Source organism: Strix aluco, chromosome 10 (assembly GCF_031877795.1).
Source record: "Strix aluco isolate bStrAlu1 chromosome 10, bStrAlu1.hap1, whole genome shotgun sequence".
Lineage (NCBI taxonomy): Eukaryota > Metazoa > Chordata > Aves > Strigiformes > Strigidae > Strix > Strix aluco.
In genome coordinates this window covers 25,467,806-25,611,984 of record NC_133940.1, presented here as the reverse complement: position 1 = coordinate 25,611,984, position 144,179 = coordinate 25,467,806, and the positions used below count along the sequence as shown (strand labels likewise).

At 35.9% G+C, this 144,179-nt stretch overlaps 1 protein-coding gene across 5 annotated transcripts; it reads left to right on the top strand.

Annotated features, from left to right (window-relative positions):
- Positions 1-28,868: 28,868 nt before the first annotated feature.
- Positions 28,869-128,929, top strand: KLHL4 (kelch like family member 4). Of its 5 annotated transcripts, none has more exons than XM_074834786.1 (11): positions 28,869-29,065; positions 106,230-106,403; positions 106,861-106,997; positions 110,777-110,973; positions 114,088-114,300; positions 115,353-115,539; positions 118,568-118,792; positions 121,206-121,368; positions 124,538-124,750; positions 126,348-126,519; positions 127,273-128,929. In XM_074834786.1, exons 1-11 carry the CDS (start codon positions 29,055-29,057, stop codon positions 127,330-127,332), a joined length of 1,752 nt encoding a protein of 583 aa, XP_074690887.1. In that variant the 5' UTR covers positions 28,869-29,054; the 3' UTR covers positions 127,333-128,929. The 5 variants fall into 5 exon arrangements, 4 of the variants coding, with proteins under 4 accessions (XP_074690887.1, XP_074690889.1, XP_074690888.1 ...); XM_074834788.1 differs by lacking the exon at positions 28,869-29,065 and adding an exon at positions 29,092-29,303; XM_074834787.1 differs by lacking the exon at positions 28,869-29,065 and adding an exon at positions 37,109-37,218.
- Positions 128,930-144,179: the final 15,250 nt, after the last annotated feature.

The following is a 144,179-nucleotide window of genomic DNA, read 5'->3' as shown; positions in this document are numbered from 1 at the left end:
AATCATGAATGTGATATATTTGGAATCTTCATTTTCTTCTGGGTGCAAAGACAAGTAGGGGGACAAGGAATTGAAAAATGTATAAAATGAAATTTAAAATATTCACATGGATATATTCCTTCATTCAAGGTGCTTTTAGAACAGAGATACTATTTAAAAATTAAAAATATAGCAAAACAGAAATCATACTGAGCCTCCATTTGAGGCAAATTTAAGCATTCAGGCCCATTATTAACCCTTGCACAGCGGTTTGAACAGTAAAGAAAACCCATTTTATCCACTGAAATCCACCTTATACAGGGGGAATCAAAAGGAAAATAGCTAAAAAGAGAGATAAGGCTACTACGAAGTTTTCAAAAATCACAAGTGTTCAAACAGAAATTAAAAGTGAATGCCTTTGATACATGCCAGTTCACTGAATGAAGAGATCTTCATCCAGTTTCTGCACTGTTACTTTGTTGGATTAGACACCGAGTAATGAGAACATTTTCGTGTCATTTGCTGCTCCCTTGTGGAGATAAAACGTAATTTCAAAGTTAAAAAAGAAAAAAAAAAAAGCCAAAGACCAATTATTTGTAAATTTTGAGCTACAAGAAAAACTCAGTTACTGAGAGGAAAGTTTTCATTCCAGTGTCATATGGTCCTCATTTCTAAGGAACAAAAATGAAAGCGTAAATAAATATGGAAATGTACATTTACTCATAACTATTTTCAACAATAGTTTAGGGTATTTAGACATTTACATTTATGATTTAATCAGGAAAATACTTCTACATCATGGATCAAAACTCTTTGTTTAAAATTAACAGGTAGCATTATTTGCTTTCAGAAGAGTAGAAAGCAATGCTTAACAAACTGATGTGTGACAGTAATTTAAAAATCCCAATTATTTCTATTGAAAAAAAGAAATCTATTTGTAAAAATACACTTTTTGTTCTCTTTCTGTATTTGCAACTGAAAATAGATAAGTAGTGAAACAATTTTCCTTGTATTTCATTTTTGTTCTTCTTCTGACTCCAGGCTGGCTGGTGGTACAACCTCATTCACTTTGGACAACTCAGGAATTACATTAGAGCTTAGTAAATACAGTGGCACAGCATCATTTGCATGAAACCAGATGAAGTAAGACCTGTATCCAGCTATCTGCTGATGCCCTTTGTAAGTCCTACAGTTCCTCTTTTTTGTTGTCTTTTTTTTTTTCCAGTTTTGTTTGGTTTTTTTTAACCAAGATCTTCAAACCGACAGGTTCACAGACCCAGTTACAATACTTCTTTTCACACTCTTGATAGCTATGCTGCAAGATAATTAGAATTTCAAATAAATATTATCAAACCTGTGACAGTCAGACACTATGGAGGAAACTGTAACAATCAAGAAGATTTAAAGAGATGACCACATACTATTTGTATCATCTATTCATTTTTTTAAACTGTCCATTTGAAAACCTGAAGTATGAAACCAAAACAGGATATTTTCTTTAGTTTTTCTTCAAAATATGCTAATATATTTTCCTCTAGTCTGAGAAAAACCATGCACAAGGAACACAACATTATGCTGGAGTACAGAAAGAGCTTACTTCATTAGCAAATAACAAAAAGCTAGGAGGTGTCCACAAGTATATAGAAAGAGAAGGTTGGCATTTAAAATCCTGAAAAACTAGGAAAATTATCTGAGTCCTCCCCCCCCCAATTCAGTAAGTGACTAAGATCTTATACCTAAGTAGAAATGGTTATGTAAACAAATACCAATCTTGGAACAAACTGATAACTGTTCCTCTGAGGAAAGCATCCACAGGTTACAGGAGATGACAAGTTGCACATCAGCAAAGTGCCACTCTTCTGAAAAACGCCAATTGCTGCATCTCATGCTGTGTCGATAAACAATAACATGCCCTGAGAAAGCATAAAGTCTTCATTGCTAGTTTTGAAAAGGCTTGAGCTGAAATACTAAATCCAGTTTAAGCACTGCATTTCAAGTTGTGGACAAAGTAAAGGAGAGCAATGAGGATCTGCATATAATTTAGGGACCGGCGTCACCGAAAGAGTAGGACGACATTAGAATAATTAAGGCAGATGTCAGATGATGCCCCACCATTCATGACTGGTTTCTGCTTCCTTTCCTCCAGACCAACAATTTCATGTCATACAACCATTTTTTTTTTTTTTTTATAGACTATTTTCCCTGCTGTTCTATGAAGGTGATTGGAACTCCTTAACTGGTCACATTTCAGCACATGCCCTACAAGGTATGGCAGAAATAGGTTTCATGGATCTGAAAGGTTTGCTTTGAGTTCCATTTTCTCTCTACAATTTGCAGGTCTCATCTGGGACATGTTGTGTCCTATGGAAGCTTCTGGATCCCCTTTTTGAAGTGTATAGATTGTCTTGGTTAGTTAATATTTTTTTTTTTCCCTTAGGAAAAAGGGTTTTTTAGCAACCCTGTGCATTAAAGTTATTTTGAAACATTTAGAATTCCAATAGCTATTCCAACTTATACAACAGGCCACTGCAGAGTCAAACATTGCTTTTGTGAATAAAAATGAATAGTTCATCAAGAAATCAGTGAGAGTGATGCTTGCATATCAAAACCCAGAATTTGGCTCCTGTATACTGCTTCAGCTGATGAAATACACTTTAAAATCTAGACATTTAATAACCCTAAAAGCCTGTAGTGCAAAATGAAAAATCACAGTACAAAAAGAAAAAACTTTTTTGCTTAACCTGCACAACTCCGTAAATATGAATATTCCTGTACTAGCATACAGGCTTTTGGTTTGTTTGTTATGTTCGTTCCATGAAATTGATTCCCTAATTTCCTTGAGTGCAGAGATGGACTTGCTTGCTTTCCCTAATCACAGAGGAAAAAAGCAATAAATTATATACAACCAGAATGCATTTACAGTCTCTTCATTCAATTCGTACAGCATGTGCATTTCTAACCTTCATTCAATTCATACAGCATGTGCATCTAATTCTTCCATTAAAATCACATCAGTGTTGCCAAGTCACCTTACTCACAAATCATAACTCATACAGGTTTTGCTTTTGGAGAGGCAACCAAAAATGTCTCACTGTATAATGGCAATTCTCTAAACGTCAGCTGAACTGTGAGAAACCTCCTACATTGTCACCAACTACACACTGATTTGCTATTGAGTTACACCTTAAGGGATGGCTCTCAAGCATATAGAAATACCTCCATTTTAAAAGGTATTTGGATCACCTGATTTTCAGATGACTTCTAAATTAAATGAAAGAAAAATCAAAGTGGAAAAACTGACTTGAAAGTTTTGGAATTGGTACTCGAGACTGCTCAGAACATTTGTTTTAGGGGTCAGACACATGTTTGGCAGCTGAACTGCTGAGAGACTGGGGGCTTAGTCCTCTTCTAGTCCTACTCACAGTTACCTCATGATTTTACTATTTCCATTGTTCAAAGCTTTTTTCAAAGCTTGCTGTAGTGATTAAGTAATTAAGAATATCTGATAGGCAATGGCTGAAGTGTGAACTGTATAATTTAGTTAAGAATTCCTCTACATGCATTCTCACTATAATAAACAAGGGAGTGGACCAGAATAAGCCCATTTTGGATTCTCCATTATTTTTCCCTTGTATTACTCTTAGAATAAGTAACAATACATTTATTAAGCACTTGCAAGCTTAAAACTTTATCTCATTTCACATTCATACAAAGCAACTTGTGACTGTTTCTCTGCAGATCTGTGCAGACACAATACCTTCAAGTAAGACCATGTACCTCGTTTATTGACCTATTCGGCAATTTTTAGAGTTTGTTGCCTTGTGTAGTCATATAGCATTCAATATCTTATTTAATATAGCATACATTTTATTGCGGTTTGTGTTTTCATTGGCAGTTTCAGTAGTTACTGCACTGCTGTGCAGAGCAAGTGCATGTGCAAAAAATTAAGTTTACTGTGGACACAGATAAGTAAAATTTATTCAAGAACTCAAGTGAAACAAATTCATTAATAGTCAGTTGTAAAAAACAGGGACGAGGTTAACAAAAAATATCAACCTGTATAATAGAAAGAACAGAGTTGTGTAAAACTTACTAAAAAACAGTGACAGCAAAGAAAAATACGCATAAACCAGTATTTCATGACCACCAATGAGATATCAGTATTAAGCACAGAATGATATCAGAGAAACAACAGTCCATCCTTGCTGAAAGAACTATCCAACATTACTGTGCAGTATTTCTTTTAATAATGTTAGCTGTTCCATTCAAGGCTCAGATACAAATAAAACAGAACATTCATTTTCTGCTCTCATCCCCTTTCTGGAGGGCAGAAGAGGTGATTTCTGCACGTCTTTTATGTGTCAAAGTACTTCACGTAGGATTGCCAGTTCCCTCCATTTCAAAGATCCCGTTCAGAAAGCCATTGTCTCCTGAATCAGTAGGTAATTTCATGGTATTTAAATAGATAAAAATGCATCTCAGAAATAAGAATCACACTAAGGGAAGGACACAGAACAACAGAGCATCTGTGCAGTCTTTATATAGAGGGAAACTCACCTATCATTAACTTCTGAGGTATTTTTGCAAATCTGAGTGTTTAAAAAACCCAAGCATCTTGAAAAACAAAAAACTAACTACTTTTGGAAGTGTACAGAAGCTGAGCAAACAATCTCTCAGTCTAGAGCTCATCTTTGCTGCTTAGACTGCAAGATGAAAATAACATGAAATATGAAAATTCTTGATCTAACCACTAGACAGAACAGAGACGCACTCAGTTATTGTGGGCAGCACCCAGCACTGTAAACTACAGATTCAGAACTGTCAATTGGCTTCATTCTTTTCTCCAGATGGCATTTTCTATAGCACATATTATTCATGTCTTACATACAAACAAACACTTGCTTTAATTGCTTTGTTCTTACTTGAATAGTTTGGTTTTTAAACACCAAATCTTAATGAAAAATGAAGGTTAAATTTTGAGTTTGGGACATAAAAATTTTCCCCCATTTTCAATTCCTGATCTTACTGAATTAAAATTCAGCAGGTATGCTGGCACAATGTACGTGCTAGTATTAGTGTTATTTGCACTACAACATATTGGAAAATTCAAGATCAGCTTATACAGCCTCCCTGCACAGGAGAGCATGGAAATAGATGTGCAGGAAAGTGTAGGGTAAATGTTTTTTTATTATTATTTATTTATTTCTACAGTTTTCATAGTTTTTCTTGTGTATGAAATTAAGTTTAAAAATGTAAATTTGTAGAGTGCTATAATTCACTAGAATATGGTGGAATTAGTACTATTAGTAGTGATTTCTCATGTCACCCAAAGAAAAACAATAAAAATTAACATTACACAGCAGAAAATTCCTATTAGTTAAAGCTTAGTGGCGTAGCAAACAATTCCCATTACTGAGTAAAACAGGATTTGCTATATATATTGAATACATCTTAAAAGAAATAAGCAATTAAAAATTGACAAGACTACTCTAATGGAATGATAATGGCTGTCAAGGGTAATACGTAACCAGATAATAAGCAATCGAGCCGATAGATCAATTAAACCCATAAGAAAATTTGTGCGCTTCGTCACAGCGGTTGTACCAGGAGTGTATATTCTACAGAGAACAGTCTTCCACAGGAGGGGGGTGAACTAGATTTTTAGAAACTCTTGATTCAGAAATTCGAAGATAAAAAACATTGAGAAAACAGAAGTTTAACTATGTGAAGAAAAGTAGGAGTATTTTGTAGGAAGTATAAAATTCACTTTTGACCTACTGGGATTCAAAAGTCACTTTTACAGAGGAAAGGTTTTTTTCCTTTTATTTTTCTTTCCTCTTAGCAAGTATATATATTCTCAAAAAACCCAAGATATGTTTGGACTAAAGTGAACATTTAAATCCTTGGTACCTTCACTAAAGAAGCCTACACCTGCACACCAGCACTTGTTGTTAAGTAGCTGAACCAAACAGATCTACTAGTGTTTTATTTATTTTGTGTATTGCAAGCGTATAGGCTGCAGTTTATCACAATGACGGCTAAATCTATCATCCTCTACCTGGAGCTATAATAGGAGTGCTCTCAAATCAACAAGTCTTTCCTTCAGAGTAACTGAACTGTAAATTGTCCTTGACCAGTCAGACAAACAAAAACAACCTTCCCTGTTAATCTGCTGAAGACAAACAGTTCACTGTCTTTCATCCTCAGAAGAAGGATGTCAGTGGCAATGGTGTTTTATATGTCACATCCTTCACACAATGCTATTCCGCTTTCAGGCTCAAAAGCTTAGTGAGATATTAAGAAAAAGATGCAATCTGGCCTCTACAAAAGTAAATAACAATTTTGTTTCTATGAATGTGGTTTGGGTTGTTTTGGTTTTTTTTAATGAAAATGATGTTTTCCAGAACTTTAGAATGTATTAGGGAAATACAAGATTAAGTTGTCAGGCCCACATTATTGGAAGTTCTCTCTATCTAGTAGAAAAAACTTGTATCAAAACACAAGGAAATTTTTGTTCTTGTGCATGATCAGGAAACCAAATTTCACAAAATACAGTTACAGAATTATCTGGGATGATGTGTATACTTCATCGTTGTAACTTTACAGATATCTATCTTATGAAGTAACCAGAAATAATTTTTATTTCGATTATTTTATGTGTTTCTTACAGCAGCTGAGTGCAGATATTTTGTAACTCCTCACTTTTTGTAACTAATTTTTTTAAGGTATTTTACAAAAAAAAACATTCCTGAAAGGATCCATTAAAGAAATGCTGACACATTATGTTACAGTACGTTACAGTATCTTGGGTTCTATCAGTCACATTTCATTACTTTTACATAACATGGCTCTATTGATGCAACCTGATGTGACATGTCACACTGCAGTGTCAGCGACAAACTTTGACTAAAAAGTTTTTATCCTCAAAACCACTATGTCTAGATGAAACACATAAGAAATTACTACACATATTCCTTTATCACCACAAATAAACAACTTAAACCAAGACTTTACCACCATGCATGTATGTTAGCACTGAGTAATTCTCTGCTATATCTGTGCATACTATGTGCAGTCAGAGTTGGTAGTAGTTAGGAGTATTTTACTCCTGACACATCTTTATTCAGAACATCCAGAGGTGCCTGGGTCAACAGCTTCCTATTTATTCAAATTTATATTGACTAGCTTCAGAAGGCAAAGCTGACAAAATGATTAATTAGACTTTATAACTCATTGGCAGCCTGCAGTTTAATAGAATTAGTAGAGCTTAAGTTCATCTTTAAATACCATGACGGTTTTAATTTTTAAAGTGTCAAATTACATTTTTCAGTCAGTGCAAAATACAAGATGACTTATTCCAAATTTACAGAACACCAAAAGACGACTAAATAGGGACCATGTTTAACAAACATTTTAATTGTCAAAAAAATCCTAAGAGAACTGATTCACCATTTTCTTCTTTCCACATTAAGCAGCAGTAATCCTTGTACAGACAGTAAGTTGACTGAGTACAAACATACTTGTGTTTATAAGTCCTGGCATGTATGCGTTTTTGTGATCTATTACAAATTACTTAAACTTGACAATTTCAACAAAAATACTGGCAAACTAGATGGTGAAAGTGAAACAGTTACTAAACTAGTAACAATAGCATTTTGGTCTTAAATGTAAAAAGGGCTACATGACATGCAACAGGATGCATAACTACATGGAAGTTGTCACACATGCTTGTTTCATATGTCAACTATTAAAGTTCAAATGCAGGTTCTGATGAGCCATATTTAAATATATAAAAAAGTAAAATTTGTACTGAATAATAAGAAAGTATTAACAACATTTTTTTTTCCTTTTTATGCGTCTATTTCCACCCCTAGATGCTATTCTGTGGCCTGACTTACTATTACTTACTAATCACAATGTGTGGGGGTTGTTTTTTTAAAAACACTTTCAAATATAGGCAAACAGGTTTTACACTATCAATTTTAGTAGGGGATGCTACCTTTTTGCAAAAGTATATATTAGCCAGAGACAGACATTATATTCATGTTAAGCAGCATTTCTAGCTGTTAATTTCTGACTAAGCTGTATTAAGTCTCAATCTCTGTAAAGGATGAAATTTGGCAAAGGTAGACAGCTCTAACAAGAAATGGTCTTAGAGTGAAAATCTCCATAACACTAGTAACACTTCGCTGTATATTCCTTTTTCAGGCCTTACCTATCCCATTAATTTTGAAATTGTAGTATTAGAGAAAACACAAAACTGAAATTATGCTTTGCCCCCAGCCACTGAAAACATGTATTTTTAATCCAGCACTGACTTTTATAAAACACCCTCAACCAACTGAAAGAGTCCACTACATTCAAAAGTTATGTATGTATCCAAAACTCAGACCTTTGATTAAGGTTGTTTAAAAGATGAAAAAACAAGGCGAGAACAGAAAATCAGTCATTGTGTTTAGATGTCTGAGTAGAAACTTAGTCCTTTGAAAGTTTGGCTATATATATAAATATCTGAATAGGAACTACTGTCTACTGAGTTTCTTCAAATTTTACTCCTAAAAGTCCAATCAAACCAATCTTCATGCGATTTTAGCAGCAAAGTCTGATTCCTTTGGTACTGAGTGCTCATCTGTAGCCATTGTACCTCTTCCCACATCCTGTGGTCAGGTAAGCACGCAACTCGTTCATTTTTATCATCTAAATGGGTACAAACTGTTCAGTGTAACTGAAACAGTGACTAAACGATCAGCTGGGGATGCCCTTGTTCATTCTTTCTGTAAGCCTTTCGAACATCACACCAGCCTTTATTCCTCTTTAGGGAACTGTCTCTCTTTTACATCCTGACCTTTACGTATTCCTTCAAGAGGGAATATTTCAAGGTATAATGATGTAGGATTCATGCAAACATTAAAACTTGCCACAGATTGGTCCTTATGTTTGTGCATTTCCTGAAGAGCTACAATAATGTCACAAAAGTAATCTGCAAACTTTTATATAACTTTATAGATCCAAACACAGCTGATCATCCAGCCTTCATGCTGATTCTAAACCTCAGTATTAAATTTGCTATGAATTTGTTTTCCTCATCCATTTCCTCTTTGTTTATTTTTGGTTCATGAATGCAGCTTGGCTAAGGAACAGGTGTATATGCATCAAAGTCATAAACTGTTTCTAGTTCATCTGTTTTCCCGGAACACGTGTGAATATGCTTGCATATATGACCAACTCGCAAGAAGATGATGTGATATAAAAATAAGAATATGAATTTAATATTAAACATGACTTAGCATTAATTCTAAACTTATTCCATAGCATTTTACTTCAGAGACATCCTGGTTTACTATACACACATATAGGGTGTTAAGAAAAAAAAAAAAGGATGATTTACACAACATATAGACCATGTAGATTGACATTACCTCCTGAAGCCCACTTAAACAATACTTGATGAAGAAATGATGTCTTAAAGGGAGGTACTGCTGGGTAAATTACATAATAAATCATATTTTTGATGCATATTCAATTTATGTTAAAACTGCCTGGAATGCATGAATGATAGCTTAGTTTGCAAGTCATTTTTTTTTTCTTTCTATAAAAAACTAAGACAGTACAAAAGAAGTCACTGTCATTCAAAATGGAGAGTAAGTGCATATGTTTTAGGGGGTGAGCTGCATGAATAGATGTCACCACTCTCCCCAAATCTAAAATTGATACCATATTCAATCCATGGAATTTAAAAATCAGCTGGGCTGTCAATATACCTGCTACAGAGAGGAACATACACCCAGAGGGAATGAGATATCAATGATACAGCCTTCTCAACTGGGAATACTCACAGACTACTTTATGTAAATGTTAATGACATGTTACCATGGTGTGTTGTATAACAAATAAGCAGATCTGAAAATTTAAGTTGATCCAGTATCTAGAACTAGAGGTGGGGGTGGGGGTGGTGAAGAACTTCTCTGTTTCTTATACCAGACCCACCAGAGAAGTGGGCTGGGGGTGCACAAGTTGGAAGAGGACACAGCTGGGATATCTGACCCCAACTGGCCAAAGGGATATCCCAGACCATATGACATCATGCTCAGCATATAAAGCTGGGGGAAGGAGGAGGAAGAGAGATGGGGGGGGGGGGGGATGATGTTTGGAGTGATGGTGTTACATGTGATGAAGCCCTGCTTTCCTGGAGATGGCTGAACACCTGCCTACCAATGGGGAGTAGGGAATGAATTCCTTATCTTGCTTTGTTTTCACTCACAGCTTTTTGCTTTACCTATTAAACTCTCTTATCTCAACCCACAAGTTTTCTCACTTTTACCCTTTCAATTCTCACCCCCATCCTTCTGTGTGGCTCTCAGCTGCCTACTGGGGTTAAACCACAACACACTAGAAAACCCCCTAACTCTGAGCTGGGTGAAGTACATCCCTGGTGAAGATGAAAAGTTCCCTTTCATTGGGATGCAGTGGATGACATGGAAGAAGTGCTTAATGCAAGCTATAACTGCCAAAAGAACTTAACACTATGATGCCAGAAGCCCACATCAGATAGCAAAGGGAAACTACAGAAAGATCTCCAGATTCCAAATGGGAAAGGGGAGGATCAAGATACCTGCACTCTGTTATTTTCCATGTGATTAACAGACATTAACAAAGTCAGGTGAAGTCACCCAACTTCAGACAGAGATTGAACAAGGAGGTGGCAGCAAATGGCAAGAACAGTCAGTTCATTCTAATGTGACAAAATATCGCAAGACCACAGGAAAAAAAAAAAAAGTAAGAAGCAGGATAAGAAAAAAGGATTCTGGTGTTGATATTCAGTAATAAGCATCAGCAATACTAAAGAGATTAATCTGTTTGCAGAATTACAAAAGTTTTGAAGGTAGTGTTTTACCTCTAACTTCACAATTTATGAGTCTACCTTAAATGATTGGACACACAGTTCAGACATTAGACATAATGCATTAATAAATGTGAATTTTTCAAAAGTTTAGATCAGAAATGTTTAAAAATCTGAATTTTTTTCATTCTCTTTGGAAATTACTTAGAATCAAGAAACTCACTAGTGATACAATACTGATTTTTGGTTTTTCATTCTAAATATTTAAAAAACCCCCACATGGCTACTTATTTTTGATCCATATTTACAAGTTCTCAAATTTCTCAACAAAGCAGTACATCTCCAAAACACAGAAGCTGCTGGAATTTTAGATAGCCTTACTGATGTACCAAAATTAAAATCAAGGAGAAGTACTTCTAGTACCTATTCTGAAAATAGCACACTACAAATTTTTTTTTTTAAAACAGTTTTTCATTTTTTTCAGGCAAATTTAGGAAGCCCTCATTCATACATGTATAGTACACTTCCTTTTGGCCTTTTAAAAAAATTTTTATTTTAAATTGTGTTGTTTCTGCCTGACTTGATACCAAATTAAGTGTCAAAAAAATCCAGTTTTCACAGGATGCAGATACTCCCCCAAATCTGTATGTTCTTAGTACAAATGACATTCTTGTCAGCTTTTGCAACAGTGAACAATGCCCATGAAGTTCAGAACACTCCAAGGCATAACACTCAATCTCAGTTTTATAATAGAAAAGTGCCATTTGCTGCAACACAAACCTCACTGTATTTCAGATACTTTGAATTAAAAAAAATACACACAGAATACCTCTTACATAGTCATAAATATAGCTACAACATGTAAATATGCTTCCAAGAAACTATTAGACATTAAAGAGGCATAAAAATATAAAGCTAGTATATAAATATGCTGGAAATCCTGGAAAAGATACATATATATTCACATCATGTCTAACTAAAAACTAGCCTAACTTCTATGGTTGTAGTAGGTAGTTGAATATATCATGAGACATACATATGTGCGATTCTATGAAACAGCAGAAAAGCTATTTCCAATGTAAAATTATACATTAACTTTTGAGAATTATTACGTTTCACTTCTGCACAATTTATATTCCTTTCTCAATTACCAGAATCAAATTTCTCCATGAATCTCTAGAATATTGGGAACAAAACTGCTTTGATATATTGACCAAAACAAAACTGAAAACCAGCAGAGTGCAGTTCCAGAGTTAAGTTTCAGAGACAAGGCATCTTCTGCAACACTGATGGAATTCCCTCCTCATTTCAGGAGCTGGAAGCATTTCTACACAGACAGAATTTAAGTAGAAGAGTGTCTGCGATGGCAAGATAATAGAAAACGTCCAGTGTATCTATGTAGCCCTTTGTCTATCTCTGGGTTCTCAGTAAGCAGTAGTAACACACATAAGGAAACCAGATCCTTATGAGACTAAATTAAATCTAGCAGAAATTTGCAGATTGGGTTTTGATCATGAACCAACTCCGTCAAGAAGGAGCAGGGAAATAGCAAAGCATAGGCAAGCTTTGCCTGTTAGCAATGAAATATTTGTGTATATATATTTTATAGAAAATGCCAATAGACAGGTCTGACAGTTCTTCAGGAAGAGGTAATTTTCCACTTAAATGCATATGCATATTAACTTCTGTAGTACTGTGCAAATGAAGAAGGCAATCTATAAGAAACCTAAAGTAAGCATGCTGAATGAGATTCAAAAGAGCCAATTCAGCATATATGGTATACATGACTGATCATAGAACGATAATGAATAACAATATCCCTTTGATGTTAATTAGTTGCACTTGATAAGGCAATGCTAAGTGGGCTTACAACAGTCAAGTAAGAAAAATCAAAACCTCAATAAAGCTTTCAGAATGCTAAAAATCAGTAAGGATTAAAACAAAAAGAAAAACAAAACTAACACTACCAAGGAGTCCCTAATTCACTGGATTATCTGAACTTCACAGTAAGAAAAAAGATTTAATAAAAAGCCAGAAACAGACACAATGAAGGTACAATTTCACCAGAAATGTCTACGCCTTTTTTTTTTCCATTTTTAAAACCCAAACACACTCAAAAAAAAAAACCAAACAAAACCAAACCAACAAAAACCACAACACAACTTGCACTGCAAAGACCAAATTTGTTGGCACTAAATTCAAATGATAGTCAACAGTAAATGCAACACAAATTCATCTAAATTTTAACAAAACATAATGTACGTACTCATGACTGAGAGATTAGTAATACTTAAAAGGTGAATTAATGCACTTTTTCTTATTTTGTGCCAAGATTCTCTCTCAGATCTCCTTCTCTGAACTGAGCGTATCTTTCTGATCACACAAGACAAGCAGCATGTGAATTAGGTAAGGAGTAGCATTGGTTCCTCTCCTCGACAAATTCTTCTGGATTAAAGTAAAAACTATTTAGTGGTGGACTGAAGGTCTTGTGAAAAGCTGTACACCTGAATAGGGGGACTTAGTTGTGTTTGTCAGGCACCTTGAGAATTTCTTTTTCACCTTTCTCAGAAATAGAAATTACTGTCATATTTTGCTCCATCTTTCACGATATGGAGAAATACAGGTACTCATGCAAAATAATTTTAGAGACCCACAGAAAGCAGTTTGGAAAAAGACGCTGTTCTTAGTGTCATGGTTAGCGAGACTATTTAAAATTCTGCCCAGATATAAAAAAACCCACCAACCTCAAAAAGCTTCAAATTAAGGCTTCCAAGTTGATATGCAATGACAAATTTTTTGTTGAAAATCACTTTGTTATGTTTAGTCTATGTATTTGGGTTTTATTCACATTTTAGGAAAGCCCTATGCTGTTCCACTAACAAACGAGAGTATTACGTATATCAATACACACAGACACTTTTTAAGCTTTCACTTTTCCAGCTTTGACTCAATATAGTCACAAACAAAAATGTATGTTAAGTATATTTTCTGAAAAAAATATGAGATGGTAAGACTGTGCTTTCTTGTTTTGGTACTCCTAAAAATTTATGTGTGACTAAATACCCCTTTCTTTCCACCTGCCCCAGGACTCTGGCAGCAGTAAGAACACAGACTGAACGATGCCAAACTTATCAGTAACAACGCAATATATTATTCTGTCCTTCAATTCAAATTGAGACATTATGCTTGATGCACACTATTCAAACTTTGCTCAGCAGATAGTGCTATCAATTTATTCGCTCAGTCATTACTATGGTACTTGTGTGCTTTCCAAATGCTGCTTCTATTATTTTTCAAAAACATTGTTAGATAAGAGGTGTTGTTATTGCCATTACTAAATAAGGTGAAATGAAAAGGATTGGGAGCAAAACCATCAGTTAATCTTGATTTTCTGGCTGGCACAAGTGTTCAAATTTTTCAGTAATTCATGCTATAAGGTTTTGTCTGTTCAGAAACAGCTCCCAGTGATTTCAGTTGCAATTACTGGAAAACCCACTTACCATAATATATTAAACTGCACACCCAGAATGCAAGGGAAACACAAGTAGTTATTACTGCTAAACAAGACTGGAATAAATGACTGGCTGGAAACACACGCTAACTCTGACACACTGAATGCCATTTCAACCTCTACTTCAGTTACCTACTTAATCATTCGAAATATTTTTGAAACATCGCAGATTCACTGGCATATATGGAAAACATTCATGCAAGTAGAAATAATAACAGATATTACTTAACATTAAAAAAACCAGGGCATATTAAGCCTGAAATTTTACGTTTGGTTAATGATATTGGTACCTAGCATATTGCTTCAGTCAATTTCCTGGTAGGATGAATTTCTGTCCTTTACTTGGTCTCTCTTCTCCATTTATACACTAAACCTTGAATAAAGTTTATAAAATACATAGAAAAAGCTACAGATGTAATATAAGCTTGCACAGATTTGCACTCACAAATCTAAGGAAGTGTCAAAAGCTTCTTGTATAAGTCATACAGCATGGCATCCTGAAGCAGCTATAAAACCTAAGTCTATTAACTTCCATGCCTTAGCTTAATTGAGTAGATTACTGCGTGTACCAGGAAGTCTAGCTTTTCACCTACTTAATAGGTAACAGTAAGAATAAACTACTGTTAATATACATTTTGAGAAATGAATGTGATAATACTAGAAAAAATAATAATACTATTTGTATCTTTTTAAAGCTGCATTGTACTTCCCCAAATCCCAACAGCGCATGAACAGATTCACCTGGGGATGCTCATGGTTTCACCATTCAATTAATAAACTTGCTCTCTGCTCTTGGATCTTGTTCCTTTGCTGTTTCTGCACAGTCACAGCCAGACAGATATCAAAATATTCAAACTGAGTATTCCTGCTTTCATATGAGATTTAAAAATCCTGAAATCATTTGAAATTCCCTCACACATGAACACTTCTTCCCGAGGATAGGCAGAGCAGGGGACTCTGCTGACTTACCCCTAATATTTGATGTTCTTTGAAAACATCTTGCTGCTGCAACTTTTCTGCCTTGGCAATTCTATGGGATATCACAACTAAGTGTTACTAGCATAGGAAAGGAAAAATACACGTGGAAATTCAAAAGTAATGTAAGCACAAAGGAAAAAAACCATTCTACAAATATTTCAACCATTGGATCACAAAAATATTTCAGTGAAGAAGCTCTAGAAGACGCCCTACTAAACCACAATTTCAACTTTATTATAGAAAACATGTCTTAAATTTGGTTAATTTTGTAAGTATGTTATAAAACACGTTAAAATGGTCTTAAATATCAAGGAAAAAAAGTCAAACTAGGGTAGAAAAAGGCCACATTCCTATTGTGTTTAGATTTCCGATAGCTCATCATACCTGCAGTGATTATGTTTGTAGCATTAGGTTGATCAAAAAATAGGAAAGCAATCTTATGCATTTCCTATTAAAAAAAAGAAAAAAGGGATCATGCTTTGATTTAGATTCTTATCATCGGATAGCCTTAACTTCATTGCTATGTAAGAAGATGGAGGAAATGATTTATTGTTGACTGTCATTCTTTCTGGAGATGAATAATCTTCTTCCTCAGTATTAAAGTGGCTTTCAGGCAAATCAATCAACCATAGATCATGTCATAAGACTGTCTTCTGATGTTAATAAAGCATTCGGTAATAAGGAGCTTTATGTGTTGTATTTATAGACACAGAAATACTATAATATCCTGTTTAAAAAGGGACAATCTCGCCTGCGATATTGTTTTAAAATAAGGTTTAACACACACACACATAAGTTTCTTAATTCTCCAACATATACTGTGTGCAAGAGAGCAACAGCTTGCTAAAATTCTTTCTCAAAGGGATCAAGGTAGATGACAATAGTCAAGTGAAGGTGCAGACTCTGTGAGTAATAGACATCATGTATGTGAAGGCATTTCACTTGGAAAATTAGCATTCCTATATATCCTAATGTTCCTACATAACTGAAAGACTGCCTTTTAGATTATAAGGAAAAAATGAGAGCAATTAATGTGGAACGGCATATATAGTTAAGCTGTGCTTTAAAAATGCTTCTTCTTCCATTGTTTATATCATAATGTGACAACATAATGAAGTGTCTGAAGAACACACAAGATTGCCCAGTCTAACTTCAGCACAAGCGTAATTTTCAGGTCAGGTATTCACAGAAGTGGGTAATTTAAATTATCTATGAATTCTTTCAAGTTACTGAAAAATCATTATCTCCATACCTCCAACAATATGGAAAAAATGACATTTACTGAAGAATTTAAATATTTAGAGGAATGACCGAATAATGACTTATGGTCATCATACTCAGTTTTGTAACTGAACAATGAAAGAATAAAGAATTAGAAATGCATCAAGAGGCTTTCGGGAAATACAGAAAGAATTCACTCCTAAAACCTGAAATTTTGACTTAAATTATCTGCATGTATGTGTCAAATGTTTAGCCCTGCAAACTGATCTTTGTTGATATTAATGGTTTGGACATCACATTCTATTATCATCTCTTGAGTAGAGGTTGGCTACTAAGGAATAGCTGCAAGTATTAAAACAAATGATTCATCAGAACTTCCTAAGTGGCTGTCATGATCATGTCTGTTTAATATTTGCAGTGATATGGATATTGGGTAGGAATTTATAGATCTGCCATGAAAGCATAGACATTTTACTTATTGAACAGAGGCTTTCCCTGTAGGAGTGAATAATCCAGAGCTAGAAGGACTGACACCACAAGGAGAGATGGATAAGGCACAGTTAAAGAAGTGACCATGTTAGGAAGCTCCTTGCAGTAGTACAAAAATTAATTTTGAACCCCATATGGTGAAAAATCATATACTTAAAGGATTCAAAAAAAAAAAATTGCAGGGACAGTGAGGTGGGCAAATGAAGTGATCTGAGCAGCTGTGGTTTGTATGCTCATAGGGAAGCAGTTTCATTATTGGTAGCCCAAAGATTAAGAGACTGATGTGAAAAAATAGGAAGAGATGATGGACTGTTTAACAGTTTGGTTGGATTTGGAACAATTACGGAGAAAGCAGCCATATCACATTTAATCTGGTGTGCCGCAATTAATAGGGAGGGTGAGTGAAGGGTTAAAGGCTTTAAATTTGCTTGTCTAAGATTTTGAATCCTTAGCAATTACTAGACAAGATCCCAGATTTTGAGTTGGTCAGAACGTGAACCACTTTTAACAGCATCTAAAGTTTTAATTTCTGAATAATATAAAGTAGCAGTTCCTACAATATTTATTTCCTATCTGAAATAAAAAGCAGAAACATCATTCAGCCCAACTTCTAAAGGGGTCTTAGAACTGGTGATGTGAGAACACTGCTAACACAACCAGGCCTCCAGACATCTGAGTTTAATTTTACTTTTAAGGTTTGTTCGCTCTTTTGCCTTCTTTGAAAAGCCTTACTTGGCTAAAGATTTCATTGCAATAATTTCATTGTAATTAATGCTTTATCTTTGTATTCATCTTCATTATTTTGTTTTCCATTTTCATTCTAGAGATCGTAGAGGGATAAGATTTAGTAGCCTCATATGTGTGAATTTAGGTTGAAGCAGCCAGTTAGATTAGTTATCTGGTTATACTGCTGAGTTATTTGCTATCCTGATGGCACTGAATTAGATTGCTAAAGTACAACCTTTACAATCTGTCACTTTTCCAGATCTTTTAAGTGCCGTTGATATCATGCTAGAAATTTCAATCACTAGAGTAGGAATAGCTTTGGAAATTATTGATGTCTATAATAAGGTAATATGTCACAGCAACAATGTCATTTTTGTATGGATTCCAGCCTGTGTAGATATTAAAGGAAATGAAATGGGAGATAAAGCAGTCAAAAAAGCTTTGCAAAATAATTCAGAAGTCATTGAGAAAAGAGAATTTGGTCAGTCAACAAACGAAAAAGCAAAGCCAAACAACTAATTCTGGCAGCTGAAGGTTAAAGAAGGGTAAGTTAATTCACAATAGAAGAATATTCTACTTCTGTGCCCAGCTACCAAAAACCACAGAAATGGCAATAAAATAATGCCCAAGAACCAGAGGGCGTTTCTTCCTATATACCGTAAGGCAGACTAATTACACCTATATGCTAGAATGCTTTTTCTTAGATGCAAGTCCTTTTCACATTCCTTTCCTGCAATTAACATTCTCATCCAAGACTGCTTCAATATAAACTTAGTACAACAGTCAAAATATTGATCAGCAGCGTACAAGATTTTATATGCAGTTTAAGAAGCCTAATAGTTATAGAAGTGGACACGTTCTCATATTTGAATAATTGGTATTAAATGCAAATATAGAAGATCCAAGAAGAATGAAAAATCAGATAGTACCTTACAGCTTGCAATTGCTGGACCTAAAACTGTCTATTAAGTTATACTTCTATATTTCTTCAACTAAAGTGTAAGTAAAATACTATATAGTTTGCAATATATGCTTTCTTTAATAACATTATTATGGCATTTTACTTTGAGTTACTGAAAACCCAGTAAATAAAAGGCTGAAGGCTGACCAAAGGCACTGTCATCACAATGTTTAGGGGGAAGAATATCACCACTAAAGTGTAAGTCAGAGGTGATCATTCCTGCTGAACGTCATACTTCAATTACAAAATGTATCCCAGCCTTATACTGGGGAACACTCCCCAGTGAGAAAGAGTATTTTTAGGACACTATGATCAAGAATTCTAATTCCTATACCTATCTGAATAGCTGTTTAAGCTGGAGGGGAATCCTAAAGACAGCAAAACAAAATACAAGCATTGTGTATTTTTGGAACAAAACTCAAATATATACTAAGTCAATAGGTAAATATTCACCTCCAGTAACCAATTCCACATGAACTATATCTATAAAGTTGTATTTTTATGTATACACAGTATGAGGCATTTTTATATGTGTGTGTATATGTAAGTTGTACACGTTGTACAGCAAACAGTAGAAAGCACATTCACAAAAGTGTAGCTGTCTTGTATACCATGTATACTGTGGAGTTTAGGGTAATGTAATAATACTGGATGACATGTAGAGGCACATGGTGTAGAGTCACATTTCCACAGAATGTTCCAATGGTATTTTTACTCCAATAGTAATATATGACTTTCCAATACAGTAATAATTATAGAAAACAAGAAATAATAGAAACTGCATTGATGTCCACAGAGTTCTTTCCCTTTCCATTCTTGTTTACTATTTTTATTTACCTTTATGAAATAGTTAAGAGCTGGACATTAAGCTCAGCTACAGGCATCTTGGGTAACATTACAGTAATAGCCAGAAAAATTGAACATCACTATCTAAGGATACACTCCCAAATCAATCCTCTGAATCTTAATGAAAATCAATATGCATAAATACACACAGGAACCTAAATTTAGGTGCAAATGTAGATTTTTGGAAGATACTATTGATGTAATTTTTCATTGTGTCTCTTTTTGTCTGCCCACCCTGAGATACCTTAATTGGGCTTGGTTTCCTGGAAACTCTGAACTGCTGAGCACCCATCACTGAGGGCTACTGTCCTTTTTAGTTTTGGTGGCATACATATATGATAGGAGCACCACATCCCTATCTGAAAGGGACCCCCTGATTCACCCAGTCTTTAGCAGATGGGGTCACGGTCACAGCACAGTGCTCTTCAGTGTCCAAGGAACAGCGTATTTAAGGAAGAGAGACTGTATTTAGAACCAACATCATCAATAGAAACAGGATATCTAAAAAGCTCTATTTTATTTTTAAAAACATGTACTGAGAGCCGACACCTATCTATGCCAATGCATCGCTTTCAGTGCCCTTATGCCAAAACCAAAGACTTTCCATCATGGAAATCTTAATAAACATTTGACCATCAAATATAGCCTCTTTTCTTCCCTCTATCATGATTGTGGCAGGCTTTTCTTACCTGTGTGTTTGCAGAGTGCTGCTTGTCTGGCTGCAAAGCAGCTGAAAATACCTCTATCCCCTTTGCCTGTCTTGTGTAGAGGCACTTACACATTCTGTCGAAGCAAACAGCAAGGGGAACCACCTGCTGCGATTTGTGTGGACTGCCAAGGAGGCTTCTGAACTTCATAATGAAGACAAGACTTAATAAGGCATGAAGGCTCTATCATCAGGAAGTGAGAGGCAGTGCCTCGAGGCAGGACACTGCCTTCTTTCTGTCTGTGGGCAGGACCAGCAGCAGTTCCTGGACAGCAATCTCTGCTGTAGAATATGAGCTGCTGCCAGTTCACCGTGCATTCAGCACTCAGGAAAACCCTCACCTTTATTTCAGCCTATGTCTTTACTGCTCTAAAATACAGTTTATCTTTCAAGAGGAGAATGAAGATTGATGACAGTACTGATCTATATTTAAGCCTGAAGCACTCTCCCACACCATTTGTGGTGGAAGCACAAGAAGTCATAGAATCACAGAATGGTTTGTGTTGGAAGAGACCTTAAAGATCATCCAGTCTCACCCCCCTGCCCTGGGCAGGGACACCTTCCACTAGCCCAGGTTGCCCAAAGCCCCGTCCAACCTGGCCTTGAACCCTTCCAGGGAGGGGGCAGCCACAGCTTCTCTGGGCAACCTGTGCCAGGGCCTCACCTCCCTCACAGGGAAGAATTTCTTCCTTATATCTAATCTAAATCTGCCCTCTGTCAGTTTAAGACCACTACCCCTCATCCTATCCCTATACCCCCTAATCAAGAGGCCCTCCCCAGTTTTCCTGTAGCCCCTTTAAGTACTGGGAGGCCACTATAAGGTGTCCCTGGAGCCTTCTCCTCTTTAGGCTGAACCCCCCCAACTCTCTCAGCCTGTCCTCACAGGGGAGGTGCTCCATCCCCCTGATCATCTTCGTAGCCTCCTCTGGACCCGCCTGAGCAGGTCCGTGTCCTTCTGATTTTGGGGGCCCCAGAGCTGGACACAGCACTGCAGGGCAGGGGGTCTCTGGAGAGTGGAGTAGAAGGGGAGAATCATGGCAGTGTAACAGAGCCAGAGGTGTTTACACTAGCAAACTCCCAGTTAAAACCTTTCAAAACACCCGACACACAGAACTTCACATACACAAGAGCAGGAAGGAGAGATCTATTAGCAAAAGTGAAAAAACCCTTATGATTTATCAGATCGGAAGATGGAGAGTATGGTACTGTGCAAATCACCTTTCTTAGAAACCAGTATATGTTTTAACACGAGTTCAAACATTAAAAGAAAAAAGGAAAAAGGGAAATAGGAAAGGAAAACTTGAAAATATTTTACTACCCTCTAGTGGTGGAATGCGAGATGGACAAGAACAGAAAAAGTTCTAAGGTGCATACATGTACTTCTTCAGCTACTGAAAAGAAATTTTTAAAAAGCCTTTATTTTTTATCTTGCTGAATCATACTAGGTAGTATAAGACACAATATCAGGACAAAACTTCTTGCATCTACTAGCGTGGAATGCTTCTTACCAAGAATTTGAGCTTAAGAAAATTTGAGATATCATTGAACAATGGTATTATTAAAGATATTCTGATTAATATTAAATGAAAAATTCAGTGAAACAAACCCAGATTTTAAACCCATTTTTTATACTTAAATGAACACAATCTTTATATCTTGCTTAAGCAATGTTTAGTCAAATTCATTTTTTGTTTTACGCTTTCCACAAATTTTAAATATTCCAAACTTATTTCAGAGCTTCAAAAATTAAAATGTTTAAGATTAGAAAATACATATATATAATGTCAAAACGTAGAACAAATATATAGACATATGAGCCTCACAATGTCTGCAAATCTTTCTGTCCCATCGCTAGTTCAGGCAATGGATTCTCAGCATGTCTGCTAGGATACCAACTTTTACCATGATCTTGAGATATTTAATCAGTTGGGTTTTTTTGTTTTGTTTTAAATAGGTGGATAGATGAGAGCCTCAAAAACATCTTTTGATCTAACATGAAAAGCTGAAAACAGTGGACTATACTGATGTAAATTAACAGAACCAGTATACCCAACATCAAAGCATCTCCATCTGCACCAACATTGTATCCTCACACTAATGCTCAATCAGAAAGTTCCAGGGAAAGGTCTTTCTAAATTGTTAATAATACAGGCTCAGCTTAACAAATACTTTCCTAAATCACTGATACCACACTATTTTTTAGCTGACCTTTTACAATTTTTTTATGTGGCCCCTCCAACAATTAAAATTCATGCATAATAATTCTTCATCATATCTAGGTCACTGCTAGGTAGCCATTCAGTTACCAAATTCATATCAGATTGTTTTGGGTTTTGTCTGAAACTAGAGATATCTTTAAATAAAACAATATATTATGCCCCTCCCAGGATCCCTCAATCCAACAATTCTTCACTAGAATAGTGGATGCTGAGATACTGTGCAACATGGGGAAAACACCCAGCAGTATAGAACTCAAAAAACACAATCTAGCATGCCGCACCAACATCTGTGTGGCTCTGCTGGAAAGCAGCCTAAATCCCAAGAGATTGACTCCTGCAGAACCAGGTCAGACAGCTGAAAAAAATCAGATGAAGCCAGTGAAGCTTTCTGGAGTGCTAAATAGTACAGTACAGACTGAATGGTCTTTGTGATGCTACTGCAGCTTAGTATACAGCCTGGGAGAAAAAAAGTCTGGCTAGAGCTGAGCTGCGTTCGTGCCACTGGTGTCCAGAAATACATATGACACACAGATATTTGAGATAGTCTTGCATAAAACCTGTTTGCCCTGCAGAGCTTATTAATTTGTCACTCAGCTGTGCAAAAACATCTATCTCACTTTCAACCCAGGCTGTGAAATGGCCAAGAAAACAAGTCTTCACTTCTCTGGGAAAGACCATACTTCCTTTCCTCAAAATGATCCAATGCCCCTGCTTCGGGGGATATTCCACTATCACTCTCCTTCTGTTGAGACATATGACTACAAACCTGCTCTTCTCACAAACAGATAAATGTTTCCTCTCAATCACAGTAAACTATGTCTGTCAGCTGTTTGTTTCCTCACAGTAGTTCATTGTATATTTTGTATTGAATTGTACTTCTGCATTAAATTTTCTTGCCTTACTTAAAATGGAAAAAAACCCAAACAAAACAAACATGTGAAAAAGCCAAGGAAAATCACTGAGCTATTTGATTACTATGGTCTCTTGTTTCCATTAGTAGCTGCATTTTGCAAATAGCTGAATATCTGTACTGAAGAGCATACCAGCTGTCAGGACATACCTGTGAACAGTTGACAAAAGTCAGTTCTTCTGAGCCTGAACTCCTTCTGAAGCTCTCTAAACTTGGTCACTCTGAAAAACAAAGGACAATTTCTCATTTTGCATCTGTGTTATGCTCTGCTGTTCCTCCAACAGCTCCTGTGCTTTTGTGACCGGGCTACTGCTCACTCACTAGTATCATTTTATCATTACTGACCATCACATTTCCTCGCTTACAACCTATTCACAACTGATTCAAGTCATCACCACTCTTGTTTACCATATCTGTTTCTGCTTCAAATCTATTATTACAGAAACCTTATATTTTTATGTCATACTCCTTTAACCGTGTTACTGCGGTTCCACCCTCCCTTTCTGGAAATTTAACAGAAAATTTTCTTTCAAGAAAACTCAGACAGGTACAATATACTCCTTGGCAAAAAGATGCTAGGGAACTTAAAGAGTGTGTACCTTCAATGAGCCTCCAATACAGCTACAGAATACAGCACTAATTAGGTACCTGCAGTCTTCATTTGATCTAGTCCCTACAAATTTCTCATTGTTATATGCAGCGTTAACTGAAAGTTGGCTTTTTGAGCAGTTTCTGAACCAATTATACATATTAATTGGTCTGAACTTTTCAATTGAAATTTCCTTTTTGGGGATTCCACCCTCTATAAAACATAAACTATGGAGCAGCAATTGCTAAAGTTCCTTTATCAAATCCCATGCATTACTGTAATCCAATAACATCACAGACAATATTCTAATGTAAGCAAAACACTGTATGTTTTCAGATACCTCTTTTAGAATTTCACCTATTTGTAAAATGCAGCTACTAACAGAAATGAGAGACCACAGGTAATCTTTGGATCTCAGAAGTAATTGATCCTTAGTATGTACTCTATACAACAGATACAATTTTGATTCTGTACAAACAATTTTTCTGCCACATTTTTTTCTACTCAATCAATTCACCCTTGTGGAAATGACAACTACCAATTCCACCTGGCTAATACAGATGTGCTTGAGGAAAACAAAAATGTCACTACTTTCAATTACAAGAGCAGAAGATAAACGTCAACCCATTATAGATTATTTAAAGCTTGAGTCTAAACTTACTTATGAATTACTTTCTAAATCTAAATGCCAATATTATACTTAGGTTTATTGATTTAGACATATAAGCCTATTTACCTTCCTGGGTCAGAGTTTGCTTTTCTTTGCTAAATAACTGGTTACTAAGGCAAGGATAACAGTAGTGGTTTTGGATAATAATTTTGAGTTTGCCTCAACTGTCCAGCTTCATAAGTATGTGACAAAAGCCTGGGGGTTTTTTTCAGTTTTTACAGCATGCAATGCATGTGGTGCTTCAGTACACACCAGACCATTTTTATATTTTACTTAAAGCTCAAGTCTGAAATTAAATACTGAAACTCCAGTTCAAAACAGCACTTTGACATATACAAAAAGGAAAGGCACTTAGTATGTTTGAAGTGAAACAAATTCTTCATTGTATTGAGGCTTCAGGGAGGCCTTCTCTAAATTAGTTAACTGGACACGAGTCATTTCATCAAGGATAAATCCACAAAATGGAGCTCACATTTCTTAGTTATTTGCCATTCTTTATATAATTACCTGTTTTGCAAATTCTAATGTGAATCACAGATCTCTAAAAAGACAGTTTCTGTCTTCCTCCTGCCCTTGTGATACTTCTACTACATGATCTTGGCTACAAAAACAACAATAGTGAAGGGTCTGACAATTCCTTTTAAAATTACAGAGATTTTCTCAGAAGCCCAGAAAAACTAAATTACTTTCCTGAAGCCCCACAGAAAAAAACTTGCTACTAAAAATGAACATTACCAAAATTTTAAAGAATAAGAACCTTAGCAGCAGGCAGAAGGATGAGAGAATAAACTTGAGGAAACCAACAATTAATAAATATCCTCTAAATAAGACTAATACTCACCAGCAAGCCTCCTTCCTAGAGCCATCTGTAGTCAGCACAACCCTACTATGCGCTAGAGCACAAGCAAATTCAACCCAGCCCTCAGCCAAAGTGCTGTGGCCCCTCAGCTGAATGGCTGCTCTAAGCTGCCCCAACACCTGGCAGAGCTGAAGAAATAACACCCTCACAGCTGCTGATGGGATTACAAATAAATAACACCCTTCACAGCTGCTGGTGGGAAAGCTTGGGCAGTTTTCATCAGGGTAATATTGGATTCAGGTGCCAGACCAGCAGTAGGGCTGGAGGGAGGCTCTGTGAGGGAAAGCTGGGGCTGCCCCCCCCGACAGAACCGGTTCTAACTGGTCCCAGGCCAGGCTGAGCCCATGGTGGTGGTGGCGCCTCAGGGACAGCCTGGCTGAGGAAGGGCTGCGGGGAGTGAGGGGAGAAGTGTGAGAAATGGCTCTGGGAACAGTGAGGGCAGGGAAGGAGGAGAGTGAGGCCCAGAGCAGAGATTCCCCTGCAGCTGTGGGGAGGTCATGGGGCAGCAGGTACCCACACTGCAGCCTGGAGAGGACCCTGTGCCAGAGCAGGTGGGTGTTTCCTCACAGGAACTCTGGCACAGGGGAAAGGTGTAAGGAGAAGGGAGCAGTAGAGAAGAGCTGTTACAGACTGACCACAACTCCCCCTGTGCTGCTTGGAGGGTGGGGGGAAGTTAGAAGAGTTAGAAATGACAGAGTGAATCTGCACCTGGGACAAATGGTGTGTATGTGTGTGAGAGGAAGGTGTTGTTTAGCATTGTCTTTGTTCCACACTAAGAATCTATTTTAATTGGTGATAAATTAAATTAATTTTCCCTGAGTCAAGTCTTGTTTGCCCATGATGGTCATTGGTAAGCAATCAGCCAGTCTTTTGACTCTCAAGTTTTTTCATCATATTTTCTCTCCCTGTCCTGTTGAGAAGGGAGCATGATAGAGCAGCTGGGTGGGTGCCTGGCAGCCAGTCAAGTCAACCCACCACACTCTGCTAAGCTTCACTCCAAGACTTCAGTGTAACCCTTGTAAGTAGTGGTCTCCCTCTGGACCTTCTGCGCATGGGTGTCAGCAGAGAACTTGCTAATGCAGCTTCTCTCCTTCTGCACTCTTCAGATGCTCCAAAATGCCCACCTTCTTCAATAGAAAGTGGTAATACTCAGTTTCCTACTTCATATCAAGCATAAGATCCATGCTTTCTTCCCTAGAGCAACCCACTTATAAGGGAAGTGGTAGATGATAGAAGGTATACAACCCGAGGCTGCTGCTTTTGCCCTACCTTGCCTGCTTCCTATTGCCATAAATAGACTAGGCAAAGAGGGATGAGGAATTCATTTTTGTCCCCATAGCACTTGCTACCACATGCTGGAGTTGTTATGTCAGGCAGGTCTCCAGCAGTATCTATTATATTTTGTTCCCCTTTTTGCTAGAAACAACAAATGATGAGTAAAGCGATGTACATTTTGGAGAAGTACTCTTTAATATTCCAGGTATTTTAGTTTAGCCAACTTTTCCCCCAAACAGCAGCACTACCCAGTATAACTGAACAGTGCTGAGGCACTTTTACGCACACGCTGCCTTGCTGAGTGTCTCAAAGGAACATTTTAATAAGTGTCAACTAGTTTTCATGATCCATCTCTAAATGTAAACTCTTAGGAGACTTAACAGAATGGCATCAGCTTCTGCTGTGCAATCAATTGCTGCTTCCTTCTGATATGTTCCTGCCCTCCCAGTAAATTCAGGTACAAACACTTCAAACAGTGGGAACCAAATACCTATGATGGAGATTAAACAGAGATTGGCACTTTTCTTCTGGAAGTTCTGAGGCAAAGTAAGTTTTGTTTCCTAAATGCTATGGTGTTTTGGTTTTCCAATCAGGAATAAAATTATAGTATACAAGCAGTAATTAATGTTTACTCTAGATGTCTACTCTGATTTATTTTTGGCGATTATGTTTACAACTGACTTCAAAGCATCTCTCCTGATTGAAATCGTAACCAACCAAACAATGAGCAGTAAAAATGCTATGTTTTGGTTCCCATTACATATTTATGATGCCAAATATAATGAGTAATTTCAGACTGGAGATTATCCATGCAAAATGATATCTTGAAACATATGGTCTACTGTAACCAGATTATTTGCCATGCTATTTGTAGGCTGGGATGCAGAATCCTCCTTTGCTGTCAAGGTAAAAGGTCTGGAAATAGCAAAAAAACTCAGTGGTGATCTAAACAACTGACATAATGGCACATCCTCGTCAGTATAGTGGTATTTCCGTCCAACCTGAACCTCCTTTTGACCTTTATTTTTATAAGAAAAACAGAACAGAAACATATAGAGGTGATGGTCTTCACCGAGCAGAAAACTGCTGGAGGGAGGGCTGGAAGCGGGATTTCTGCATCTTCATGTGCTCTGGCAGGTTATTTACTCTATGCAATAATATCTGGATAACAGAATCATCCAAACCACTCAAAACAGGTCCTCTGCTCTGCTGCTGAGTTAATCCATTTTTGCTTTCACCTTTCTTGCCATGTGAAGAGCTAACAAGCTGATTTAAATTTTGATGCTCCACAGCCAGCATTTTTATGGAAATAGAATGGGAAAACATCTGACAGCATAAAACACAACTGTGGTGCTATCTGTAAGCACACACAGCAGCCTGGTAAAGAGCAGAGATGCTGAAATGTTCTATAGCCTATTTCAAGTTCTTGGCTTTGTATGTCCTAATCTGGATTGGAGTCAATAATAATTGGGACAATAAAGTCAGGGAGAATAAAGGACAAACCTACAATACTGTGTGCTATATCTGAAAAAGAAACCTCTTTTGATAAAGAAATCTTTTTATGACTGGGGTTTTAGACACCAGTCATCCAGGATGGGGAGAAAACATGACTTTGTGCACTAGAGTTCTGTAAAGTTACAGCACATTTTGATCCTCGGGTCAGGACCCTCACAGATCTGAAAAACAAAAATGATGATGAGAAACAAAACCTGTTAATAGTCACATGCACCCTCACTTTCTACATGTTTCAGACATTCTGCAAAAGAGAGAGAATCAATGGAAAAGCATACAGAAATTTTTCTAAGCTTCTCAACCAGAATGGCATCTGATAGAGATTCCTGACCCTGTTTTTTAGCAAAATAATGTGACCCTTTCTTTTGGTCCTGGGAGCAAACAAATTTATTGCCAGCTGGCTCTGTTTGTGGGAGCTGTGGGAGCTGTCTCCTCACATGGACAAGGGTTCCTGTTGAAACTGCACACAAGAGAGTTGGAAGAGATGAGTATGTGAATTGATTAAAAGTGGACTTCACTGGTGACATGCTACACTCACAGCTTTGTTGCTTCTCAGCAGACTAGAATGAACTTGCTTTCCCTTAGTTTAGTAATACATGACGGTGGAAATGTCTGTGATCATATCTACGTGGTTATTCAGGAGAATCTCACATACACTGTGGACATAACAGAGTCTGAATATCCCGATGTGAAGGAACTGCTACTCAAAAAACTTCTGACCTGAGCCAACTGATTGTCTGAAGAGACTCCCAAGCTCTGATGAATGTGTTCGCTGTGAGTATTCTCATCAGTTGAGATGGATATAATTGTATGTATCTGACACACTCCTGATACTCTACATCAAATCTCCAAAGAAAAGAGTGATAGTTGGGGAGTGATCATTCGCTGAGACAGCGGCAGTCGTTCTGACAAGTAAACTGCATAAAGCCACAGCTGCAGGACCCAGAGATGAAGCCAGGCATTAGGTGTCTTGAATACACCCAGCTCCATGTGCTCCCTCAGAGACTGGCAGGTTTGTAACATAATGGGCTGTCATGTTGAATGGACGGTGATTAGAGGACCTGGTTAGAGGAAGCTAAGTCTTTACAGAAGGATAGCATATGATTGCCCCAATGAACTCTGTGGGCTGAGCCACAGGACATAATTTTTTTAGAACTGTAGCACTTTTATTACTGGCCAAGTATGTATGAGTAACAGCAATTAGGGCTCAATTTGCTGAGTTAAAGAAAAAAAAAATATTTACTTGAATACTTATCATACACAATATGAAATTGCTATGTGATTAATTCAAATTTCCATAATCCTATTTTTCAATAAAAGTAATTATTTGAAGGTAACAGTTTCCATTAAAAGGAGTTGCGTTCAAATTCTTAATATGGTACTGGGAAACTATAAAACAGGTAAAGAAGACAATAGAAATTCTTATGTTATCGAAGCATTATCTAGCTACCTAAGCATTTCAAGCATTATTATTGGTGTTTCAGTGCTTTTTACAGAAATTCTGATCAAAATCACCTAAAACTGAACTATATCTTCAAAATCCCAGCCCAGTGCCAATATTCAAATTTAGAACAGACCTCTCATATTCATTAAAAATAAATAATATTGATAAACATTAAAATTTCACATGTTACGCTTCTAAATATCTTTGACATATTTATAGGCAATCTAAATGATAAATGGAATTAGGCTCTAAACAAAGTCAGGGACATTACTTCACCCGGGTAAAATTTTTATCTTGGCATTTTGCTTCCAATACAGATTTTTTTTTCAAAAAGCCAAAAAATCATAAGTACTTAGAGATATTATCCTCCTAATCATTGTCTTCAAATATAGTTATCTTGTATTTTATTTGTCATTAAAATATCATTAGAAAAAGCAATATTTTTCTTGCAAATGTCTTGTAAAACTAATTTCTAAAATCTTATGAAGACAGCCGCATTCATTGTGTAATGAATATTTATTTGCATCTTTATGGAAGTGCTGTACATTATGAATGCTACTCTTATATTTCAAACATAACAGCCCTCCCCAAACTTGTGCAGTGAATTATGAAATTATCCAGCAGAGGGACCCCTTCAGTTAAAAATTAAAAATCATCTATGAATCAACTCTAGAATCAAAACCCTCAACGGTTTTATTTAGGCACACAGTCCCAGATAGTGCCTAAATGAGTAAGAACACACAAAGTGCAGCAATATTTGTGATACAAGACAGAGAGGTTTAAGACATAATAATAAATCCTCTCTTTGCATTCATACATTTCCAATAAAAAGATGTATAAGGTTACTTTGCTATGTGAGATTTTAAGAATACCATTCAATTACATATTATTTGGGCTGACTGGTACCACCATCCCCAAGTTGCTAAATAACACTATGTCAGTATTAGAGGTGAGAAAATTAGCTAGAAAAGCTGTATGTTGTTACCCAAAAATAAAATAGGAAACAGTGCCATGGCAGGAGCAGAAATTAACATCAAAAAATGTCTCTTCCTTATTTAAACCATTGCCTTCCTTAGAATTAAACAGGGTGTCCATCGGAATTTGACCATATGAAAATCTCAAACTGAAGTAGCACAGAAGAAATGTCTGAATTCATAAGGCATCCTGTAATGGTGGAATTGAAGCATGTTGATGACTGGTACTGAAATACATATATTTACAAAATATGGTTCTGAAGCAAACACTTCCTAAATGCATCTTTAATTTGAGGGGAAATTTTATCAGGAAATGTATCTTTTGCAATAGTTGCCATGGCAGCTTACCCAGTCATGCTGTTGTAGAAATGATTAATTTTTCACATTACAGGAACTTGTTATTTTATAACTTTCTGCTTTTTATTCTTAGATTCTGTGAACTCCCAGAATATTATTTCTATCTATTCATAAGGGGTAAAACCTTTGTAACCCATGTTTATTCACATTGCAATATGACAAAACCCCATGCTTCTAGAACATTCATTCTAAAAAAAAATTGTAAGCTATGAAATTCTGCTAATGCAAATTCAGAAAAGATAGCTTATTGTGCTGTCTGCTTCACAGTGCTTTACAATGTTCTAAGATATTGACTACATGTAAAATGCTGCTTTACAGCATGGGCCATAACACAGCTGTGGTATTACATCAAGACTGAAAAGTAAATTGGGTTCCACCCACTACAAATTTAACCAGGTTGTATTTCTTTCATAGCACTCAGATATGGTTTTGAGACACAGAATAGCTGTGGGGAAAAGCATTTTGTTTTATAATCACTATTACTGTTTCATAAATTAGGTTACTTACACATAAAATGGTAGTCCGGAATCTGTAAACCCCTTACCTTTAAGGGTAAGTCTCTTTCATTAATAAGCAAAATTCACAGCCCAGCAACTTACTGTGATTAGACAGGAAACTGATGACAAGCTTTGAACCTATTTATTAATGATGATATAAAAAGACCCATTTTTCTGAATGTAACAGCGATATTATAATAGCAAGACACAAGAAAGCCATTTCCCTGCGCACCACGTAATACTTTCCCTGTGCCTGTTGTCTGAAAATTTATCTCCCACCTCATCAGGCTGCCTTGAAGCTTCCTTCCTTCTCTCACTGCAATTCTCACCCATTCCCTTATGTTATCTTAATAACTCAAGTCCTCCTTCAAACATTCTTACACTTGCATGGCCTTGCATCATAAAGTGGTTGTCAGGATATCACCATAAAGTGATTATATTTTTTTCAATTCTTCATCAATTTTGATGGACATGTAAAAGTTTACTAAAGTTGAAAAATCATTTTGGGAAATAATTTTTTAATTAAGTATGCCAAGATGATGGAGAAGCTTATAAATGTATCAGAATAGCAACATGGGAAATAACAGAAAATAGTTTGCAGAGAATTATGTTATGACAGGCCAGTACTGATAATTTTTCATGATAAAATTTTCATTTAGTGTTTCAACAAAAGAGACAATTTAAACATTAAAAATAAATGTTCTCTATTCACAGGCTATCTTAATCTCTAATTTTCACATTCCTAATACTTTTTGGGTTCTCCTTTTCCCAAGCACTGCTAGAAAGAAATGAAATCCAATTGTATCTAGCAATACATACACAGGATTTTTTTTCCCACATAAGCAATGTGATGATAACTATCACACTGAAGACAGATGGCAGATGCTTATTTCTACCCAGTTGACACAGAGTGAGTTTTTGATCACCATGTAGGGAAAGAATACAACAACTCGTAAGTTAGTTTGAAAGCCTCATTAGATGACCTGAATTTGCTGGGCAGAAAGCATATGGACAGAGAAATAGGAAGAAATTAAAAGCTATGTGATTACTTTTCCTGTCTTCCCAAATCTGCCTATTTGAGTCTATCTCAGTATTTCTACAGAGGTTTCTTCACTCATATATATATATATAGGTAAGTAACTGTGAAGTTGATGAACTCTAAACAGTGTGTGTGTATATATATATATCTCACTATCTATGTAACTCTCTACATAAAACTATATATATATTAGAATCTCCACCCACGTTTCTAGTTCTTGAAGTTTTACAGCACTTCAATAGTAATAGTGGCTAAATTTCTTAGCATCTTGGGATTACAGAGACTCCTCGCTGGTCATTTAAAAATGCTACATTTCCGAAGTGCGCAGTTAAAAAGAAAGGGAGGAAAATATAAGTTCAGAACTAAAGGTCTGTAAAATATTTCTCATTTTTTAAAGGTTGTGGTCTGACTGCACTTCATTGCCGAACACTTCAGATTTGCAGTAGTGCTCGGCTCTACTGCATAGAAAATATATGCCACATCTCATTTACTAAAAACTGAACTCACAGTACATCAATATGCTCGAAGACCGTATCAAACACTGTGGTTCCTGTAGCATAGATATAACAAATTTACTTCCAAATGCACTTAAATATGGAATTTCTTCCTGTACATTATCTCTACTATAAAGCTGTCCCTACTATAAAGCATTTATACCAGAACATTACTTTCTATCTCTCATCAGCAGGTGGCTTCCTCCTGTTAAAAGTTGAAGAGCTTAGTCCTACAAGGCACCTACAAGTATTTAAACAAATGGCCTTTATGAATGCCTAAAATTTGCTTTAACTAGCAAATAAAATAATGTTATATTAATACTGGGAAAAAATTGGGGTAGAGGAAGTATGAAATCTCAGGGTTTGTTTCTTAGAAAAGTCAGTTGTAATGTATTGTGTTCTCCCAACCGGAGAATCTAAAATGCAGTTCCAACTCCTTTTGTGTAGGTTGCATAAAACACGTTTAACATACTGCTGTGAGATGGATAAACAGTATATTCAGATAGACAGGCATCAGTACAGAATCAAGACACAAAGTAATTCCCCCAGCCTACTCAGTAAAGCTTTTGCAGGAACGATTTTGGATATTGTGTTTCAGGAGGGACACGGAGAGTGTCTAGAGGACAGCAGTGAGATGATTCAGGTCTGCAGTATCGCATAAGTGAGAAAAACACATGCGAAAAAAAGACTACAAGAATTTGATTTAGTCTAGGCTAAAAAAGAGAAGATATCTTTAGGTCTCAAACACTTCCATGAAGAAAAAAGGGAATAATCTACAAATACATAGAGGATTACCAATAAATAAGGGCTTAAATTACAACAAGAAGCATTTATTTAGCCCTTGAGAAAAAAAATATTGTTAAATAAAAGTGTTATAGAAGAGTCTGTGGAGTCTCCACTGGAAGAAGCTTCTTGCTATTTTCAGGATCAAAAGCATTCTGAAGACTGACAAAAAAAAAAAATACAGCTAACTACTGGTAGCACAGATAACAAAAGATAGACAACAAGATTAGACAATCAGTTAGGGAACTGAAGATGAACAGTGATGAACATGTAGGTGGTATGCTGTGAAGAGAAGGGAACAGGAGCATCTTTGTTGTTTTTACTGGTAATATCTAAGTTGGTGGCTATCTCCAAACTCAATATCCAAAAGAAATAAGTCTTTGAAAACATTAAAAAAAACCAAACCAAACCAAACCACAAAAATGGAGAACTGTACTGTTCTTTTTTGTAGTGTCAATCTGTACTGATGTTAAAGTTTGTGCAGTATTATCTATACTGCACTACTTTGAATCTAATGGCAAAAGATTTTCTGAAAGCTCAGCCGGAGAGATGAACTTGCTCTAAATTATTTTTAATGGTATAGCTTGACTTTTTTTTTTTTTTATTTCAATGACATTTATTTTTCCCCAAAGCAATTTCAACTATTGCCTTACATAACTTTTACTTAATTTAAAATCAATAAAACAGTGGGCATATACCCTTGATATTAAAAAATGACATTTCTCCTTTGTTTTTACAGCACACAAACCAAACAAAAATCAATACTTTATCTTTCTACACTTGAATAAAAAAAGGTAATAAAGCAGCAGGCTCACAGTGCTACCTAATATTGATTACAGAGTCTTTCAGGATAAATTGCTAAGATTTAAAAATAATTCTTGGTAAACCAGCACTACAGTTTTTTTATCATTTGCCACAACAGTTTGGGGGAATACATGCATCAGAATATGAGCTAAAATACGTTACAGTAGGTATAAATCTTTGTAAAACTCTTCAGTGAAAAATGTACCCATAGACCACATTTAAAAGCAAATACGTTTTATATTTTTTTCTGTAGGGGAAAATGATGCAAGTTTCATCATAAAATTAATGGCTGACAGTCAAATACTTGTGCAATATATGGAGAATCATATCTAACAGCACAGATTAGCATTCATCAGGAGTCAAACTGTGGTTATTAGCAGAAGAGAAATTTAGAAAAAGTAAAAAGTTATTCTGAAAGCATTACTTGTTTTTTAGAAAAAAAACGCACTTTTCAAGATGGGCCTTTTTGGTGAGTATTACAGCACAGTCAAGATCTACCTTAGTGTTACGTATAAAGTATATTTTGGAGAGAATTTAAGCTAACTAATTTTTATGCATCAGATTAAAGAGCAACCTTTTATATTGTCTTGGAAGGATTGCTTTAACAGATTTTTAAATTTAAAGTTCATTCCAATATGAATGTGACTCACTAATTTTATTTTCACAGAAAGGTCTAATGAATCATTAGCTGCCATTGAAATGTGGACATAAAAACCTAAATTTTAAATATAAAAGCAAAATTATTAAACAATTTGACTTAAAGGATGAGCCTAAACAGAAAATGGTTTTAGCAGACCAGAAGTGGCAGTGTATTGTAGAATATTATTCTGTAAACTAAATGAAAGCCATTATCAAACAATCCCACTATAATTCATCTTAATGTGTTCGCTGGATTCCTAAAATACTAACTGCTTACCAATACCGCTGCATAAAATACCTAATATTTTATCATGTGCTTTATCTTGATCCTCAAAGGACATTCTTAGTAAGTCCTACTGTAACTTGCAAGAATTGTTATGTCTTAGCTTTGCAACTACCTTGTAGGAAATCTTTATCATTTCACGAGGCTTAAGATTTCTGGACAAATTTGTGAAGGTATTTTGTAATTTTACTTGAAAACTGGATTCTTCCACATTCTCATGGCTTACACAGTCCCATGGCTACATAAATTTTTCCTGGGTAATTTACTGTATAATGTGATGATGGCAAAACCTGGCCTGCAGTTTCATGCTAATTATGCTATAAACTTGAAGGTCACATAGCTTTTCTTGCTAACTTCTCTGAGAATTTTCTGTTGCAAAATTCAGTTTACACATGAAGCTTTAGAACGAATGACGAAAAGAAAGATTCCTCATCTCTCTAGGTTCTTGGATGCAATTTTAGGAAAAAAACAATTATAACTTCCAGTAAGCTTTTATAGTCCATTTTTGTGTCTGATAATCTTAACTTAAACTAAGGTATCTGGCACCCTGAGCTTGACCAATGGTTAGCTGATTTTCTTTTTTATATATGCTTCGCAGAAATTAGGAATGAAATTCAAGGCTATATTTACCTTTCTCACCTGGCTGTGTTAATCCAGAACACATTTAAGTAAACAGATAAAAAAAGTCAGAGGCACACACAGTGTCCTATCACATTTCTACTAAAATCACCTCAGATTCTGAACACCCCCCCCCATACTTTACACAGCATACCACTATTACAGACCTCACATAGGAAGCAAGGGAAAAGTGCCATCGTATTCTCATGGACAAATTTAGTCGTGAACACTAATGCTAAAATCTATACAGCTCAGTATTTAAGGAATCAAAACTTGTTGGATAAATTTTCACATAACTGTATCCTGATTGAACACGCTTCCAACCAAACTGGAAGCACGCCATAAAAATTAAGTGGAATTTTCTTTCTGACACCATCCTCTTTCAGCATTTTCAATTTAAGTATCTCCATTGTTAGTTCCAAAATTGCCACTGATTTTCCATTATTATAGGATTAGTTAAAAGATTAAATTAAAATTGAATTAAAATTAAATTAAAGTTAAAATTTGTTAGCCCCCCCCGAATAGTAAGGTAACAGTTTCTGGAGTGATTTCTGAAATAATTATATTTGGAGACTGGAAAATTTCCTGTAATCCTAAATAACACACAGTGGTAGTGGGCAGGCACGGCACAATCTTGTGGCTACATGTTGTTCAGAAAGCAGAAAGTGGAGACCTCAGGAAACGGTCCTTGGCAAAGGCGTTGTTTAATGTAGATGCTGAAGGAAGTTAAAGGGAAAACATTTATCAGAAATTTCCGTCCAGAGGGGAGATATGCTGCTTTAGGGAAAAATGCAAATATTACTCAGCAGCCCAAGGGCAAAGGAAATAGGAAATGGGCTAGAGAGTTCTCTGAAATAATCTGTCACTGAAATGTGGGAAAACATACTCGTGTGTTGGCAATTCTTTTATTTTAAAGCCTTCCTCAACTCAAGATCCTTTTGCAGCATCGTGCCATTATCTGAAAGTTGGCTACTTCCAATTCAAACTTCTTAAAGGTAGGATAAAAAGCTTAATTTGGTTCCTATCTTGACATATCATTTGCATGTTTATTTTTTGAGCCTTTGGAATAACTCATAGGAAAACCATGAGCTTATCACGGAAACAATACATCTTAGAAATGTTGTAACAGTTGACTTTGCTGCTTTTTACAGCCTGCAGAGAAACACCAATGATTCAGTCAAAATCTTCTAGGCGTCTCTGTAGATAGAAGGGCAGAGTATACCTCTGTGAAGGGTGTCACCTCTGAGCCTGCCAGTGCTCGGACAAGGGGTGGAGCAGTGCTTTTGGTAGCCCATGCAGAGAAGAGGAAACATTCTCCTCAAATGCAACACTAAACTTGTATGTGGGTAGAGAAAAAGATTGTGCTTTGAACTCTGCATTTTTAACCTCGAAATACTTGACTATACAGTCACTAAATATCAAGAATGTCTTAATTACAGGTAATAAAGCTGCTTGTATCAGTGATGACAAAATATATACTTTTTAACTATTGATATATTTTTAACATAATATTATTAGTCAAATGAACAGAACAGTAAGTCCTTATACAGAGGAATATACTAACAACCCTTCCTTCAGCCATATCTTTTTTTCTCCACTTTGATAAAAAAACAGAAGACAACAAAACAAAACTTTCTCAAGGGTAAAAATGAATGTTAGAAATCATAGCTGCTGCAATTACGAGTTGCATTATGTTTTGGACTTCAGTATCCTTGAGTTTTAATTCACGAAAATAATACTGGAATTGTAGTAATGCCCTCAGTTTGACAGATGCTTTCCAGGCTTATCTGAAAACACAGTGGGAAAGAGAGAGAAGTACATTATATGGAATATTCACACTGTTTAATTCCAGATACCAATAATATGAAACAAAACTCTCTAGATGCCTCAGTGGAAAAGAGAGGCTCCTCCAGAGGGTGATTTAGGGCAACTAAATTAGACACGTTTTTCTGAATTGCACTCAAAAGGTTCATAAAGCTAGGCAAAGTGAATATGTCCTACAATGTCTGGTATCAAGAGTACATAAAAAAATTGCAAGCCAGGAAGAAGCAATACAATAGGAAAATAATCAGCATGATTGCAGTTGTGCACGCAACTGGGTGCTTGTCTTTGTATACCTCCTCTCCTGTCTCCATTGTTCACTGTTTGTATCTTTTCCCTCACGCTACTTTGGTTTAAACTACAGTACCATGTGTTCCTCACCATTTCCTTAATTTATAACAAAGATAAATGACTTCATCAAGAAGGATTCAACGAGATAGTGTACTCACATGCCTAAATGGTTAGAACATTTCTGAAGTAGGCTTTAATTTATTATGCATGAACAGAGGAAGTGGATCTTTATAAAGTGTCTCCTCAGCAAGGAAAAAACGGTTTAAAAGTGTCTCATTCAAAAAGCATGATAACATCAAGAACGCTAAAATGACCATGGTTGATGCAGCTAAATGTGACAGTAAAACAGCAAGAATGCAACAGAACTGAAGAGCAGGGCTCAACAGCAGAAGCAATTTAAGCTTGGTTTTGTTGAAAGAGAAAAGGACAAAGAAATTACACAAATCAGCTGGGAGATATGATCACATCAGAAAGCATTAAAGATGTTGTCAGTAGATTTGTTTTTATTTCTGTAATTCGTTATGCTTCACCGTGCAATACTGGGAGGACTGTGAGGAGTTCCCTGAGTCGTATGGCCGGATCCCTGGGTATGCACCGATTCTGCGGGGCGCGGATACTCTGCAGTGAGCTCAGCAGCCCTGGCTCCAAGACGCACATCCTGGTGGCAGCTCTAAAGCTGAACTAAGAGTCCTGCAGCTCTGAACCTGCCCACTGTGCACACTGGGGGTCTGACAGGAGTATTATAGTACTGGCTCATTTTCCAGCTGTTCCTTTGAAAGGAAACCCGAGCGCACAATAGAGCAGGGCACCGCATGGTTTCCTCCCATGCGGATGCAGGATGCAGTAAAGCATGCCTGGAGAGCAGCATGGGGAGTGCCTCAGGAACTGGTCTAAAGTAGACTCAGCCTCTATTGCCAACTTGTATCAGAGTTCCACCACATCTATAAATGAAAAGGATGCTGAAGTAATCTATCAATAAAAAGTGCAGCATAAAGATAAGTCAAAATGGCTAGGCAGGGAGGAAGGAGTTAAAAAAGGGAGAGGTTATATACGTGAAGAAAATAATCCAGTTACTTCCAAGTTTCATGACATTTATACATAATTAGATAGTTCTATCTTTTTTTAAACACTGGGTATCTTAAAGCTATGTAGGTAGTGATGACAGCTAACTATTCATATGGCTATGTAAAGCGAGAGATCAGATTCTGATAAATTTCTCTAGCAGAGTTCATTTTAAAAAAAAACCCACAACCTTGCTGGCAGTGTCAATAAAAAGCACTGATCTTGCCTAATTCTCTTATGCAGTAGAACTGACCACCATCGGATCAGCTTTAGAGAAGTTTGGGAATATCAAGGGGATGAAGAAGTTTGTAATCCTCTTACTCTTCCTATAAATACTGCATGGATAACTATAAGGTTTAGGTTCAAGAACCACCAGTCTGGTTGTTTGTTTTTAAACTGTTAATTATTTCTACTATTAATTGTGGGTAGATATATTGTTCCACCTACTGAAAAACACCAAATATATTTTTAGTTCTACAATTAATAGAGACTTAACTATTTTTGTTAAAATCTGGACAATTTCAGGCTGTAACAAGAACATATCACCTTTACTTACACTTAGGGCTTTACTGTCAAAAAACTAACGAACAAAAAATACCCCTCAGAAAACACTCAGCACAGAGCAAGATAATGTATCATTTTAAGTATCAATTTTTGCAAATATATCTAATAAGCCTTCTGTGTTCATATGAGCATACTCTGAGACAGGGAAACAAGAACTGAGTAACTATCTGTCTAACTCCTGGGAACTGACCATTTTCCATTTGGAACCTGCCTGTTAACACAATTACAGCCATGCAAAGCAAGGCTCCTTAACACTGTCTGTTCTGATGAGACATAATTGATTTAAACCTGTATGGAGCCAATTACACTCTCTGTAAGGATAGAAGGTCAAAATAGGCAGTTAGGCCAGGATATGTGAAACAACTGAATCCACAGATGTTGATCTCAGAGAACAAGAAACAAGTTACTCCTGGGATACAGAAAACTTGAGCAATCTCCACGTAAAATACATATATGTGATATATAGCTATTATAAAATTCCCAGTTAAACTCTTTTTACAATATGGTGCTATCTTATACTGGTACAAAATAAACTACCTTAGAAGACATCATCTTATACTGTCCAATAATGATATATCTAAAATATTTTTAAAAGTACTTGGTGGTGCTAAATTGTAATGGCATCCTACCACCTCATGTTGGACCAAACTGTGCAACACCTATTTTGCAGAGTTTAGCAGTATCTACTTTGCCACAGAATATACAAGGATAAAGTAATCCTTAGGGTACCTATGTGTTCAGCAGCTATATTTAAAAGTTTGATGCAATAAGTCTTTAAAACAACCAGATGAGTCAGGATTTAATTATTTGATTTCAATATCAAGAAATAAAATTGCATAATCTAAAGAGTGCAACATTTGAATGTTTTGCTCAAAAAAGGAACAGGATTGTCTGCTTCTGTTTCTCTTAAAATATGAAGTCTCTACATAAAACCTTGTTTACTACATGCTGGATAATTATCTTGTCAAATAATAAGACGGTGTCAGTTTTGTTCCATTAGCTAGCTGAAGATACTATAAATTACATGGAAAACGTCCAAGGAATAATAATATCTAGTAACACCATCCCTTGGAGGAGTTTTGGGTTTTTTCCTCTCTCTCTCTCCACTGAATATTCAGTGTAGAGAATTTTTAGACAGAAAGGCCCCCAAATTTAGTCCACAGACTGAAGTGTAAATACCCAGCAGGGGAAATCAGCTCCATCAAAATCTGTATGTCATATTATGTTTACAACCACATCCAAGTGTACGATGATTGGTATAACATAATCTAGATCAGGCTCACTGCACAAGGTCAATGGGATAGAAGAACTGGCATCCCTCTCGCTTTCTCTTATCAAAGAATATATATGTGCATCTGTTATAGCAGCAGTCTGGCCGACACTGTTGTTTTTCCCTGTATGCAAATCCAACATAGCACTTTCTCTCAAATGCTCTGGAGTGTATACTGCAAATAACTGTACTATAAATAACCTGCAAAAATATGCACCAAAAATATTTCAGTGTCTTAAAGCAGCAGTCTGCTTCGTTTTGATGAAACTCTAGAAATTCTTAAATATGTGACATTCTCTGAACTGAGCAGTGGGCTAACTTTACTCTGTAACTCAATTTAAAGACGGCCAGTGCTGGATCAGTACAAATAAAATAAGATAAAGCATGATTAAAGATTACAGCATTTTTAAGGCTCTTTGTAAACTTTACTGTTAAACAATAACAATATTCATAAATGAGTGGATTCAAAAGTCACTGAGAAAGGGATAAACCCCATTAACTGCAGCAATCCTGCAGGTCCTGTTTCTCAGGGCAACCCTGGATTGTCGCAGTGTATTTCATGGAACTTTGCAAGTACATGTGTAACAATGTAGAATCATGGAATAAATCAGGCTAGAAGGGTCCTCTGGAGGTCGTGGCCCATCTAGCCCAACCTTCCAGTCAAAGCAGGGTCAGCTATGGAATAATAGCTAAAATGAAATTTTAATAAAATAAGATCTAGAAAGACATGTGAAAATAACAGCAAAAAGATGATTTTTCAATAGATACTAAAATGTCTGATTTTCAATCAGCTACCTTTAATAATCACTGCCACACATTTACCCAAATTAAGGACAAGAATGTTTTCTCTAAAAAGATTTTTTTTTCCCATTTATTTATACTTTTATGAGCATAAGAAGTGTAAAAGAGAACCAATAGTCTACCTGGTTTGCAGTCTTGCAGAGGAAAGCAATGGGGTACAACATGGTTCAGACTGAGGTATGGAGACTTACCTCTTTATGTCTTATCTCAGACACATATCAGCAGAGTCTGGTTTATCAATATTGTGAAAAATAGCCAGACAATGTCACATTTTAAATGATCAAAGTTTCTACTAGAGCGAAATGTTCTCTCTGTTCTTTGGACTACCTCAGGTCATCTGTTTGGGAGACCAAAACCGTTTATGACTCTTACGGGCAACCTACTACCACAGGATTTGGTGTGGCTTTTACTGTCTGATATGAATGTCAACCCCTCCCACCCACCAGCAAAATTCAAAGAGAAAAGCAAACTGTAATGCAAATAATATTTCAGCTTTTAGCGTAAGGTAATTAAGTATCTTAGCTTTATAAAAATGTTTTTTAAAAAATCAGATACTAAAAACTTGTATATTATAATCCAATACGCTCTTTCAATTCCAATTTTTGGGTTTTTTTCCCCCTATGCCTACTGTTCATGCTGTCAACATTTCTCTGGTTCATTTTGGTGTATCAGCATCCTTAGAATTATAAAATAAATGTACTGTGTCAAAAAGCCTGAGACATGGAAACTTGTATAACAGCTTGTATTACACTACGTCAAAATGGAAAAGAACATGTGACACTGTTATCAACTTGTGAGAGCTGATATAACACACATTAAGTCTCTAGAGATACCAGCAGCATATTGAAGCTACTCATGTAATACAGCAAGTGAATTGTATGATATTGTTCATTAAACAGGGAGCTAGTGATAGTCAAAGATAATGGTTTAGAGCATGCAAGATAACTCGTGGCAGGTAAATAATCTATGATGGCTAAGAACTTTTGTACTTGTGAGGATACCCCTATTCAAATAATTTGAAATATGATTAGATCCTATTTTAATTTCCATTCTTTTTTCGGAAGACATAATGAAAAAGTATCTTTCAAAAAAAGATGACATTTGTCCATGTGACATTTTTGAATGTTGACTGAATCCACACATCAGCAAGTCACCAAAGTGCTTTTTCATTTTATATACATAACTATTCAGTGGGACTTCAGCTTAAATACATTTGAAAGCTTTGTGAGGTGAAAATCACGATGATATGACTATTTAGTTAAACTATTTAGTTAAACTAGTTCCTTCTTCTCAGCATTCCACTAACTGTTTTTTATTCAGACATTACAAAAATCCTTTCCACCCCACCGGCTCAAAACCTTGTCATTCCAAACCATACAGGATATCACTTCCCTCAACATGCCTGGCTGTAGTTCTGTAACATCTTTCATTTTACTGTCTTTCTCCACTTACCTGGCTCATTCTCTGTATCAGCAGAATCTTTCCTTCTTTGTAGCTGCTCCTCAATGGGAACAAACTGCTTGCAGAGGAGCAGAGGAGTAGAGAGCCGGGACAGAATCCCAACATTTTCTGTGCACTTTTACAAACTCCTGTTGATGGTAAACCATTTGGTATGACTGAAGTGAATGGAGGTGATGAGAGTGATTGGCAATGAGTATCGAACTATGTGACAGTGTTAGGAAGAATAAATACTGTAAAGTTGAGCAGAGGTAGAAAACATGTAAGAAGTAAGTCTACATAACTCTAGAAAATGTCTGCAGGCTTTTTTTGAAACATGGTTTTCAGTAGCTCAGAAATTTTGTTTGCTGACAGCTATATTTTTACCGTGTGAAGCACAGCATTTATTATTCATCTTTTACTCAGTTATTCTGAGTTATTTTAAGTTATTCATATTTGGTTGTTTATTCATCTTGTATGGATTATAGTCTTTCACTAAATGTTAAGGAAGAATTTGGATATATCACTTAGTTTCCTAAGTACATATCCAGCACAAAACCTCTATTAAAGAAAGAAAAAACTGCATGGTTTTAGAAAATAGCAGATCAAAGCTGCCCGTGGAAAGGAATGGTGTCTTAATAAGAGAACTGTGATTGCTTTCCAAAGGCCAGTCTTAATCCTTTCATATAAAATTCATATATGGAAGTAAACTCGGGTCATGCTTCAAATAAGTTATTTCAGTAATTAAGTTATGAAGTCTAACTTGAGTATTTGTCTAAAAATACTAAGCACATGACCATAAAAAGCTTAAAACTGAGTTCCTTTAAATCCTAATGCATTATGAAATATTGAGATAGTCAGAAAAAAGGGCCATGAAAATGAATGCAGTATTGCTGACACAGTTTGATGACAGATATTTTTTAATATACCGACTTAAAATAATTAATCTTTGAACTCTGACTTTACTGCACTAGAAAAGCTGTACACAAATTGAGATTTCTAACTATGCATAGTGCAAGAGCTCATTTATTTGGTCACAAACATTTTCAGGACTTACACATAAAGACATTATGGTAGAACTGGAAAATATAGGAGATAAAACTACTCTCTATCTCCATTTTGATTCCTAGTAACATAAAATCTCCTGCAAGGAATGAGATAAAATACATAAGACATGCCATGATGTAACCTACTAAAGACACTAAATGCTTTAACGGCAAGTTACAAACAATTATCCTTGGCTCTTGGATACTTATTCTCATCCTAAAATTGTTTTTTTTTAAGCCATTAAGAGCTCTTTAGCAAGACTAAGGCTATTTATAGTATAAAATATAGTTATCTAGGGTTTTAGTACTAATGCCGTTCTTACAAGAAGTATTTCAGTAAATAGTGTCTCCCTTTCAGTGAATATGTACTGTAAAAAACTAAAAATCAAGGCTAAGGTATAGAAAAGAAGGAAGCTTCTAATCTATCCATTAACAAAAGATTTCACTCTAACTACTGCATGAGTTTCTGCTCACACTCACTTTTGTCCTATTAGAGGACATTAATAAATGGCAATTTGCAGTTTAAAAGAATGGTGTTCTATCACTTTTTTCATACTGCAAGTATATGCAGAATTAAAGTGATCTTCCATTGCTTTCCACTGTCTGCAATTATTTTATACTCAAGCTTTTTATCTATAGCTTCTTTATGTATAAGTTCTTCCCACTGAGAATTTGGCTGGTATTATTAAAGTCAGGTAATTATGTTGATTAGGTTCCACCAGTAAAGTGCCTCATCTCAGAATTTTGAAAATTTGTCTTGGTATGTTACTCTGGAAGGTAAAGTGCACAATCCTTTAACAGCCTTAGGTATTTGGCTCTTTGCATTCAAAGTCAGATAAAAATGGTAGTAATTGAAAAAGGGTAAAAATGTAGCTGTGTTTCCTTATACACCAAAAGACGGAAGTAATCTATTTTATATGAGACTTACATCCTCATTATATTTAGAGTTTGGAAACATCTTCATGAAGAAGAGAGGTATTTAAGTTCTGTATTGCTTAAATAGATACTGAAAATTATTTTGCTGGTATCTGTTACTGAATTGCTGAAAGAGAATTAGCTTCCAAGAGGAATCAAACAGTTGGAAGCCTTATTTGCAATTCTAAGAAATAAAAAGTCAGCCGTTTAAGGAACCTATAAATTTTCCCTCCACGTAAACATCTCAGTGATGCTTCTTTTAAATATATTTTGTTTGAAGCAGTATTTCTAGATAAGAAATAATAATTACATGTCTTTCATCTGTTTGGTTCATCTGCTCCTACAGTTAATTTCTCCTTCAGCATTTTAATTGACTGTCAGTACTCTTCATGCTGTGGGAAGCGTTAAGTCGCAAGAGATTTATAAATGTTACAACTTTATTTTAAGAGGGACCAATAGGGTTGTTGTTATTATGTTGTAACAGCAGAAGAGCTAGCTTATGTTTAAATGGATTTGTTCAGTTTAGAAAACTCACTGTTTAGAAACAACCTATTTTAATGTCTTTATGAAACATAATGCAGACCCATGAAATGATAGCATGCTTATGAAACCATTACTGTGTGTCCCATGGTTCCCCTCATCTCATTCGTGCCCTGATCTGAGAGTTCATTATCATCACACAGAATTAATGTGCTCTGTTCTGCTGAACTCACAACACAATATGCTGAACACAAAGCTCTGTGAACAGCTCATGGCTGAGCTAATAAATCCAGCCTTTCAGCTGTTCCACTGTTTACGGTGTAAACACAACCCAACTGTCCCCTTGTCCTGGCTTTGGCAAAGGATGTTAAGCATCAATACAACAATAACTTCTAAACCTCATCCCGCTCCTTGGGAATCTTTCTCCCTAAAACATGCTCCTGCTTTTCTGTAAGCTGTCAGGGTTTCTGTGCCTCCTCCAACCTGGCCTATTTTTAAAAGCCAAACAGAAGTCTCTGTCTCATGCTTCAGTAGACCTTTGTTCTTTTTAAAGTCATTGTTGCACAAGCTTACCATATCTAGAAGGCTGTACAACAGCTTCCTGACAGCTTGTTTTGAAGAATTTTCTACTTCAATTTTTTCTCAGCACCTTGGTAGATTTATTTAATTGAGTACATTACTATGTAATATAGACAATTCAAAGAAAAAAAGTTTCATTAGGAAGACTTACTTTCCACCAAATCTTATGCAACAAACATTATTACTATGTTGAAGCAAAGTACAAACCTGGTAACAACTTCTCTACAATTTATCCATCTAGCTTTATACACCTTTGGACTTGGAATGATTAACCTAAAATGTGTGAGAATAGGCTGCTATTTCTTTCCTGTCAGAGATACATCATTTTTGTAATATAACTGTAATAGTTTTGGGGAAAAAAAGTTTTAAAAATGCAATATATACCTATTTTACTTACATGAAGTTACTTCTAGAAACTAAGACAAGATTTTTTATTTGTTCCAAAGGCATTTGTATTATTTAAACAAACATTAATAGCTAGATTATAATTTTTATGTGTTTTAAAAAAACCTCCAAGTTGATCTCACAGCGTTTCCTATTTAGAGAATCACATAATCTTCAAGAAACTGCGTTTATAAACAAGGGTATGGTTATTAAGATGAAGCATCTGCAGGTTATTCTATTGAAATGCACAATATAGCTAAAATCTGTTTGTTTTTAACTGTCACTGGAATGAAACCAAGAGTACAGTTTGCCTCCTTATTGCAAATACTAACAAATAGGTACAGAGATGGTTTTCTGTTTTGGTTTCTTTTTTTTTCCATTTTATCTCTGTTTTATCCATCTGAAAAGAGATCTCCACCCCTGGTCTTTTACTTTGGAACATACTGGGCTAGTGACACACTTTCTCCTTAAACACTAATGACTTTGTGAGATACTGAATGACCTTTATGAGAACCAACCAAAAACCAAGGACCATTCAGTCATTACATCCCCTCAAGGAATTTTATCCACTATCAACCTCAGAGAACATCCAGTTCCCATGCCAGGAGGTGGGCAGTGCTGTGAGCGGAGCTCCAGGAACCTCCAGTTCAAGAGATCCTGAAACAGAGAGGCCTTCAACAACAGATGACAACCCAAAACCAGATGGTTTCAGGATTTCTAGGATTATTAGTGCTGTTTGTACTATTATCAGGATTAGCAATGCTTCCTTCTGGTTTTCTTTGCATGCTCAGGATTTCTTTGCATGCTAAGGAATAGTAGTAAGGGCAAAATTAATTTTATTCAGCCAGGAATAGCCCAAAAATAATCCCAGAAAATAACCTGTTCAAGGACACATAATCTGACATTTTCTGTTGATGTCTAATTTAAACATAGCCATTTAGGAATACTTTGGTCTGGGAACAGGCAATGGAGCCTTCAAAATCTCCCCTCACCATTACAAATCTGATGGGCTAAATGAATGCCAGACCATAAATCTACTAGATAAATGTCTACAGACAGCCCCAGTGAAAAAATAAAAACTGTTTCTCAGAGAGTAAAAGAACTGTTCCCTGGACTGTGTTTTTGTCACCCATCCATCTTGGCATAGAAAAAAGAGTTATTGGTGTATGGTGAATGGGAAAGGGCATGACAAACACGACTGAATGAGTTCTGTGAGTACAGGACTGCTAAAAGCCTGAAAGTGAGAATGAGAATTGGTTATGACTGGAACCTTTAAGTATTTGTTGAATGAGGTCCATATGAAAATTTGAAAATACGAGCCTTGCAAGCCATGAGCTACAAATTCCCTTCTGAAGGAGCTGTTAATGACGATAGTAACTAGGATTATCATCCTAAAATCAATTGAAATTGGATGTCTTTACACCACAAAGCAGATTAATGGTTTGCAGCAGCAAAGTTATTTCTAAACCCCTTCCCTAATTTACATAAAGCAATTAATATTCTGAAAGAATGTTGTCTGGTATATTGGTGGAAATATAATTAACAAAATCAACACAGCATTTACATCAGTATTTGTTTTGATAAACAACAAAATGTGCTGAAGACAATGTTTTTGGAATAAATTGGTATTTGTTTTTTTATGGATGGCATGACTTGGCCTAAAAGCTTGATTATCATTCAGGATTTTAATTACAGCCATAGCAATGAATGCGTGCAAATTCTAACAATAGCTGTTGAGTTTTTAGTCTTAATCACTTTTCCCTCGCTGTAGGGAATATATTTTAAAAAGTAATTATTGTTTAAACAGCAATTCACCCTATAGTGCAGGAAATCCCTCAGGAAGATCAATGCAATCTTAACCCTAAGGGGCTTGACCAAGGCTGACTAGCAGATAAACTACAGATGATGCTCAGAACCAAAACAGTTTAGCATGAAAAAAATCAATTTAAGTTAAAAAACCCTCCCAGTAAAAATATTGCCTCTAAAATTCTGTGTACTTTAAGCTCTATGAAGGATTAATGGCTTTCACTCCTGAAAAGCAACAAAAGCCTCTCTCGTCTTAAGCAAACCCACAGAACTTTTCAGTCACATACTGTTTTCAGGTCCTTTAAATGTCTGGTTTTTGTTGGCCTCCATAATGATAATAATTTTCAATACTCTTTGTTCCATATTAAAAACTGCTGAAGTTTAATATTCTCCACTAAAAGTACATTCATAATTCATTTTCTACCAGTTGATACCTTTTAACAGTGCTTACAGCATTAATCTTTGGACTCAGCTGAAAGTCATAAAAAATAACTGGAATTCTTGCATTAGTACTCCAAGCTATTTTGTTTGCCATCCTACTATTTCATTTGGTTTTGTTGGCTTGAACAATGTCAATATAACTAGAAAACGAATTATAAAGAATAATTCTGAAGTCAAGGAGAGAAGGATTCAAAAAATAAAGAACCCCCTGATATTTCCTTTGCTATGTTTTGGGGTTTTGTTGTTTTTGTTTTTTTTTTTTAACTTAAATATGAGACATTTGTTGCTTTAATAGGTATTATTCAGCTTAGATCTTTATGCCTGATCTAATATTTTTTTGCCAGAGTATGCATTTATATCATATACATGGCTTACACCCAGGGATTTCAGAAGAACTTCAAGTTCCGTTTTTTATACAATGATTCAACAGATTGGTTTTTGGTTTTGTTTTTTTTGTTGTTGTTGTTCTTATACCAGTAGCTCTGAAAAGTGAAATCTGCCTTGAGTTTCTCTTTGCACTCCATAAATTTCAGTTTGAAATTAGACAGAAATATAAGACCTTCTCATTTACTTCTGTTCTTACACTATTTTTAGTTTGTCTTATAGTGGCCTGCTTTAGAGTTACTGTTTTATTCAAGTCTATCTTCAAACTAGTGAGCAACTCCATAGCAGGGTCTGCCACTGTGAGAACATGAGGGTGGTCACTGAGGGTGAGACCAAAGACTTCCTCTCACACTGACGAAAAGCAGATTAGCAGGAAAGTGTGCGACGGCAGATTAAGCACAGCTGAATGTCCCCAGAGCTAAACATGGTTTCTTGTATTCAGTTATCCTAATGATTCTCTCTCTGTAAATGTGTCCAATCATTCTTTAAACCCACGTTAACTTTTAGCATCCCTAACACCCTTTGGTAGGAATACTACAGTCTAATTCCTTCTCATACAAGCGCCCCCCGACTTCCCTAGTTCTGAATCAGAGCAGGACATAGTATTCAAGATTGAGTGAGTCATGAATGTATTCATTGGCATAATGTTTTCTTCTCTATTTCTTTTCAAATATTTTCTAATTATGTAGAAATTAATATTATTAATAAATGTTATAGATCTTATCTTTTTTGATAAATTTTACATTTTCATGGGACTATAATCATAACCTAAGATCTTGCTCCTGGGTAGTAACACACAACTCAGAGCCCATCATTTCATCAGTGCATAATTTGACATTTCTCTGTATTGAATTTCATGTGCCATTTTATTGCCCAGTTACTGAGATGTGCTGACTTTTTGTTCAAATCTACAATTCTTCACTGTCAGGCCCTGACTTTGCTATCCTGCTACTCAGCATCATCAGGAAATGTTAACACCTTATAATTCAAATCCTTTTCCCACTTGTTATAAATATTCTGGACAGCAAAGGTACAAGCACAAAGTCTTATGTAACTCTACTAATAATTTCCTTCAAGGTTAAAAATGACCTTTTACTCCTGCCTCTTGTTTCCCACTATAACCAATTATTTATCCATTTATGTACCTTGCTTCTTATCCCATTGCTGTATAATTTCCTTAAAGCATTGGATAATGATCTTTGTCAAAAGCTTTTTAGAAATCTGTGTAAACTACATAAACAAGAACATGCTTTCTGAACCCATCAAAAGACTCATATGTACTTTGGGTCATAATTTCCTTTCTTCCCAAATACAGCAAATTTATCTATGCATGTACTAATTCACAGCTGACAAAACCATGAAATAAATAGGCCTGTATTTCCCTGAATCTAAAAGGTCTCAATAAGGCATGAAAAAAATGAAGAAGTCTAACTGCAATGGGGAGTGGAGGGTATGACAGTTAAGCAGCAAAGCAGCGTACTGACTAATAAGCAGGATGCCTGTAGTCTAGTTAGAGACTGACATAGTTCTCTGTAAGACTTTTCTGTCAATATATCCAAGAGGATACGCAGACCAGGAAACATCCAGATGTGACACTTGGAAACAGGCAGCAGGAGGTGTAAACACATGGATTCAATAATTATTGGTGCTTGTGTGCATGCTTAATGTAAGGATAAAATGAGTAATCGATCAGGAAGTGAGATGTGTGATGGATCATAGCAGGTAAGAAAACATGGGAAATGAAGAGTTGTAGCTTGGCTTCTCTGGCTTATAGATGAAATGCTGTCCGTCAGTCACACTATAATTCTTGCTACCTCAGATGCAACATCAGATAAATGTATTTCCATGGCAAATCCAACCTTGAATCAGGGTTTGCTGTTTTTTTAAAGCCTACCTATACCTTTCCTTGAAAAATATTCTGGAAAAAACTGCCATAGTTGAGTACACGTCTTAATGCTAGTTAATACTGGCATCTAGATACTTTTCAAGACTACAGAAAGATATTTTCATATTAATTCATTACCAAGTGATTTTGGGAGCATTTTAGAATAACCAGACAAGTCCAGCCAGAAGAACTGGTTTTGTTCTGGGCTCTTTTAGAGAGCTGTGTTGCCCTCCATTCCCTAGCTACAGGGTTAACATCCATTATTTCTTTTCCAGCTTTGTCCCTTACTCTCTGCTGACACTTCCATAAGCAGTCAACAGAAAGACTTTTTTCCTTTGTTAGGCATCCTTCCTAAACATCACTTAATGTGAATTTCTATTTAGACATTTGTTTTGAAGAAATCAATACCATTTACATTTTTGCTCCAAATAACATTATTGTAATTAAAAATGTCAAAATTTCTACAAGGAATCACTGCTCTATAACTAGATAATTTCTAAAATGTCCATACTCATTAGTGCTTTAGCAATTTGGACTGGCACAAATATCACAGTTCGAAGTGCAAATGCTTTTGCTAGTATTTGATTATCAAAAAAGTTTCCTTTGGTCATAGGAACTACTAATCTAGAAACACATTTACAAATCATCTCATGTTAATATTCTCTGGCTTGGAGGCATTCAAGCATACTTGCTTGAATCAAATATGTAAATAAGAACCCAGGACAACCATATTCTCAGTTTGTCATTTGACTTTCACGTGAACAAGGTTAGGTTTAATAGCTGAATTTTAAAGAAAAACCTGAGGGTCAGAGCTGCTAGCTTTATTAAGATGAAACTATTCCTACTGAAATATAAGACCTGCTTCTTCTAGTTACAACCAGTATTTAATTTTTGTAACTTTCAGCGAGTTCTTACTCTATCATGTGTGCAAATGTAATTACGTATGTAATTGAATTAACATGAAATTCTCATCAAATAAAAAATTACCTTTAGTCAGACTTCAGAAGAGAGCCCTTGGTTGAAATGCAAAGACAGCAAGTCGAATACTTGCTCTGAAGTACATGAGGTTCTCACTCAAAGTGCTATTTTCTCACATATCTGAAACTCAGGATTCTCTATGACACAGAAAGATGTGACAGGTATCTACCCAACTCCCACTATAACACTACGAACCCCATTTATAATATTTTAATTTAAAACATGTTCCTGAAGAAAAATACTCCCTTTTATCATGCCGGTTTTGCTAAGACTGTGATGTTTCTTTCACCATTTATTATTGAAATTGAATAGCCTACAGTTGCATCATAATGAACAGTAGCTATATACAATCTATCTCCAGGCTGCCCAACAAGGTGACACTGAAAGACATTAATTTTAAGTTGTATAAAATTGTCTTTCTTACTGAGCTCTAAGGTATGAAACAGTTCATGTTTTGACAGCTTATTTAACAGGCTTTGCTAACTTCACAGGCAGTTTTATCTTTGGCCATAAAGCAATGTAACTGGAGTCAACCAGTTCCAGAAGGAAGAAGATTACCGAAATAATGATATAAGAAATAGTAAAAATGCATACACTATAAAAAGCAAGGAAAAAAAGCTATTTTCTAAAATAAATAATTTCAAGTTTATGCTTTTCCTTCTGCAACAGCTCTAACATTCAATGCAATTTGCTGAACTCTTGTTATTCTAAGGCACATACCATGACTGTGTCACAATTTTCCTGTCTAATTAAATAGAAACAGCTTTCTGAGTCATATCCAAAGAGGCACTGCAGTCTTGCTAATACACTCACATGTGCACATATTGGAAAGGCTTTAACTCCAAAATAGCCTTTTATCTATTCTCACGTGGCTAAACATCTCAGTATGCATTTCTTTTTTGAGAATTCCCCTTTAACCCTTAGTTCAATATTTCATATAGCCTTGAAGAGCAACCTTGAACATTTTCTTTCATGGAAAGTTTTGTATTCTGTATATGACTTAAACAGAACATATAAGATTTTGAAGGAAAAATAAAGGACTTGACCAGAAAAACTACTTTATAGATAAATTAATCCAAAAAGTCTGTTTCCACTGTGCAAACAGCAGTATTAAAGAAAATGTTTGTTAAAAGTAGGGGATAAATATGGCACTCTCTCCATCAGAAAAACAGTATATGAAAAATATCAGTAAGAAGTAGTATACAAAGCCACAAAATATTAGACTTAAATTTTCAACCCTGTAATTACTCTTCATGATTAAAAAGCTTTGCTCAAAACTCTTAAAATCTAGCTATTAAATTAGCCTGGGTATTTTGATTTTTGCTCCAGTCATATTTCAGAGTTTATGAGAGTTTTCCCTGAATGTTTCATGCAAATATAACTAGGTCGTATTTTAAAAGATATTCCTATGCTTATGTTCTTGAAGTTGTGATGCTTTTGTTATATACACAGTTCAGTGATTACTGCAAAAATATCATCAGAAAAGGATGGGAAAAAAGTATAGCTATCAAAATAAATAAAAGCTCACTTTAATTTTATTACCAGAGAGAGTTCATTTTATGCCATGATTAGGAAGAACAAGGAAACATCTTGTGTAGCCCATTTACTCGTTTAAAACTGAAGTTCCCTACAAACTTAAAATACTGCTTTGTATGCAATATTAATATTTTGGAACAGCTGCTGAGTAGCTTTCATTATATATTAAAGAGACCTGGACTTTCAAACTGGGTGTTTTTTAATGTGTCATCCAGTAAGGAAGAATCTGGTACTCAGAACACACCAAACTTAAGATCTATGTTTGTGCCTGCTTTTCATACAAAACTAAATGGTTAAAGTATTGCCCCCAGGTGTGATAACCTACCCTATGCTGTTCTTAGCCTGATGCAAAGCCATCTTCCTAGGGAAGGGCTGTATATTATCATCAGATGTTACTATCATCAGATTGCAAACTGCTCTGGGGTAAATGTCACTAACCTTCCTGCAGCTAGATCAATGCACAGTCAAGTGCATTAAATGGACAAAGAAAGAAGGAAGGCTTGCAGCAGGCACCGTGCTTATCTTGGAGAGTAGAGGGTCCTTTTCCACATTTGCCTTATGATTACTTAAAAAATACACATTCTTGGAAAGTGGATAGGAGCCTACATAGCACTTCCAAGACAAGTGTCCTACCCACTGAGTCAGAGAATTACACTCTTCAGTTGCGCACTTTCTTTGGCACAGCATTGATTATTTTCAGTAGTGGAACTGTTTTAATCGGAAGGTATCTGAGACCAGATCTAATTATGGGGATACAGTACTTTTGTAGGAGAGAAGGAATTAAGAATTCCAATTGATTACCAACTCAAGTCTGTGACTAATCACTTACAGTCTTATATGATGTAGCCAAGAAAATGGTCTAACACATTAACCTGCACAAGGAAAAAGTTCATCTGGTAAACTCTCTCTTAGGTAAAGCTCCACCTGTATGAAAGGCACACTTTGCAGTCCAAGTAATATTTAACAGGAATAGACTTTATCTGAAATGAGCTGATAACAGTGTCCAAGGAACTGCTTGCTTCATAGAAAAATGAGACAGAAGAGCAAGAAATATTCACTAACTGTACTCTAAATAAGCAAAGTGGGATGGAATGGCAGTTAGGTGTTTGGTTTTTTTCAAACATAATGATGTTTCCATGCTGTATAGCTTCAGAAAACTTGTAACAGATTAAATAATTTGCAAAAAATATGTTCACCTTTCTCAGCTAATTAGTTCCTTTTCTAAAATAGATTTTTTTTTTTTAAACTAAGACTCAAGGTATCATACATCAGTGAATAAATCAATGTATCATACATCTGAATCAAAGTTCTAACAACATGGTAGGTTCGTGCAAATATCACAGAAAAAAACAGATCAGATTCCAAAGCTTAACTTCAATTTTCATCTTTTGTGCAATTTCCAGTTAAAAAGCTCAGTTTCATTGAACAGAGTAAGACTTACTCATTAAGTACCTTCAGGTATGAGAAACTTGGGAAATAACTGAGATTATTATGGAAAATTACAAAGAAATAATACAAAATCTTTCATATTACTGAGCATCAGTGTTCGAATCCCTCTGCAGCCATTGTCATACATTATGCAAGTGTTATAATGAACTTGTATACAAATACTAATTAGAAATTTCTTGGAAGTTTAAGAACAGGAAGTTTAGCGAGCTCTGACAAACACTCTGTTAAACCACATGTCCTTTTCCTAGCATGACTTACTGACAATATTTATTCCAACGCGACTACAGGAGGATCCCTAATACGGATCAGATTTTGGACTGCCCTGCTCATGCACTAAAGTTCAGATGTAACTTAAACTGTTAGATGCAGTTATATTAGGCTGTATATGTGGCTGATACACCTTAAAACATTGACTTAAAACACTTTACACATTTTTGTATAACCTGTCCATTTTAACATTTGCCTTGGTATCATCTCATTTCTTTACTACGCAAGAGAAAGACATTCCTCTTGAGTAGTCCCACGAGTATTAATTATTCACTTCACTAATTTCAGTAAAGATAGAAGCCAGATATCTACCAGATCCAAAGTCTTGTCTACAATTAATGAAGCCTGTGGAAGAGATGTTAAATGCTGCACTATTGGCTAAATGTTCTCAGCAGCCTATATTCATGGATGCTCACTGTACCCACTATCACTTGTATATCAACCACCAACACCGTGAAAGACAAGAGCTTCAGATATAACTAAAAAGGCTTTTATTTCCTAGGCTTTTGTTTGTTTATAGGTTTTTTAAAAAACAAAGGCCAAAACTAATCAAAGAGACTACAAGTCCCAAAAGTCCCTTTATATATTTATATTTCTTGCTCGCTAAAGTGTAGACTTTAAAACATGGAGATAGGAAGCAACTCAGGAAGCACTAAGCTGCAGTATCTGTCACTGATTTGCAGCACATACCAGTCACTGTTCCAATCCTCTATGTCATGGCAGTATACTTAGGAAAATTGGTGTCTGCCTGCTATGTAACCTAGCCTATATAAAGAAAGCTTTGCAGTTAACACTTGCTTACATTCTGGAAAAAAAAGTCTCTAAAAACCGCCCAAGAATATTTTTGAGGATAGAAAGGAACCAGCATTTCAATTCTAATCACAAAATCACAAAAATTTATAGATCATGTCTACATTTGGATATACAAATATTTAAAAGAAAGCAATGAACACAAAGAATAACATACATTTCTATTAAAATTCAAAGCATTCTGTGCCATAAGTTTTAGCACGTTCTCTGCATTTAAACACATTTTCTCATACAGAGAAGCAGCTCTCTGAGTCATGTCATTTAGAGAAATCTAAACTAACAGGTCAATGGATGCGTCATTAATGCCTAACATGTTAACATAGAATCTGGTCCAACCAAAACCAATGGATTTAAGACTGCATAGAGAGAAAAAAGAACACATTTCATTATTTGTGATTTTAAACAATGGCTGTGTAGGTCTAAAAAACTTTAAAATACTGCTGTATTTGTTCCCTCTGCTTACATACTGTATATATTCCTTCACAGACACACTTAATTGACTGGAACAATTCTACTTGGCTTCAGTGATTTTATAATTTGTCATAACCACCTCACTAGCTGTTGAGGAGACAGACTTCTTCCTCATACTGCCAAAACAATCCTATGAAATGTGGTTTAGTTTAATTAAAGTATAATTAATGCCTTGAATTTTAATTACTTCTGCTGTGATCTGGAGATGAAAATATTCTTCTGCCAGAATAATACATTTAATATGAAATGGACATGCTTAGTATTAATACCCATTCTTTATCAACTTCAGTAATGAGTTCCTTTGATTGAACAGGCAGCATTTGGAAAAAAAACCACAAACCTACAGCTTTTCTGCCTGTCAGAATATACATGTCATTGCTGAAAATGGAACTTATTCATTTTAAACGGCTTGCAAAAATAAAATGGAAATCTGTTTTTTGAATGCTAAAGGCTATCTATTAGATTTTCCTTTTTATCTAGTGATGTTACTTGGAAAAAATATTTCATGGTTAACAGGCAGGGAATGTTGAGTGACATGTTGACATCAAAATATTTTTGCTAAATGTACATGGTTTAAATTTTAATTCCATTCTGAAGGGATGTGAGAAGGGAAAATTCCCTACTGAATTAAATGCAGAGCACTTTCTCTTCAGAGTACTGATCCCATGTCAGGTTACTTGGAAAATATAGTGGAAATATTTATTTTACAAATTGCTAAATGTACTTATAATTTGGCTGCAAGACATTATCATTGTCAAATATGACACAGTTAACATTAAATAGAATTTAACAGCTGACAAAATACTGAAGCCAGGGTAAAAAAATTCCAGTTCATTCAGTGTTTACCAGTTTACCATTAGGAAAGTTTACCATTATTTTTCTTCCTTTCTGAGCTTGTTAAATACTGTTCATTTAGGAAGAAAAAGCCCATACCTTTCAAACACATAAATAGAGTCAATTTTAATAGCACCTCACAGAAATGGAAGATTCAGAAAGAAAAATAAATCTAAGGTCTCTCAAAGTCACCACCAGTTTTCTGTTGGTGCAGAAAAACTCCCAGTTTGCTTTTGAAGATTCATGGGGTTTGAGAGATGCTCAATCCTTTAACATTATAACAACATGAGAGGTAGCTTTAGCTGGAGCAGTTAATTCAGTTTTTTTATTGGCTAAATTTCATGTCTCAAAATTCATTTTGTGAATGGGAAAATATGGTATTTCTACCACTTAAAATGAGTACAGAGTATATAAAGGATTTATAACACACAGTCTCCTCTGTGCTAAATCAGTGATCTAAAAAAAGGTGTGCTATTGTTGCCACCACCTTCCTTTCTTTCTTCTCATGCCTTTGTTTCCATCTACGCCTCCTTGGGATTCCTTCACTTACTCCCAGAGGAGAAGGCTTAACAATCAGAGCTAAAATGAATTCAAACAATGACTATAAACACAAATTCCCCCCAGGTTCAGAATAAAATACCAATATATGCAAAAAAAAAAAAAAAATCTTACAGATTCAGAAAAACAGAACTACAAACATATGCAGTTAACATATGCCTTAAAATGAACAGTATAGTTATTTTAAACATTGAAGTGTTTTTAATTTTCAAAGACAGGAAAACATCTTGACTAGTAGTAGCATTATTAAAAATCTGATGAACTAATTTATCAAATGCTAAATATTAAAATTTATTATAAATGCAACTAGTATAGACCTAAAATAGCCCAGCAGTAATCTACCTTAAACCCATAATTATCTCCTGTCTTTAGTAGGAGCTTTCCTTATAGGTACTGAATAAATGCGAGAATTGCAAAAATAGTTGAAATATTCTTGGGCTTTTTGTTTAAAACATGAATTTATTCAAACAATGAAATGCAAATGTTACACCAAGACAGATTTCATCTTCCTTAGTGTGCAAGACGAAAGTTTTTCTCAGCTTTGTTCTCCTCCAAAAGCTGCTACTGCACCTGAAAATCTTCGCTATGTCAGAGCTGGCTCAGGCCCTCAGCAGTGAAAACAGCAAAATTCAGGTTTGTTGCTCCAAAGATGAGGAGCAGGGGCCTGTATAGTGAGGGATGGGAACAGGCTGAGTTTGAAGCCAAAAAAGAGACTCAGTCTCAGTGCAAAGTAAAGAGCAATTGCCTTTCAGTAAGCTTCCCCAGATCTTGGACTCACAAACAAAGCTGCATGCAAAGATAGTGGCTATAGCAATCCCAGCTTTACAGAGCTCTCCCAGGCCATCTTCTTTCCCATGGCTATTTTGCTGTCCTGAGCAACCTCAGCCCCTGTGCAGCTGACGACTTTTCCCGTGTCTAAAACTATCTGTCTCCACAGAACACCAGAACTCAGCACTGCTTTCATGATTACATGGAAATGGGGAGTGATTGTGTGGAGGAGACCATCTAACTCAGGAGATGCCATTTGAAAGTTGTTTTGCTCATCCCCAATGCAGAAGGAAAGATCTTTGCTCTTTGTCCATTATTGAGATGTCCTTTACTTTCAAGCTGTACAGCTATGGATCTCCCAGACAAAACACCACATGCTGTGCACTGGGTATAGGTCGAGAGCTATTGAAACTGCTATAGAATCTTAAATAGTAATTTTAAAGGATAAAATAGCTATTGTGTTTTATATTATACTTTACCATACATGAATTCCATTTGTTATGAAAGCTGCTGAATTTGGCAGGCTTGTTTTGGCTCCCATGGGACAGGAAGTCCATTTATTTTTCCATGTATTATGCTATATGATAATCCTCACTAATACAAGAGACCTCTCTCTTAAGAGAGGTTAAGAGAAGACAAGCTTACTAAGGATTGTTGCTCTCCTTTAGATCCCCAGCTGCCCAGTGAAGCAATGAAGATCCATAATCCAGTTTCCTAACAAGCACAAAAAAAATTTATGAAAGGGTAGCTTGTGGTTGGTGGGTGAACCACTTCAGCTATGCAGTAAACAGCCAATTTTTTAAATTATTTTAAAAAAGGGGAAAAAACCTGAAAGAAAGGCTTTCATCTAAGCAATGTGATTTATAACATGCCAGCCCTTGGCTTCTATCTTGGCTGTGTAAGAAGCCTTACTGGGTCAGCTGGAGATTCCCTTGATGTTAGGTAAGCAGCTCTCAAGCCCCTCACTTTCAGCAGAAGCACTGCAGCGCGGCTCCTCAGGCCGCTGGGACCCCATAGAGGCTTGCCAAATCCAGTGCAGCTTTCAGGCTACTTCAGCTTTCACTGGACTCAAAACCTGCAGTGACAAAGGTGACTTAACTCCTCTTGCCTAGCACCATTTGAGTAGAGCTAAGGTAGAGCTCTATACTTTAGAGGTATAGAAAATTCTATAATTCTATTTTCACAATGTCTTCCGGAGCTTGATTTCAGAAAAAAAAGCCCAACAAATTTTTATTTCAGATCTGGTGTTTCCTGTAGAATGAAGGATATAAAAATAAGACTACATTAAACACATCTGCTCTTCAGTAATTCAGAGAAAATATTCCAGTTTTGACAATGAATGCTCATCACTAAAGTTTTTAGCTTTTTAGCAGAAATAAATTGAAAAGGAAATTCAGGTGGAATTCATGTTTCATTTGTTTAAAAGTCTTTAAAAGTGTGAAATCCAATGAAATTTCCTATCCCTCCTACTACTGCAGCACCTTGACATCAAAAGTCAATGTTTTGTTTCAATTTCTTGTAAACAGCACCTGTAATCAAACAGAAATCCTGCCAGTAATCCACATGTTTGGTATCTCTTCTGCTTCAATCTCAAATCCATAACATAGCACTCTTTCAGCCTTAAGCAATAATCTTGCACTAGGTTTGAAAGATGAATTCTCAAAACTACTCCTCCACACACACACCACCCACAAAGTTATTTTAAAATATTGAAATTTATATACAAGCTTATATGAAAGTATATATGTTATATAATATATAAAAATATATTAATGTACATATACAAATTATATAATACACATCATACATATATAAATAGTTCAGCTTGTTAGATGTAGAACAGTCAACTGAAAAAAGGTAGAATCTTACTGGTAACACAAGTGACTCCTCTTTTAATTTTGTATTACGGATGAACCATAAAAAGCTTAATGTCATGACAGGTGTGGTATTTTATTAAACGGTGCCAATATTAACTAGATCATGAGAAAAATAACAAAAGAATTTGTGTAAATATGAATTGAACCTTGTTCATTTCATACCACCGAGTGGAAAAAAAACCCATCCAAACAAAAAAATATTGTTTTTTCTTGCTGCTAGCAAGAAAATATTATTGGAAGCCTTGATGCTTGTGGCAAATCATACCAGTCATCATTAATTTGAATGAAACTGTCAGTTTTGCATTATTTGACAGTCATTTCTAGTTGGGGCTTATTTTCTGTGCACATTTTGACAAGTGTATCACAGTACAAGTATTTCAAAAAGAAGAAACAGTTTAGGAAGCAGTCATAGAGAGATGCAGAGCAGTAAGGTATTTGGGCTAACAACCACGTCACACAGAAATCTGGAAAGTGGAACATCAAAATAGGTATAAATATTTCCAGAACAATAACAAACATACATGCAGAAAACAGTCCTTGAGATTTTGAAACCTGAGGATATGAGCATAAGTGATGTAATTAATTCTGTATTTTTTAGGTTTTTGTAGGTGACCAGCACTGTGCTTATTTGTGAAAAAATGTAAGAAAGAACATATGATACTGAGGACTGTAGATGCTGAAAATTGTCTGGACTGAGGATACTGAGGATACTTCACTGAAACCAGCTGGCTAGATTTTATAAACATAACCCAGGAGCAGTAGTAAAGCTGTAGCCAAAGTGTCTCTTCCCTCCCCACCTGGCACCCTGAGAGGTGAGTGCAGCTCTGGGGCTGGTCTGCTGGGCAATCTGCATCTCCTGCTGCGAGAAGAGATTAAGATCACACAGGCTGCTGAGGCCAGTATTGCTGTGTTACTCTGGAGTCTGTGCTAGTTTTATACTACAGTGGGACTACTACTGCTATTATTTCTCAATGCTGAACAAATTATCCCCTCCATTTGATGAATCAGATAGTGTTGGTCTTAGCCATAGGAAGATTTGGGAAGGCAGGCTGTAATTAGCCTGATTTCTCTGAAGCCACCCTACAGACCTCCTTTTGCTCCGAACTGAAGATCTGCACCTGGTCTGAGGACAACTGTTTTGTAACTGGGTTCCAGTCTGGACTGCACTTCCTTAAGGACAGCACTTCTCAGACTCATCCAGATTACTCTCAATGCAGAAGAAATGAAGATGACAGCATCCTAAATTCAGAGGCTATTCTAGAACAAAATGCATAATCACCCTTCTAAGTGTCTAAATATCTGTCTGTGAATTGCCTCCATTCAATATAAAGCACCCAATAGTTCAGTGAGATGATGAAAACTATCAAGATAGAGTGTTTTAATTCACCTTTATAAAGGGAAAACTTCTTTTTTTTTTTTTTTTTCTTCCCAGATCACTGTTCGTATTCTCAAATCACAGTCTATTTTTGGAAGGGCCTGCTGAACTGTTTCAGGACAGAACACATAATACCCTCTAAGGTTGCCTTCAGCATTCAACTGTGGATGAACTGGCAGGAGGTTCAGTAATACAGTGTTAGATAATGGGTTGCCGTGGCAACCTTTCTGCCTGCTGCCAAATTTTGGAGCTCAAGTTTAAAAGCTGATCTCAAAGCAAGGTCTTTTCCAAAAAATCTCTAAGCTCTTATTAAAAAAAAGCCATATTCCACTCAAAAAAATCCATCCCACATAAAAGAATGGAGTCCTTTCTTGGTCATTTACTTCCACTGCTATTACTCCAGCTCTTCTGACCGCGGTATTGGCTTCTCCTATATTAAAATACTATATTTCCCCTATGAATTTGCCTGACTTAAAAATCAAGCATACAATGTTTATATAGTTCTATTCAAGCATGTAGAAGATATGAATGCCATTTCTTAGGCAGGTAGCAGAGTTTAAAAGGCAGTTCTTTTACTATGGCTTTGCAAAGCGCCTTTATTCACCATGCTGTGCAGTCACCTGCCAACCTTACTAGACCTCAAACCAGAAATTTCCAAATAACTAATTTTTCAGTTTCCTGAAAGTTCTGGAAAAACAGTAGAAATGGTTGCCTTAATTTTATGGAATTTAAGGAAGTGTGAAAAAACTCCAAACCTATCAAATAGGTTTTATTAATACAGAAAGTAGGGCAGTAATGAGTTAAATTTGTAATAGGATTTGAATGTCATTCACAAACTGCAGTGATGGCACAATTCTAGCATTATGTTCCAACTGTTAAACCATCTGAATTTGGGTTTCCATCTCCCAGCTCTAAATTCTCAAAACAGATAATATATATTTAAACTGCATCATAATGAAAAAAACCCCATCTGCAACAACTCAAAAACCCTATACAGAGAAAGAATGACAGGAGATGCAGTACATAAAGGCTTTTTTCTTAATGCCAATCTCTTTCCACTTGGTCTTCAAAAAGGGCCCACACTTGGAATCAGCTAAAAATAAGAGATGCAGTTTAACAATCACTGGCACTTCAGATAAGAAAGATCTTCATCATCTTCAAAATCCTATGGATTTTCTCAAACTGTTCACTGTCAAGCAAATGCAATAATCCCTACATCAACTGGCAAGGCATCAGCAGACCAGAATTTCAATACACGTGATCTGCCTTGCACATCTTTCTTTTTCATGCTAGAAATGAAATGCCTTTGGAGCACCTTTGCACTGTTCAGCAGTTAGAGAATCCTGCAGCCCAGACCAGTATCATGTCTTAGTTGTAATAAGGAGGCATTTTGTGTTCTCTGAAAAGAACAGCACAAATCAAAATGAATGTGATGACAAGTCTGCAAAAAGTGTACTCTACTTAATTCAGAAGGCTTCTCAAAAGCAAGAATATACCGATTCTGTATCCAGCATTTCTCTTGCCTATTTTTCTCTGTCAGAACATGATGGTTCTGTATCACTAGAGTGTTTCTCTGCAGATAACATCACTATACCAAAGTCATGTAATGGACTACACGTAAATTCAATTTAGTCACTATGAATGGTGAAATCCTACCAAGGATGAGGAAGTTGCCTTTAACAATTTCATGTTGTGGTATATAAAGTTTTCTCCAAAAATTTTGGATTGCTGAGATCTGTTTGCTGCAAAAGCAGCGTAATGGGGACAAAAATCATAAAACACAGCACATCTGGTTTGATTCATACATAAAATATAAATCAGATTACCTGCCACAAAATATTTGGTGAATACCTTTCACAAATACCTTGGTGAAATACCTTATTCTAGGTGGTTTATTATACAAACATTGACTAAAAGCAGAATAATTGCTTTGTTTAATCTCTTTCTGCACTAAGTGCATGCATTATTATTGTATGTACTTTCCTAAAACAAACTGAATCTCCTTCATCAGCTATAAAAAAAGTCTTTTAAACTACTTAAATCATAAACCTCCCTGATTCTCTGTTGTAGTATGCTTTACACAGGGGTCTTATTTGTACTTCCTATGATTATATGTCTGCGCACCTGCAAATGTGTTTATTGTTAAGAGATTATGGCAACACATTTGAATCTTTAGAGAAAAGTTCAAGGATATTGCTCCACACACACAAGCAATACAAAAGAAGACTGTTTAAGACTCATATTATTTCCTCTGCAGTAATTTTAAGAAATGATCCTGTCTTTAATACTTTAGGAAAAATCTTAAATCCTTATAAACTCTAATGACATAGTGGTGTCCACAAGTTCACTGGTTCCTGAAAATTTTTGAGCATGTGAGGGCTTTATAGATTCAGATGAAAGAAGAAATTACTTAAAACCTCCCAGAATATATTCCGGAGTTCAAGCAAAAATGTTCCTGCCATGTCATAATTAATTCCAGAAAAAAGATCAGTAGAGTAGAAATTTTAGCAGTTTCATTCACAGCTTTTCAAATAAAATAAACTCCATCCTATCCCATAACAGAACTAAAACTGTGGCATTTTAGAAAATTCTCCCATTACTGATGCAATCAGCTGCCAATGTCTCACAGACATTGTAGATCATCTTTTTTTTTTTTTTTTTTTACAAATACACATAAATTATGCACAGTATACTGCAGAAAGGCACATTTGCCAGAGGAAACAAATATCTTCTAACTTTTGAGAAGCCATGTAACAAGTTTAACAAGAAAGTAGATCTATTTATTTTTTCAATACAAGCACAAAATAATAGCTACTTTACTTTTGTGGTCCTGATCATAAGGCAGTGAAAATACATCTCAGAACCACTACAGCTATCCTTAATGTAGTTGGTTACCCACCTGAATCATCTGAATAGTTAATGAAAGCATACAAAGCTTTTGAGCTTCTGCTCTCTCATGGTTAAGGTTGACTTTAAGTCAGGGTGTTTACAGAATTGTGTTTCATATTGGCATCAGCCATCTACGAAAGCACATACACAGCCTGACAAGCTTGCATGACATTCTTCCATTTGACTAAAAAAATGTGATTTTTATAAAGGGAGATATTTACCCAGATGAATTTACTGGCAACAAGTTTTTCTGAAATACTAAAGTATATTAGGCAAACATACATTAGTCAAAGAAAAGCTATGTAAAATTCTTTGAGTACCTTATTTTAAGAGTAAAATTTGAGTAGCTTAACAGTTGCACTGATCTGTTCTAGTTCATTTCTAGTATCAAATATCCTCTACCCCAAACCCCTTCCACTAAAGTCACCCTACCCAATGCCATGACCAAAGCATACTAATGAGACAGAAATACAGCATTACTTACTTTCGAGATTTTCTTCTGCTCAGTATTGGTCACCCAGTGAAATAGAATGGAGAAGGATTGGCTTTGGCATGTAAATGTGGCTTGGGAACATGGACACTTTTTGGTATAGCCAGTACATTATCTGTCCCAATGTACTTCCTTCCTGGATGATACACATATACAGTCAGGCCAGATTAATTACTGAGGCAATCTGCTCTCTGGTCCCTGTTTTAATGAGGAAAGAGTCACAGAGAGCATAAAGGTAATTTATATATTGTAAAGCAAAGACAATAGCATATTACTTTTCTAAGAAATCATAAAAAGATTTCTGAAGAGGTTATTAGAGCTTTAGATCAAAGATACTTAAAAAATACCCAGTGCATTGTAACTTTTAGATCAATACGGCGACATATTTGTCAGAAAAATCCCAGGTTTTTTAGACAGTTTGCTTTTGCTTATTAGGAACTGATTTCTTTTCTTATCTGTAGCTGCACAAACGCACAGACCTGGTTTTATACACAAGGAGACAAGTGAGAAATTGAAAACTACCCCAAATACTTAAAAATAACAGAAAATATAGGAAGTATCTTGTTACCTTTACTTTTATGACAAAACTGAGCAAAATGTAGTCTGTAGTTGCTGAACGCATGGTAAGCTTATTTCCCTCCATCCAGAAATGTTTTCACAACTGTGTGTAAGTAATGAGAGCTGTACCGTAAACTAGCCAAGAATGCAAGTCTGAGACTTACAGTTTTGTAACACAGCTTCAGTAGCACAAATAATTATGTGAAACTGTGTATCCCTGACATTTTAAATTACTGTACAACATCTGCAAACTGACAGTCCGTGCCACATAATTAAGAAATAAGAGGTCTGGCAAGATTTATGGGTTGGGGAGAACCTGCTGAAACCTAATCGGTTTTTGACAGGACTGAAAAATAATGGACCAAACTTAATGACTATACTGGTGGACCATATAATTTCCTGACTAAGGACTTTTTTAAAAAGATTTTTTATTATCTTTATTTCCTTTAAAAACAAGCAATTCAGGAGACTGTCTCAAACTCAAGATGGAACTACTTATATTAGTTATGCTATTAATGAAACTGTGTGGATTACATAACACAACACAGGAATTTCCACATAGTTCTGTTCATAGTCCTCTGCTAAATTGAAGAGGTGGGAAATGGGCGTTCAGCCTAGGGGTAAATAATGTAGGAAGAAGTATCAAAACTGACTTTGAGGAAAATGAGGAAGGTAGAGAAAATAAAAAATAAAATAGACTGCCTTGAGCTAAAAAAAAAAAAAAAAAAAAAAAAAAAAAGAGGGCTTTAATCATGCTATGGAATTCAGCACTGTTAGTTTGCAGTTAAAGAAAGCTAGCCTGTTGATAGAGAATGTTACTTCAGTGCTGTCTCTCCTGCAGGGAAATGGATGATCTATTTCAATTACTTTGAAGCTTGCTAAAGAGAACATAAAGGACAATTTTGCACTGACCTGGACTAGGTGCCTGAGATCTTCCCATTTCAGGTTCTCATTAAAAATTGAGATCGCAGCTCTGATCCATTTTACACTGCTGACAAAGTATTTTAAACAGGTTTCAACAAAGAATCTGATATTTCTTTCTAATTTCTGTTTTCCAAGCATGTTTTTTTAATCTTTGGACTGAAACAGTTTTAAATCTGTGTCTCACAACCCCCCAGGGAGGGTCCATGCAGCATTTCTAATGTGTCTCATTCCCACTAGGCAGAGACCATTTACATGGTGATGGCTTCAGGTCATACAAACTGTGTCCAATGGGTTGAAAAGTCTCTGAATTTTGTCGTTCAAATCCACGTCCCTCCATCTGAGAGACTCAGCTGGGATATGTCCTGCACTGCAAAGCTCTCCATGGGTGTTATGTGCTAATTCACAAAACCTGGGCTGGGCTGAGTATCAGCAGCACTTGATGAACACTAATTAAAGTTTGTAAAGAGTAGGACAGACCTGTTAGTTTTGCTTCATTCCCTCTTTACTTTTATATTCTGCTGCCCTATATCAGTATCACTTGTGAATAACATCTCAACAGTTCTGCAAACAGCTATAAGAATGGTGACACAAAGTAAAACCTATCCTTAGATATCATAGTAGCACCAAGTAAAACTATTAGTTGCTACATGCTGAGAATTCAAATACTGTATTTGTACTAAATATATACTTCTTTGTCCTGCTCAAAAATAGCCTGGCAATAAGCTTGCAGTTCGGTTTTCAGGAGACAATCTCCTACAATAAAGCCTTCATGGAGTTTCTACTAACATGTATAGCTAAGGGTGCAGCTCTTTCGTGGTTTAACTCTCAGTCTTGCAAAAGCTGATTTGTGCATCTAGCTTAATAAGTTAACTACATGCTGGCAATGCATGATGGCTGGTATAGATAAATGTTTTTGCAGGATTGGAGAAGCCTCTTTTCTTTGCTCCCTGTGGAGGGGGAGTGGGGCTGTTACCTGCTGCAATGAAGGGCAAAAAACTAACAGGGCTGCTGCTTTTCAACCACATTTGGACTCCTGATAGGGAATGCTCTTAATGGTGAAAAGCCTAAAATCCTTTCTGACTGTGTGCCTGTGAACAACTCCTGTGACAGGAGCCCACGCTGACCCAAGTGCTGAAGAGTTACTTCTCCTTCTCCACAGGGTTACTGCACAGCAGGGCCTTCCCTCCTGCCCTGCTTTGTACTCCAACTATTGTAGTTATTTTGGGGACTGAAAAAAATCTGTATTATCCCTTTCACTCTCCCTGCCAGGTTTCTCTTTCTGTTGCTTCTCCCAGGCTCCCCACAGAGCTCCCCCCTTCCCCAGCGCCATGGGGCTCTGCAGGCCCTTCCCTGCTGGGTGTGCCATGGCTCGGGCCTGTCCCTGCAGGGCCCCCCCAGGCCCAGCCACACCAGCAGCTGTTCCTCAGCTGCTCGGACTCTCTCAAACAGGCTGAAAAGATGCAGATAAATGAAGGAGAAGCCTCTGCCAGTCAGCATTTCCCAGCCCTACCTTTGTCCAGCCAGCTGCTGCAAGCTGCAGGGGCCTGGCAGACTCCAGCAGCAAGGCCTCAGCATGCTGAGGGGGCAGGAGAACTGGCTAATGTCAAACTCAGACACGTAATAAAAGCCAAAAGGACAAACCTGGAGTCATGCTAAGGAGTCAGTCTAGTTAGTAATGGATGGCCAGAGCAAGTCGGATACAGATCAAAGAATCTTACTTACCAAGAGGGAACCAGAAAGTACTGGGAAGCTGCAGTTTTTCCTGAAGGATGTGAGCCTCAGAGGCAGTGTTTTGACTTTATACTTTCTTTACTGAAGGAGGAAGAAAAATATTGTTCAGATACTTACAATATGTTATTAATTGCAGAATGTGTGCAATGCACACAAAATACAAAAATATATTTAGCAATTACAGATTGTCAGAGAATTATAATTCTTCTGTACTCTCAATGAATTAAATTAATTCAATTAATCATAGAATCATTTAGGTTGGAAAAGACCCTTAAGATCATTGAGTTCAACTGTAATCCAAAAATCTGAGCCAAAAGAATAGATCAGAATTTTAAATATCTAAAATTGGACTGGGTAAGAAAATGTGTCATTGCCATCTATACAAAGCTCAGCTATACATCTTTATTACTTTATTAAAGTCTGAAATCTTCATGCAGTTGAAAATAACATCAGAGAATCAACCATCACACAACACAGTACAAGTAAAAGGCAAGAAGCATTATGTACTTACAATGGCTTAGTGTCTGAAATAAACTACCTGTCAAGGTATTGGGGGGAAAAACTCATTTGTTTCTAAAGGAAGGAAGGATGTTCAGAATGGAGAGATGATATGCAACACATTACATCAAATCATTAAGAGGTACTCAACAGACTTCATGAGTAGATTTTGTAATAAAAAAGATATAGTCTTTGTTATAAAAAGGATTTCTTATTTTTCAGTTTTGTATAAAACTTTTGGATTGCTGCAATAGATACATTAATATAAGTTAACAAATATAGACTGTATACATTTACAACCTTAAATGTAAACTAGATGTCTCTCTGTGCAAGTGAATTTGTCTCCATTTTCAGATGTAAACTATTGTAAGAATGAGACTGACATGAATTGAACTTTACTTCCAGAAATGCTGAAGATCTTGGATTCACCCCAATTCAGTACTGATTATAAGAATACTGCCAAAGAATTTAAAATGCACTCTGGTCATCAATTTGATTATTAGCCTTATTTATTATTTTGAGTTTTAAACAAGGTTTCCTTCACTAGGCCTTAATTGATACTCCTGGAATAAAATAAAAAAAACAAGGAAGAGTTAACAATTTTCTTCAACATTTAATGCTTCATAAGAATGTATTAGAAGCATATAATTATAAAGCCTAAAAAGTAAAAGAAAACTGAAAAAATAATATCAACAGTTGTATAAAAAGTTTTGTGCGGTGTTAATGAAATATTGACAAAAATAAGATATTTAAGTTAAAGAATTCTCCACTTTAGAGCTAAGTGAAAAGGCAACTGTAATTTTGCAGGTTATTGCAGAAAGAAAATAATTCTTATATTGGTATGAAACAACAGACAGAGTAATCTTCACCTTTTTATTAAAGATTCTTGGTCTTTACCAAGTCTGTGAAAGAATGTGATTAGAGATCCTAATATATAAATGATGTGAATCACACAACAAATTTTTAGAATTTCGGTATTGTTTCCTTTAGAAGATAAAATATGTATTATTTACAAGAGGACTATACATCCTAGTAATACAGTAATGGCTTTTCTGTGGCATGTACTTGCTATTATGTAAGTGAGAGGTCTGCAAGTCAGAATGATTAGACTGTGTCAGGCAGAAGAACAATGAGGTGTGTTCCAGCATACAGAAAGCAATTTCAGAGGGAAAAAATACCTAAACGGATCAGCAAGGAGTTATTAAGTAAGGAGAGGCAAATAGCCTTTCTTTTCCCACTGGTTTGTCCCATAACATTTTCATTAACATGAAACATAAAATTATGAAATAAAGCATTAAAGAAAAAAATCGACCGCTAACAGTGATTAAGAAGCAATCGCATGTCAAAGCCTTTTCTGTATGTTTCAATGGTTAGCTGAATCTTGTATTTTAAAGCAGTGGAATTTGGTAGGTATATTTTCTCCTGTGATCATTAATTCCACATTAACACCACCACAATTACAGACTTTGTTCTTTAAAGTCAATTGTATTTTACATTAAAATGCTGATAGCATCTAGTATACCTAAACATTCACTCTATAAAGAAAGTGTAGAGCCATCAGCCACTCACCAACGAGAGGTATTATCGGTAACTTAATTTAGAAAACTCATTAAGCCAGAATGTCAAACACTGTCACTCCAACTGTGTCAAGCACCTTAAAATGTGTTCTAAAGCAAAGTAAAAGTACCTTATGATCCCTGATGTTAAAATTGAGACCTCAGAACAATTTTATGTAAACATCCTTTTAAATTGACATAATCAACCAAAAGCATCTCTCTTATTTGTGACATATGCTAAACTATATTAGTGAGATATTACCAATTTATTTCATCAGAAGTTTAATTTCAGGAGGCTTGCTAGGCTTAATTTATTCTAGAACAGCTCTCTGGAAGTGTATTTGCAATATGATTTAATTTATTACAAGAGAGCTGTCTTTGCTATGCCAAGAATTTCTACAGTTAATGTATGCAGCTGCAAGTATTTTCCTTAATCAAAGAGAAAAGGTCTACCTTCCATTATCAAATCTCATCAGTACACATATAACCATCAGTGATGGGTATTTCTGTTCTGCATCTATTTCTACAGTTCATCAATGGACCTTTTAGGAAACAGTGCTACCTGACATTATCACAGAAGCACCAGAAATTTCTGCTGACTAATACAGCAGTATCGAGTTGCTGTCTTCCAGACATGCAGGATAGACTATCTGCATCTCACTCAAACACCCAAATCTAAGCTGAAAACTTAAAATGAAGTTAAACTTTTTGTCTTAAGGACTGCTTGTCTACAGTTTTTAACACAGAAACTCTGATTGTTACACCTAGAGAAAATCCTCTCACATCATTGATATTTGATATGGCACAAATCACAGCGAAATTCATGTTCAAGGTTAAGAGATGTGGGACTGGATCAAATAAGGCTATTGATGAATCTACACTTTTGAAATCTACACTAAAACAAGAGATACTATTCTCCATCACATCCCTGTCCTAGCACATAAATGGATTTTTCAACCATATTATGCTAAATAATCAGATTTAATTTGTTGGGTTCTGTTCTTCTGTTTCTCTTTCTGTGGGCTGTATTTCTCTCTTCCTTTGGGAATCTGTCATGAATAGGCTTTGCCTCAGAATATTGTATGTTATATTCAGTAATCTGTGCTGGAGGTTTCATGTTATTCCTTTCTCCCTGAAATTTACTGTCACTTGCAAATTTGATCTCTATGTTGTTTAGTACCTTTTTTATTATTGATAAATATATATGAAGATAAAACATACTATATTTTACTACCAGTTGTCCAGTTTTCATCTTCTGATGCAGTACTCATATGTATAACATCTATGTTTTTTCCCCAGAAAACATGAAAATATTTATTAAAAATTACTTACACACCAAAATATAGCTGCTGAACTTGTCTATTCTAAAAATTGCAAACATGAAAGAACCAAAATTTTTTGCATGAGAAGGATACAACTTGAATGGTTTAAACATGGTTTTGTGATTTTTATATTCTGGGCTAGCATCACGGAGTAAAAGTGCAGCCTCAAGGCATCTTGGCAGCTGACAACAGCTAGAGCCAGGCTGAAAAACAATAATATTGTGATGTGGATCTGTATGGCTTTTTGTCAAAGAAAAAATTGAGTTATTTTGTGCTTTTTCAGGTGACATGACCAAAAATATGGTGTTAGGATGCTGGTGGACAGTTTGCTGACAAGGATATTGGTTTACAGCACTTTTTCAGATGAGCTTTGACTGTGATGCTTATAATCATACAATTTTTAAAAGTATTCTGTCCCTTGTAGGCTTATGGCATCACAAGGAGAGATCAAACATCTGGGAACATTGGTAGGAAAACTGATGACAACTGGGAGGGAAACTGAAGGTTGAATAAAGGTTGACGGATTATTATGCTACAAAACCCCAACAGTAACAGCCTCAAACTTACTTGCCTTACTTGTAAAAGAATTACCTTTAGATTAACATCCGTATGTTAAGCTAAAGGTAAAGCAGATGCTATACCAGAATGCCTGTTTCCAAACTTGTAGATACAACAAGCCAGCTGGTGTGGACTTGAGTATGTTTCTGTGTTTGAATCAATATGTGTAACTGGAAGTTATATAAGTCATTAAGGAGAAAGACTTGAAGTGACTGCCTCAAAGCTCTCAAACACCTGCCCCAAGGCAGGTCATTTTCCCATGAATAATCGAAGAGCTCTGTAACCTCTGATGTCAATGATTCAGAGGAGATGCATGGCCACACGTTCTAATCATTACATTCCACAATGCACAGACATACAACTGCCTCAAGGGCCTCCCTCTCTTGAAATTAAAGGCAGCATTTTTTAACTTTTAAAGAGACAGTGAACAAGAGTCACATTCAAAAAGTTACCAGAGAAGATTGACCTTGGGCATAAGTCCTTATTCTGTCAAGGCTTTGAGATAGCATATGATACAGACCTATACTGACAAGTGTCAAATCTAAATACTAGGTTTTGTTGAGGGTATGCCAGACCCTTTCCACACTCTTTAATATCCATAATAATTGGTGGATATATAAGGGTTGTTATTATCAATGAATAAACAGAAAACTCCAGTATTTTCTACATGAACATAACTATCATGATCCTTTTACGTTTATAGAATGTATGTCATCATATGCTAAGAATCAATGCTTGTTTTGAGACAGTTGTAACATGTAATAAATGCAAGATGCATCTACCATTCTACTATTTACTAGGGAAGTAGTAGTCACCTTTTACTTAGCACTCATTAGACCACATATGGAATACTGCCAAGTTTGCCCATCCCCACCCCAACAGCACAAGAAAGATCTTGATAAATTTAAGTGAGTTCAGCAGAGGGTCACCAAGGTGGTTGGGGCCTGAAGCACTTGCTGAGGGAAGGGCTGAGGGAACAGGGCTTGTTCAGCCTGGAGAAGAGACAGTTTCAGCAGCCTCCCAGTGCCTATAGGAAGGTCATCAAGAAGACTGAGCTAGGCTCTTCACAGAGCATGGTAGGAGGAGGAAAGATAGCAGGCAGTGGGCATAAATTGAAACAGGAGAGGTTCAGACCAGTTATAAGAAGGACTTTTTTACTATTAGGACAGTCAAGCATTGGAACATGTTTCCCAGAAGTGTTCTGATGTCTCCATCCTAGAGGTTTTCAAGATGAAAGAAGATAAAACCTTGAGTAACTTGATCTGACCTTGTACCTGGCCTTGTGTTAATTGGGAGGTTGGGCTAGAGAACTCCTGAGATCCCTTCCAACCAGAATTATTCTATGACACTATAGCAGAAAAAGGTAAGAATATGCTTTTCTGTGATACAGCCCATTATAGATTTACATAAAAACTATAAATAGTGTTGTTTTTAATATCTCCATAGCTCTCAACACCACATTTTCACAGTCATGTTGTGCAGGTAATTGTTTTCACTTTTGATTCATATGATTAGTAAAAGTTCTATGCCAATTCACATAGGAAGCAGTGGAGAGTTAAGTTGATGGCATCTAATAAAGAAACTATGCAGGCATTTACTGCATTGCATTACTTGCATTTACTTCAGTTTCTATTTGTAATAACTGCTTTTGTAAATTGGAAACATTACTATCAAAAAGGAGAATGTCACCTCTCAGTAAAATAGAATTAAAGCATACAACAGTTTGTACTTCATGGTATATAGCTAAATTTCCAATTGCTTTGTTAGTTTTTTTTTCTTTTTTTCTGAGAAACATTCTACGTGAGCGGTAATGAAGACAAACTATAGATCATAGCTGTCTACCTAGTGTTCAAGGTTATTGCAGTGTGGAACTAACAAGTTAATTCATGCATGCATGTTCAGATCTGTTTTCTTACAATAGAAAGGGTTGCCTTACCTCAAACTGTATAGAAAATACTCTTGCAAAAAATAATTAAGGGCCAGTAAGAGGAGAATGAAAATAATTTGTTCTGGAGTACTTGAACTAGTAGGATATTTCAAGAATAAGCAAAGCAACAAAGCTCCAAACAAAAACAAAATAAAACAAAACCCCAAAACTGACAGACCCTTTTTGACTCGACAGTAGATAGATTTGGATTCAGCTTTGCACTTGTTTCTAGGAGGTGTGCTACTTGGAGTTAATAGGGGGAAAGGAATGTTTCCTGCATTTCTAAGAGACAAGACATTTTTCCAAGTACTTTGTGCAGTTTCCAGAAAACAACATATAAAATATTAAATCAGTTATACTGAAAACAAAAGCTTGCTGTCCTCTCACACTACAAAGATGTGGCATGTTATATGGAGTGTTTAGTGATGTCAACACATTTCTTTTATGGGTTCTTATTAACTACTAATGCCAGGGAGGGTTGTTTTTATTTGGTTTATTTTAGAGGTCACTAGAGGCAACAAGACATCTTATACAAACTACATTAAGCAGGTCAAACTTGTGGTAATGTTTGTAATAAGAAATATTAAGTCTGAGAAAGAAGTGTTGTAGCTTAAAGATATGAACTTTCAAGACACTGAGTTCTTACAGAAGACAGCCTATATTTAGTAGATTAATGCTAGAAGTTATGCTGAAACAGGCAGTAACTAGTGAGAGATTCAAATGAATAAAGCTACTTGCTTGAAATCTTTTGTGACAAAGGATTTAGAATACTGCATGCAATATATTTAAATCATCTACACATATAAAATTGATTAGATTAGAATAATATAGAATAATTTTATTGAACCCTCTGACCAAAAAGAAGAGAGACTATGTCACCGTATCACTCCTGAACTGAATTTGGGTTACTGATGATGGCTTTTACTACCTCCTCAGTTCCTCAAGAGACTGTCCTTACATTTTTTACAGTAGCTATATGGTTACATCATAGTATTATCACACAGTGACTTGAAACAGCTTTATACTATTAATAACATAGCTTGACTGTCAAAATCCCATTCTTTTTAAATTTTGGATCTTGCTTAGAATGCAGTAACATTGTGAACATTAGTTTTAATCTATATAGCTTATATTGACTATCCATGAAGTGACAGATTGATTAGTATGTTGTCAATCTTAAAGACGTAAATGGTGCATGTCATGTTTATATCCGAGTTTCCCATTGATTAGTAACAGCATGTATGTCATAATGTCTTTTTATACTGTATTCTCAGTTGGAAATCACCATAGTTATTGGCAGTAGGAAACAGATTGTAAAAAAATATTTTCCCCTCATGTCTTCTTTTTCTTTTTTGAAATCCAGTTAAAGATTTTTCTATTAGAAATACAGATATTAGTCCTGTGTTCAATCGTTTTGATTTTGCATAGAAAAGATTTTTATGTTTTGAATAGTTTTTCCAATTTTAGGTCATAGATAGGTCTAAGTGATATTTCCCTTCAACAAAAATCAATAAAATCATAATTTATTTAGATACCTGGCAGAATTTAAAAGCATAGACCTAACCAACCAGGCAAAGAATGCCCTTAAATGATTAAATTCAAGTTAGTATCTCTGTAGACTACAAATTAATTAGTAAAAATCAAAACCAGAGCAAGTCATACAGTAAAACACCTGTTTCTGAGAAATGCAGAACAAAACATTTCCTAGAAATGCAATTTTATCTCTCAAAAGTAAATATTAAGTTTGAAATTTCATATGGATTTTTTCATCTTGAGTATATTTAAAGTTATTTTAAGTCAAAAGTTGTTTGTTTAATCCACTCGTAAAAAAGCTTTCTTAGAAATGGGCTCTTAGAAGCTCAAAATGCACCTCTTATCTTTCTACTTTACATGTAAAAGTATGTAAAGCACCATTTGTACATGCAAAATTACAGATTGCCTTTTCCTGGTTCTGCTAATCCTTCTTGATAGTTGGGAGCATCACTCTTCATCAGGGGTAGGTTTTCTATAAGGGTAGTAGTCTGTATAATTTCTCTTCATAAAAATTCTATGAGTTTATACATGTGCTACATCAAGAAAGTCTGTAGACTTTATAAGTAGCCAGGGAAGGGGCTGAGGAAAACTGCCCCCAGCACACATCGTTTCAACTCTCCTATCAGCTGGCAGAGATTGAGTCACTGCTTCGGCAGAAGGGAAGTGAGTCTGCAGAAGAGCTGTGTCACAGCTGTACCACATACCTGCAGATTGAAAAGATGGATGCTGCAAACTGGCAGCACATTTACAGTACCTTTTTCCTTGTTAGTGTTGGATAGGGTGAGAATCACAGACTGGATGAGGTTGAAAGGGACCTCTGGAGGTCATGTGGTCCACAGTAAACCTTAAGGGAAAAGAGGAAATTTAGACAATATTTTCTAAACCGAACTGTATATTTAACTGTTCAACACAATACCACTTAAACAACTGTGCTTTGGAAAGTGCTATGTTTCTGTTTCTCGGATCTCTCAAATAAGGCATCCAGAATAAGTAATAATTTTGGAAAATCCTGGCCCTAACCCTTTGCCACCTTTCTTCATTATTCAAATCTGTTGGCAAGTATCTTTTCTTGGTATCAGTCCCTGACAGCAAATAATGGGTATGTTTTGGTGGGTTGAAAAGACTTGTTAGCTTGGGCAACTGATTAAATACAGGAGAAGAACAAGTATGACCAAAGGCTAAATTCCACACTCTCAATAAATTCATAATTGTTATTAAGTTTTACTACCTCCTCCATTTTACAATGTTGTATTGTGGGCCTTGATTTGACCAGTAGGTAATGAAATAATTATTGTAACAATTGGCTCTTCTTGAGCACAACACTGAAAAATCAAGAAAAATATCTCAAATTCTACTAAATATTATAAAAATCAGTATGAAATATTTTTATCTTTCTTTGCATCTATCCACATGTTTTTCATTCTTTTATAGCTTGTTCTTGAGCTGTGACAGGAGTTTCTTTTCAAGTCATGTGTTTGAGCCTACTTTTGTTGCACTAGTATCAGCACTTTCAAGTCCTTGTACATGGGAGATCCTTCCCAGTTGCCTGTAAAGTGGATATTTTATTTACTATTTCTTATTTCACTCTAATATTCTGTTTTCATTTTGAGGGTGACAATGTTCCTCCTGTTTAGCATGTTCTTAGTCAGACTTACTTATGCCAGGCTTACTTCTCACATTCTTTTTCCTTGGATCTTGTAGAAATGCTGTGATTTTTTTTCCAATTTTGGCATACAGCTTTGTAGGTGGGTTGCAATCTGTAGTACAGTTTGCAGTTATTTGAGGAAGCATTTGCGTCTAAATGTGTCAACACTTTCCCTTAAGTAGATCATCTCTATTGCCTCCTTTAGTAGGAAGTATCTAAAGTAACTGATTGTCTTAAAGTGATTTGCATTTGCTGAGATTCAAAGTTTTCTTTTAAAAGCAAGTTGAACTTTCCTGCAGATTTTAAATATAGCTATTTGTTTTTGTTTTTGTCATGCTCCTTTCCATTTAACTTTGACTTCTGTTAATGCTGGTGCTGTGCTATGCAGATGTTTCCTGGAGTATCTCTTTTACAAAGGATGGACTAATGGGAGTTCTCTTGAAGCACTATTTTCAAAACAGTGTAATAAAAATATTCAACTTCTTGTTCTCTTTATCTGGCTTCATATGCAGTGTTAAGTACACAGGCTGAGTACACAAACTGTGAAGACCCTGTAGAACACACTGTTTGGGTAGAGAGCATAGAGCTTTTTTACATAGGACTTTAGCTATCAACAATCTACACATATGTAGATCTTATGACGTTTTCCTCATATGCAACACTGTAGAGTATACAGGATTGACACAAGCTTGTAATTAACTTGACTTTCTAAAAAAATTAATGTCAGCATAGACATGAAATATCGAAAAATATGAGAAAACATTCTTAACTTTCTGTGCTTAGGTTGCTTTTTTGATTGTCTCATTCAGCGTATGCAGATTTTTCCTATTTGGGTCAGTGAGTTTGGCATTGAAGACCTCTAGTACAAAGCTATCCTTGACTTTTATCTAATAAAAAAAATAATTTTTTTCTTGTCTGCCTCACATCCAGCAAAGATCTGTATTAGCTCTTGCTAGTAACTTAGTCCTTGTAATACTGCTGACTTCAGAGTCTGCAAATGGTATCTTTCTTGAATTATTCTACAAGAAAGTCAGATGATTCCTTTTCATTATTCTTTGCAAGGCTTGTGGGAACAAGGAGAGATTTTTCTAATAGGCTTTTCAAACATGCACTGTACCACCAGCTCAGGGCAAACAGAAAAAGAATAAGAAATCATTTGCTATGTCTCTTTTGAGAAGACAATAAACATTACATAACTGCACAAATACATTTCACTTGCTTAAATTCTCAAAAGAAAAAATTACTAAGTTATTAACTAGAAAATCTGGACATTTTGAAATGCATTAGGAAACTCATTTCTAAAAGGTGTTTTGGCGGCAGATGAATGTGGGAGGCAGCTGCAGCTAAAAGTAATTTTTGAAGCCTATTTAAAACATGGTTTGTGACAGAAAAAAAATTCTCAATTTCTTCTTATAGGTAGTTTATGACAAAAGTAATTTTATAATTTGCTAATTCAAATATTGTATTAGGTATATACACTTGTAATCTTAAAACTCTTAATACACGTCTTTCAAAATATCTGGAAGTTCAATATGTTTATACAAACCCTTTAAAATTATGCAAAATTTCCTGCTAGATGCCAGTCTACCATCATATTTAGTGCAATTTCCTAACCAGATCAAAGATCTTCCTCAAAAGCTCATACCCATTGAATCGAATGGAGGTTTTTCAGAGAATAAAGTTTTTTCCTCAAACTATTAGCAAGCCTCCTGTGGGATGAACAATTAGAAATCCTCTACAACTGCAGGCAGTGATACTTAGCTGTAGCTGTTTTGCTACCGGAGTTGAGATTTCTAGAAATCAATATCTCTCTCTCTCTTTTTCATAAATGAAAATCATATTAGTTTTACTTGTCTCTACTGTAGCCATTAGATAAACATCTCAAACACTCCGTGACATGTCACACACTCACAGGATAACAAGTTGGAAGGGACCTCTCGAGCCTATCTAGTCTGATACCTGCTCAAAGCAAGTCCAGTTAGAGCAGTTACACAGGACCAAGTCCATTTGGGATTTCACTTTCTCTGAGGAAGGAGATGCCACAACCTCTCTTGGCAATCTCATCCCACCTGCTTGATCACCCTCATGGGTAGAAGTTTTTCTTGTATCTAATCAAATTTCCCCATGTACCAAGAGGTGTCTGTTGCCTCTAGTCCTATCACTGGACACCTCTAAAATACCCTGGCTCTGTCTTCTCTGTACTCTCCCATTAAGTACCCAAAGGCAGCAGTAAGATGCCCCTGAGCCTTTTCTTCATAAGGTTGAACACATCATATTCTAGCAGCCTCCCCTCATCCATCATATGTTCCAGCTGCCTGATCGTCTTGGTGGCCCTGGCTAGACTTACCCTAGAAAATCCTGTTCTTTGGAGATTTCCAACCATGAGGGGAAAAATTAATGCTGTTACTGGTGGATATTTATCTAAATGAGACCAAGCATATTAAATCAGGAATAGTAATAACAGAAAAATCATACCTTTTCACATTTAAAAGTTTGAACCGAGTCAGAGATACACCTAAAAATACATTAGAGATTTATAAAGAAATCATCAAGAAGTAAACACTCACATCAAGGGAACTTAGTTTTCTCACCAGAAGATAGATCTAAATGACTAAAAGCAGTTATGTGGCATATATATGTATAAACGGGGTGCAGCTTTATGCCACATACCTGCTTCTAATCATTTCAGGCCTGAAGTTTTGGAGTATCAAATCGCTTATACTGTCCTAGTACAGCACATTGAAATTTTAGCCAGAATGGTAACAAGCTGTGTGAAAAATAATCTACTTATGCCCTACCTGAAACATACCCTGTGCTGACTCAAGCTGACTTTTTGAGCAAGACAGTTTCTTCAGCAAATGTCCAGTTTTGCTATTTTAATTTTAGCTAGATACACTCTATGTCTGCAAAAACATGTACTGAGTTAGTAGGAAACTGAGTAATTCACAAACAGAAGTACTGTCTGTACATTCTCAAGTAAAATTCAAGGAATATGCTTTTGATGATATCTTGGAGTAAAGGGTGACTTCTACAAAAGGGATTTAAGGAAAGGAAACCAACAGGAGCTTTGTGACATGGTGAAAAATTATGGATTAAATGTATCAGAGCTGTTAAGAGGAACTGACAGAGTTGCTGAGATAGCTCAATGACCTGATTCAGAGAGTAGTGAGAAACCATGTTCTCTGTCCCCTTCTACAAGATTTTATCATACATTGTTTTATTAACTTGGTATATAGAGACTCCCTCCTTAAAACAGATCTCAGATTGCCATGCAGGCTGGTAAGTCTTATTACTTTGTGAAATTGAAAAGAATAACATCCATAAGTGTGTACGCTGAAATTGAGAAGTTAAGAAACATTGCATTAAATATTTTATAGTTGTAATGCAAGAAAAAATACCTGAAATATTTGTGTCTACAGAAAATTTCAGATTGGTTTAAAATGTCATCATTAAAGTGTGAAAACATCTTACACTGACTTCTGGAAATATAATCTCTCTTACTTAATGGACAGCATTTTCTTTCAGCCATTCACTCCCTATAAATTCTTTAAAATCCCTGAAGTTTGGAAGCAGCTTCTTTATAAGCTTATATTCTCAACAAGCTTAAATTGGAACCCTCTGCTAAACTCACGAACAGGCCTTTATATACCTTCTTCTTAATATAACTTCTTAGAAGTTGAACAAGTTTTCTTGTTTCTATCCATTCCCGTAACACATAAAATGAAGTCTTTTAAAATTTGTTCCTTTAGGAATGCTTACAGCCTGATATTCTAACCAAAACCAGCCTTCTTTCATCTCATTCTCCAGTAAATATTACAGAACACAGTTTGTCTTAATGAAATACTGTTAAATAGAGTATTACTTTTGTAGGGGAGCTGCACTGGTTTGGGATGGCTGTATGTGAGAATGTGGCAACCTTTGCTGTTGTGTAAATGACAGCGCTGGGAAGAGCAGTGGCAGAGCAGAAGGGTTCTTGCATCAGAGCTGGTGAGACCCCGGGGCTGGTGCCTGAGTGTAAGCCAGCCTTTGCTGGGTGGGCAATTGTGACTTTTGACTGAAGCAGCCAAGGCACATGTGAGTTCTGACAACTGCTGCAAGAACAGGAACCCATCGCAGAGGAGTGGGGTCAGCGGAGGGAGCAATTATGCCAAAGCACTGCAGTAAGGCTTGCTGGGGCTTGTATTTTAGCTCCCACAGATAGTTTATTTTTTCATATAAGAAAGGATTCTTATCTGCAACCAAGTTTTTCTTGTTCTGTCTGTCATAGACATTTACCCTACTATCAAAATCACATTTTACTGCCATAGGTCAGCCTCAATGTTCTGTATAGCAACAAATATGCATTGGTTAGGTCTGTCAAGTATCTTTCCTCAACTTCTTCCTTTCTGCCTTTTATGGCCAACTCTTTCTCATAGACTATCTTTTGTAGAAAGTCTTTTCTTTCCCTCTATCTATCTAAATAGTACAGTATCTTTCAACTATTTTACTGTTCTTCACTTGTCCTATCTCACATGCAGCTAGTCCATGATACTGCATATCATTTGCTTGAATACCATGAACCGGATAGGAGCATGGCAGCCCAGCATAAAGGCTGATAATTCCTTAGTCTTATCCTCTCCTTTTGCTTTTTCCTTTCAAAACTCTACTTCACATTTCTCTGTTTGCATTATATGCGGCCAAAAAAGAAAAGAAAGCAGATTTTAGTGTTTGAAGATTCAACATCCTGTCAGTAGAGTTTAGAAAAATAAAGAAGAAACAAATCACAATGCAGGCAGAGAAAAAGGAAGTTAACATGGGAAGGTCTGAAGGGGAGATGTAAGAAGATGTGTTGGAAAGGGGTACTGTCCTTTAGTTCTGAATCCTGTTTTACTGACTCTCTGTTACAGCTTTTTTTATTTCTGTGCAGTGCTAACAATTGTATAGACCATCAGTAGCAAACTGTGGAGAACATAAGAAAAAAATTCCAGTTCATTTAATTATTTTCAAATTGCATGTGAAAACATTCGGTGTACATTATTTCAAAACACACAGGGAACAGTTCTCACGGCCCTGCCTATTAATGAATGCATGAGAATGAATATATATCATCTATTAAATATGCTGAAAACATGTTACAGTGTACACTATCAAAAGAAAGGTGTTTTCAAAAAAAATATCACACTTGTTTCACTGTCCGTGAGAAATTACGAGCAGGATGGCAAAGGGTGTTTACACAGGCACTTAGCCAGGAAACAGTGTGTTTTCCACAGATACAGTCATTCAGGGAGCACATCTCTGATTTTCATGAGCTCCCTCCCTCTGTTTTCATACCCCCGTAATTATATCAAGAAATCTATCTTTAGGTGAGAAAATACATACAGTTCTGCACAATGTATTCAAATGCTGCCTCTTTCCTTTAGGTAAGTGCTACCACACTGAGGCCATTTGTAGGAATTTTACACAGCAAGATAAACAAATGCAAACCCCTTAAGGAAACACATGAACTGCAGGATAGTTTCACAGTGAATCGTTACCAAAAATCTACGCAAGAAGACTATAAAAGAATTCTCTATAAATCTTCTGTGAAATTCAGCATTGCTTATTAGCAGGCTTGATGGAAAACCTCGTGAGATAGAAAGTCTTGTCACTTTATTTGTATGTGCTTTCCTGCATCTTAAGTTGCAGCTTCGGATCCCTTAGGATCATGTGAGGCTAGGTTATATATTAGAGAGCTGTGCTGTAGTGCCGTGAGCGTGTAAACCTAGCAGCTGGGTAGTGTTATGGTTGCTGCTTTCCTGTGCTAAGCTGATTTACTTGGTTAAGGTCTGACCTCATCATCCTGTCAGTATGGATTCCCACCTATACAGTTAGCAGCAGCTTAGCATCGGCTCGAAGAGCTTGCAGTATATTAATCAGAAGAGAGAGGGAGAGAGCTACCGGTATTTGTTCTTTTGTTGTCTTTTCTTAAGAAGAGGAGTTGAAACACAAGAGATAACAAAGAATCCATTTCCTTTCTAAAAGAATAGGCTTTTGTCTTTTTTTTTTTTTTTTTCCTGAAAAAAAATGTCAGTATCTGGAAAGAAAGAGTTTGATGTGAAGCAGATCCTGAGGCTCCGCTGGAGGTGGTTCAGTCACCCCTCGCAAGGCTCCGCAGGCACGGGGGGCTGCCATCAGCAGGAAGGATATGAGCACAGAGGGACACCGGTTCAGAACAGGTTGAAGAGCCACTCTCGGGACAGAAATGGGCTGAAGAAAAACAGCAGTCCTGTCCACCACAATATACTGGCACCGGTGCCAGGTCCAACCCCAGTGCACCACCGATCTATTCAAACCTGGCATCAACAAAATCTCATAGAACAGCTTCGATCAAATGAGGATATTCCCAAAACAAGCACAGAGGAAAACTGTGTCAAAGAAGATTCAAGTAAAACCACACAGGAGTTGCAGATGATCACAGAAGAAAATTCAGATGAATCTGCAGAGAGGTAGGAGTTTTAAAGTCTGCACTTAGAAAGCCATACTTCTATCCAAGTTATTCCCTAAAACTGTCTTTGTTTTTAATCAGAGTTCGTTACAGCATTAGTCTCACTTTATATATGTGCACACCCACACTCAGATGAATAGGAAAACATTCACATTAAAAAAAAGAAGAGGAACACTGTCATGAAATTTTGATCTTTGCTTAAGATACATGATTTCATAACTATTCCATAAGAATAAAATCTGCCAATTTGCCAAATTTTGTCTATTACAGTTTACAGCACTTTTTTTTTTTGTGTCTTGATTTATTATGTTTAAGTGCAATGAATAAATGAGCCTTCTGAAATACTGTCCTCATTCTGACTTTATCAATGGGTGCAACTTTGACAAATGGGAACTGCTGGAGGTGCACAGTCTGTGTGGTTGCCATCGATCTGTCAAATTTCTCACTGCTTTTTTTTTTACTGCCTTCTTGACAAGCATAATTAACCTTGAACTAAGTGGAAAGGAAGCATCTTTGCTAGCTTTTTTTAGAGGTTTATTTGAAGTCACTTTACTTCAACAGCTTGTTTAGTATATGAAGACAAATACTTTCTGCAAGGTCAGGTGAAAAAACATTACAGCTATGAGACCGTAAAGGTGTAAGTACAAAGAAAGAACTATTTTTAAGATGTTAATACAGAGAAGAAAATATTAATACCAGTTATTTGATTAAGCATGCCTTTAAATTTTTTAATTTTTTTTCTCAAAATTGATGTCAGTATTATTAGCTTGTACAGCAACAATTCTACCCCACCTTTACCCCACCTTGGACTCAGATTATGCATTTATAATGCAATTATTTACACCATTTGATGAGATTGCCATCAGTCTTTGGGAATAATTTCGGTTTCTTACATTGTATTTAAATACAAATCTATCCTACTTGAAGTTATAGTTTCAGTAAAAACAAAACTGAGAGTTTGTGTATTTTTAGCAGTTATTATTTTTCAAGTTGTACATCTGGTGTAGGGAACATCTGCAGACTGAACAGAAAAAAAATGCATTCCAAAATGTCATTTTGAAAACAGTATGAGTAGTCAATATGTACTACATAAAATCATTACAGAATAAAATCAGTGACGTAGGAATGTGGTAGTTCTGTATGTTTACTAGTGTACTAGTTTGTAATATGTAAGAAGCATACTCTTAGTATAATGTTTTGAATGACAGTACAAATTTCCTGGGGAAAAAAAACAAGTAATTTTAGGCACACCTTAGAAAGAAAGTCAATTTGATTTGAAGAAAAATAAGGAACACTGAATAATCAAAATAAGATTCTGTGTCAGGTGAAGAATAAGGTAAAAAAAGCATAATCAGTTCAGTTTGGAAGGTAATAAGCCCCCGTCTTCGAGAATAAGATGTGACATTTTCTCCAGCTACATATAAACTTTTTGCTGAGACCTCATGAAGTTTCATGCCTTCATAATCATTCAAATTTAAGTTCTTCTCTTGAGCTGTTTAAATTTGCAGCTTTTAGAAAAGTTTTGGGAATATATATATCTTATATCATTATATTCAAATATGTGTAATTTCTGTAAAGTTATCAGTAAAAGCTTTTTATGCATGTTGTAGGTTAAAACCTATCTTAACATACACCTTAAAAGGCTGAATTTGTAAGAAATTGCTTAGAAAGTGATTCATGACTATGAGTCTATAATTAAAATTTTATTTCAAGAAAATAAAATAGATCATTAAAGACACCTCAACATAGCTCCAATTTCTTAAATACGTACCAACAGAAATCATTAAGTAAATCACTGTTCTCTTCCCCTGTAGCATCTAACACAGGCCACACACAAATTAATATGCTAATTGATTGGGTAGAAATGAAATACTGAGAAGAAGAAATAAAGAGAAGCAGACTTATATCTGTATCTATCTATATCTAGTTGCTGGATATGTTTTCATCTCTTCAGAACAATGCCTTATACCTTTGAAAGCATCCTTTTACATCATTTTAGGCTGCCTTTTACTTTAGAAGTTCCAAATAGTCACAATCAATTGTATTGGGTCTGCTAGTAATTAACACATCTGAAAAATCAATCATTTGCACTATCCCCAGAGTCCATCTCCTTACACTATTAAAGCCACTGCATAATGAACTATACAGTTATGGCAGCCATATGCTCTTTTACATTCATACCTGAGCTCACCAAAGACAATCTCATAAAAAATTGCCTTTTATTCCATAAAAGGAATTGTATCTTCAGAGTGGTTGTCTCTAATCCAGCAAGTTTACCTCTGCCTGTAGAAGTCCCATTTTTAGCTGGACTCTCAGAGAGGACTCTAATACATGTCACTAGGACATTGAAAAGAGTAGAAAAGGATAGAAATCAGGCCAATACCTCAATCTTGAGCAGACGATGAAAGCAGTTTGTACTAGTGGCTTAATGCTTCCTATGAAAAAGCTTTGGAAACATGAAAACTATGTTCTCAATTTCTTCAGAAAAACTTGAGATGTCTTTAGAAACCTTAGGACTTAACTTTTTCAGTGATACAGACATAGCACCCTGGGGTTGATGAAATTAGGCTTGTTTATTGAGGAGGAAAGGACAATAAGAAGGTTCAAAACAGTTCCATTTCAAATATACTATCATCAATACGCTTGTTTCTGCTTTCTTCAATCTTTTTTGGTACTCCTGTACCCAAATTAAATAGTGCAAGACCTAAAGAAACCCTTCTTACCTACAGGCTTGTTTCTGAATGATGTCCCGTGACAAATGACAAAGTAAATGAGGGCGTAAGTGACCAAAACTCATTAGTTTTGTAGTAACCGTAGCCAGTTAAGATGTGATGGACCAATCTATGCTAGGTACATAACAGATAAATACATTGCTTATTGGCACAAGGTTAAGTAAAGCCTCCCAGCGTGTCTGGGGACTGTCTTACCCAGTGTTGGGGGGGGAACATACTCAACAGGCATCAAACAGTCTTCTAGAAGCATCTAAAATGACAGGCATTGACCCGTTGTAAGATCCTTAGGGATGGTGCATCTATAGTTTTGAAAAAAGCTGAACAATGGATGATACACATTTCATTGACCTAGTCTGATTCTCACCAATCTATTCCTTGAATGAGGACTGGGACCTTTTCACAGGTGAAAAACAGAGGAACTAGCTAAAACCTGAATAGATACCAAGTTATTTTGTTTATTTGTACACTGTACTTCCCACTATAAAATATTACGGTATTATGAGGATGGTCAGAAAGCTAAACCCGCAGAGTATGGCCATGCAAAGGAAGAGCAAAAACCTTCAAAGACTTCAGGTTTGGCTTAAAGTCAGTAGGAGCTTAAGTGAGCTCTGAAGGAATGCATGGTAAATAAACTGTGAATTGCTTCTGGTTCAGAAGGCATGGTTGTGGATTTTTGTGCACTTTAGCTAGTTGATGATCATATCTGATCTCTAACTGTCTGGAATCTTTCGAGGTTCAGGCTCCTCCATCAGCTCCATGAAACAGAAGCAGTTCCATTTCTTTCAAAGAAAGTGATCTGACGGTGGTCCAGAGACATCAGAAAAACTCAAAGGATTTGATTGCTAGATTTTGTTTGACAGTTGATAAAAACTGCTCTTGTCTGTAACACATGAACATGCACTTGTGCACACACCATCTGAAAAAGCACTGATATCTCCTAATAAGAAGAATCCATGATATTGAATTGTCTTGATTACTTTCCTTGATAAAGTTTGGACTCACAGGCATGATTCTGTTGACCTTTCAATATGAGCACTATGCCTAGTATTTATTAACATTATGCTACATTGCCACATCAATTCATGCATGCTTGCTAGGAGATATACTGATTCTGTAAGTATATTACTGAAGACAATGTGTGCTGGTAAAGTATGTGTGTGCCTCTTCCTAGTTGCCCAAAGGCAGTTAGATTTCAATAATGAATGTAGCATCCATTCACCATTTTTCTCTTATGCATTTTTTCTAATTCTATGGCTGAAAAATTGCTGACAAACTCTAGTCTGACTGACAAACCCTAGTTTTGCTAAAGATACATGCTTTCTAATTTCCCATATGAGAAAAAATATACTTCTAATTAATTTTAATAGAATCTTTTGATGTCATAATCCAAGCGGTCAGTACTGATGTACTTGGAAACAGATATTTGAGAGGAATATCCTCTTAATTGAGGCAATGCATTTTCTGTAGTGACTATTTATGATGTTCAGTTATTTTGATAGTTCATCTTAAGACATGAAAACTCATTTGTCTTTTTTTTTTTTTTGTCAACCATATGGAAATAAGTAACAGACCGTTTCCCTCACTGTCTCTGACATATACATATACACACACATATATATACACGAATGTTTTGGATATTATCCCCTATATAAGGGTTTTCCCTGGGGTTCTATTTTTATTTCCAGTAGCAGATAGCAGCCTTGGCTCACATTCCAGCGTGACATAAAGGTGCCACAAGGAAAAAATACCCCTTTAATTGTTGCAGTATCCCAGAAGATATTGAACAGGTGCAAATGAATAAATCAGTGTGCAGTGCCTGACCCCAATTTCTTGAACATATGATATCATTTCTTTGGTTAGCTAATGTGGCACAGACCACGGACACATGCTGTCATGTTTCCTTCTGCTGAGCACTTTTTTGGGGAGAGCCATTACACTACACATTCATCATGTCTTCTAAAGTTTGTAACTGATACTCACTGAAATGATGTCTGCTTAATTTTTTGATACAAAAGATCACTTCCAAAAAAGAAAACAGGTGATAATTTTCCTGGTGAAAATGGAACATATGGCTTATTCTATGAAACCACTGGTCAAACCAGATTGAGCCGGTTTTTACATTAAGATTACTGTTCTGGGTATCCAAATAAGCAGAGTCCTACCACTGAGTCATGAGAATGACTGTTAACAAATGACAATGCACCTAGTAAATGGAAGGACTATGACGTATCCTTTGCAGTGAAGATGATAAAGGACTGCATTCAGAGTAGAACATCACGACACTATTTTCCCCACGTGAGTAAGAATTCAGTTTCGTGAACCATCCCTGATGCCTAAAGTAAAAGTTTAGAAATTATTATTCCTAATCTCACATAGCAGCAGCCTTTATTTTTAAATGAAAACATAACTGCTCCAATTTTATTTTCACTGAACTTCCAACATTTTGAAAAAAAGCTTTTAAAAATATTAACTTTAACAAATGAAAGGTTTGAAAACATAATAAAGAATACTGGACATCTAGTCAGATGGCATGTCAATCCTTCTATGACTAAATTGGATCAACTATATTTAGTTGCTTGCTTGGTTATCTGTAGTACAATTTAAGCTCATTATTTCCTTGATCGTTCCCCCATGGATATAGATAGCATATTGTTCCCCTTATTCTTCTTATTCCTACACGGTTCTTTACAGCATTTGTTTATATGTTTAAAAATTGCTATAAGTCTAAAGAGCTGCAATTCTTTCAAGCTTTTTTCAGAAGTCCTATGCTAGACAGCTATGATAATTTTTATTGCTCCCCTGCCTTTCTGCAGCATGTCTGTTTGTACTTGCAGTACTGTGGTCAGATAGGGATATCTTCTGGTTAAAGCCTGACAATTCTAGTGTAGAGGGCAGGATTACTTACATGTCATTCTGACTAAAAATCTCTTTGAATATCCTGCTCAGTGGGGTTTTTTTCTGTCAACAACATGGTGGTATTTCTCATGCCTGGCTTGTGATTAACGTGAAACTCCTGACTCTGTACCAAAGACCTGTTCCCTAATCATCTGTAAATTTTTGCATTTATTTGTTCCTAAATATAGTACTTTGCACAGATAAATTCCATCTCATGTTTATCAGATAATGTCTCCAATATGAGTTAATATTCAGTTCTGATTCTATGCTCCAATATACTTGCAGCCATTCTCAGCTTAGCATGATCTTCAATTGTAATAAAGTTCCCATCAAAGCTTTCTCTTTATTTCCTCCTCCTCCAAGTAATTGAGAAAATTTATGAAAAGTCATAGTGGAACTTCAGTGGAAAGTTCCTTAGGAACCCATTTGGTTCACTGATAAATAGGAAGATAAGTCATTGATAATTACTTTAAAAGTATGATTTCAAACCAGTTTTGCACCCGTTCCATAATGTCTTACTCCAAACAGTGCTTCAGGTTGAACTTAGCACTATCTGATATGAGACAGTGTCAAATAATATTCTCATGTCCAAGATATGAATGACAACTACTTCTTTTCTGTTCTCCATAATGTCTACTACAACCTATTAATGAACGATTTCAGATTATTCTGACATGTTATTCGTGACAAATTCTTGCTGTTAGTATTCTCTTTTGTCTCTAAGTGTTTAGAAATAATAATTATATTACATTTACACTGTAGAATTTGGCAAGAAGTAAGAACTAGGAAATGGAATTACATTTCTGTCTTGTGGAGGATTTTGCGGTTTCTTTAATACATTTAGCAATTTAATATATACTTCAGCAGTGTATTTTTAAAAGATGTTTTTATGCCAGTCCGCTATGGATAACCAAAGTGCTTCATTGCTACCTCAGGAACAAGCAAAAACTAATTGTCTTCTAAAGATGACCTTTAACTAAAGGCCAAAATATGAATTTGAAACTGGAGACATTTGAAATGGGTTATTTAAAATATTGTAGCTGATCTCCTCTCAGAAGTGATGCTTGAACAGCTCATGTGGCCTTTCAGTGCTTTAGCGCAGTGGAAGAGCAGTTTGCAGCCGGGGACTGAGGGTGACATTCTAGGCAATGATCGTTGATGAACACCCCATTGGCATCACTGAGATGCTGCATCTGCTAGTGCCAAAGATTACTTTAGTTTTACTTATGAACTGAACAAAGGCATGTGTAGCACATGAGATAATTAGTGACATTAAGCTGAATTTTAATGCCATTTTACAGGAATTCACTCACAACTGGTTGAAAAATGATAGGTGAGAGTAAACAATGTTTCCTAAGTGTAGAAAATTTGGGAAGTTATAGTAAGTGGCATCTGCTGCAGGATTAAAATCTAAGAGGAGAATTACTTTTTTCCCAGAAGCTGATAATTCACAAGGAGGGATAGGACTTTTTAGGCAATGTGCGAATGTAATGAACAGTGACCTATGAAGTCATTCTGACTAAACAAATGCTGTTGCTTCATACAACAGCTCTTAGTACAGAAATTAGAATCAATATGTCTCAAAGGCATCCTCATATGATTTTTTTTCTACTTTCTCTTATTATGACATCTTATAAGGAACTTGAAAAGGCAAAAAGTATGTGAAATTAAAGTGGTTTGAAAGAATTCTTAAAAAATAAAGGAAGAAGTAGGTTTGTATTTTGAAATTAATTTTATGTTTGGCCTGTGGAAGGAGTGGATATTTATTGAAAAGAATTTTTTTTCATAGCTGCATAAATAGAATCATAGACTAATTTAAGCTGAAAAGGACCTCTGGATGCCATCAACTCTAAGTCTGTGTCCCCACCCCTCACCAAGAAGGCTATAATAAGAAATAATATGACTTACTAAAAACACACAGTATTTTACAGCCTTACATTAAACATGTGTAGCTTTCAAAGATGAATTATTACAGGCAAGGGGAAAAAAATACCATTTAATAGTAATTTAAGAAACTAAGACAATTCTATTAATTTCAAAACAATTTCTTTATGATTCAATTATCTTCTCATTTCCACTCTATAGAGCTTGCTCTCAGCAAAGACAGATGTTAAATTACTTTTTAAAGAGTTATTACTGTTCCTAAAATCACTTCTTAATGTCTCCAGCAAAAGTTAAGGAGATGATTAAACACATGCGACCAATGCAGAACAGTTTTTACAGACATACTGAGCATATGCAATTGTAAAATCAACAGGAAATCATATGGTTATTGAAGCATTCTTGGAAAAGAGGGAGAGAGTTTGCCTGAGTTGAAAATTATAACTAGACAGCATTCTGAAAGAAATGACCAGTTTAATTTCACTGTTGTTTTGTGGCTGAATTGTTTACTTTGAACTATTTGAAATACTGTAATGAGGAACATTACTAAAATCTTTCACATTTAAAGAAATAAAGGGATTTGTTTGTTATAGTCAAACAGCTAAGCCCAATATATACCAATTTTTTTTATAGTTCCTTTCATTCTCCTAGAATAAAATAATGATACTATATTTAGAGAATGACTATACCAGGTGATAAGATAAAGAATATGGCTTGTGTATGGCATACCTGTAGGTTTGCAGGCTAAATGAATAAAAAAATGAAGCTGAAGCACTGTCGGAATTCACAGAAAGAGCTTAAGGTAAGTATAAGAAATCAACTTAAAAAATAGTCTCTAAAACAAAGCTATAACAAAATTTCCTCCTCTGTGACTCCACCTCAGTGTCTCCATCGTCAGATATACTGTCACGAGAACTTCCCACGCAGCCCTGACAGCAAATCTTCTCCTAGTCCACCCCCTTCCCTCCTTTTCCAAGCAAATCCTTAATAGTCAAAACTCAATTCAAAGCCAATTAAAATAGGTAGAACAAGACCTCAGAGCCTGACTCTTTCCAACAATTCTGCTCATCCAGTAATTATCAGCATAAAACATCTTTCACTTCATTCTAGTAACTGTTTCCATTCTATATGTTATCAGGATATTTCATTAAGTCCGTCTGCTGCTCACAGGTAACAAGGATAACTAAACGTAGTTAAAGGAACACCCTACCTTGTAGCCATTACTTCATTTGAGGTTGAAATCTATGATACTGTATCTAAATGACTACACTTTAAAAATGTTTCATTAGGAAATAGGCACTGTATTCTCATGCATGAGGCTGACATTTAGAAATGAAAGAGAACACAAAGAGTACATGATTAAAAGTTTGTTTCATTGTTTTCTCAACTAAAACCCATTTAGGCTAAACAAACATATTTATTGGAAAAGAAAACAATGTCTGATACCTGGTTCTTTCTTCAGTTTTGCTATACATATTTTGAAAATCTTTGGACAAGAATCTGGATATCTTACCTATATATCAACATCTGATTTAATCAAATTCAAGCTCTCTCAGCCAGCTTATAACTTTTTAAATGTATGACTTTATGACCAGTTGCATTAGGATCTGGAAATCAACATCCATGGGATATGTCTCAGATTTGTTGCTTGCTTCTTACATAAACTCAGAGAAATCGTTTAGCCTCTTGGTATCACAGTTTACTCACATTAAAGATAGCATTTGATACCTATTTTCCTAGGGACACAATAAGAACTGATCAGTATTTTCAAATATCAAAATTTGCCTGAAAACTGCTACTTAAATGCAAAGTGGAATGCATGTACCTTATGACTGATGCATTATATTATATAGTTGCACAGTTTATCCTCTCATGATAATATCAAAAGTCTATTACCTTAATTAGAAGTTTCGTGTTACAATAAGCAATAGAGACCACCAATATACTTATAATAAAATGTTTTGAACAGCAAACAAAGAGAATACATTTGATCAAGTGGACAGCCACTGTCACCATTTGCTATGCTGCAGTTTACCTGATAAATCAGAAGTCAAGAGGAAGGGAGGCATTCTTGCAAGAAATGAGCATTTTCAAAGCCTGTTCATTTAAATAGAAGTTGAGAAAATGAAGAACCTTTTTGAACTGGGCAAATATATCTTGATTTAAATGGAAATTGTGAGCAAACCACTAAGACATCCTAGGAGTTGGAGAAAAGCTATTTTAAGCCATTACATATGGTTTGCGTTGCTAGGGAAACCTCTTTTACAGTGTTCATTTAGCACAGATGCTCAGGAAAGCTCTGTGTCTCCATGTCATACCATTTCGGAATGCTTCAGAATGTGAAGAAAGAGAGATGCACATATACACACATGCAGACAAAAATATCTCTGTAATTTTATCTTAGTCATGTTCCATGTCTTTGGTGGAAGTTAGTTCTTTCCATTTCTGCCATGACCACAGTGATAAATCAAAAGCTTTGTAATTAAAACCCTCTGTTTCCAGACTGAAGCTATTTGTTCAAACATTGCCTTCAGTTTTGATCCATTTTGATCCATTTGGGTTCATGTGTTTCATCTATTTAGAGCAAAACGTTTGCCTTTGCCATATACATAGTGAAAATGCAAGGAGAAAGACCAGCTCTGATGACATTTCTGGCCCACCCTTTTGACCCTAGGGCATGTGTGACCTGCCAAAACATATCATATAACCTGCTCCACACAGGCTTTATGTAGCCGCAGTGTTCTTCATTCTCCCTTTAGCTCTTCAGCACCCAGGTAGGTGACAGCCTGATCGGCAGTTGCATGCTGCCATGCTCGGACACGCCTGCCTCGCAGTTGAGAGGACAGGAGGGCTCAGACCCTAAGCGTGCTGCTGAGCATGAAAACGTGTGCTGCCTGTTCCTTCCTTTTTCAGAGAGCAACAGCTCCATAAATTTTGAAAACATAGGATTTGAATTATTGAAAAATAATTAAGTTTTCAAACTTTGCAATATTTCAGTCTCTCAGTTTTAAAAGACCTTGTTTATAATTGGGGGCATGGCATATTATTACTGTACACCATTATCCATGCTTGGTGCACTCTTGGATCCCACTACAAAGAGAGTGTGTTCTCACTGTCTATCCAAGCAAGGTACTTCAAAATTGCAGTGAAACAATTCATGAATTCAGCCATATGAATTATAAGCCCTGTGCAGGATGGACCTGTAAATACATGCAGAATCACATTTTGGGGACATGTGTACATGCAGTCACATAATAGGTGTAAAACTACTCTTATGAGTATGCTGCAAACTCAGGAAGCAGCTCTTGAGAGTTTAATTATTGGACTATATGGTACACCAGGAACCAGTATTTTGAGTACTAAACTTCTAAGGCCTTGAAGTTTTACTTACAATTTAACAATGATTTGTAGTTTGAACCCTCCTCAACAAAATTTAAAAAACCAACAGAAAATGTTTAGAAAACATTTTTTAGAAGCTAAAAATTAAGTCCATCTATGGATGTGCTGTTGAAGGCACCCCATAATGTGCTATTAAAGGCACTTGACTTTAGTCAATAAACCAAAAAGAAACTAGCTGATAAAGACGACAATAAAAATATACTCTGAACAAAACATATGGTGTTCTACAGTTTGAAATTATGTTTGTAATGGATATACATTGATCTAACCAAACATTAATAACTGTAGAACCAAAACTAGCCAGTATTGCCTATCTGTGAACCATACTGTTATTTACATATCAGAGGTAATGTAAGAAAAAGAAAAAGATACCGGGTTAGAGACTTGTAGAGTCTTAGCACTACCAAAACAGGTTTAGGCTAGGTAGGAAAGAGGCAGAAATTGATTCTTGCTGCAAAGTAATTTAATTGCGGTAATAAAAACCATTAGTTATTTTGGACATCACAACTACAGCTTTCTGCAGAAATTTCCCTATTTCATCCAACACACTGGTGAATTTTGTGCTTCTGTTCTCTGTCATGAAGTGTAATTAAAAATATTTGTAAACACTGAACTATGATTATATCAAGAGTTTTAAACCAAACATATGTAAACATCTTTTAGAACAATACTTTGTAAACAGCATTTAAAGATTAAAATGCTTGTTCTGAGTCATGATTTTCATGACTGTCTCACAGAAGATTGCTTCCAGTCTATCCAGCTGGTCATTCAGTTTAGAGAAAACTACATGTAAAGCCAGAAATTCCCTCCTATGCCATTCCTGACCCTCCCTCCATGGCCCCTGCCCTTTCTATGTGCTAGTGCAGTGGCTTAGGATGAACTTTTGATCTTTCTGTTTGAGATGCTTGACCTAGTAAAATCATCCAGCAGTACAGCCAACTCAGTCTCTTGATATATCTTGTCATAGTGGATTTACAAGCAGTGTAAGACAGCTTCCTGGGAAGTTACAGTGTTGTGATCATGCAGGTGCCAGACTGTTCAATCATAAAACAGTGAAGGTGAAAAAAGCACAGAAAGGAACAAGGTTGTAAGTCAGGTCTAATTTTTTGTCTTAATTTGTTTTTTTCATTCACTTAAAGGATACCAAATTAATCTATAAAAGAAATTTAAAGGGGCTTGGTGTTACGATACGCCAATAAGTTGCTCAGCATGAAGCTCCCATGGGATGCCACACAGCAGTAAAGCTCATATGTGCCTCTTACTTCCTCATTCAGTATGTAGCTCAATTACTAGTTAGCTGTTTAAAGTTTCCTTATACTTTTTCACTTAGTGTTACAGTGAATTTGAACCTGAACTTAACACAATTAGTAGAAGAACAAAGTCAGGACTGGGACAGTTTGGCCTGTTCAGTGGAGCAATAAAGCTCTGATATGTTCACTAGCAAGCTACTGAGCTTTTATTCTTCACCTGGAATCTGCAATTATTTCTGTATATATTTTGCACAATACATCGGGTTGATACCTCATCTTTGAATTTTCACAAGTTGCTTTCTAAGTCTCTACAGTTCCTAAAACATCCTTTGTCGTTCCCCATATGTCAAGCCATTAAGTGAAAAGGCCGTTTTTCACTTTTAATGGCTACTGCTGGGACATTTCGTAAATCCATTGATGGTAAAAACAACAAATTTTTACCTTTTCTAATAAGTAGCTTTCAATCATAACCATAATTTAAAATAACTTTGAACATAGCTGAAATGTGAAATCTCTAATTTCTAGACTCCTAACTTTTTCATGTGTTACTTTTTTATCTATAAACTGTTGCTGAGGTCTTTTAGGTTTGAAAATTCTGTTAACTGGAGAGGGAACCACCACACATTCACTTTTTTTTTTTTACACTTGTATCTCTCAAGCTCCCTTTTGTTCCACTTTTGCCAACAGCAAAAGGGGATAGCATAAAACAGGTCTTCCCCACAATCTCTCCCATCAGGAGTCTTTCTGAAAGGTACTTAATGAAGTAAGAATCATGGACTTAATTAGATTCATCTGTGTATAGTCATGCTTGGCTTAAAGCAAATTTTTTTGCCATTGGCTTGTATTTTGTTTTGTATGTCCTCTATACAAAAATGCCCCAAACTCATGTCCAGCATTTAGTTATTATTTTTCATTTTGTACATTTTGACAGCTTGAGATAGTGCTATATCATGCCTTCTGGTCACATTGTTTTTTGTTCTTTAGAAAGATGCTACTAAATTATCTAACAATATTATCACTAGCTACAAGAAAGCTGAGCAAGAAATAGCCTCACTGAATCTCTCTTTTATGACTTTTAATTTCCCTCCAACAAAATCATGTAACATAAACGTTAGATTAGATCGTGCATTGCAGTGACAGCTGCAGAATGCTTCTTGTACTGTTGGAGTCTGTGTCAATCAAGACAATGAAGTATTACTCATAGTGTACATTATATCATGTCTTGATGACTATGACAACACTATGACTTAGTGTTGATTTTCTTGTTTGTTTGAGGAAAAATGAATGTTAATTAAAATATAGTTTTGTTTAAAAATGAATTATACCATACCAGACATAAAATACTACCATGCAGGGAAATATTTCCTTCTTCTGCAGGAAATGGTTGAATCAGCGCATTAACGGTTAAGCACGCTGGTTCAGAGAAAAGGATAGGCTTTTGCTTGCTATAGTAAATAATAACTACAGGTCCTAATCTTCACTGGTATAAACAACACAATGGCTAATGTCTTCAGTTTCTATGAAGTTGCTGCTTTCAACATCAAGCATTTACCCTAGTATTTTCTAATCAAACTTTTAAGTTAGTTCAAAAAAATCTATTGATGTCAGCATATGGAAATTGATTTTATCACTGATGAACCATAGTTACGGAGCAAGATTCAATTTTTGTAACTCAGTTTTTGTAATTTCCTTATCCCTATATGGCATCTGTTTAACCTTGTGTAGTTATCAAAGCAGTTGTAAAGGAATGACATGCAGACTTTACATCTGATTAATTCTAAATTAGTTTTCAGCAGTTACTTGTAATCTCAAAATATCTACTTTAAAACTTTTTATCTGTGACTAGTAAGGTGATAGCTTTTATATACATGCAAACAAAGAGTAAAAAGTGAAATCAAGCATTGTTTATGATTTGATAAAAAGGTCACATAGGTATTTGAGATAAGTAGCCCCCACTACCCTTGGAATCATCAGAACAAAGGTTAATTTTAAGATGGTAATATACATACTTCTTCCTATCTTTTTATCTGAAATGTTTCACTTAGTTATTATTCTCTCTTAGATAATGTAAATGAATACAGTGTTAATTCTCCTGGAGAATAATGTTCTTGAATGGTGATTTAAGATTTATCCAGTCAGGTCCAATTTAAATGATTTGTCTGAGACACTCACTTCATCACTGAATATAGACATATATCTATTATAATAAAGCACTCATGGGAAGTACAGGCAGTGTGCTCTCCAGACTGATTAGAGCTCCAATTTTTAAGAAAGTATCTATCTCATGCTATGGAAATAAGTGTCCCTAAGTCATGCCATTATAATGTTTATAGTAGTTTCATATTCAAATTAGTTGGAATCAGGAAGATAGTCATTACTTAAGTTGAAAACTTCTACTATATTACAAATTCTAACACTGGCGGGTCACTGTGATAAAGTCCCTAGTTATACTGTGTAATCCAAGGGCCATCAAATATCAGAAGAAAGATCTGCTGATTTTTGCTCCTATAGTCCTTTTGGCAAATTCAACAATTTAAACCAGCTCACTTTGTCCAGCCTATGAATATTGCACTTTAGGCATCTATCTCGGAGCTGTGGATTTTACTCCCAGAGGAGCTGCACTACCACCCTGAGTCCTTCTGGGAAGCCACTGTGGGCCACTGCCTGCAAAGCCACAGAGGCCAATAGGACTTGCCTCACGGCCTTTCCCAACCTATCATTCTGACTTAAGAGAAGTGGAGGCGGGTTGATTCCTAATTTTAACATCTCTTGAAATTTCTGAATGGGTCTACAATAAATTGCTGAGCAATTTTCAAAACTGAGCCACAAAACTCAGGAACAAAATCCCATAGATGGTGACTTTTGAATTGGCATTTATGTAACAATGAAATTTTAAAATGTTTGTCTTCAGCAGTTAAACGATTCACAAAGTTGCACTATAGTGCAACCAAAGAAGATCCAGACCAGATCTTACTGTGCTCTTACACAGTAAGAAATTACTGAAACTACTTTCTATGTACATAGGAATATCCCATTTTTTAATTTATCTGTACAAAGCAAATTGCGAGCATAAAACTCTGCTGTAGGCACAAGATGCCAGTAAAGGAATGCATGAACCTTTCAACAAACTTTCTTCCTAGTAGCAAAATATCAATAACTGAGAAAGTACACGTGCTAATAAGAACAATCTGCACTGCAGTGAGCCTGGAAAATAATTTTATAATTAACCTCCTCTGTTAAAAAAAATAAATATAGAATTTCCAAAGGAAAACAGCTTATTGTAGAGAGTGTTGGGATCTACCCCTCTTTCTAAAATGAAATCATGATGTGGCCGCAGGTGACATAAAGTATAAAAGGCTGTACAGTGCTCAGGGGCTCTGCAGTTGTGTTGCAGCCTCTGTTTTCCAGTGGAATTACCCCAACCAAATACGTGTTTTCTACTCATAGAAGAATTCAAAATATCATAACCCAAATTCATCCTGATATGAAACATAATGGCATTCATCTGTATATATTATCATGTCTGGGGGGAAGAATAAAACTTAAAACAGCTACAGTACTTTCAGTGGTATGCTGAAGCTCCTGTGTTTAATGATATGCATGCTTATACTTGTAATCCCAAAAGGGAAAAGTTATTTTAACTAATGCCAACTGAGAAAAGTGACAGGTTTATGTTAATACTAGCAATAAAAAATTATTAAAAACAGGCAGTTTCAAGAGCTCCAAGATCTAAAGGAATTGTCAGTATGAACTTTCAATTTAGATAGGTTAGAAGTCAGCAGTCTCTCCTTTAACTTAAATAATTATACATTTCCATTGCTTATTTCCTAATTTGCTACATCATTTTCTGTCATTGTTACTACCTCATGTTAATGTTACTACCTCAGCAGTCATCAACATAAAGTACAATCTTCCATACTCTTTTGGATCAAAGTTTTTTACCCATACTCTAAAAACTTCAACACAATCTTTTTCTGTTATATTTATAAAGAATAAATAATAAAAGAAACAATTGCAGTAGAAATTTTAAGAAACAGGTTGGGACAGTTACTGATGCAGTATAATTATATCAGCAAGCAGTTAGTACAGGTGCATCAACTTTATCATTAGTTTATCTGTGTTCAAAATGGCTTCCTAACGGAAATATTTTTCTTAGTTCTCAGCCAACTGGTGTGGTTTATCTCTAACAGATGCTATGGTCCTACAATTTTATGTAGGAAAACAGCATCTCTCAGCCTGCAACCCCATGACATCGCCCAACAGGCAGAGGGTCAGAGCTCAAACAGCTGCATGGGAGAGAGTCTGCCTACGTGGGGGCTGACTGCAGTTTTCTTGAATAAGCAGAAACAAATGAGAGAAAAAAAGATGATGAGTTGCACTGTAAATATTGCTGCACAAACAATCTGAACTGATGACGTTGCAGTTTTATCTCATGCCTTGTCACCTCTAAAGCACAGAGTGCACCACAGAGCTGGTCACATTGGTGCTTTCAGCTATGATAAAGTTGTTTGGATGTCTGATGTCTCTAACTGGTATCCACTTCTCTGCTGATGGTTGGTAGGATTTGCAGTGCAGAGGTATGGTGATCCAAAATCAAAATCTGTAAGTGATGTTGATAACTGAATTGTTACTTGATTAAACTGAATTTCACAAATATCATAGCAGGTTAAATAGGTACATTCAACAAATATCCAAAAGAGAAGTGGTCACCATAAAAATATAAATAATAGCATTATCAAGAAAAATAAAATTAAAATCCTGCATTTTGTCACCTGGTTTTCATGCAATATTATGCTTCTAAGCTTCCTTATCATCATGTTTACTTTCTGGGTTTTGGCCGTAGGCACACTGAATGAGGCACTTTAAGAACATACTGAATTTTAATAAGGACATGGCAAATAAATAAATGGGATTTATGTTTTATCATGTTCTATTTAAAGAATGAGAAAAATTGCATTTATCCTTTATGTACTGATTAATGAAGAGTACTGTGCTGATTAATGAAGAGTACTTTATGAAGACAGAAAATAATTTTAACATAAATCAAAACTTTAAAAAATTGTAGGTCTGGAATGAATCACAAAACCGATCACATCAATTCTCCTGACCAAAGAAAAGATGAAATTTTACCTCCACAACACCATTTTTGAGTCACAGCTTGTTTGGGGTCCAGTGTAATCTAGCTGTTACCTCAGCTGACACTTCTTACCCTGTGTTTCATTCAGGTAATTACTCACATGCAAATGTGAGCAGATCTTTGAAAAGTAAAAATTTGCCTACCATTCAATAAGGACAAGGGCACAGGTAGCTCTGTGAATTCATATTCTGTTCCCCAAAAGTTTGTGACTCACTATCATATATTGATGCAACAATTAAACCCTGTTTCTATCATATGCTTGTCTGTAATAAAAATACATCAGAAGCAAAATTTGCCTGGAATGGCTTCAGAACATCATCTGCCTTTGAAAGTGAATCCCTGATAAATTTCAAGCGTAGCTCTACGTGTAAGTGTAATATATTTATTACACTTAAAACACGCCATCCTAGCTTGATATGTCACGTGAAATGTTGTCAGAAGTCATCCAAAAGTCAAGATGACTTCTGACAATGTTTTTCTGCCAGTAAGCTTTGTTTTCTTGTTCAAAAAAAAAAAAATTGTTATGACATGATTTGTTCTGAACAGCCATGCGGCTGGTATTTACCTCCTTGTTATCATCTAGACACTTAATGCTTTTTGATTATTTCTTCAAGTTTTCTGTTTATATTGTCTGTTTCAAAATTTCATGGTTTTTTTTTTTACAAATGGTACCATAATTTCACCATCCTTCAGAAATCCTTACAGAAAAACTGAAATTACTTGACTTGGCTCTCTAAGATGAAATTCATAAGAGTTCAGCTACTTTGGAAGCATTTAAATATAGATTTACTCCTTCTCTCTCTAGGCTAATCCACATTCTTAAGCCATTATTACTAATGCTAACGGTGTTAACACAATTCAGCATCCTAGTGAACGCTAATGCAAAGATGACATTAAGCAGTTTGGGTTTCTCATTCTTTAGAACACTTTGTTGATAATTTCCCCTCCTGACTGAGTGGAAAACTAAGTCCTCACTCATCACAGGGCTAATGCACTTTTGGAAACTTTTATTACTCAATATTCACATTTTGTTTGTCCAAACTTTTACACATTCTATAGAAAACAAATATTTATTCATCTTCCATGCTTCCTTTCTACGTAGGTTCATATGAACCTTGAGTTCTCTTAATGTTCACAACACATTAGCCTGTACCACACGGAACAAGATATGACAGGTAGACATATTCATATTAGCACATTTGCAGCTAGCTTGCCTCTCTTTGTATTACAGTCCACAGCATCCCTTATTACAATTCAGTATAAAGACATCAGACTCAAGGATATTGTTACTGACTTCTTTCTTTAAAATAGTTTAATCTCTGTCTTCTTTAGTTCGCTGATCCCCAGTACTGTATTCTGAAGGTCAATATCTGAATTCTCTGCAGTGACAGTCATACGCTAAGGAAAATATATAAATATTTATATTTGAATTTAATTTTTCCTTTCCATATTATAATATAGCTACTATTTTGAATCAGCTGCTGAAGATAAACCAGCAATTATAATATTAACAAAGTTAATGGAACGCTTTTTTTTCTTCCAGTATTTTTCAGTCTCGGAAGACCTTTGTCTTTGAAATAATTAATTATGTTAGTGGTATGTCTGCTGTAGCTAAAGGTCACTCTACAAAATGTGTGAAAAAATTACCCAGGACTGAAGGAAATTTTTAGACTTTAACTCCTTTTCTAAACATTTGCAGCTTAAAAATGATTGCTCTACCCACAGATATATACACACTATGGGAAATTATTTATTTCAATAAACTAGTACTGTGCATTTGCAATAGGGATGGTTGAATATTATTTTGGTTCATTTCTGCAAACATCAAGGATAAGTGCAATGTAATACATACTTAAATGCAATACTTAGAGTGGATATAATGAATCTGAACAAAAGATATTTTGAAAAAAACAATTTTCTGAAAAATATTAAAGAAAGCTTAAGAGATAAATAGCAAAATATGAATGTTATGAATTTGGCATCGAGTAGCTGATGCAAAACTAATGAGCATATAATCCAATTTTGCAGCTTCTTCATTTTCAATAAGGCATTGAAGGAAAACAAATAAGAAAGTATAGTCATTAAACTCACTGAGACAAATCAATTTTTGTAAGCTGTAAACTACAAAGGATACACATTATAGGTGAATTTGATTTGCCCTTTTTTCTTTAAAAAAGAAGATAAGAAAATGCATTTGAAATTGTAATAAAGAGCTTCAAAAGAAAGCTAGAAAGTTTATTGCACTGATTTGGTATATATTAATGAGTTTGCAATTAGTAGTTTAATCTGAGATTGCTCAGACAGAAACATACGTGCACATACTGTCAACATGCGCAGCACATCTGAGGATTTCAGCTGCAGCAGATCTGCTGGTTCTCAGGTGACGCATACACACACCTCAGGGCTGCCAGACCTCAGGTACACCAGAAATAATGTGTCTCTGCAGCCCATAAATGATCTTACATAGCCAGTGAGTCTGGCAGGGCCAGGCCTGAGTGAATACATTGAACTCTGGTGCATCTGAAAGGCAGCAAATACACTGGGGAACTGAAGGCTTTTGACATACCAGTGCCCAAAAGATGCCATATTCCAAAGGGGCTCTGGGACGTCTATGAATGCAGTACAGAAATCCAGAAAACTTCATGTTGATAGGTTTTCGGATATGCCTAGAAAAACCCAGACACAGAACACCCATAGTAACTGTGATTTTGTTCTATGCCATTCTGAAAAACTCTGATGTACAGTAACTTTCCTGTATTGCGGAGGGGATGGAAAAATCTGCTGTGTCCCTGTTCAATACTACATTATAATTTGATTTCTAATTATTTCTCTTAAATTCTGATTAGCTATTTAATGAGGTACAGTCTTTGAAAATGTATGATCTAACATGTCTATTTTCTGATAATATTACTGATTCAACCTGATTTACCCATTTTTATTTTTATATTTTCTGAACTAGATGTTAAATTGTGAATGTAATTCAATATTCTGCTGAATTTAATACATTAATTTCATGAAGAGATTTTATATCTCCTAATAATTTTTGAATATGCATTAACAGTATCAATGACAACCAGTAAATTTAGTCAACTAGCTGCCATTATTTGCTAGTTGGGCTTGGAAATTTAAAAAACAGGTGCTTTACATTTTAATAATACATTAAACTAATAAAATGTTTTTCTAAAAAAAATTTACCTATAACAGTGTTGAAGATTGCAGCATTTTTAAGATATAGGATATACATGTATATCAACAAATGCATTACTATTTTACTAAAAACAAATGAATATTAAAAAAAAAAATCGAAGAAAATATCAAAAAGATGTTTCAATCTGCAACATAACCCATATTAAAAGGCAGTAAGGAATTACATCTTAAAAAACCAGTATGGGTATTTATAAGTGGGACAGCTAACAGAATTCTGGAGTGGGAGGAATATATTTATAATGTATGTTTCCATGAAAAGGCAGAGAAATTAGTTTGTCTTTATTATTTGCATTCAGATTCTAAAGCCTATATAATGTACTGATTTCATCAGCTTTTAGTTTGGTAATTTATCTAGAATTATATGGTCCTTGTCAAATTGTCTTCTGATTCATTCTTATTTAGTAATGTAATCTAATGAACAAAATATGAAGAGAAACAGAAATAAGACCTAAAAACATGTAATATCCAAAATTTCACACCACTAGATATTTTAGTTGTTAGTATTGCAGGGAAATAGTGGGGTTTTTTTACTGTATACTCTTTGTGAACGATCAAGAGGCTGCATTTATCACATCAATGCTGTGCAAACAGTGCATCATTGACACAAAACTCAGAAAAAACTCAGCAGAAAACTCAGTAGAACCACTTACTACAGTTAACTGTAGTAAACTGCAGTTTACGTGCAGCCTTATAAATGAAAACCTGCAGATACAAAACAGAAAAAAATGGAAGAAGGCATTGCAAGATGAGGATCATAAGAGCTTTGTAATTTTAAACATTAAAGACATGGACCTGCTCGAGTGGGCCCAGAGGAGGCCACAAAAATGATCACGGGGCTGGAGCACCTCCCCTGTGAGGACAGACTGAGAGAGTTGGGGGTGTTCTGCCTTTCCAGGCTCTGGGGAGACCTTATAAGGGGCTACAGAAAAGGTGGGAAGGGACACTTTATCAGGGGTGTAGGGATAGGACGAGGGGTAATGGCTTTAAACTGTCAGAGGGCAGACTTAGATTAGATATAAGGAAGAAATTCTTCCCTGTGAGGGTGGTGAGGCCCTGGCACAGGTTGCCCAGAGAAGCTGTGGCTGCCCCCTCCCTGGAAGGGTTCAAGGCCAGGTTGGACGGGGCTTTGGGCAACCTGGTCTGGTGGAAGGTGTCCCTGCCCAGGGCAGGGGGTTGGAACTAGATGGTCTTTAAGGTCCCTTCCAATCCAAATCATTCTATGATTCTGCGATTTCTGTACTGCCATTTAAACAAAAATTATATGAAGAATGTAATCAGCATTTATGCTGCTACGCTCATCACACTGCCTCTTTCCCTTGCAGGCTGTCAACAACCAGCAGCTCACTGCTTGGAATGAACACCAATGGCTCAGATGAGTATTTCCAATCTACAAACCATGCAGAGCAAACTTTCCGCAAAATGGAAAATTATCTGCAGCAGAAGCAACTGTGTGATGTCCTACTTATAGTTGGAGACCAAAAGATTCCAGCTCACAGGTACATTTGCCCATATTGTTTACATGGCTTCAAAGCCAGAAATTTCTAATGCTAGGTCAATTTATGCCTACCTGTTTAGTTATGAATGAATGGGTACTATAATTGGGACATCAACTAACAACAGAATAAAATGATGTGATCAACGTTTCATATTCATTATTTCAAATAGAATGAAATTCAAATATGAAACACTGATATTGTCCATCTCCCCTTCTTGCTGCTGTCAAGCTATAGCAAGATCAGTAAAGAAAATCTGCCCAAACAAGCACTATGGGAGAAAATTAGATTACTAATTACCCTTTTAACTTTATTGCTCACTGCTATAAGATTTGAATCCTATGCTAAAGATAATGTTTCTATTGCACACACAATTTATTACATAACAATACTGAATTTCATGCTTGCTGTTGAGATTATGAAGTAATGTGCAGTGCTCCTAAAATGCTTTCATTTCAAGGTTGGTTCTCAGTGCAGTGTCTGATTATTTTGCTGCAATGTTTACTAATGATGTGCGTGAAGCAAAACAAGAGGAGATCAAAATGGAGGGAGTAGACCCTGATGCACTGAAAGCTTTGGTGCGCTATGCCTACACAGGTAATTCTTCCTCCATTACCCACATCATTGTTATAAAGGAAGATAAAAATCTATTTAATGCATCTATAACTGTCACTTCTTCCATTTCATACTAGTACATGAATACATGCATAAATCATGCATACACGATGTAAACCTTTGTCTAGAGAGGATGAATAAATGTTACTGGTTTATATAGTGTTATTCTAGAAGGTGTGCAGAAAAGTTAACATATAAATTCATATTGATGTCTGTCTCTAACTAGATACAAATTATTTCAGGAATTCTAATGAGAGAAGAACATATTTTGCCTGTTGCCCACCTCAAGTAGTGACACAGAAGAGTGTACTATGAACTTTCCTGTCATGGGTAGCTACAGAAATGGTCTGCCTGGGTGGCAGTTATTTGGCTCACTCAAGGCTCTTGAGTAGGAATAATCAGAGGAGAACACGAATATGTTCACACCCATGAGTAGAGCAACTTTTACCATGAGAAAGTGCAATCACATTCTGAAAAAGGTTTATTTATGTTCTCTTGAAAAATTATAGAGGTTTCATCTCAATGAAATTAAATATTTTAATACCAGAATGCTGTATATATATTTTTTCCCTTATTTATTTTCTCCCATTTTCAACATTTACCCCTGTATTGCTGAATCCAGAATGGTTGAACCAAATAGCTAGAAAGACCAAGTCAGAGAACTGTGAAATCCCTTTCGTCTGGTCTATAGTGAACAGGGAAAAATGCTGTAGAACACGACCACTATGTTAATATATATTACAATTAGAAACATCCAGATTGTTCAAACTTATGTAGATTCTGGAAGTCTGCACGTTCTCGTATTTGGCAAGCCTCCTGATGCAGATGACAGCTACTCTAGCCAGAAAGGTGAAAGGGAAACCCTTTTTCCCCTACCAAGCTGTGCAGTTCTGTGACAAAAAAATGCCCAAATCTCAAAAGGAGAAAAGTACTCCCCCAGGAGGTAACAACACTTAACTGACCAGAATAACAACCTTCTGAATTTATGAACATTTGCTCGTGAACTGATCCATCCCCTCAGCTATTATCAATAACATTCACTAGATCCTTGTCATCTATGTCCCACACAAGACATTGCTTGTTTGCTTTTGAATGAAATAACACAATTTCAATACTGAGATGGGGAGGTTGAAAGACGTATCACAGTTATATATCAATAGTTTTGTAGTACTTTAAAAGGGCTTGAAATACTAAGAAAAAAAAATCAAAGGAAAACAAAGACCCCATTATATTCATGATATCGGCAATAGCATAAATGTTAAAAATAGACTTCTTCACTTGCTACATCAGGCACTTCATAAATCTGGACTGTTGCATTACGAGAGAAATCTCAAGAAGGTTAAACAATCTGTGACCCAGATGGGAAATGTAAATTTCTATACAGAAAATAGACCCCATTTGTGGGTACAAACAAGGGGATAAATACAGGGGGTGAGAGGGTGTCACAACCCGGACTGGAAACCCAGAGAATTGCAATGGTTCTGTGATCCCCTCTAGTTAAATTAAGGTGAAACAACACCAAATGACCGGTTAAAATGTTTTACTTGCAGTAGAGAACAATTTAAACTTGGAAAAGGATAATAAGCAATGTGGTCTCTTATAAATCTATAAGAAAGAAAAGAAAGGAAAGGAAAGGAAAGAAAAAGAAAGGAAAGGAAAGAAAAAGAAAGGAGAGAGTCAAAGAAATCCAGATCACTACCCCTGGATCCAGTGTTGTCTCAGGTCTGGTGATCTTGAGTGGTGGGTGCACACGGATCTAGCTTCAATGATGGGTGCACATAGAGCAAAGTTTCTATCCCCTTTTAAGTTCATCTTATTAGCTGATTAGCATACTAGACAAGGAGGGGCAGGTATTCCACAAATCCGTTTCCATAAGAGATGAGGAAAAAGGTGGAGCAGGGGTTCCAGTTGAGTTGGTGGCCCAGCTTTGGCTTTTCCTCTGTTCCCAGAGATTTTTGCTGACTTCATGCTTCTTATCTGTCATCCCAGAGGTGATCCCCTCTTATCAGTTCTTGTTACCACTTCAGTGGCAAAGGTGTGAAGTCATTAGCAAGGCAAGTATTCAGGACAGAGACACAAAGTATTGGGCTTCATGTTACTTGTGCTTGCGGGGAAACACCTGCTTTAGTCCATGTCTCCCCCTCTGAAGCTTATCTAAGGAGTTTGTCAATGCAACTGCAAAGGAGTGGGGGGTGCAGCCTTCCATACACTCCCGCTTCCTTGCAGGACATTCCTTAGACTAATCCAAAGGCCACAGCTTGTCCTTAAGGTTTTCTGTGTCGATGAATGGTTGAGGCATTACTTCTTTCAGTTCCTTGCAGAGGGAATGCTGTATCTACAATGCAGTGATATTGTGGCACTGAATTAGCATACATAACCCCAGGAAATAGATTAGTACAAGTGCAAAGAACCTGGGTGGTGGGCTGCTTATTATCCATGTGTATCTCAAAATCATCCCACTTGAATAAATTTCATCTCTTTCAGTTTACTTAGTACAAAACCACATGAAAGAACATCCGTAAGGCTACAAAAGCAAACACCAGACTATGAAATAGTGTAAGTCTGCTTGTGAAATCAGGCTTCCCTCTTTGCTTTAAGGCATTGTATTGCAATCTATTTACAAGGACATGTACCAATTTTGCTATATACATTCAGTAACTATTCTGAGTTGTATAGTAAAAAGCAAACCCAAACATTTCTCTATTCTGCACCCTGCCAGCCCTTCCTCATTTCTTGCAGAAGTTGAAGGTATTATTTAAGTTACAAAGTAAGGGACATCAGGAAGAGATGGGATTGTGCTACGGTAAGACTGCTATGGAAAACAATTTTCCTAATAAACAAGCCTCTAAACCGAGTGCTACTTTTTTCTTAGGTAATGAAATAGAAACGTGACATTCAGAGATAAGAGCTATAACTTTCAGAATTGTTTACATATTCTACTGAAATAAATCAGAAGTGAACTTTGGACAAGAAACCTCTTACAGTTCTGCTCTGAAGATAATTTTGACTGTAACCTCTCAACACCACCCTTCTCCATGTGTTAAACGGAGATGGTGTGTATCATCTTTTCACAGAAGAAGCTGGAAAAGAAATCAATGTTTCTGAGGCAACTGCATGTTGCAATGATAAATGGAAAAACATATAAAAAACCCCACAGTTCTATTTTCAGAGTAGGATTTTAGTGCTGTGTATCAACTAGGGAATCGAACCTTCCACTAAGCAACAAGAATGGAAGATCTTATTAAATTAACACCTTCCAGTCTATCTATGAACATAACAAAATCCTCATGAATAATTTCATTAAAAATTTAAATAAAAAGTTGATGATGGAAGAAATCAGGTTTCCTGCACACACTGCTGGCATTTCCTAGCTTTTGATACTGAAGCTCTTGTGTGTAATATAAACTTATAATATATATTTTCATGAATTATTATATGAATTTTAGGAAAGGTTCTTCTCTTATCACACCTTTCTATTTTACTTTTTTTCAGGCAAAATCAGATCTAATACTGTTAAAGCTCCAATAAAAATGTTCCAATCATTCTATTCAAAATCCACCAAATCCTTTAAGCCTGTTAAAACATATGTTTAAAGAATCCTTCAGCAAGAAAGGAAAATTAATTTGTGAATCAGAGGACATTTCTATTCAAAATTTTTAGGAAGAGGAGAAAAATTGGGGAATGGGAAGCTTTCAAATAATAAAAATATAAAGAAAATGACTGAAAACCTCTGTTTTTCTCCCTATATGCAAACTGCACAGGTATTCTAGAGTTAAAGGAAGACACTATAGAAAGTTTGCTAGCTGCAGCTTGTCTTCTCCAGCTATCCCAGGTTATTGAGGTATGCTGCAACTTCCTCATGAAGCAGCTCCACCCTTCCAATTGCCTGGGGATTCGCTCTTTCGGAGATGCTCAGGGCTGCACAGAGCTCCTGAAGGTGGCACACACATACACTATGGTAAGCTGAACAATCTAACTGCTTTGCAATTGTAATGTTAGCAGCAAGTGTGAACACTCTCCTGGAGAACATATGGGCTTTGGTGAAGCAGAGCCAGCTGAGCAGGGCTCAGGGCTGCTGCTCTCTCCCCGACTGATGCAGTGGCTCTGCTCTTCCTATGCTGGCAGGGTCAGTTCTGTAAAGTCCCTGACGCAGGGACATCTGTGCCCAGCTCATTCTCCAAAGGGAAATTTAAGAACTATGACTGTTACAGAAGTATTGGAAGGAAAGAAAATCATGCTCAGAAAAACAAATGTTCAGTTCTCTTGTTTCCTATTTCAGAGTTTTGCCTTGTAGAAGGACATACTTATTGAACTTAGAGCTGCAGTATGATTGGTACATATTTCTTCCAAAAAATGTAATAGGGCCTTAAAATGGCTAATGTCAAGAGGCAAACAGCAATGGCCCATTCTTATGCTTTTGCTTCAACACCAAGAAAATTCTAAAGCTGATTTTAAGGTGAGACACACATAAAAAGAGCCAATATAAAGAATGTATTGGAAAGATTTGGAATGCTAAAAAGAAGCACATCACTGACTGAAGCATAATCCTTCTCTGGCTCAAAGCAAGAAATGAATATTCAGAGTGTGGGAAACGGAGAAACAAGATAGCTTGCTGTGAAACCAAATCAACGGATAAAAATTCAGGGCAACAAGATATGCTATAGCAACTTTAAACACAAAAAGAATAGCAACTGCTACAGCTAAATAGGTATAAAAAGAACTACTTGTTAGGAGAGACATGGCAGCTTTATGCTTGAAATATTAGTGTAGTATGTCAAAACCAGTTTAGAGGCTTCATAATGCTGAGAGCATTCCAGCAAGAGATTGTACACTTCCACATGCTGAAATAAATGACAGTGGCACGTGCAGATTGAGGGCACTGGTTGTGCTCCTTCTATCATACTAATGAATGGTTGATTTAGCAGCAATCTAGTTTGAAAAAGGGCATTTAAAATAGAGGTTCACTCAGCCTGTGTATAATGGCCTTGTCCTTGCTGCTCCACACCATTTTATACTCAGCCAAGATCAGGAACTTCCCCCCTCTGCTGTTGCTTCTTTTCTCCCACCAGCCCTAGCACACAGGCATCAACTTTAAGAAATTAAAATTCATGGTCCAGGTTGCTGCAAAATTGAACTAAAAATCATATGGTTAGACATATGGTTTTATGATGTCAGACAATAAGAGAGCCTTTTTTGTTTCGATGTTTTTAATCATTTCAATCCTCCAGTCTTCCCCAGGAGTTAGACTTTTACTATTTTTAAAAACTGTGTGTGTCACAGAAATGACAGTTGAGTCTTTAAGGACACTGTCTGATGTGAAGGATCATGATGAATCTATGAGACTCAGCAGTACCGTGCATATAGGCGTTACACTATGTCTTCCTGAAAACAACTGGGAGCATTTCCACCTCCTGTATCTTGCGTGCAACACAGATTGAGGATGCTGCCATGAAAGAGGACCTTGCATGTCATAAAACCACCTACCAAGTTTGCAGCTACTGCCAATCTAGAGACAGAAAAGGAAACTTGCACCTCTTTGAAATAACCTAAAAAGAAAATTTTCTTTTAAACCCTTGAAGTAATATTAAGTAAACTTTGGAGAATAAGGGATCATAACAATGCATGCACACAAGTGTTGTGGAAGAGGATAAATAAAATGCTCTCTTTTGCTTCATGCCAACCTCAACCACTTGAAAATGTGCACCTTAGGGGAAAGACTCTAAAGTTGTACTGTAAATATAGAGACCATTCAAATGAACTAGTAGTATTTAAACATCTTCAGAAGACAATCACCTAGAAACACCACATCCATTCAATAAAACCAGATACAATGGAGACCTTCCCCTTCAATTACTTTAGCCATTGATGCAAAGTATTAACAGTTTCCTGCCTGGTATCTTTTTGTGCAGATAGAGCTTGTTCTGACAAACATCTTGTGCTATATTTGTAACTAAATGTGGTCTGGCCTTCCTGTTCCTATTCTCTGAATGTCACAAAATATTAAAGCAGGATATGCATAACAGAGCAAAGTTAACAGCTCCTTCAATCACCAATACTTCTATATTTCCATCCTTGGTACTCTTGAAAAGAGTTTCAGAAAGCTAAGAAACCACTGAAAACAAATAATACAAATATCTGTTACTAAAACTTCTTCATCTGACCTATTTCAATCTGGTTCCCAAATAAGATATATTACTTCCAGGTACGTAAATGGAACTTAATATTTCAAAAGCAGACATGAATTCTACATGCATTTTTTGGCAAGTAACATAAAAAAACTGATCTCCCTTAACAAAATTTCTTTTTTCCTTTGGAATTAGCATAAGCAAGCATACTTAATATATTTTAATATCAATTCTAATATTGTTGTAACTTGACTCTACAATATATTATTTTTATGAAAAATAATTCTTTGAAAGATCTAGGGTTTTAATATTTGTGGCCATTTCTGGAGCTGGTAAGTTTTATCATAGCAATAAAGACTGAGACCCCTTTGTTTGGAGTTTTCCAATTTTCTAAAAGTACTGTTAGAAAAGTTTAATTTTCCTTGCTGTATTTTCTGCTACTAAAAGCAGAGACATACAGTCAACACCTGGCACACCTCGTTGCAGAAGGATTGGAAGGTTTCAATGCAATTTGCTTAAAATTTAGTAATCTGACTGCACAGAAGTTACACAGTTTATTTGAAAGCCCACTTGGCATTCTTAAGGTACATATTCTTCAAATTTTGCTTCTATTAAGCTGTAATGTTAAGATCACATTGATGGACAAAACTGCCAGTGGCAAATCCCTAAGACAGGACATACTGACAAGAGGCCTGACAAACACATCTGTAAGCATGGTAGTGTGAAGATGAGCATTATTCTCGAGTTCTGCAAGAGAAAGGCAGCAAACAGCAACTAAAATCTCCCTTGAATGGTAGAAGGAGATTCAGTGATCTTTAGAATATATATTGCATTTCCCTATACTATAGAACAGGAATGAAATATGTGCAAAGCCTACATTATCTAAGAAAATGTTATTTCAAGGTGTGAAAATCATCAGTGCATTGAAATATTTTTTTTCTGTTTAGGAACACTTCATAGAAGTAATAAAAAACCAGGAATTTCTTTTGCTCCCTGCTAATGAAATTGCAAAGCTCTTGTCCAGTGATGACATCAATGTTCCAGATGAAGAAGCCATATTCCAGGCATTAATGATGTGGGTGAGGCATGATTTGCAAAACCGGCAACGAGACCTAGGAATGCTTCTTTCTTATATTAGACTGCCTCTGCTTCCACCCCAGGTATGAATGTGAAGGGCTAACAGGGAACTTGACTACCACCTGAAATGCTTGCCTCAAGCATCATTTAGACAGAGAAAACAATTCTGTGGAAAGGTTCTGGTTTTCACTGGGGTTTTTGGTGTGGTTTTTTTTTTTTCCTTAACTGTATAGTAGATATGTTTATTATTTGTAACCACAGATGAAAAAAAATCCCACAATGCCAGTGTAATTACTAGGCTCAGAATTATCTCTATAAAAGCATCAGTCAAATGATATTACAAAAGTACAGTATTTCTCTGTTGGGTAGCAACGGTAGTAGTTTTCCTCTAATAACACAGCAACTTAGATACCATGCAAAGACATTTAGCTTTACCAAACTGCAGGACAGATAAAGCGCAATAATGATTTCTTTATTACTAAAAAGTAGACAAAAAGAAAAAGGTCCAGATAATTGCTGACTATTCTGAGCATTAACATTACTTGTCCCTCAAGACTGAAAGAGTCACTTCATTGAACAAGTTTCAGAGGCAACATACTATTTTATAGTAAGATGACAGCTTTATCTATGTCATAGAAGAATCTAGATATCTCTTAAGAAAAGCTTATAGGAATATCAAGGCTGTCCGGACACTACAGTTACTTTATGGATCTCCATGACTGAAGCAGCAAATAGTCAACTTTGGATTAAGTATCAAAATAGCATATGCATTTAATTTTAAATATATTTAACATATTCTAATATTCACAGAGGTGTCCAGTACTATATAGATTTGCTTATACTCACAGCAAAAGTAGTTTTGCATTCAGAGGGTACAGTACTACATTTGCAATTTTAACCTTTTCTAAAGCTTAAAAGAAAGTTTTTGGAAAAAATAAATCAGACATCATACTTAATGAGTTTTTTTCCTCCTTAATATTGTTTTGCTTGCATTAAAGCAGAGTTTCCAGCAAAGATTGAGTGAGAGGTGAATTTAAAATGAGTGTTTGTAGCTACAAATACTTTAATTATTAAAGTATATACAATTTTAATGATTTATATATATAAAAAAAGATATTCACTTTTCATTTCTTAGTTACTAGCCGATCTAGAAAATAGTCCAATGTTTGCAGACGACCTAGAGTGTCAGAAACTTCTTATGGAGGCTATGAAGTACCATCTTCTACCAGAAAGACGGTCCATGATGCAGAGTCCTCGAACTAAGCCTAGAAAATCTACAGTGGGTGCGCTTTATGCTGTAGGAGGTATGGATGCCACTAAAGGTAAGTTCAGAAATTAATTTTATTAATTAATTGTATTACAGACACACAGGGTATATATGACAATTATTTAAAGATTTCTGTAGGAAAATAGCAATTTAGAGATGACAAATGAAAAAAAAAATCACAGAACACAGTCCTATGTGTTAGATGTTTTTCCTTCTTGCAAGAATCATACGTTTGTAAATAATAGACATACATCTTGAAGTGCAGACTAAAGAAGTTTGACTCAGATGGTTAAATTTAAAATTAAGTTTTGTAGAATTTGTGCATATATTTTGACTTTACAAATCAGAAGAGAAAATTAATATTCAAAATATTTCAAGATTCATTTAGTGTTGTGTTAGAACCTTGTGCTCCATTTTTTGACAAAAGTTAGAAGGCTGGAAAAAATTTTAAAGAAGAGGAAAATAAACCCAGAAAGTATTACTAAACTATAGAGAACTTAGCTAAAGCTTATCAACCCTTATAAAATTTCATATGGAAAGATTTGTCTCTTTCATGAGTGCAACAGTACGTGCCACTTTTTTTCAGGACTTCATACACAGGGTTTTTTAAGGTTGTAGTTGAAAGTTAAGTCTTACAAAGTATTCCAGTTTTTATTATATGATTTTCACAACTGCAATCAGCTTACAGCTTTACACATACACTATTTTTTTAGTAGGCAGCATATTGAATAATTTTCTACAAAAATCTTAACTTCAAACTCACAGCTTGGAGCCAAAGAACTATAATTAGTTTAAAGTCTAGCAACTTGCTGAACGGTATTACTTTTAGCTGTGTGAGTTCACTTTTAATAGAATCACAAAGAAGCTAATCCATTTCATGGTTTGCAAAAAGTTGCTGATGACTGATTTTTCCTATATGAGAGACCTTGCAGAGCTACCTTACTATCACTATGTGATCAAATCAAGTGCAAAATACACATTCATCACCATCACAACATGAAAACGCTCATTCCTAGGGCAATTTAGCAAAATGAAGTTAAACTGTAGCAATTAGTATAGCTTCATTAGCGATACTGATTATTTATGAATTATATAAAACAACCAAGAATTCAAGGTAATTTTTAAACTAACTTCTACCAAAATAAGAATAAAATTTTCTAACAGTTTTTCCTCAGTAAAGGTTATGCAAAGAAAGGGCTATTTCAGTCAACATCTGCACTTCCTGTTGGTGCCTCTCTTACTTATTACCTTGGAATAAAGCCAATTGTTTGAACTTTTGCCTTTTGATGGTTAAGAAGAACAGCACTTCCTCTCCTCCCTGCTGTCCTCTACAGCTCTGACTCACACTTGGAGCCTGTGCTGGACTGTAAGATAAAGGAAACAGCACCTAAGAGACTATGATGCACTGGAAGAACAGTTCCAAGAAGGGAGTAACTACCACGTCTGGCAATAATATGCTTTCTGTGATAAACAAAACTCTCAGGGAATGCCAGGTTTGGCTTTGTGCTTATCTCAGGTGGTATATGAAGTCAAATCTCAACTTCAAATGATCAAAAGAAGATCAAAGAGCTACTTCTGGGCTTGTATTTTGAAAAATGAATTTATGCCTAAACCACATTAACTTTCAAAACCTACCTTCTAGCCTCTGTAAAAATTACAGCCTACAGGGTATGTATGAACACACTGTATACCTTTATGTATTTTTCCTGTTTTTTAGTTAGTGTGCGAGATACTTCTTTTGAAGCTGAGAACTCTGGGGCACTCACATATTAGCATAGCATAAATGAAAAGGAATCAAAGCAAAGAGCAAACAGACTAACAAAATTGAAAGAACAGTCAAAGAAATCCAATTGCTCAGAATAAAAGACGACAAGAAAGGGGAAAAAGTCGAATTTCTTTCTCTTATTGCAGATGGATCTGGTAGATTCCTTCCCAGTCTATGCATCCAGAAATGCATGTAGAGGAGAGAAAAAAATATAATAAGCTCTTATTTCACTGAATTTATTGAGTATAGCAGATGATCTCTAGCAGATCTCTAAAGCAAATGCTCCCTTTCTTTTCTGCTTTATTGCATGGTTGCTTGACTGTTGTAAATCATTCCTTAGCCACTAACTGCCTATTGTAATTCTCAAAATACTGCTCTAGTCTCAAATCCCAGTCAAGGAACAGGCAGGAAATCTGCTCTGTTTTTCTCATTTGGTTGCCTTCAGTTGAGCTGCAGCTGAGCTCCGTGGTGCACTGTGTGTGCAACTTGCAATTGATTCTTCCACCTTGGTTGTTACTCAGCTATCTCCCCACAATGCTAAATCAGTTCCTGAAGGAGCAATTATGGCTGCTGAGTGACTGACAGGAGCCAGCGCATGGAAAAGTGTCAGTTTTGAATGGCAAAGAGCTAGGGCCTTATGAATAGTTGCAGTAAAAAAATTACTAGTAGATCAGTGACCTGAAAAAACTGAAAATACAGCTTATACGTTACAGCAGACAAGCAGTTATTTCAAGGCTGCTGCAAAGGTGAACCCCAGGGAAGCTACTTGTGGGAACCAAGTTTGTCTTCTGCCTGTCTCCATCATAAAAAGGAAAATATCCAAACCATTCATGAAGATGCATGCCCAAGTCCCAACACAGACACGTGGATACATTTTCTATTTTTGATACCACTAATGGTTTAAGCACAAACATGGTCAAGGAGTACACATCTGTGAAGTACCATATTCATAAGGAATATAAAAAAACCCCAAACAAAACCAAACTATGAATAACCTACACTCACGGTATTTAAATGAATAACAGATTTAACTTATCTCCAAAATTTTCAGTATTAAAAAATTTGCTGGCTTTCAGTTCTGCATCTTCTTGCCCCCAATTTATTCTCATAGATTTGACAGTCATATATGCATGCAATTAATGCAACTTTCTCACTAGTTTCACATTTCGTAACTGAAGTTCTCAGGGAGCCTCAGTAAAAGTTCACACACAGAATTTCAACGTTTTATAATTTAATAATATTTTGGGTTGTACCAACTACTGATTGCTGGGTACTGATCAGTTCATGGATATTCTCATAATACTTATGTTTTTAACAGGTACCACTACAATTGAAAAATATGACCTTAGGACTAACAGTTGGATACAAATTGGTACTATGAATGGTAGACGATTACAGTTTGGAGTTGCAGTAATTGACAACAAGCTCTATATTGTGGGAGGAAGAGATGGTCTGAAAACTTCTAACATTGTTGAATGTTTCAACCCTATCACCAAAGTTTGGACTATAATGCCTCCTATGTCGACGCACAGACATGGCCTAGGTAGGAGGTGCTCTTTCTTTGTAAATACCTTGCATCACATACACATGAATTTTGATAGACACAAACTCTGTTGACATAACTTTGCAAAGCATTTCATAACATGCAGCAATATTTGTAGAAGATATTTTTCAGACAGAGTTGCCTATTGCCATAATTTTATGACAGTGATACTAGTTAGTATTCACCTAAATTGCACTGGTCTTCCAGAGTTAATTTTGCTTTTACAAAGTTCCAAAACATAACCAACAGTGAAAATAATCAACTCTTTGTCCAATGTAGCGGTCAAGAGATATGTTTGCAATATAGTAACAATCTGATTTTAATTTTTTTTTTTTAATTATGACTTAAGTTAAGCCCATAGGTACCAAACACCTCTGAAAATCAGATCAGAGAATTACCCACATGGAAGAAAACATTGCGGTAAGGAAATAAGTACAACTTCACTAATAATTAGCTAGCAGCTAAGCACCACACAGCTCCTTGCTCACTCCTCTCCCCTCCCAGTGGGATGGGGAGAAGAATCAGAAATAAAAGTAACACTCATAGGTTGAGATAAGAACAGTTTAATAAATAAAATAAAATATAATAATGACAATAACAATAATAGAATAATAAATCAATTGTAATGAAAAGGAATACAATTTGAAAAAAAGAGAGAAATAAGCCCAAGAAAGACAAGTGACGCACAACGCAATTGCTTACCACCCATTGACTGATGCCCGAGCAGTGATCCACTCCCCAGCCAGCTCCCCCAGTTTCTATACTAGGCATGACATCCCATGGTATGGAATAGCCCTTTGGCTAGTTTGGGTCAGCCGTCCTGGCCATGCTCCCTCCCAGCTCCTTGTACACCTGCTTGCTGCCAGAGCATGGGAAACTGAAAAATCCTTAACTTAGCATAAGGGCTACTTAGCAACAACTAAACATCAGTGTGTTATCAACATTGTTCTCCAAAACACAGCACTGTACCAGCTACTAGGAAGAAAATTAACTCTGTCACAGCCAAAACCAGGACAAGGTCTTTACTGCACAATAATCCTTAACGTTATTCACAGTGAATGAATAATATGAATATGAAATCTAGACTTTACTTCTGGAACTATAAAAAAATAAGGATAAGTTTACAGTTGAGGAGACTGTAAGGGAGGGAAGATGAGGATTTCTGAATGATTGACATATCACAGTTCTTATAAAAAAGCTGGCTTCTCCAAAGTTTACAGAAGCAGATATTACTTGGAATCACTGGTAAATTCAAATGACATAGAATATTTTTATTTTAATGAATAATAGAAAAAGATTGATCCAGAATTATCTGGTAAAGCTTTGCAGCCTATATCACCTTCTCCGTTGCTTGGCGGAGAAAGTATAGCGTAGGGTTGTTACCAGCTAGTCTGTCAAATTTATAAAAGCAAATACTAGTAGGTAGCAAAGGGAAAGAAGACAAAACATATTAAATAATTCTCACTGAAGTCTTTATAATTACCAACTGCAGGGGCATAATTCTACCTAACAAGTAGGTCACAGTGGTAAATTTGAGTGCTTAAAGTTAGGCTTCTATCTGTGTGTCAGCCTGGTTTGCAAAGCTGCCTTACACTTACAGCTCCTATTAACTTCAGTGTGATTTTGTGGAGAGTTAGCACTTTTGAAAAAATCAGGCCATGTATATTTAGGCCTGAAAAGACAGATTTAGAAAACTTTTAAGCAGCTAGATTCAAACATTTCCCCTTATCTAACAAAGGAAGAAAACAGCAGCGGCAGCAGCAGCTCCCCAAAGGAGGGGCACCAAAGCCCCTCTCTCTGGAGAAGGACAATGACACAGGCTACATCCAGAGCTTTGCAGAGATGGCCAAGTTCCCTCTCCTGTGCCTCAAGGACAACAGATACAAGCCAGCTCCTATCCAAAAGTGTGTTCCCCTTACAGGCATTAAAATGTTATGGTACTTTAGAAGTAAGGACTATCCATTCACTCAGGCTTCATGCTGGCAAGACTACAGAGCTTCAGCTGGCTCAGAATAAGGATAGGTGGTTTGATTTGGGCATATTTTTCATTGCCTGGCTCAACCTTTGCGTTTTTTTAAAACAGTAGCATTGTTTCTCATGTAGGGGCTCAAATTTGTTTCAGAACAAGGTCAATAGAAGTGGAAGAGATAAAAGTCCAAGAAGAGAATATCAGAACTAAAGCAGCTTTCCTCTAATCTTTTGGCACAAGATAAGACTTATTCAGAAAAACACTGTATATGAAGAATTTTGTTTATCTTTGTTTATTCTGCCAAATGACAAGGCAGCTTTTAGATAGTTTAATACCAGCTGAAATTGCTTATCTGCATACAGGGATTTAAAGTATGAAGTTAATACGCTATTGGTCACTGAAATTATTAGATACTGTAATTTGTCCCTAATTCTATCTTTCAAGGAGTAGCAATGCTTGAAGGACCAATGTATGCTGTTGGTGGCCATGATGGATGGAGTTACCTTAATACCGTAGAAAGATGGGACCCCCAAGCACGGCAATGGAATTATGTTGCTAGCATGTCAACCCCTAGAAGCACTGTAGGGGTTGCAGCATTAAATAGCAAGTATGTCAATAGGAAAAACTTTCTTTGATTTTTCATTTGCTTCCTTCTTTGGAAATACAGTTTCTTAAATTTTCTTTTTAATCTTATCGTAATTAATCACATCAAGAAAAGAAAGAGAAAACATAATGTACAAAAATAAGAAAAGAAAGCTCTTCCTCCGTTGCATGGTAAATTGTTTTCAAACTTGTAGTTGTGTTTTAAACATATTTCAGCCCTTTTAAGTTAGAGGAATTAGAAAATGTTGTTACATGCATATAAGAATTTCTAGAATACCACATAAGGGGACCTACAAGAAAGCCAGAGATAGACTTTTTATAAGGGCATATAGTGATAGGACAAGGGGTAATGGCTTTAAACTGACTTTTAGCTTTTAAAGAGGGCAGATTTAGATTAGATATAAGGAAGGAAATCTTCCCTGTGAGGGTGGTGAAGCACTGGGACAGGTTGCCCAGAGAAGCTGTGGCTGCCCCCTCCCTCAAGGGCCAGGTTGGACGGGGCTTTGGGCAACCTGGGCTAGTGGAAGGTGTCCCTGCCCAGGGCAGGGGGATTCGGACTAGAACATCTTTAAGGTCCCTTCCATCCCAAACCGTTCTATGATTCTATAAGATCAGCTACTTTAAAAAAATATTCTAAATTTATATTTACATTTTAAAATCACTGTGTCTAAGGAAGCACCATTTGAAAGAAGCTGTACGGAAATGAAGTCATCCATCCGTTACTTTACACCTCCTGCATGCATCTACAATTTTAACATACAAGTTGACAGTCAATAATAATTTTTAAAAGGTTCAAGGTATATGGTGTGTTCAAAAGGAAGTCAAGTTTAATAATAAGGTGTGGAATAAACAGCCTTCTATAAGTCTTATTCTACCCAGATTTATTCTGCCCTTCATCTATTGCTTAAACACACTATCATGTGTTCACTGTACACTGGTTTTCCCAACAAGATTTTCAAAACTTATTTAAACATCCTCCTAAGACACTAAAGCCACTCAAGCACTTTTACATGGGAACAGAAACGTGTGAATCTACTGTGTAATCCGCAGTAAACAGCGTTACACCGTTACATACTGTTGTACATTTCCATTTGAAAGTAATTTTATTTTAGGATGAGGAATAACAATTCATAAATTAATACCTAACAGAATTTTATTTTCATTCTTCAGCAACATAGGATAGTGCTGGAAATACAAAAACCGTGTAAAAGGCCCCAGGTTATGTTGGAGAGCATGGCTTCAGCCAACCTTCCTTCTTACTTAGATCTGTGGAAAGCTCTTAGCAATGACAGTTTGTAAGGCCTGGGAATATTACAGTTGCAGGCAGACCACTGCATTTATCATGAAACTTTATCACTGGCTTCCCTGTTAATTTCTTAAATTCCAGAGAAAGAGAAGGATAAAGAGCAGCAACAAAGACATCAGCAAACAGATACATGCAAATACAAAACTTCTTCACATACAAGTCACGGTTCTGCATTCAAACATGACATGATACTAATCATTAACTCAAAAGGCCAAGAGAGGCAGAACTGTCTGTTCAAGTGCCTGTTGTATCTCAGAGGAAATGTTTTCAGCACAAACTTCACCAGAAACTCCTGTTGGTACCTTCCACAGCAACATGCAGGAAACCACTTTGTCAAAGAGGAAATCCAGCCTGATCCTGACTCTGTTCTCAATCACTCCTGATACAAGCTGTCTCCAGCCTGGCTTAAATCACGTCTGTTAGTCTAGTGATGTAATTTCTGGCATACCAGGGGAAGTCAAGATCAAACGTCCATCATTCTGTGCTACTGCTGTGGTCTAACCAAGCAGAATGCTTCGCCTTTTCCTGTTTCCCTAAGTCATGCCATAGTTTCTGAGGGGCAACACTTTTTGATCAATAAATGGTCTATTGAAAACATCAGTCAATAATGGTATATTTGTTCTTTTACTTAGAGAAGGGGAAACATTACCATGTTTCTAGACACATTATGGAAAACAAAAAATCCCAACCAATCTGTTTGTATATACAGTGATTTCCTCTCTCTGTGAAAGCTGTGTAAACAAGTAGTCTGTATCTAATGGCATGATGTGAAAAGTAAACAAACCAAGTCCTCATGTTTTTTATTGGTCAAGCAACAAACTGCACAACCAAACTCAAGTCTATCTTCCCTTCACAAACGTTAGAAGAGAGAGCTAGAAATTTTCTATTATTCTAACAGTGGTCAAGAATTTTCTAGTTAAATTATACATCAGAGGGGTCTAAAATTTTTTCCAGTCACTGGAGAAAAACAGGCACTTCTCAACCAAAATTAAACTGATCTGTTTTAGGTGACTTTGTACAAGTCCATGTGTTCCCTAGGTCTTTTAATTAGTTGCACTTAGTAAATTCAATTTCATGGCAGTAAGTAACAGCCAGGATATGAAAGGGACCTGAACAATTGGCATATTCAATGTTTAAACATGTCTGCTGTTACGTCCAGTATGCATACTATATAGTGTAGCAGCATCTAAGTTAGCTTGAAATACAAAAGAAATTCAGGATTTGTAAAATTGATTGACAAAAAGCCACAAACCCCCCATGCTTCTTAATGGGGATTTCCACCATTTATTCTTACCTCAGCTAGTTTAAATCTCCAGTTTTTTGCTTAATGCCTTTAGGCTGAACAGACAAGATGATATACCTGTATGGTAACTCTGTCCAGCAGATTTTCTTAAATACATTGGAATATATTGAATATATTTTTGACATATGTTTTTGATATATATATTATTAAAGCTCTTTTACATATTAACAGTATAGGAAAAATGCTTAATGTGATACTAAGATGTCAAATACTCCATAAGCCTGTCATAGGGAATACTACCAGTATGTTTCAAACATATGTAGTATCTTTCAATTAAATTCTGTCTATAGCTCACATTTAAAGAAGCTGCCATGTATTTTTAAGCTTAATTTTCATATGTGACTGCTTGAAAATTTACACTGCAAATGAAGAATATGCATTCCTTCATACAGCATGCAAAACCCTTTGTGCAAGGAAAGTTCCAGAGCATAGCTGTCAGATAGCAAATAATGGGCATAATGATAATTTTAAAGTGGTCTGAATGAAGTTAACCAAATAAAATTCCTATTAAAATGAGAGACTAAAGACTGAAATTGTTTGCCTTCTTGTGGGTAATTATCCCAGACTGTATGCTGTTGGTGGACGAGATGGGAGCTCATGCTTAAAATCAATGGAATGTTTCGATCCGCACACAAACAAGTGGAGTATATGTGCTTCGATGTCCAAGAGAAGAGGGGGCGTTGGTGTTGCAACATACAATGGGTTTTTATATGCTGTGGGAGGTCATGATGCACCTGCTTCCAACCACTGCTCTCGACTTTCCGACTGTGTAGAAAGGTAAAGAATTTTTTCTTTTTCTTTTTTTTTAGCATTCCAGGAAGGAAATCTAAAATAATTTATAGCAACAAGGGAAATCTCTTCACAATTGGAATGTTATGTTTGTAAAACACGTTATGCTTTTTAAAATAATATTCTTATTTCCAATGCTCTTGTGATAACAGAACAATTAACCTTAAGAAGCAAATTCCTCTCAGCTCCCCCTTCTATTTGAGCTGCCCAGGAGCCAGGTGAAGACAACAAGTAAGACAAATTCAACACATGACCTTTCTATTTCTCAAGTGCCAAAAATCTAGGTTTGGGCTACTTGTGTCATATATTGTAGGAACTAAATACTTTTCAGTTGTGTCTTCCTCTAATAGTTTGGCTGATATTGACCAAAAGGTTAAAATTATAATATCACATACTCAAACAGGCAGTACTCACTACACAGGTGTTTTCTGATGGAGGAGACTGATAGAAAGAACCTTATTTCTGTAAGAAACTATGTTGCTTTAGGAAATGGGGCTAAAATATATGCTAAGAGTCTAATTTAGGAAGCAGGGAAAAAAGTAAACATGCACCAAAGCACACCACTATAGCTTGAATTCACTCTTTAAAACTAAATAGTACATTAATACATCGGCCTAATCATTTTGGTAGCACACAGGTGTAAGCAGTGAAATCCTGGCTTTATATCAATTTCTCTAAGTAATTACCATTAAAATGAAAATACTGTTTATCTAATCCTTATTTAATCTCCACTGATGAGCACAGTTCTTAAGAAAACGCAAATTCTGGACATTTCTTTTTCAGAAACAGAAGTATTGTGTGTCAAATGTTGCTTTGCCACTGTGGTGGCATGTGGCACAATGTAGGAGGACAAGAGAACACTTGAGCCCTGGGTGAGAAAGGAAAATAATGAGTGGGGACAACTCCTCTGGCTGTTTAATGGGCCGTGGGTATCCACTGACACTTGTGTCATTTGGGGACAAGAAAAGAAAACTGAGCAAGTATTCAACTCCCTGTTTGAATACCAATGGCTAAGTTTTGTTCTCAGTTAGATGGTGAAAAGCTGGAACTACCCTGGAAATCGTTTGAATTTATATGGGAAACTGACTGAGTATATACCAGAAATAAAATCAATACTGATATGAAAACCTGCCAGGCATTTTGTGTTACAAACTTTTATCAAGTCTGTGAGATATTTAACTTCTGTTACACTGAAATTTTCTGAAAACATTTGTTCTGACAAGGAAAACAAAAATCTTTATGGAGAAAAGAAGAGTAATATATTGGAATTAACTTTGCTGAGTCAACTGATGGCCATGCTATCATTCCCTCAGGCCTCATTTATACTTAAAATGTATTGATTGTTTAATCTGATAAAAATGGAGAGCCTGTAATCAAAAAGTGAAAATATGGGCATTTTTCATGTGCTTCAAGATCCCTCTAGTGGCTAAATTAAGTATTTAATCACATTACTCATAATTCTCTATACTAGTTCATGGTGTAAACTGAACTACAATTCAGGAGAAAATAAGCAAATATCAGTAATTTGAATTTGAAATATGTTTCTACAATGTATTTTTCTAAATTTGATCATAAAACATCCTAGGTATGATCCTAAAACAGATGCTTGGACAACAGTGGCCCCCTTGAGTGTACCTCGGGATGCTGTTGGAATTTGTCCTCTGGGGGACAGGTTATATGCTGTTGGGGGCTATGATGGCCATACATACCTGGATACTGTGGAGTCCTACGATGCTCAAAATAACGAATGGACAGAGGTAATAGGAAGAATTGCCTAATAAGTAATAGGAATTCTTCCTGCAGATAGGAAGAATTCCGTCTGAATAATGGACAAACTAAAAATTATTATGTTGCAAAATTATCACTGTTTTTGTGAAAAATGGTATATTAGGATGCAGTAATACTGTAGTTGGGCTTGTATAAAATATCAGTTGCCTCTCCTGTGAAATAACTACAATTTTTTCAGACTAAAGGATGGAGGCAGTGCATGGGCAAGTGAGCCAGGTTGCACAAATCATTTTATACTTGAAGTGTTTAAATTCACTGCTGTTAGCACTGGCGTGTGTTTGTCAGCAGTGTCCTCTACTGGTGGCACTGCCAAGCTTTCATATTTATGACCATCACTACTGAGACCAAGAGGAAATATTTAAAACTATCAAGATCCTACTCAGTCCGTGGTTCTCGAACATAGGATATGAAGGACTTTTACAAGTTAAGAGCAACAACATCAGCCTACACTCCTGTAACTCTCAGTGGCTGCTAAAGCCTTTTCCCAAAAAGTCAAAACTGTGTTTTTAGAGCTGTAGTTGAATCCAATTTTTTTAGCAGTACAGTAGTTTGAATAAACAAATTGCTTTCCTTTTAATCTGCAAGCAGTTTCTTCTAGTCCCATCCATAGGAGTCTACTAAAAACCTTTCCTCCTTTTTCTTTTCCTGTTTTTGTTTTTGTTTGTTTTGTTTGTTTGTTTGTTTTGTTTTGTGGTTTTTTGTTTTGTTTTTTGTTTGTTTAGGAAGTTCCTGTCAATATTGGAAGGGCTGGAGCATGTGTTGTTGTTGTGAAGTTGCCCTGAGGACTAAAATATTGTGAAACTAAACTGGGTGGAGTTTCATGAAGACATTTCCACAAAGCAGTACTGACTATACACATCTCACTAGTCCTTCATTATAGAGAATACTTATCTCTGAGCCATTATGCTATTAGAGCACAAAAGTGTCTTCCTGCACTACAAAAATTTTGCATAAGTCAATTATTTTATTATGCCTAATACATAAAAATTCAATAATGTTTAAATAGTTCCAGTTTGTTACAAAAGTGTATCTGTTATTTATAAAATGCAGTAGTAAAGTGATAAACGGGTGTATAAGATTTGATAAACTTTGTTCTTTTCTCTGTTGGCAGTAATGCTAATGTTTCTAAAAAGAGCTTTTATATTCTAAGTAAATGAAAATGAATAAGAGAGAAACACCTTCAACATCGAACTGCACAGAAGTAAATATTTGCCCATAAATATCAGTGGCAACACAATATTCTCTGCAGAAGTAACTTCATTTTTATACTCAGAAATTAAATTACTAAATTAACTTTAAAATCAAATCAGAGAAGCATAGAATTTGGTTGTTATTCAACCTCCAACATTGCTAGTACTGTGACAGAATGCCCATTTTTAGCAGTATATTAAATTGAATTGTGCAAGTTAAAAAAATAGTAGGGCTAAAGTATCTTTATGTTATTAACTATGTGCCAACAGAAAGAAATCTCTTTTGTCAAAACACAATGCTAATATAATTTGCAATCATTTTCACAGTGCACAGATATGTGATATTTTAATGCTGATCAGTGTGTCAGGTTATTCATGGATTCATCTTTGCCCACTAACCATCTGTCAGTATGCATTAAACTAATTTGACTATTCTTGGGATAATCACCATGCATTAAATTTTAAAACAGTCATATAATTACATTCCTTGAATATAACTTACAAAATGAAATTTTTATATCATATTGATATGACAATCTTTGACCTCAGCTGAAGATTACCAGCTTTCTCTCATGTACAGCAGAAATATGGTAAGAAAAAAACCACATCCACTGTGTAACATTATATAGCATTTATATAAGCATGTTTATGGTTTATTTGAAATTAAGGGAATGCTAAGAATCAAGAATAAACAGGAAAAGAAACACCTGAAAACAGCACATAATATTCCACATGCATGATATTTTCTTTTTGTGTGCCAATTTCTAATGAAGGCTTTTATTTGTTTTGCATTAATTTCATTTTTTTATAATTTCAAATGCTGAAAGTGTATTTTAGAAAAAGAATGTATGTAAGATATTTTATGCTGTAAAGCACAATATTTGGAGAGTATCTACTTTAGTGTTTCTTATGTTGTTTTGTCAGTATCAGAAAATTCAGGAAAGAGGTGAAAATTCTCTGAACATGTAGACTAACTTTCCTGATAGGATACTGTGTTTTCAGAATTCAGCATTATGTTATTTTAAAAAATTTATAGTATTAATCCTATTGAATGCTTCTAAAGATAAAATCTCATAAGCATATTTATAAAAAGAAAAACATTTTTAACTTTAAAAATCAATTATGTTTATATATAGCATGCTACATTCAAATAAACTTTACTTTCTCTGCTAAGAAAATTCAGACTGTATTTTAACAACTTTGTGGGTTTTATTTTACATCTTTTCAAGAATAGAAAACACAGAAGTATCAATTGCATTTTTGTACTCTAAAAGATCCTGTCTTAGTGTCCTTTTGCATCTGGTCCGCATAAAGTAAAATTTACCTTCCTTCTAACACTTCCTTTTAGATAAAGTTCATATTTTTTCTTTCTTTGAGTTAAAAATAGTTAGCAATACTGTCCTGTTAGGGTGCCCTTTCTGTGAAAGGGGCTCACACACCCCAGCCTGTGGCAACCTAAGATGATTGCCTGCAGAGGGTTGAAACTACAGTACATTTTAAGATGATTTCTTTTGGGGACATTACATGAGGCTGCCCTACAATAGAAACTTATCAGTGTATCACCTTAGAACTACCTTCATTTAATTGTGAATTTCTAGATCAACACACAAATGTCTTACTCGGTGGGCCAGGAAATGAGCTTTATTTCATAACTTTTTATTTTGTATCTATTTTTGTGGAGGAAAAAAACCAAACCCAAACCACAAAGGAAACCCCCTACCAACCCAGAACAACACAAAAAGCCAAGCAATGGGGAACAAACCCTGAACTAGCTAGTGGGTCATGGGTTAGAGAATTCACATTGTAGGAGGAAGATATTTTAATTTCTTACCAAATCAATAATCTGAAGCAAATACAAGGGGGCTAACCACTAAGCTTGACAGTGAATCTGCATAGTAAGACATTTGTGAATATGAGGTGAATGGTAATTTTATATCTCTCTCCCCTGTCCTATAGGGAACCTGTCTGACCACCTACCTAGAACATCTTTTTGCAGCAAATATTAACTTTTAAACACTAATAATAAAAATACTCACAGTTTTGCTCTATTCATTACCATCTCTGCTTAGGTCATGCAACAACCATGTCCACTCTTCTATATAAAGACTTGTGTGGATCACAGGGAGAGAGTCACTATTGCTTATCACTCAGGCTCTAAAACCATGCTTTTCTCATGTTCTCCTGTAACAGGACACCACTGTTTCCAGCAACCAGTATAACCTCATTTATTCTACTCTACTCTTGCACATTTTTAAAAATCTAAAATACAAATTATACAAACAATGTACAACTAACACCAAGATACTTGCAAGAGGCACATCAGAATAGACACTGATAAACTGCCACTACCAAGGGGTCTTTCTCACAGAGCCTCTGCTTGGAATTTGAAGTTGCCCTGGGGTAAAAGAAGGCACACACTCTCAAGTAAGAGAAAGCGGGTGTGGGTCCTTAGCTAGTAGAGTGGCTTATATCTAAAAACCTAACCAAGTCTACATTAAGGAAAGAAAATGAAGACTTAAGCATAGAAGAGATCAGTTTTGAAGAATGGAAACTGTGGGTGAGTACCTTAATGCAAACACACAGGACCAGTCCTTGAGAGCTGCGTGGCTTGCAAGTGTTTTCAACTGTAGAGATGACATAGATCTCCCCTGTCTTTGTCCCCTCTTTCAGCTTGCAAATTTTATTAAATGCTTTATCAGTAAACAAGGCATGAGACTTAGGAAAAACACAGAGCTATAAATAACCCCCTTAAATGTATCTTTAAATATACTACCATTTCCATCGTTTAATAAAGTCTCAAAAATATTAGATTAAAATTACACCTTCTGTATTTCTTTACTGATCTCTAAAGAAATCATGTCATAAGGTTTGCTTATTTAAAAAACACCATAAGAAAGAAAATTTGTAGCATTCTTCTAGCTTGCAGCATGCAGCTACATTTATCAGTTTGATAAATTCAGTACCTCTTCCTACCATGAATCGCAACCACTGAGGTGGAGTATGTGAATATTTGCATTTGTGTGCTATGTGATGAGATGGTCTAGTAATTTCTATGGCAAGGCTGTGGTAACCAGTACACTTTCTAAAAATTTTAAGTTTAAGGCCATACCTTGTTATAGAAACAACACAAAGTTAAATATGGGTAAGGGGAAATGGGAAAAGATGGGAAGGGTATTAAGCAGAGAAAAGTCAGAGAGCAATCTGAATGCGACCTTACAAACTAAAGCAGCCAGCTTAGGGAGGAATGGATTTAAAATCCAGATGTGAAGAACTATTTCTGCATCTTCCTCTTCTTGAGTGAAAACTCAAGCTTCTGTGTGCAGAGGTGGTACTGAGGAATTTGCTATTAAGGTGCCATGGGAAGCAGAAGTGATGAAGTATCTGTTTCTTTACATGATACTTTTACATGCAACTGTGCAGCTGGGAATTAGGTTGTGCACAGGCTGGCAACTGTTTGAAGCTGTTGATATGAAAGGTCATATCAACTTGTAAAGAATAAGAGGACTATTACACACTCACATTCTGAATTAATTTCAAAATAATCTATTTTAGGATGAAATTATGGCAAAAATTATCATGCGATTAAAACCTTAAGTACTAGAAAATATCAATATAAAATTTGAGCACATACTCGAATTTAAGCAATAAAATGGCACAACTGAATTTTCTAGAGAAACAGTTTCTCAGTGTTTTTAGTACTAAAGTTCATTTTAGCTTTTCTTCTGCCACATTATTTGTACAGCAGTGAAAAGTCATGTGAAAGGAAACTAGCAATTCACAAAAGGAAACTGGACACCTAACAGGAAGGTAGAAGAAAAGCAAACTGGAGAGAATTTGGAGATGTTTAGACATTTTTAGGTGAGAGGGAGCACTAGAGATGTTCTCTGATGAGGTGTCATCCCTTCATATTTCCTCTGTTTTTCCAAACATGAGTAGATGCAATAGTTACGTGTCATCTTTGCTTATTAGGTATGCTGACAGCTGCACGCACAGTTGGCTCTCTTGCAAAGTGTGGGAGGGAGCCATCCTCTCTTATCTCTGACCTTGTACTGCTCTGTGCCTTTTATCATGACTCTTGCTGGCAGAATGATTATTATTTGTGCTATTTCTTTTTTGCACAAATCATTGTGTTTTCTTTCTTTTTAAGACTCAGCCCTTAAACCACCTTTTTCCGCTTTGGACTGGGTGATAATCTCCACATGAACTGGACAGCAACAATATTTTAAATAAAGTATGCAAAGCAGGGATATCACCCCATGAAATTGATTCTGAAGGTTCAACTTAACTAATCATGTCTCTATCTACCAGTAGGAGATATTTAGGTAAAGAGCATAAGAACCAACTAGCTCAGAAAAATCCCTTCTATTACTTTAGCAATGTTACTTTCATTAATGTAACTGCATTCATCTTCATAAAACATCTACAAGGTAGGAAAGCAGTACTATAGCTATTTACAACTGTCACAGAAAAAATAAATTGTTTCTCTGATGCCATATTAGAAAAAAATACATGAAAGGAAGGACTTAGGCTCAATTATTTCAACACCCAGGTTAATGAATAGTCAAGTCTGTTTTGGACAGTATCTCCACTAAGTCAACCAGATTCATAGAAATTCAAAGCTTATTTGAACTACCTAGTCAACAAACTCATGCTGCCACCTTCTCTTTTTCTGCCTTCTTGGTTGAGGAAATTACAAAAACAGCTTCTCTACAGTACACGCTGAATAGGTTGAAGAGCGAAAATAAATCTTTTAACGTGAAAGGAGACAACTGGTTGCACGTGCCTGGAAGGAACGTCCAGGATAATTTCCTCAAAGAGAATCAATGAAGTGTCATGTGAGGCTAATCCTATCTCTTTCTACATGTGTATTTCTGTACATGGTTATCATATGATGTAAATTTTTTGCTTTCCACCTGACCCTACACTCATTTAGAGATGGGGTGCATGATGCTAAATACATGCTAAATACCTGGGCTTCAGTATCTGACTCCTCAAAAGCAAAATCCTGCACTGAAATTAGCTCATTTTCTCTGACCCTGGACATCATAATAATTGCATGTTGAATAAACTGCAGTTATTTTTTTGTACATTTCAGCATGGGTCCTTCCCATGGGGAATTTTCATTTTATTGATTAGAATTAATTCCTGGAGAGATTAAAGTGAACTTCTGTAACAGTCATCACTGACGTAGTATTTTTAAGAGGTTTGTGCTAAGAGTACTTACAGTTGATGTTCAAGCTTCACCTCTTATTCCCTATGTCCTCTTACAAGGAAAAGGGGGAATTTTATCAGAACAGAAATCCTTTCACTGCCACTTCCCCTCAGAAAGATGAAGGTCTGCTTTTTTCCACAGTAAAACTATATTATTTTTATCTTTAAGATCTCTGCTGACCTCATATCTTGCCAAAGAAACCTGACACAAAATGCTACATTCAACCATTTCTACTTTTCAATAAAGTTCAACTACATCGTTTGCACAGAGTCATTAAAGGTTACACATCTTTCCTTTCTCATGCCCACATCCCTGAGGACTTTTTTCTCCATCACCATTCTACATATGCAAAAAGAATTAAAAACTCTGATCTCTTGTACATGAATAATCATGTTTATGGAGTGTACAGAAGAGGATGGCACTAACTTCACATTATCAAGATTTTCACAAGACAACCATATATGACTGAAGAAATATCTGCCACTTATGGCTTGGATGACTCATTTGGGAAAGACTGTCCAGGAGTGATCTTTTAAATACCATATTTAAAGTACAGATTAACATTTTATACCTAATAATAGAAAAATTATATCTGAAAGCATGATTGCATGTTACTCCAGCAGGAAGTTTAATACAAGACACTTTCACTTCCACATGTCCTTTTTGGTGAGAGAATGAATCTGGTTTAATCAAACTCAATGTCCAAAAAAGTCTCAATTTACAGGAATTGTTAAGAAAATACCCTAAGGTTTAGCCCAAATTATTTCTGTATTTTGAAAGTTACAAAAGTGTTGAAAAATGGGGAGTGGATATGAAGCCTAGGATAATTTTGGGCAAGACTCTGTGAGATTGGATATAAACCCAAGATATCATCTAAGTAACTATAAGAATTTTGATTTTTCAAAGCAGGATTTCTCCATCTTATATTTACTCTTTGTTATCCCTTCTTGTGTCTGTAATTTAGGTGGCATTCCCTGATCCATTAGAGAGGCAGCCTCTTACATTCTCTTCTTTCTTAGATGTAGGCAGAAAAATATATAGAAAAGAAAAAAAACACCCCAAAAAAACAACAAAAAAAAACCAAACCAACTTTGTTACATAGACAAAATAATAAATCAGAGTGCCTCTGAACTGTCAGATGACAGATTGACATTCCGTTAGCAGATTATTGCTTTATCTTCTGTTCCATAGATAAACTTGGGAAAAGGAGACTGTCCCTTTCCCTGAATAAATTCACAACAGAAGTTGAGTAAATTCCAGTAAATTACAACAACTAGTAAAAGTCACAACAATCAACAAGACAGCATCTAACTTCAACTGTAGTCCTCTGAAACTGAAATGTCCTCTGTTCTCCTTCCTCTGCGGGTGAAGTATCCTTCAGAACAATTATATGACTGTTATACACATATATTATCAAAATAACACACTTATAAGACTTTAATCTCTAACTAGGTTTTCTTTTTTCTTCTGGAAATATACATTTCTTCTGAACTTTACAATTTCATGAGCATATCGTTTTTAGTTTTTACGTATATGAGGCCCCCGAGGTAATTTCCTTGTATGTGTTTTCTGGGTTTTTGCTCCTGTTTTTCTATAACCCCTTCAATTTGTGTGCACTTATAAAACTGCTACCCTTTGGCCACATAATTTTCAGCCTTTAAAACACCATAAGCATCTCTCTATTCTATTGCAAAATAGATTATTACAAAAATATTGTAATATCCCTCTAACATATTGCCAAGCAGAAAACATTTTGTAGTATTAAGAGCAAAGCAGAAAATATGAAGAAAAACAAAATAGGCAAAAATAGAGTATAATTTTTCATTGCTTGCATGAAACAGCCTTGTTAAAGCACAGTCTCAACTGATCAGTGCTAGATGTCTTAGAATTGCAGAAACCAAGTATCGAATAGCCTACATTCAAAGTTTACAGGAACTTTGTCAGCATTTCTTCAACCTGTGCAGTAACATGAGATCTTTTTATCACACATACTTCATTTTCTACACAAGATTTTCTCACTGTGAATTTCTTTAGTTACTTGATGTTTGTCAGTGAATTTTTCAGTCAGGGAAGACATGAATCTGTTTAACACAGACCCACTTAATAATCCAAGTCCTATTCCTCAGCAAATTGGATACAAGTTTGCTCATAATTTAGTGCTTGAAGAGTCAGGTATTGGATACTGAGGTTTCCTCATATTGCTTGAGTGTACTGTGAGACCATTGCAGCTCATGAATTCATGAGTTTAGGTTTAACAGTTTACAATACAGGGTTTGCTCAGAAGATGGTGCTATGTGACAATTTTTAAAAAATCCTGGCTCTTACTAAGAATGAGTCTATCTTGTGGTATTTTTTATCCTTTAAACATAAATAAGCTCTTCCCTATTTCATAACCTCGAGAGCCCACTACATTTTAAGTGAAACCGTCTTCAATTCCTATACTTTCACCATGTGCACAAACACACACACTGCTGACCTCTTAAGAGCAATTTTGGAATCAAAGTTACAGCAAAGCACCTTTTATAAGTATTTCCACAGCAACAGTTGGTATTGTTGGCCCTGTGCTTCTCCTGTGCTTTTGGCACACTGAAAAATTTGCCTGTTTCTTCTTTGCTGAGCACAAATCATGAAAACCATTTCTTTAGTTGTGAAAGCTCAACATGCAAAGCCATATGGACAGACAGATGAAGAGAAGCCTGTATTTTCCAATTGGCCCATTACCCACAACAACTAGCCAGCTAGCTCCCACCACTGGAAAGGTATGACTTAACCCAGACACATTCAAAATGCAGTCCCTGAGATGGGGTATCATCTGCACATCTTTGCCTTTTCTGAAAGGGACATGTTTTCTAAGCAAGACAAGTCCATAGATGTTAAGACCGTAAATATAATATAATTCAATGATATTACTTCTGGAATTCAGAAGGAGATCCTGAAGTAAAACATTAAAAAAACCACAGCATATGAATTATTTCTTTCAGAAAATAGAGACCACTTTACAGTCAGCTTTATATGGTTTATAAGACAGTGCTAAATAAAAAAAATTCTAAAAAAATATGGTGGGGAAAGTGAAGTATAACACCACTTGAAAACTACCCTCTTCTCTGTCATACTATAAGGGATAACCATTAATGACTGACTTGTTCTGTCAACTCAAGATAAGCCCAAACTCATAGATTTTTGACCACACTCTGTCTAGGCGAGTTAAAACACTATAAATGTACTAATAATCTGTTATGAACCACAAGTATTATATGGCAAATTTGCTTTTGCTTTTTTAGCACACCCCCCCACAAGACATTGCCTCAATAATTACAACTGTGGGGCAAAAGAAACCTCAAAAGATCTTTATTTCTCAGGTACAAGCAGTAGAGATGGAATGGGATCCAAACATCCAAATGGATTCAATGTCTCAGCTTCCCAAACTGCTCAGTCTCCAACCAGTCCCTCTTACAAGCTAGAGCTAATATTTGAATGCAGCTCTTTACACTAAGAGTCTCAGTGGCTGTCTTTCCCTCCCTTCCTCTCCTCTCCTCCCTCTCATCACCAACCAGGATATTCCAATTTCTTTCAAAATTTGGAAGCATCATTTCCCTAGAGAATGGCTCGGCTATTCTACCCATTACCTGCTCTTCTGTTCTCACAGACTCCTTGAAAACAAATATCCTGCTCTCAAATTCACCAAACCTCTACATGCCAATTACCTGGCTTCTCTACCTTTGAGTTTTTCCTTCTAAAGATTTAGCTTAATAGTTATATGACAGTACTTACATGTAAAATCATGCAAGATAAAATAATGCCAGTTGTCAAGAAAGCAGTCCAAGTAGGAACAGTTTTAATTTCAAGCATTCAAATGTAAGTTACTTTCTTAAAATAAGGATAAAATCAGCACTTCTGGATGAAAAAAAAGCTTATGTGTACAGCTACCGAACAACTGATGATAATTGAAAAACCGCATTCTGCCCAAGACATTTCTGATAAGAATTGATTATCAAAGACCTCATTAGTTTCTTTCACTCTGCACTGTTCGTATTGAACAATAGTAAATAAAAAGTCTTGTGATGATTGTGTCTTTACAACTTTAAGCATTACACTGATACTCAGAAAAACATGTGCTTGTCAGATTCACAGTTGGGAAAAACAGTTTGCCATATAAAGAAAAATTCATTTTAATCAGACTCAGTAATCAGATTCTTTTGTCAAACAAGGAGCCTGCAGCTGCTAGATGGAATCAAACACACTTTAAAAATAAAGAAAAATCACTGTGGCATGTTTTTCCCAAGCAACATTGTACACACTTCATTAACAATATTCTATAAAAATGAGAAAGATTGGAGAGAATAGATCAGGAGCCAAAACAGACATGAAAGAGTAGCAGAAAAAACAAAAAGAAAACTAGAGGGAATAGATTAGAAGAACTCTGAGGAACCTCTCAAACTGCATTTAATCTTTTAAATACAATAAAATACAATATAAAAATCTCATTTGATTATTTCCTACACTGAAGCAAAAGGACCATGAAGCAAAGCAGAAGCAAAGAAGCTGTGAGTATTCAGGAATATTCGTTATAGACTTTTTTCCTGTTTTCTTCCTGCCAACTAAACAATTTTGTCAGATCAGAAAGCAATGTGGTGTTTGGAATCTGTTCCACTCTATACTTAGTATCTTAGAGATGAAAATTGTGTGTGTGTATATATATATTCATGTTTCAATTATTTGGCATGCAGACATAGCAATAGAGTTAAAATTCATAGTGATTAAATGCCAAGAGATTTTTATTTCATTTAGCAACAGAGGATTTAAGGGTCTTAACTGATTCTTAGTTAAAAAACAACAAAATCCAATATGTGCTAGAATTTTCCTAAATTTTAAATGTCAGTCTTGGCCTCTGTGAATTTCACTTTACATATACTTTATTTGTCTGTTATCTCCTTGTATTTGTTCTCTTTAGTTCACAGTCAAGCGCTTTTTTTTTTTTTTTTTTTTTTTTTCCCCCTTCACTAGGTTGTCATTATAAAGCCCTTATAATTCTCTCAGGACTGTCAAGTTTGTTGAGCCCTCCGGAGACACATATAATGCAAGTTCCACTACATATGTTGGCATCTTGTCATAAACCTACTGTAGCTAGAGATGAAAGAAAACTTCTGCTACAGTTATTTCAGGAATATTGTTTGGAAACTGATTCAATAATTGCTACAATCTTGAAAGGATTATAGTCCCATGATTTATTTTTTTTTATTATTATTTAAAACAACATCTTCCCAAGGAAACAACCTTGAAATGTCTTTATGTAGTCTGATCACTTATTTTCCCTCATAGTAACTACCGAGGCAACCCACTTTTTTCCATGTAGCACATATTCATATCATGCCAAAATGGTTGGCAAAATGGCATTGAAGCAAACAGACATGCATAAGAAGAACTTGCTATAAGCCCCACAATATCTTACATCCAGCCTCGACCAATGGAGTGTGTTTTAAAGAAAGCCAAAAAGTTAACTAGGAATCAAAGTATTGTCTATTTGTTTCAAAGTGTACTGCAGAGTTACACATTTTATTCTCAAATTCTCATTTGAGAACAGACACTTGTAAGAGTATAAACACAGGATTTTGTAGAGTTGTGCTTGGATATTGATAGATAATTACAGGTAGCAAGCTGTTGATTTGAGCATGTAACTAACTTGTTTTTCACATGCTAGAGCTGTAGGCTTCCAAAAGAAACTGTTGAGTACATCAGAATAAAAAAAAAAAAACCAAACAAAAACACTCCAAACCCAAAACAAACAAACAAACAAACCAAAACCCAACACCTCCCCATACCAGTCTGCAATAAAATACTGCATTCAAAATCTTTCCCTATTGCTTCCCAGGTGCACATTTTGGACACACAACATCAGCTACATCAAATACTGCACTTGAGGACAATGAATGAGCAACAGTGTGATGTGATGTGATAGATGTAATGCCTCCAAAGGGAAACAGAAAACAGCTTCTTAAAAGCAACAGCTAAAACCACTCTTTTATACCTCACATATTGATAAAATTGGGACTTAAAGGGTCATTCCAAGAATCTAAAAGTAATTTGTAAATTAAAGTATACCTTCTGTGTGGTGTATTAAAAGTTTCTCTTTTCCAGTATTAAAAGTTCATTTGCTCTTCTATTATAAACTGCTGTTAAATAAAATAAATTCAAGCTCTACAGTTCACGAAGAAATAAATTTCCATTATATACATCATACCATGCCTTACCCTTTTGGTAAACAGATTTTATTTTCTAAGTTTCGTGACCTATGAAAAGTACATATGCACTTCATAAAACACTAACTTAATTTTAAAATAAAGTGCCTGACAGACATGTATTCTAGTGTGGTGATGGGGGTTTTTTTGCAGCCTACTGTCAGCCCCATCTCTAGACACTGCAGTAGTAAATCAAGGATTTTGTTTATTTAGTTTATTTCTCAGTTTTTCAAAACCTAACCCACAAAGAAGATAAACTTGTCATTACTATGGCTGGAACTGATTACAGACCAAATCTCTGCTCCCATACTTAAGTAAATATGTGGCTCATGTTTGCAGGTTTGAGATATGGGTAGCTTGTAGGTGTTAATTATAACCAATACTAAAATGTGTCATCTTTATTTCTGTAAAAAGGTTATCTACCCATTTCTGTATAGATTAGCTGATAAGAATAGGAGAGGGTTTTTTGGTTTCTGTGGTTGTGAACCCAGGTCATAACAATTGAGGTACTGTGTTGTCGTTCTATGCAGTTCAGGCTAATTCTTCAGTCTAAGAAATATAATTTCTGTTTTTACACATGGAAAATATGCAATTTTAGTATCTTACTGAAATTTCACATTAAACTTAGGAAAACTTGAGATACTAGTTTCATATTGGTACTTTTGAACCATAAACTGAAACAAGCAGAACAAAACCAAAATGGAAGTTTCTAACTGAGCTGAAACCTAAGACTAAAGAAAAGCATCTTTAAATGGTCATGTACCCAGTACATATCCAAACTGCATGTATTTGTGGCATTTCCTATAGTTTGCTTCATGTCAATTGAGCGTATGTTAACACAATGAGCTTTTCTGTCCCTAGCCAGCAATTCTTCCCACGCATCAGAAATTAATTCAAAAAAAACCTCTTCCAATAATAGTGTTAAAAGACTTGTTATTTTTATTAGAGACCATACCAACAATGATATTATTGATAATAATGACATGTATGTGAGATAATGCTGAATAAAGAAAGAGGGAGGAACCAAAAAAGCAAAATTAATGAACTGATAGAAAGGCACTCCAGGTGATAAATTACCTGTATAATGTCTATACACATAGCTATACGTATTACAGTATATGTCAGTAACTACATGTCACATTTTACACTCTACCATGAATGTTTGTTCTTTGTTCTGTTTACTACTCCAGCATTTTATACCCTCAACATTTCTCTACTATAATTTCCTCCTCCTCTATTGAATTTTAAACACTCTTTTGAGATAAACATATAGTGTTGTAGTTTCCATATGGATATGGAAGAGAAATATAAATATATTTTTGAATCTTGAAAAACTGATAATTAGATGCTATAGTTCAGTTGTCTGATTTTTTTTAAAAAGTTAGATTCTTTATATTCTGATACAGATATTTTCTTTGATTTCAGGAAATTCTCCTCTTCTGCAGTTTTCATAGGAAGTGAGGGGAAACATAACCGCCATTTTTAAAAAGGGAAATAAAGAAGACCCAGGGAACTATAGGCCAGTCAGTCTCACCTCTGTGCCTGGCAAGATCATGGAGTGGATCCTCCTGGAAACTAGTCCAGGGTACATGGTGTTGGGACCGGCGCTGTTTAACAGCTTTGTTGGAGACACAGACAGTGGGATCGAGTGCACCCTCAGCAAGTTCCCTGATGACACCAAGCTGTGTGGTGCGGTCGACACACTGGAGGGAAGGGATGTGCCATCCAGAGGGACCTGGACAGGCTGCAGAAGTGGGCCTGTGTAAACCCCATGAGGTTCAACAAGGCCAAGTGCAAGGTCCTGCACATGGGTCAGGGCAATCCCAAGCACAAATACAGGCTGGACGATGAGTGGAGTGAGAGCAGCCCTGCGGAGAAGGACTTGGGGGTGTTGGTGGATGAAAAACTGACTATGAGGCAGCAATGTGTGCTCGCAACCCAGAAAGCCAATGGTATCCTGGGCTGCATCAAGAGAAGTGAAGCCAGCAAGTCAAAGGAGGTGATTCTGCCTCTCTACTCTGCTCTGGTGAGACGCCAACTGTGTCCAGCTCTGGGGTCCCAACATAAGGAGGACATGGACCTGCTCAAGTAGGTCCAGAGGATGCTACGAAGATGATCAGGGGCCTGGAGTACCTCTCTTGTGAGGACAGGCTGAGAGAGGTGGGGTTGTTCAGCCTGGAGAATAGAATTAGATTTAGATTAGATCTAAGGAAGAAGTTCTTCACTGTGAGGGTGGTGAAGAACTGACATGGGTTACCCAGAGAAGCTGTGGCTGCCCCCTCCCTGGAAGGGTTCAAGGCCAGGTTGGACGGGGCTTTGGGCAACCTGGGCTAGTGGAAGGTGTCTCTGCCCGTGGCAGGGGGTTGGACTAGATGATATTTAAGGTCCCTTCCATCCCAAACCATTCTGTGATTCTATGACTAGAGGTTAAAATAAGTATATTGCTTCTCACAACCGGTCATCAGCTTTTTTACCAATATCAAGAGCCAACAAACAGTGGAGAGAGTAAAACATGTTTAAAATAAAAAAATAAAAAATAAAAACCAAAGGCAACCAGTGTGGTGAATCTCCAAAATTTTCTTTAGGTATAAATTCTTAAATTAAGATTATACTGCTCTGAAATTGTGGCTGAAAAGGAGCAGAAAAGTGAAACTCAGTCTCTCACTGTGGAGAACTAACAAGGATCAAACAAAAACAAGCAAGCAAACAAATTACTTGAGAAGGATCAAATCCCAAAATATGATATGCCTTTTGACTTTTTTTCATTTTATTGACAAGTACTAGAATAATTCATCATTCAAGCTGAGAGAATGAACTCTATGACTGACACCATTCAATAAAAGCAAGAAAACACTCAATATGTGCTGTAACCCTTCTGAACGAATGACCTTGGGATTTGCTTGCATTTCAGTCTTGCGAAAAGTTTGTATTGCATTAAACATTTTATCTTTAAAACTTTCTACAACTTGAAACTCCTGGCATTTCATGTCTGTCTAGTGGTATGCACAATAGTCTTGTAATTCAGTACAGACAAATTTTATTTTTAGTCTCCTGCAGGTGATATCTCAGAAAGTCACACAGTCTAGCCAGTATATCTGTAATGGCACTCCAAGCTATTTTTACAAAGCAAATAAATTTTTAAATATGGTATTGAATTACAGTATCAGTAATTTAATTTCTGAAACTTAAAAAAATTACCACAAAGAGCAGACTCTTTGGCTGATAGCGTAAAGGAAGAGAGAGCAAAAAATTGCATTTGAACACAAGAGAAACTGAGGTTTGAATCATATAGAAAATTTGAAATGTATCTGAAGCAGCATTTTAAATGAAAGAAACAAAGATACACTATATCCCTGACTGCATATTCATTACTTTTATGTTTTTTTAAAAGTTTAAAAGCTTGTTATGCGTCTCAATAGTAACAGATTTAACAGCAGGAAATTATATTACTGGAGAAAAATAGATGCACACAGCTCTTACAAAAGGGAAGTACTGTCTGTGTATGGTAATGTTACAGTGGACTCCTATTTCTTTGGGGGAGGGAAGGGGTGACCAATTACTCAAAATGCTAACGAGGAAAGGGATTTGGTTGGGAAGATAACTCATATTAAAAGTTGATATGCTAATTAGGATACTGAAATGCATAACACTTTTTAGAAAAAATGGTTCTTTCTACTGCATATTTATTTATTTGAACTTCCAGTAACTGGATAATGATGATATAACTGACTAAATTCAAACTGTCATGAAATCTTTGTCATGTTTACTAAATTAAAGTACTTTTCAGTTACCTGTTAATAGGAAAAGTATTACTATGACACCAGGTTATGAATCTAATCATGCTATTTATTTATTTATTTTTATACTTGTTAAGAGCTGGAATGGCCACTGGACTTCAGCAGCTTTTTTTTTTTGTTTGAAAAGAGAAAAGAAGAAAAAATGGTGTCACAAGATGGTGGGAACTTCAGGACTTCAAAAAACTCAACCTCTTTAGTTGTCTTCATCACCACTGTGCTCTTGTGTTGCACAGCACAAGCATACAGTCTCTATGGTCTTAAACAGAAGGAAGGGACAAAAGGAGATGTTTTCATGACTTATAAATAAGGGGGGAAAAACCAACACAATGAATCAGATGGGAAATGAGTCATGGTGGTGTTCTGCACTATTTACCAACAATCGAGGTGAGAGTTCTGCACCATTCATCTTCAACATTCAGACTGCATAATAAGATAGATAGCTACCAAGGAAAACAAAAACCTCTATTATAAGATGGCTACCTGCTTTAAACTGTTAAATATACATGCAATTTTTGAAGTTCAACACAATAAATTATTTTCAGAACAACCTGGTGTTTTAGACATCCTTAGAAAAAAATCCTTCCATCAAATGACTTTATAAATCAGCATACCAGTCATGTGGGAAAAGCAAATAAATCAATGGTCTCATTCTAAAGTGCTTCTGCAAGGTAAAAATTTGAAAAGGTCAGAAACTGCTAAAGATTATCTTTACAGTCACAATTAGGGAGTTTCTCAGTACTGTTGGTTATTCAGGGTGAATGTAGCTATATCAGTTCACAACAGCTGAAGAGTTGGTGCAATGAGCCTCTTTGCAGAACAAAAGCTATATACCACGCGCGAGACCAGCAACCCACTGCTCTGAAAGAGTTAAGTGTGTTTAAATATAGACATAAGCAGTACTTAAAAACTGCTTGTCTCTTTTAATCTGTGAATAATTTGAGGAGCCTATAATCCATAGCCTTTAACTACTGATAGGGCAGATCAGAATGGAGAGCTGGCTGTGAATGTTCAGTCCTTAGAGGCTCTTGGGAAAAATTGAGAAAGTTTAAGAAAGGCCACACTGGTCTTCACATTTGTTTTACTATGTCTGCGGCACCAACAGGCCCAGAACGAAGGTGCCTGGCAACTACATTTAGGTCTGCTGCAATCTAACGATATCAGTGGGAATGCAGGAGAAAAGGAACCAAACCTGTG

Excerpts from the sequence above, each read along its gene's own strand:
- KLHL4 (XM_074834785.1), top strand. The coding sequence starts at position 83,986 with ATGTCAGTATCTGGAAAGAAAGAGTTTGATGTGAAGCAGATCCTGAGG. Across the intron at positions 110,974-114,087 it reads TGGCACACACATACACTATG|GAACACTTCATAGAAGTAAT; the intron begins GTAAGCTGAACA and ends TTTTCTGTTTAG. Across the intron at positions 124,751-126,347 it reads CTTTCCGACTGTGTAGAAAG|GTATGATCCTAAAACAGATG; the intron begins GTAAAGAATTTT and ends AAAACATCCTAG.